Source organism: Anabrus simplex, chromosome 3 (assembly GCF_040414725.1).
Source record: "Anabrus simplex isolate iqAnaSimp1 chromosome 3, ASM4041472v1, whole genome shotgun sequence".
NCBI classification, from domain to species: domain Eukaryota; kingdom Metazoa; phylum Arthropoda; class Insecta; order Orthoptera; family Tettigoniidae; genus Anabrus; species Anabrus simplex.
The window spans coordinates 152,198,754-152,341,424 of record NC_090267.1 but is presented as its reverse complement, the minus strand read 5'-3'; the positions used below and the strand labels follow the sequence as shown (position 1 = coordinate 152,341,424).

At 40.2% G+C, this 142,671-nt stretch overlaps 1 protein-coding gene across 1 annotated transcript; it reads right to left on the bottom strand.

Moving 5' to 3' along the window:
* Positions 1–43,496: 43,496 nt before the first annotated feature.
* On the bottom strand, positions 43,497–82,382 carry LOC136866105 (lysosome-associated membrane glycoprotein 3). Its single transcript, XM_067142783.2, has 5 exons — positions 82,217–82,382; positions 67,370–67,617; positions 61,639–61,891; positions 55,492–55,668; positions 43,497–46,213 (listed from the first exon to the last, which is right to left on the bottom strand). Exons 1-5 carry the CDS (start codon positions 82,380–82,382, stop codon positions 46,053–46,055), a joined length of 1,005 nt encoding a protein of 334 aa, XP_066998884.2. The 3' UTR covers positions 43,497–46,052.
* Positions 82,383–142,671: the final 60,289 nt, after the last annotated feature.

Here is a 142,671-nt window from a genome sequence, read left to right as displayed (position 1 = left end):
TAGTTACAGTAGTAGTGTCTGTAGGAGTACTAGTTACAGTAGTATTGTCTGTAGGAGTACTAGTTACAGTAGTAGTGTCTGTAGGAGTACTAGTTACAGTAGTAGTGTCTGTAGGAGTACTAGTTACAGTGGTAGTGCCTGTAGGAGTACTAGTTACAGTAGTAGTGTCTGTAGGAGTACTAGTTACAGTAGTAGTGTCTGTAGGAGTACTAGTTACAGTAGTAGTGTCTGTAGGAGTACTAGTTACAGTGGTAGTGCCTGTAGGAGTACTAGTTATAGTAGTAGTGTCTGTAGGAGTACTGGTCACAGTGGTTGTATCTGTAGGAGTACTAGTTACAGTGGTAGTGTCTGTAGGAGTACTAGTTACAGTGGTAGTGTCTGTAGGAGTACTAGTTACAGTAGTAGTGCCTGTAGGAGTATTAGTTACAGTAGTAGTGTCTGTAGGAGTACTAGTTACAGTAGTAGAGTCTGTAGGAGTACTAGTTACAGTGGTAGTGCCTGTAGGAGTACTACTTACGGTAGTAGTGTCTGTAGGAGTACTAGTTACAGTAGTAATGTCTGTAGGAGTACTAGTTACAGTAGTAGTATCTGTAGGAGTACTAGTTACAGTAGTAGTGTCTGTAGGAGTACTAGTTATATTAGTAGTGTCTGTAGGAGTACTAGTTACAGTAGTAGTGTCTGTAGGAGTACTAGTTACAGTAGTAGTGTCTGTAGGAGTACTAGTTACAGTAGTAGTGTCTGTAGGAGTACTAGTTACAGTAGTAGTGTCTGTAGGAGTACTGGTCACAGTGGTTGTATCTGTAGGAGTACTAGTTACAGTGGTAGTGTCTGTAGGAGTACTAGTTACAGTAGTAGTGTCTGTAGGGGTACTAGTTACAGTAGTAGTGTCTGTACTAGTACTAGTTACAGTAGTAGTGTCTGTAGGAGTACTAGTTACAGTAGTAGTGTCTGTAGGAGTACTGGTCACAGTGGTTGTATCTGTAGGAGTACTAGTTACAGTGGTAGTGTCTGTAGGAGTACTAGTTACAGTAGTAGTGTCTGTACTAGTACTAGTTACAGTGGTAGTGTCTGTAGGAGTACTAGTTACAGTGGTTGTATCTGTAGGAGTACTAGTTACAGTGGTTGTGTCTGTAGGAGTACTAGTTGCAGTAGTAGTGTCTGTAGGAGTACTAGTTACAGTGGTTGTATCTGTAGGAGTACTAGTTACAGTAGTAGTGTCTGTAGGAGTACTAGTTACAGTAGTAGTGTCTGTAGGAGTACTAGTTACAGTAGTAGTGCCTGTAGGAGTACTAGTTACAGTAGTAGTGTCTGTAGGAGTACAGGTTACAGTAGTAGTATCTGTAGGAGTACTAGTTACAGTGGTAGTATCTGTAGGAGTACTAGTTACAGTGGTAGTGTCTGTAGGAGTACTAGTTACAGTGGTAGTATCTGTAGGAGTACTAGTTACAGTAGTAGTGTCTGTAGGAGTACTAGTTACAGTGGTAGTGTCTGTAGGAGTACTAGTTACAGTAGTAGTATCTGTAGGAGTACTAGTTACAGTAGTAGTGTCTGTAGGAGTACTAGTTATAGTAGTAGTGTCTGTAGGAGTACTAGTTACAGTAGTAGTGTCTGTAGGAGTACTAGTTACAGTAGTAGTATCTGTAGGACTACTAGTTACAGTAGTAGTGTCTGTAGGAGTACTAGTTACAGTAGTAGTATCTGTAGGAGTACTAGTTACAGTAGTAGTGTCTGTAGGAGTACTCGTTATAGTAGTAGTGTCTGTAGGAGTACTAGTTACAGTAGTAGTGTCTGTAGGAGTACTAGTTACAGTGGTAGTGTCTGTAGGAGTACTAGTTACAGTAGTAGGATCTGTAGGAGTACTAGTTACAGTAGTAGTGTCTGTAGGAGTACTAGTTATAGTAGTAGTGTCTGTAGGAGTACTAGTTATAGTAGTAGTGTCTGTAGGAGTACTCGTTATAGTAGTAGTGTCTGTAGGAGTACTAGTTATAGTAGTAGTGTCTGTAGGAGTGCTAGTTATAGTAGTAGTGTCTGTAGGAGTACTAGTTATAGCAGTAGTGTCTGTAGGAGTACTAGTTATAGTAGTAGTGTCTGTAGGAGTACTAGTTATAGTAGTAGTGTCTGTAGGAGTACTAGTTATAGTAGTAGTGTCTGTAGGAGTACTAGTTACAGTAGTAGTGTCTGTAGGAGTACTAGTTACAGTAGTAGTGTCTGTAGGAGTACTAGTTACAGTAGTAGTGTCTGTAGGAGTACTCGTTATAGTAGTAGTGTCTGTAGGAGTACTAGTTACAGTAGTAGTGTCTGTAGGAGTACTAGTTACAGTTGTACTGTCAGTAGGAGTACTAGTTACAGTAGTAGTGTCTGTAGGAGTACTAGTTACAGTAGTAGTGTCTGTAGGAGTACTGGTTACAGTACTAGTTTCAGTAGGAGTACTAGTTATAGTAGTAGTGTCTGTATTAGTACTAGTTACAGTTGTACTGTCTGTGGGAGTACTAGTTACAGTAGTAGTGTCTGTAGGTGTACTCGTTACAGTAGTAGTGTCTGTAGGAGTACTAGTTACAGTTGTACTGTCTGTAGGAGTGCTAGTTACAGCTGTACTGTCTGTGGGAGTACTAGTTACAGTAGTAGTGTCTGTGGGAGTACTAGTTACAGTAGTAGTGTCTGTAGGAGTACTAGTTACAGTAGTAGTGTCTGTAGGTGTACTCGTTACAGTAGTAGTGTCTGTAGGAGTACTAGTTACAGTTGTACTGTCTGTAGGAGTACTGGTTACAGTAGTAGTGTCTGTAGGAGTACTCGTTATAGTAGTAGTGTCTGTAGGAGTACTAGTTACAGTAGTAGTGTCTGTAGGAGTACTAGTTATAGTAGTAGTGTCTGTAGGAGTACTAGTTATAGTAGTAGTGTCTGTAGGAGTACTGGTTACAGTAGTAGTGTCTGTAGGAGTACTAGTTATAGTAGTAGTGTCTGTAGGAGTACTAGTTACAGTAGTAGTGTCTGTAGGAGTACTAGTTACAGTAGTAGTGTCTGTAGGAGTACTAGTTATAGTAGTAGTGTCTGTAGGAGTACTAGTTATAGTAGTAGTGTCTGTAGGAATACTGGTTACAGTAGTAGTGTCTGTAGGAGTACTAGTTATAGTAGTAGTGTCTGTAGGAGTACTAGTTACAGTAGTAGTGTCTGTAGGAGTACTAGTTACAGTAGTAGTGTCTGTAGGAGTACTAGTTACAGTAGTAGTGTCTGTAGGAGTACTCGTTATAGTAGTAGTGTCTGTAGGAGTAGTAGTTACAGTAGTAGTGTCTGTAGGAGTACTAGTTACAGTTCTACTGTCAGTAGGAGTACTAGTTACAGTAGTAGTGTCTGTAGGAGTACTAGTTACAGTAGTAGTGTCTGTAGGAGTACTGGTTACAGTACTAGTTTCAGTAGGAGTACTAGTTATAGTAGTAGTGTCTGTATTAGTACTAGTTACAGTTGTACTGTCTGTGGGAGTACTAGTTACAGTAGTAGTGTCTGTAGGTGTACTCGTTACAGTAGTAGTGTCTGTAGGAGTACTAGTTACAGTTGTACTGTCTGTAGGAGTGCTAGTTACAGCTGTACTGTCTGTGGGAGTACTAGTTACAGTAGTAGTGTCTGTGGGAGTACTAGTTACAGTAGTAGTGTCTGTAGGAGTACTAGTTACAGTAGTAGTGTCTGTAGGTGTACTCGTTACAGTAGTAGTGTCTGTAGGAGTACTAGTTACAGTTGTACTGTCTGTAGGAGTGCTAGTTACAGAAGTAGTATCTGTAGGAGTACTAGTTACAGTAGTAGTGTCTGTAGGAGTACTGGTTAAAGTACTAGTTTCAGTAGGAGTACTAGTTATAGTAGTAGTGTCTGTAGGAGTACTAGTTACAGTTGTACTGTCTGTGGGAGTACTAGTTACAGTAGTAGTGTCTGTAGGAGTACTAGTTACAGTTGTACTGTCAGTAGGAGTACTAGTTATAGTAGTAGTGTCTGTAGGAGTACTGGTTACAGTAGTAGTGTCTGTAGGAGTACTGGTTACAGTAGTAGTGTCTGTAGGAGTACTAGTTACAGTAGTAGTGTCTGTAGGAGTACTAGTTACAGTAGTAGTGTCTGTAGGAGTACTAGTTACAGTAGTAGTGTCTGTAGGAGTACTAGTTACAGTAGTAGTGTCTGTAGGAGTACTAGTTACAGTAGTAGTGTCTGTAGGAGTACTAGTTACAGTAGTAGTGTCTGTAGGAGTACTGGTTATAGTAGTAGTGTCTGTAGGAGTACTAGTTACAGTAGTAGTGTCTGTAGGAGTACTAGTTACAGTAGTAGTGTCTGTAGGAGTACTAGTTACAGTAGTAGTGTCTGTAGGAGTACTGGTTACAGTACTAGTTTCAGTAGGAGTACTAGTTACAGTAGTAGTGTCTGTAGGAGTACTAGTTACAGTAGTAGTGTCTGTAGGAGTACTAGTTACAGTAGTAGTGTCTGTAGGAGTACTAGTTACAGTAGTAGTGTCTGTAGGAGTACTAGTTACAGTAGTAGTGTCTGTAGGAGTACTAGTTACAGTAGTAGTGTCTGTAGGAGTACTAGTTACAGTAGTAGTGTCTGTAGGAGTACTAGTTACAGTAGTAGTGTCTGTAGGAGTACTAGTTACAGTAGTAGTGTCTGTAGGAGTACTAGTTACAGTAGTAGTGTCTGTAGGAGTACTAGTTACAGTAGTAGTGTCTGTAGGAGTACTAGTTACAGTAGTAGTGTCTGTAGGAGTACTAGTTTCAGTAGGAGTACTAGTTACAGTACTAGTTACAGTAGTAGTGTCTGTAGGAGTACTAGTTACAGTAGTAGTGTCTGTAGGAGTACTAGTTACAGTAGTAGTGTCTGTAGGAGTACTAGTTACAGTAGTAGTGTCTGTAGGAGTACTAGTTACAGTAGTAGTGTCTGTAGGAGTACTAGTTACAGTAGTAGTGTCTGTAGGAGTACTAGTTACAGTAGTAGTGTCTGTAGGAGTACTAGTTACAGTAGTAGTGTCTGTAGGAGTACTAGCTACAGTAGTAGTGTCTGTAGGAGTACTAGTTTCAGTAGGAGTACTAGTTACAGTACTAGTTTCAGTAGGAGTACTAGTTACAGTAGTAGTGTCTGTAGGAGTACTAGTTACAGTAGTAGTGTCTGTAGGAGTACTAGTTACAGTAGTAGTGCCTGTAGGAGTACTAGTTACAGTAGTAGTGTCTGTAGGAGTACTAGTTACAGTAGTAGAGTCTGTAGGAGTACTAGTTACAGTGGTAGTGCCTGTAGGAGTACTAGTTACAGTAGTAGTGTCTGTAGGAGTACTAGTTACAGTAGTAGTGTCTGTAGGAGTACTAGTTACAGTAGTAGTATCTGTAGGAGTACTAGTTACAGTAGTAGTGTCTGTAGGAGTACTAGTTACAGTAGTAGTGTCTGTAGGAGTACTAGTTACAGTAGTAGTGTCTGTAGGAGTACTAGTTACAGTACTAGTTACAGTAGTAGTGTCTGTAGGAGTACTACTTACAGTAGTAGTGTCTGTAGGAGTACTGGTTACAGTAGTAGTGTCTGTAGGAGTACTAGTTACAGTAGTAGTGTCTGTAGGAGTACTAGTTACAGTAGTAGTGTCTGTAGGAGTACTGGTTATAGTAGTAGTGTCTGTAGGAGTACTAGTTATAGTAGTAGTGTCTGTAGGAGTACTAGTTACAGTAGTAGTGTCTGTAGGAGTACTAGTTACAGTAGTAGTGTCTGTAGGAGTACTAGTTACAGTAGTAGTGTCTGTAGGAGTACTGGTTACAGTAGTAGTGTCTGTAGGAGTACTAGTTACAGTAGTAGTGTCCGTAGGAGTACTAGTTATAGTAGTAGTGTCTGCAGGAGTACTAGTTACAGTGGTAGAGTCTGTAGGAGTACTAGTTACAGTGGTAGTGTCTGTAGGAGTACTAGTTATAGTGGTAGTGTCTGTAGGAGTACTAGTTACAGTGGTAGTGTCTGTAGGAGTGCTAGTTACAGTGGTAGTGTCTGTAGGAGTACTAGTTATAGTAGTAGTGTCTGTAGGAGTACTAGTTACAGTGGTAGTGTCTGTAGGAGTACTAGTTATAGTGGTAGTGTCTGTAGGAGTACTAGTTACAGTGGTAGTGTCTGTAGGAGTACTAGTTATAGTGGTAGTGTCTGTAGGAGTACTAGTTTCAGTGGTAGTGTCTGTAGGAGTACTAGTTACAGTGGTAGTGTCTGTAGGAGTACTAGTTATAGTGGTAGTGTCTGTAGGAGTACTAGTTACAGTAGTAGTGTCTGCAGGAGTACTAGTTACAGTAGTATTGTCTGTAGGAGTACTAGTTATAGTAGTAGTGTCTGTAGGAGTACTAGTTACAGTGGTAGTGTCTGTAGGAGTACTAGTTACAGTGGTAGTGTCTGTAGGAGTACTAGTTATAGTGGTAGTGTCTGTAGGAGTACTAGTTACAGTAGTAGTGTCTGTAGGAGTACTAGTTACAGTAGTAGTGTCTGTAGGAGTACTAGCTACAGTAGTAGTGTCTGTAGGAGTACTAGTTACAGTGGTAGTGTCTGTAGGAGTACTAGTTACAGTAGTAGTGTCTGTAGGAGTACTAGTTACAGTGGTAGTGCCTGTAGGAGTACTAGTTACAGTGGTAGTGCCTGTAGGAGTACTAGTTACAGTAGTAGTGTCTGTAGGAGTACTAGTTACAGTAGTATTGTCTGTAGGAATACTAGTTACAGTAGTAGTGTCTGTAGGAGTACTACTTACAGTAGTAGTGTCTGTAGGAGTACTAGTTACAGTGGTAGTGCCTGTAGGAGTACTAGTTACAGTAGTAGTGTCTGTAGGAGTACTAGTTACAGTAGTAGTGTCTGTAGGAGTACTAGTTACAGTAGTAGTGTCTGTAGGAGTACTAGTTACAGTGGTAGTGCCTGTAGGAGTACTAGTTATAGTAGTAGTGTCTGTAGGAGTACTGGTCACAGTGGTTGTATCTGTAGGAGTACTAGTTACAGTGGTAGTGTCTGTAGGAGTACTAGTTACAGTGGTAGTGTCTGTAGGAGTACTAGTTACAGTAGTAGTGCCTGTAGGAGTACTAGTTACAGTAGTAGTGTCTGTAGGAGTACTAGTTACAGTAGTAGAGTCTGTAGGAGTACTAGTTACAGTGGTAGTGCCTGTAGGAGTACTAGTTACAGTAGTAGTGTCTGTAGGAGTACTAGTTACAGTAGTAGTGTCTGTAGGAGTACTAGTTACAGTAGTAGTGTCTGTAGGAGTACTAGTTACAGTAGTAGTGTCTGTAGGAGTACTAGTTACAGTAGTAGTGTCTGTAGGAGTACTAGTTACAGTAGTAGTGTCTGTAGGAGTACTAGTTACAGTAGTAGTGTCTGTAGGAGTACTAGTTACAGTAGTAGTGTCTGTAGGAGTACTAGTTACAGTAGTAGTGTCTGTAGGAGTACTAGTTACAGTAGTAGTGTCTGTAGGAGTACTGGTCACAGTGGTTGTATCTGTAGGAGTACTAGTTACAGTGGTAGTGTCTGTAGGAGTACTAGTTACAGTAGTAGTGTCTGTAGGGGTACTAGTTACAGTAGTAGTGTCTGTACTAGTACTAGTTACAGTAGTAGTGTCTGTAGGAGTACAAGTTACAGTAGTAGTGTCTGTAGGAGTACTGGTCACAGTGGTTGTATCTGTAGGAGTACTAGTTACAGTGGTAGTGTCTGTAGGAGTACTAGTTACAGTAGTAGTGTCTGTACTAGTACTAGTTACAGTGGTAGTGTCTGTAGGAGTACTAGTTAGAGTAGTAGTGTCTGTAGGAGTACTAGTTATAGTAGTAGTGTCTGTAAGATTACTAGTTATAGTAGTAGTGTCTGTAGGAGTACTAGTTACAGTAGTAGGGTCTGTAGGAGTACTAGTTACAGTAGTACTGTCTGTAGGAGTACTAGTTACAGTAGTAATGTCTGTAGGAGTACTAGTTACGGTAGTAGTGTCTGTAGGAGTACTGGTCACAGTGGTTGTATCTGTAGGAGTACTAGTTACAGTGGTAGTGTCCGTAGGAGTACTAGTTACAGTAGTAGTGTCTGTAGGAGTACTAGTTACAGTAGTAGTGTCTGTAGGGGTACTAGTTACAGTAGTAGTGTCTGTAGGAGTACTAGTTACAGTAGTAGTGTCTGTAGGAGTACTAGTTACAGTAGTAGTGTCTGTAGGAGTACTAGTTACAGTAGTAGTGTCTGTAGGGGTACTAGTTACAGTGGTTGTATCTGTAGGTGTACTGGTTACAGTAGTAGTGTCTGTAGGAGTACTGGTTACAGTAGTAGTGTCTGTAGGAGTACTAGTTACAGTAGTAGTGTCTGTAGGAGTACTAGTTACAGTAGTAGTGCCTGTAGGAGTACTAGTTACAGTAGTAGTGTCTGTAGGAGTACTAGTTACAGTAGTAGTGTCTGTAGGAGTACTAGTTACAGTAGTACTGCCTGTAGGGGTACTAGTTACAGTGGTACTGTCTGTAGGAGTACTAGTTACAGTAGTAGTGTCTGTAGGAGTACTAGTTACAGTAGTAGTGTCTGTAGGAGTACTAGTTACAGTAGTAGTGTCTGTAGGAGTACTAGTTACAGTAGTAGTGTCTGTAGGAGTACTAGTTACAGTAGTACTGCCTGTAGGGGTACTAGTTACAGTGGTACTGTCTGTAGGAGTACTAGTTACAGTAGTAGTGTCTGTAGGAGTACTAGTTACAGTAGTAGTGTCTGTGGGAGTACTAGTTACAGTAGTAGTGTCTGTAGGAGTACTGGATACAGTGGTAGTGTCTGTAGGAGTACTAGTTACAGTAGTAGTGTCTGTGGGAGTACTAGTTACAGTAGTAGTGTCTGTGGGAGTACTAGTTACAGTAGTAGTGTCTGTAGGAGTACTAGTTACAGTAGTAGTGTCTGTAGGAGTACTAGTTACAGTAGTAGTGTCTGTGGGAGTACTAGTTACAGTTGTACTGTCTGTAGGAGTACTAGTTACAGTTGTACTGTCTGTAGGAGTACTGGTTACAGTAGTAGTGTCTGTGGGAGTACTAGTTACAGTAGTAGTGTCTTTGGGAGTACTGGATACAGTGGTAGTGTCTGTAGGAGTACTTGTTACAGTAGTAGTGTCTGTAGGAGTACTGGATACAGTGGTAGTGTCTGTAGGAGTACTAGTTACAGTAGTAGTGTCTGTAGGAGTACTAGTTACAGTGGTAGTGTCTGTAGGAGTACTAGTTAGAGTAGTAGTGTCTGTGGGAGTACTAGTTACAGTAGTAGTGTCTGTAGGAGTACTGGATACAGTGGTAGTGTCTGTGGGAGTACTAGTTACAGTAGTAGTGTCTGTAGGAGTACTGGATACAGTGGTAGTGTCTGTAGGAGTACTAGTTACAGTAGTAGTGTCTGTAGGAGTACTAGTTACAGTGGTAGTGTCTGTAGGAGTACTAGTTACAGTAGTAGTGTCTGTAGGAGTACTGGATACAGTGGTAGTGTCTGTAGGCGTACTAGTTACAGTGGTAGTGTCTGTAGGAGTACTAGTTAGAGTAGTAGTGTCTGTGGGAGTACTAGTTACAGTAGTAGTGTCTGTAGGAGTACTGGATACAGTGGTAGTGTCTGTGGGAGTACTAGTTACAGTAGTAGTGTCTGTAGGAGTACTGGATACAGTGGTAGTGTCTGTAGGAGTACTAGTTACAGTAGTAGTGTCTGTAGGAGTACTAGTTACAGTGGTAGTGTCTGTAGGAGTACTAGTTACAGTAGTAGTGTCTGTAGGAGTACTGGATACAGTGGTAGTGTCTGTAGGCGTACTAGTTACAGTAGTAGTGTCTGTAGGAGTACTAGTTACAGTAGTAGTGTCTGTAGGTGTACTGGATACAGTGGTAGTGTCTGTAGGAGTACTAGTTACAGTAGTAGTGTCTGTAGGAGTACTGGATACAGTGGTAGTGTCTGTAGGAGTACTAGTTACAGTGGTTGTATCTGTAGGAGTACTAGTTACAGTAGTAGTGTCTGTAGGAGTACTAGTTACAGTGGTTGTATCTGTAGGAGTACTAGTTACAGTAGTAGTGTCTGTAGGAGTACTGGATACAGTGGTAGTGTCTGTAGGAGTACTAGTTACAGTGGTTGTATCTGTAGGGGTACTAGTTACAGTAGTAGTGTCTGTAGGAGTACTAGTTACAGTGGTTGTATCTGTAGGAGTACTAGTTACAGTAGTAGTGTCTGTAGGAGTACTAGTTACAGTGGTTGTATCTGTAGGAGTACTAGTTACAGTAGTAGTGTCTGTAGGAGTACTAGTTACAGTAGTAGTGTCTGTAGGAGTACTAGTTACAGTAGTAGTGTCTGTAGGAGTACTAGTTACAGTGGTTGTATCTGTAGGAGTACTAGTTACAGTAGTAGTGTCTGTAGGAGTACTAGTTACATTGGTTGTATCTGTAGGAGTACTAGTTACAGTAGTAGTGTCTGTAGGAGTACTAGTTACAGTGGTAGTGTCTGTAGGAGTACTAGTAGCAGTAGTAGTGTCTGTAGGAGTACTAGTTACAGTAGTAGTGTCTGTAGGAGTACTAGTTACAGTAGTAGTGTCTGTAGGAGTACTGGATACAGTGGTAGTGTCTGTAGGAGTACTAGTTACAGTAGTAGTGTCTGTAGGAGTACTGGATACAGTGGTAGTGTCTGTAGGAGTACTAGTTACAGTGGTTGTATCTGTAGGAGTACTAGTTACAGTAGTAGTGTCTGTAGGAGTACTAGTTACAGTATTAGTGTCTGTAGGAGTACTAGTTACAGTGGTTGTATCTGTAGGAGTACTAGTTACAGTGGTTGTATCTGTAGGAGTACTAGTTACAGTAGTAGTGTCTGTAGGAGTACTAGTTACAGTAGTTGTATCTGTAGGAGTACTAGTTACAGTGGTTGTATCTGTAGGAGTACTAGTTACAGTATTAGTGTCTGTAGGAGTACTAGTTACAGTAGTAGTGTCTGTAGGAGTACTAGTTACAGTAGTAGTGTCTGTAGGAGTACTAGTTACAGTGGTAGTGTCTGTCGGAGTACTAGTTACAGTATTAGTGTCTGTAGGAGTACTAGTTACAGTGGTTGTATCTGTAGGAGTACTAGTTACAGTAGTAGTGTCTGTAGGAGTACTAGTTACAGTGGTTGTATCTGTAGGAGTACTAGTTACAGTAGTAGTGTCTGTAGGAGTACTAGTTACAGTAGTAGTGTCTGTAGGAGTACTAGTTACAGTAGTAGTGTCTGTAGGAGTACTAGTTACAGTAGTAGTGTCTGTAGGAGTACTAGTTACAGTAGTAGTGTCTGTAGGAGTACTAGTTACAGTGGTAGTGTCTGTAGGAGTACTAGTAACAGTAGTAGTGTCTGTAGGAGTACTGGTAACTGTGTTTGTGTCTGAGTGAGTGGTGCTCACAATTGTGGTTGCTGTTGTAGTATTGCTGTCAACATTAAAGTCTATGTTTAATTTTCTCTTGTCAATAATTGGCAAATGTTTTTGTTTTTGCGCAGACTGTTCCTGGTCTGTTTGCATTTCTGTTTCTTGTAAATGAAGTATGTTTCTCTTTTGTCTGCTTCTGTGGTAGTTTTGCGGGAAGATTTTTTTTTCATTTGCAGCGTCTCTTTTTTCTTCCATGTACCCTGAAATGGAAACATTTACATTAGCCATTTTCTCATTTATGTCCATTATACATTTTTAAGTATTATGTCTGTAGAGGTTATGTAATTCAAATGCGAGTGTAATGGTAGGATAAACGATTGTTGGAGGGTTCCAATACGACGATTCTTACAGTCGCTCTTTTATTAGCTTAAGTTTTGCTAGCTTTATTTGGAAGAGCCTGCTATGTTGTTTACATATTTTGGAGGCTGACATTTAATTCGCCGAGTGCTCTTGGTTTATCGCTGGAAAGTTTACCATTCTAAAGTGGAGAATCTGAATTACATACGTAAGGGTTAAATGACGAACCTTTTGCTTCGAGCTGACGATAAATTATATAATTTCTTCGATCAGGCCATACCGCTAGCGAGTGTGCGTGCTGATTGTTTATTTCATGTATTACGCAGGTTTTTGTAGGGAGCTACATCCATTGATAGCATATCCACCTCACATATACCTACCTACAATGTGTTTTTGTCGAATTTCATTTATGCCACTGTATACGTAAGTTCATTTTTGGGGTCATGAGTTTTATATCCAATTATTTTTTGTTCGCTTTTGGCAAATGAAGGATGGCACCGTCACTTCCAGAAGTACGTTGTGAAACATCTCGCGTCAGTATGGTCTTTATTGGAATTAACTAATATTGAAATAACGAGGAAATTATGCTAAGCCAATTGCTTAGCAGGCACAAGAACGTGCAACATACTATTAATTATTGTACCCAAATATAAGGAGAATGGAATAGATTATTAATAGTTACTACCACTACTAGCAGTAGGGCATAATCAGAACGTACATAGAGGCTGTAATTTTGCCCTCAAGCTGGTAAAGGAGCAGATTAATGGGCGTAGATCTTTGGTTAGAAAAATTCTTATTGCTCATTTATATAGCGGACATGAAATGTGTGATTTTGAAATAAAATAATGTCGGCATATAGTGAATAATTGCTTATTATTTAATGGAATTGTGTGTAATTAACACTGAATAATGGACATTAAAGTAAGAAATGTGTAACGTTTTCTTTTGTCCAAGCCCATGCGCGGCTTTTGTTGGGCTATAAATAACGCTGTTATAATACCTACAGTAGGTAGAACAGGTATTCGTACATGTATTGTTTCAAACTGTACACAAACGGGAATTATCGGTAGGGGATTTATAATAACACTACAGATGCACTACGGTTTGACGTAATTTATTGTGCCGTAAATTGGGTGTACACACTATATTCCCTGGTTTATAACAAAGTATTGTTTGACGGCACACAAGAATCGTTTTCCTACAGTTAGATGGCAGTAATGTATGGTACGTTAACATTGCCGACTGACGGCTGAGAATGAATACACTTACATCCTGTTAAATGTCGTCTTGTGAGTGCAACACGAAATTAATATTACTCTTCACATATTCGCCCCTCTATCTTCAGAAGAGATCATCATGGCGAAGGAATCAACGGAAAATTTCTAATGATCACTGTGTTAAACTTTGGAACTTCATATGTGACTGTAAAGGTAAAACTCATTAATTTATGTTAATATCTCAAGTACTGTAAAACTGTAAACCGTATTTAAATATCAATGTACAAAAAACAAAAAAATATATATGCCCTCCCCCACAACAAAAAACCCTTCCTTTACCCACCTTCCTTTCCCATTATATTTAATCCTTGCACACATCCCCAATAATTAAATACCATCCGCACACGCCTCCTAACTCCATACATCAAACTACCCTCCTCCCCATACCATCACTCCTTCTCCAACCCGCCGAAACTCCTGGCCAGAGTGAAGGCGTTACCTTCAGGGTGGCCCGCGAAATAGATAGACGGCTGAGAAACAAACCATTCATGGTGTATCCAGTATGAGTAATAGTGCCTGGAACTATTAGTGTACAGGAATGGGACGTCGATCGGGGGAGATGAAGACTGTTGTAAAGGAAAAAATAGTTTCCTTACTGCAAGATGGACATCGTTACCGAATCATTGCTAAAAGATTGAACATATCGCATGCTGCTGTCCAGTATATTGTAAACAAATACAAAGGAACACGATCTGTGGCGAATATGGGAAGTTCTGTACATCTAAAGGACTGAGAATCACGATATGTAGTACATCAAGTGCGCAAGAACTCGGCGTGTGCGCCCGAATGCTTACTGATAACATCGTAACAGCAACATGCAATGAAGTTAAAACCTCAAGCCATAAGGATATACATTTACAAACGTGACCTAAGAGGCAGAGTGACAAGAAAAGAACCATTCATTATTCAGCGCAATATGGTGCAATGACTGGAGTTTGCTTGCACATATCTCAAGAAATCAATGGAATAGCAAGTTCAACCTTTCCGGATCTGATGGGTGAAGGTATGTGTGGCGTAAACCAAATCAAGTCTTTGAGCCTAAGAACATTGTACGAACTGTCAAGCATGGCGGAATTCATGTCGTGGTGTGAGGATGCATGAGCTACGCTGGGTAGGAGAATTAGTTCTTTTTGAGGATAATAAGACTGCCACAGCGCATGTGAACGTACTCCGTGATAATTTTCTGGGCCGTGTTACGAAATTAAACCTTGAAGACTCGTTTGTTTTTCAATAAGACAACAATCTTAAGCATACTGCTCGAACAACAAAAGAACTGCAGCTGAATAATGTTCGCGAGCAACTTCTAACGCTTCCACAGTCCCAAGATATCAATCCCATAGCAAAAGGTTTGGGCATTATTGGAACGAAGAGTAAAGAAACGGACGTGCTCGTCAAAGGAAGACTTAGTCGAACACCTGAAGAAAGAATGGCTGAAAATTGAAGCCAAATCCACTTCAAACCTTGTAATCTCCATGTCACAAATGCTTCAAGCAGTTACTGATGCCCAGGGAATGCATACGAAGTACTGATTGTCCAACTAAGAATAGCATTTCAACATGTATGAATATTAATTTTGCGGACAGAAAATTATATTAGTTATTGTCGTTGCTGTTTTGTAGGCTGCATAATATATATCCGTAGGCGGAATATAATTTATTTACTAGGGCATGATATATTTGTGTTTTTATTAAAAAATATGTGACAAGCCTCACATGATTATTTATTTCACCCACTGTACGTATATCGCTCTCTGTATCACCGCGGATCAAAGAGTTCGACAGCGTTCATGTCGGGGCAACACGAAGGACACTTCAGTCGTGCGATATCGTGATCTCGATGGAAGTCATTAACGAGACCCTCACGATGGATTTGCCCACTTTCGCGCATTAAGACAAATTTTTCCCCAAAACCTGGTGTCACCTAAGGGTCGGATGATATTATCCCTGTTTCGTACAGCCGTGATATCATTCCGCACGACTAGGAGTGGCATAGCGTGGTCCCACATAGCCACCCCAAAACCTCAGGGAACAACGTCTTGCTGCAGGGGCTGGACAGTGTGTCTGACAAGGAACTCTCACGAGTGCCAGTTCGCGAGGGACAATTTAATGTGCTTTAGTAACAATTGAGGCAAGAAACAATATTAGATGCTAATGACGCACCATGTGCATATGAGGCGACAGCAGACGAATGTCCGGGCCGTGCAGGGATCAACCTTCTATGCAATGTATGTGTTATATATTACAAAATGGATTTCATCGACGTTCACGAAATGTTCAAACAACCTTCGACTTGCACCATGAGCACCGTATGAAAATGACTTGTCACAGTGATCACACAAGTTAGCGCTAGGAAGATTAAAGAAGGACGCCTCGTGGGAATTATAAATCGTTCAGAACTATCAGCTAGGTATCCTCTCTTACAGAATGCATATATAATCATATTGATATAACGTGGTGACGAGAACTGAAGGAAAGTGATGGCATGCAACCGAATGTGTGCCAGTCTGTCATACCGTTTATTGTGAAACTGGATATCCCTTATGGCGTAGCTGCAGATGGTGTATGCATGTATAAACCAGACATCCAGAGGTTGTATTTGTCCCGTGATTCCAGGTGGAATGAAAATCAATGTCACACACATTCCAGGAAGGATTGTTTTCTCTAATACAGTGTGATTTTTATAGGCAGACTAGGAGTCAAACAACAGCAAGATATTTTCACTAGCTGTGGGATGGACCATTCTGTTCATGACTTAATAGGCGATATTTAACGCAGTTTTAATATTGCGCAACATGACGCCAAGTACAAGGGCGCAATGCAGTATAGAACGCGGGAGCTCGCAGGTGGTTCCCTAGGAAGGGTGTGACCATGCATGAGTGAAACTGAAGATATGTTGGAGAAGGAAAGAGAGGTAAGAATTTTGTTTTGGGAAGTACCATGCCACTTTAACAACGTTTGAATCGGGAAGAATCAGTTTCACCACGTCACGGGAATCGAGTGATATCTCCTCTGCCTAAGGGTTTTCCAGGATAATAAAATGATGAAAATTATCCCCAGAATTTTAAAAACATAATGATATGTCTAACGCTATTAATAAGTGACGAAATTGATAACTCCGCATTAATCCAACCACTGTGGGAAGCTGTTTAGTGGCTGCATACGAAACTCAAGAGTGTTTGGAGGGAGTTCACCCGGCGTGGCTTCGCTTTTTGCTCCCTATAAGAGGTGAGAGATTGGCAGGGAGGCATCTCATTCGACGGTAAGATTGCTGCTGATGCGTGTTGCGGGTCTGTCTGTGTTGTTGCGCCATGAATCATTGTCTAAAACAAAGACTAAAATTACTTTTTGAGTGTTTGCGATAATTTCATTCGAACTGTAGATATGTGGTTAATAGTTTTTCTAGTGAGATTAGATGTGATTCGTCATAATGTGGTCATGACCGTATAATTAATTGATTAGAAACTTTGCCGGTGGCATAGATTTCTTCATGGAAGTGGTACGAGTCAGCTCGTAGTATGATTTAGGTCGTCAGTAGACTGTAATCTGGGAACTGAAATTATTTCTGTCTCCGTGAAGAACGCACGTGTATTGTTGAGTTAGAATAAACAGTTTAACTCAACAAACGGGCTATGAACTCGTGTATAAATAAGCCTTAACACACCCCAGTGCATGTTTCATTTTTAATACTACACTAAATGATGTCTTAAATTCAGTACGTTTCAGAATTGCCTAGTGAACGCAGGAAACGACTGTGCTGTGTGGATGAGTAACCATACATTTCATTCTAGTAATTCGGGAACCGAATTTCAAGACCGCGTGAACATCACATCGAGCGGACCCTCAAGTAGATGCCAGGGATGGACCGAACTGGAGACATAAGTACGGGAGGACCTACAGTTATGAACGCCGTCATCATGCTTGGCTGAATGGCATAGCCAAGTCCTGAACGAGAGAGGAAAAGGTCACCAGAAACGAGATAAGTGAACGAAACGTGTAAGCATGTGGTAGGATTAGAGACAGTTACGCAGAAGGTTAGCAATTAATTATATAAATTGTAGTCAGTTAAGCCCTTTGGCAATTAGGGCAAGACTTAGTCATGACGTAGGAGTCTATCAGGCCATTTTGGTAACATCATTTGAAGTCACTTATGTTTTTAATGTACATAACAAATCATTGGGGAATTTGCACCGTGTGTTGTATTATTTTGTGGGTGGTCCAGGAGCTAGGAGTAATTGAAGGTTGTTTATCGTAGTGTTAGGTCAGTATTTCTCTATGTTTCATGACTTATAATTTGCTGTAAATAAGGGTCATCTAAGGAAAACTTGTCGCACTTGGTTATCAGATAGGATAGTAAGATTAACGTAACGTTGCAGTTGCGTGTTGCATGTGCACGATTTATCTGCATGTTCCACTATGATTAGAGTCTGTTGAGGGTATAAAAACTACGACTGTAGGCAAAGTCGTCAAAATTTATGACCGAGTCTCGCACTGCCTAAGCTATAACTCGAACCAAGGGCTAGAGAGCGTGAAGTCGCACCATGTGTGAAAGCGCTGTGTTGTTATGAAAAAAAGTGAGTACGGGATAGTACTAAATGAGTTAGACCCGCAAGCGGTCTGGTAATCGAGCCTGATCTTTACAAAGGGAATTGGTTCCCTTCTTGTTGTGGGAATTGTGCACAGGCTCATATGTTTGTCGAGAGAAGATGAAAATGAAAGCCCTTATGTGATGTCGAGTCTAGAAATGCAGTTGGAACAAGGTTAATGTTGGCGTTGTTTACGATTTCTTGTGCGGCGGGGGACTCTCACAGTCCTGACAGCCAGTTCATTGACACAGATACTGCACCCCAGGAAGTGTCGGCCATTTTTAAAAGCCGCAGGCTGTAATGCATTCTTTCGTTTTCAGGCCGAGACTTATTAGTGACAACAATTTTTCTTTATTTCGACTTGCTTGTTCATATTGGTGTGTATTTGAATATGTGATATCGTTGTGTACTAGTAGATTTGATGTTGATTATTAGATTTTCTGGTAACTATGATGTTTACCTAGAGGATATGTGTTCACACTCCTATAATTTTAAGTGAAATCGGGCTACAAGTAGCTTCAGTGTTTTGTTTTACTTCAGTTGGCTTTTATAGCGTTCAGTGTTTTCTGTTTATATGTAAATATCTCCCAAATGTATGGGAACTTTAATGGTAAATTTATTTCTGCGAAACGTCCCTAATCCTAGCACCATGTTTTTATTTTTGTAGGTCTAATGGTGATGTTCACCGAAGGACTTTCTAACTGGTTCATTTGTCCCTCTGTCCCTCTGTCAGCACGTCGACATCATTTTATTTTTATCCTTGTAAATTATAAATGTAAGCCGTTTATTGCGTTTTAATTACGCACCACGAGTGTGACCTATTGTAAAAAAGTATTGTTACAACAAAGATTTATGAATTGACTATGCTTTGTCAATTAAATCGTACAAAATAATTACAGAGTTCCTCATTTCCAAAATTAAGATTATTAGAATAGTATACCTGTCCTATTATACTCTCATCACAAGAACCCGAAACACCTATTCTCCGGTTGCAGATAGTCCGGTGTAATTTATTTTATGGACAGGTAAGAAGGTAAGTTTTATGACCCACTATTGTTTCATGTGCTTGATCCTTGCATTTTGTCCCGAAGGTTATAGGAAGAAACAGTGTTCATGCCATGGCTGTAGTTCTGGTAAGCTCATTTTCTCGCTCTTCCTTGCTGTGACGTAAACATTCACTACTGTCGTTGCTAGGTCCATGACACGCGATAGAATCGTTGGAGGCAGACAACCTCCAACTTTTCCCAATACAATAAGGAACTTCCCTGCCAATTTTCAATCTAAGCTAACAATAGGTATAATTATATAAGAATACGTTAAGGCATTGATATTCGTTGCTCGTGGTATAACTCTCTTGGTACTTCTAACTAGCAGGGAGTCTTTCGTGAACATTTTATCGTCAAATCCCGACTAGTCGGTATGGAAAACAAATTCCGCACTAATCGATGGGATAAGGTTCAATTCATCTACAAATGATCGATCCGATTCTGTAGTTTTATGTGCATCGTCAAGCTGCCACTTTGTTTGGAATCTCGTTATTTTACGTCGTCCAATGCGATAACTCCGTTCAAAGTTGTGCAAACATCCACTACCCCCGTTGAAGTCACTCTAACCTATGTCCTGCGCAAATTTATGCCCATAAATTACAGTATTAGGTGACTATTATGCACAAGTGTCGAACACCCTTGAATCACGCAAACACTAATCTTTTCAACAGGTTCGCCTTGTCCTCAAAGTACCATAGTTTTTTTAAGCACCACATGGTCACATTGCTGGAGACTTATTCGAAATCTGTTAGTAATTATTCTTACTACGTCATTTACGTAAATATGTCGTGTACACGCTTGTTGGAAAGAGATTGTTCTTTGCCACATTTCGCAGAATCCGGGAGTTTTGGCTCCGATATGTACGATGGACTACATGCCAGGTCATCTGTTTCTATACAACTTTCACGTGTATCCTCATAGTGGAATCTGCATGTGCAGTGTCCAAATAGTTTACAGCAGGGCCTCTCAAACGGCCAAAATCTCACGCGTGCAAACAGCGGCGCAAGGTTCCTGTGCACAGTGCATCGGTCCCGCTCGGCTCGGCTCGGACCAACGCTCCGTCTCTGGTCTACTCGGCTACGCTCCGCTCAACTCGGCTCAACTCGGCTCGTATTTGGAGCGCTACGGAGCAAGTGAGGAAGAGGGAGACAGGGGGAGCGAGCGAGACGGGCGTGGGGAAAGAGAGAGACAGCGCAATTGCACCATATCGAGGAGTGCGGGTCTGCACTCGGGTCAACCAAGCGAAGTCGTCGTTTGCACCGTGCACAGTACATGAACCAGGCGGATGCACCCCGAGAGGTCCCGGTCTAGAGTGTACGATCAGTGCTGGCTGTTGCAGAAAATCAGTTGTGTGCTGTAACCCATCCCCCTCCAAAAAATAAAAATATTTAGAAGCATACCGATATGCGGTTTCCCACACTGAACAAACACGCAAACAACCCCAACACATATACACATTCCTCATATAAAACTAAAAAACTATATAATTAAACACACAATAACACCTGCAATGATAAAATATTAACGAACTCAAAACACTTGGTGTGAGCGCGCAAAAACACAACTTGCCAATTTTATCAAAATCATTGAAATAAAACCAGCAACGTCGTAACGCAAAATTATATGTCATGTTTTCATAGTGACATTTATAAACTAGGCATTTTTAATTAAAGAAAATCACAATACCATATCCTTATTTTGACAACATAAAAAGAACGATTTTTATAGTTCATCGATTTACAAATGTGGTCATGGAATAGGCAAGTTGGGAGTGTTCTATCATCTTTGGTACTAAAAGACCTGGCGGGAAAACATGATGTCTTCCTGTACAGTATTTTGTTTTCCCAGTTGCTTTGAGCGATCCCCTCTAGAGATGGAGGGATTATGAACGAGTGATTCGTAATGAACGAATCATTGCAGTGAACGATTGGATCATGATTCAGTGTACGAAATGAACCGATTCGTTTGTGAATCAAAAGCTGAATCGAGTGATGGCAGCGGCAACTCGTTCCTTGTTTCTTCGTTCCTCGTACGTTCTGATTCATATCGCCAGATCGGACGTCCACTATTTTTGAATCAATGATAACTTGTGAAGTACGACTCCATTTTTTTATTTAACCTGAACTAAAAGTCGGGTTCACAAGTCAAATACTCCTAACCTAACCTTACAGGAAAATATATTGTTTTTAAAATAAGAAATTATCACATCGTTTCAAGTCACACACTTCTCGGAACTCTAATATATACTCAACGTCCAGCTCTCTGTGAAATATTAGGTTAAATTTACTTCAAGGTTCCCGTTCCCGTTCTCGTTCTCGTGAAGTACTATGAACTAACGTGTGGAACATGGAAGTCTCCCCATTCTCGTTCTCAGCCCTGACAGAGTTTTGTGTCCTATTATTTCACTGCCTACTACAGAGAGTGAGTGACATGCCTAAATTTGCTATCTAGTGAGTAGCTTGTGAACTTACAAAGTATTGAAAATCGTAACGAATGTTTTTAAGAATAATCGAAGTTCAAAAAACCGTAACGTAGCAGTTACTTTGTCACGGTTGATTATTTCACAGTCAGGGGATCAGGTTTACATTTGGTGTCAGATATTTTAAAAACATTTCTTCACTAAAAACGAATTAAAAGTAAGGAACAGATGGTGAGCTGCTGTCATATTCATTTTCGAACTGCCACAAAAATGTTCAAATCTACTATACATTTCAAATTCGATTGTCGAATAGTTTCGAATGGTAATTTTGAGCAATATGAGTTACTTTCTTAAAACCACAGTTAAGCATCAGCAGTTCCTAACATACTTAAGTTTGGGAAGGATTAGTCGGACGGTGGTGTAGCATTTATCGACTGTAACCTCTAAAAAGGATGTTACTCTTGTTAAAACGCCAGCGATTACCTTCAACATTTAACTTCTTGTAACTTGTAAATTTGTAAAGCAATAGCAGTTATAAGGAACATAACGGAATGATTCATTTGAGTCCATGTTTTCACTTTCGCCTCTCAGTCACCTGGTAATCGAATGAGCGAATCAAATGAACGAATCATTTTGGCGAATCCTTTCAAATGAATCGGTTCTTCCAAATTAATCAGATTACCCATTTCTAATCCTCTCTTAAATACTACCGCTGAGTCAAGAGGGTGCCACCTACCACGTCCTCATTTCGGTCGTAATGCATGTGTGACTAGTGTTGCCTCTCTCTGGTCGAACGAAGAATTGCTGTGAAGTGATGTCTAGGCGGTCTTGGCTGTTGTTTTCGCAGCCTATCGGAAACGTTGAGCACGCATGCGCAAAAGGCAGATTTCCTGCTTTCTGGCAAAAAGCTTAGAAATACTCGCTGAGCTGTGATCTGCACAGCACCCGGCGTGGAGCGCACAAGTAGTTACCTGGTTGTGAGGGGAGTTGAATAATTTCCTATTCTTTGGCTGACGTCTTTTTCAGTGCACTTTATTTGATTGTAGATAATATTTTTAAAGTAATTCATTTTTCAAATAGACAATATGCTGCAGCACTCCAGCACATAAGGTACGACCGCCCCTGTATACGATACGACATATTCTAATGACTCACTTTTCAAAAATGCTAATATGTCATCTGCCACTTCCTTTTCACTCCGCAAAAATGTCTTGCGTTCCTTTCTGACGGAATGTTAACGTCCGCAACTGTTGCTGTAGATATAAGGCAATATATGCTTTGTTTAAGGTTGCCATTGGACTGGTTTTTTTCAGTACTACAAGCAGTATGGCACTGTTATGATGTACGTGTCGAATGAGCCGTTCAAGTTCGTCTTGTAGCCTCGCGCTATGTCCACGTCTGGATACTACAGTTCCACCCCTCTTGCCATTAGCAGCCAATACTGCGCATGCGGGGTGTACGATAGATGGGGCTTCGAAAGAATCCGATACCATTGGCCGTTCGCGACCTCGCATTCGTGAGGATTCTTTGTGAGACTTGAAGCCTGTCCGAATTGCCGACGATCATCAGAAGCAAGGCCTATGCGACCCTCATCGGTAAAAATAAATTAATGCAAATTCTGAAGAGACCGTTCAACGAAATATTAGGTCCATCTGTACCACACTACATGAGAGCCGGGCCTCATCATGGACATCGAGAGTGAAGTGCCGCGTCCAACCTTTTTCTCACAGTTTTAGAAAGGGCGTGGTATGTGTCTGTCCGATGATCAATATTCAACATGATGTCCAGCCCACGATTTTTGCGAGCTGAAACTCGAAGGTAATGGTCATTCAGTTACTCGTAGCCCTGTGCGAAGCAAGTCATCATCCGTTCCTGTCTCCCCAATTAAGAACTGCACTGAGTGGCCAAAAGACATGGGAAGACACTGAATGTGATTTTAACGAATTGCTCCTCCACGAGCTCTCAAAACGGCAGCAATGCGGCGAGACATCCACTTTAGAGGTTGTTGGAATCGTTCTGGAGGGATCTGGACCCACGCGTCTTGCACTCCTACCTACAATTGGTCTCGTGTAGTTAGTGCGGAGTTCATGGAGCGTACACCAGCATCCCATAAATGCTTGATTGGATTACGATCGGGGATCTGGATGGCCAATCCATTGTTGAAACTTCACTGGAGTGCTCCTCGAACCACCTGCGCTCACCACGGAAAAGTGACATGGCACATTGTTCTGTTGAAACATGGCATCTCCATCAGGGTACTCTAGGGCCAGAAAGAATGTTCACATAACGTGCACCTATCAGCGCTCCCTGCAGTCGGACAAAGGGGCCTAATTGCGTACACGATAACGCCGCCCAGACCTGAACAGAGCCACGTCCCGCCTGGACACAACGTTGTTGACACGCAGGATCCATAGCTTAATGGTTCATACGCCATGCTCTCAAGCGCCCTTCAGCTCGATACAACTGGAACTGGGATTTATCGGACCACACCACACACTTCAACACTTCCATGCCCACTGTCGATGTTCGCGGGACCATGCAAGACATTGAGCTCTGTGTCGATGTGTCAGCAAAGAAAACGAGTTTATCATTGGCTGGTGAAGCCTATGTGGCGCAGTTGACTCCTTACTGTCCTGGTAGAAATGGGTTCCTCACTCCCAACATTCAACTGGGAGGAGATCTAATCCATTGTAGCCCGCCGAGCACTCAGTATGGTTCTACGGAGGCGAAGTGATGTCCGTTCGTTTAAACACCTGTTGTCTTCCCGTGCGGCGGTTTCCGCGGGTGGTAATATTCTTCTTCTTCTTCTTTTCCTACCGTTTTTCCCACACCTGTGGGGTCTCGGGTGCGAACTGCGTCACACGTGTGGTTTTGGCCCTGTTTTAGGCCGGATGCCCTTCCTGACACAGCCCTATCTGGAGGAATGTAATCACCATTACGTGTTTCTGTGGTGGTTGGTAGTGTAGTATGTTGTCTGAATGTTATGAGGAGAGTGTTGGGACGCACACATGCACCCAGTCCCCGAGCCAGAAGCATTCATTGGAATCGATTAAAATCCCCAACCCGGCCGGGAATCGAACCCGGGGCCCTCTGAACCGAAGGCCAGAACGCTGACAATTCAGTCAACGAGTCGGACTCCGCGGATGCTAACATTCTCTCTGCGATATTGAAGATTTACCCTCGACACTATTGACCAGAGAAATCGGGATTCGCGTGTAATCTGCGTAATGCTATAGCGCGTGCGCCGTGCGCCCATAATCATCCCACGTTCAAAGTCGGTTAACTCGCAACGTGCTACCATCTTCACGACACTGGTGTCTGTGAAAGACTGCTCAGCTTCGCCGTAGATAGCCGCAACACACAGAGCTCATGCACGGCACATTTTCTAATGGCACACGCTGTCCCCTCTGCCTGGCAGAGGCGGTAAAGGCGTGCTCGGTTCACCAGGAAGAACGTGGGTTCGAATCACTGTCAGGAAGTGGTAAAATTAAAAAAAACAACGAGATTTCCACTTCCGGAGGTGCACATGGCCCTGAGGTTCACTCAGCCTACACCAAAAATGAGTACCAGGTTAATTCCTGGGGGCAAAGGCGGCCGGGCGTAGAGCTAACCACTCTACCCCAATAAGTGCCGAGGTTACGGATAGTAGAAGCCTTTGCCTTCCACCACTCCAAGGGCCTTCATGGCCTGTACGGAGATGACTTTGCTTTGCTTTTACACCCCGTACCTTGACTTTTGGCCACTGAACGTACATCAGATGGCCCATGCCCTTGGTGACCTTCCATCTTGACATAATGTGATTTGCGTACACGTTCATGTGTCGACATTGCACGACGTGTCATCCTAGACATTCAGTACACTGCTTCGAACACTCCGCCAATGTTTCCACAATAATGCTACAACTTTCTCTGAAGGCGTTCTGCCTATGGGTTAGGGTAGGGTAATTCCGGGAGAGTTGCCGCACTTTTTATGTCTTTTGTTATATCTCGGTATATTTACTTTAAAAATTGTTGCAAATTCATCGAGCATAATTTGAAAACATGTGCATTTGATCAGGGATGAACAAAATATTGGCAATTGAAAGTAAATGGGAGAAAGGAGTGAACAAAGGAATTGTTGCATCTGCGGCGTCTCTCTCTGGATCCCGGGATAGATGCCGACTTTGCTCGGGAGAGATGCCGCGAGTAAAATAATTAATGACAAAATCAAATTTAAGCCAATTTCGTCAACTTTAATATAACCGAACACTAGAACGTACTACAAGACAATTATATCCACATAATATACTCATTCAATGGAAAAAATCTATCTGATAATTTACAACATCATATTTCAATTTCGATTTACTATCAATGTGCATGTGCAATGGATTCTTCACTGTGTTATATAAAACCCCACGGCACTTAACACCCTTGAAATGGCTCTGGCCTGCACAGCGACCTCTGCTCAGCCCGAAGGCCAACTATCAGGGAGAGACGCCGCACCCTCCTGTTTTCATACCTCAAGGCTATCATGGCCCAAAATTAGCTTACTCTCAACTACAGTTATGTTTCTGACGTCTACTGTACTAAAAACGTCTGATTTAAGCATTTGAAGCCAACTTTATATACAATAAATTAACACACGCAAAAACTTTGTCAGGAGGAAACATGTACTCGCCTCATGATATCGGCTATAATTGGCGTAATATACGAGCAAATTTCGTCACAAACGCAGACAGTAGTTCTTCCTTAGAAACTGAAAAACCACACATATTGCCATCTAGCTGTAACGATGGGAACCTTTAGCTACAGTGTATGCGGCATCTCTACCGGGGCGGCATCTGTCCCGGATTTACCTTACATGAGTTGTGTTTTCACATGGAGAACTGTGCTGCAGCTGTGCCGTGTCGTCCGCAATCGCCAACAATATAAACCAATGGTGTTCAAATTTCTTTGTTGGCGCCCCCCAAAATACAATTGTTTAACCGTCCAACCCCCTGATGTACGCGTATATTGCGATTATACCAGAAATAACAAATGCTTGTTGCTGCTAGCCAAATAACATTAACTATAATCATCATCATCATCATCACATCATCATCATCATCATCATCCACAGCTTATCCCGCTCGCTCAGGGTCTCTGCACGCACTGCGGCATGAAAGAGTAGTGCCCGAGAATTCCTACCTCACTTCTCATTTCCCTAGTATGCCTCTTCAGTGACGCCTAGGCTGTCTATGATAGCTTTTGGTGGAGCTGTGGAGGATCAAACCAGCCTTCGGGCTGAATACCCAGCATACATTCAGCGATGATGCTGATGATGTCGGTGATACCAATATTAAAAATATGTTTTTAATATACAACTTCATCCAGACAGATGCTATAATAATCTGTTAGCTTGCTGTACCCGAAGCAACATCCGTATTTATCATACCCACAATGTTTGAAAATTCTGTAGAAAATGTTTAAAAACTGTGAAAAGGAATGCCTAGGCTGTATGCATTTCTAACTGTCACCTTCCTTACTCTTTTCGAGCTGCTATCCCATTAATGCGGCACGGCACTAGTAAGAATTTCGTTCTGTAACTTCATAAAACTCCAAGAAAGGAGTACAACACTTTAAGAAAATCATCGAGTTCTGTCTTCTTCTTATGACTTCTCATTACTGTTGATTTATAATTCGATTTCCATTCTTATCCAAGACATAGCTGATCTCCGGCAGCAATTCGCTGCACACGAGCCGCAATACTATTAACGTGTTCAGGTTCTTGCGCCTTCTAGTAGTGAAATTACCAGCCTCAGTGTGGCAGTTGGTCCGTTAGGTGGATTTCCACACCTTTACAAGTCGTTGGCGACTAGTATGCCGTTGAGGCTCCACTTCAAATCCTCTTTGTACGACACCGAAGTGCCGGGAAGATTTGTACTTCCACTGCTATAAATGTCTGCCTTTGACTTTTATAATATTGTTGCTAAGATAATTGTTTAGTGTTCACAAAAATATGGCGTACCTGTCACCCTGAGGTATTATTCGCCCTGTCATTCATTAACATTTAAACCCCAGCATCACTAAAGTTGAGGAATAAACCAAATCTGGTGGCAAGCGTGTGTTCTGATGTTTCTTGAAATATGCAGCATGGGTTGGAAGCGGCCTGCTCACTTTAAACACTATTATCTTTTATAATCAGGCTGGGAATGCAGAATAGAATTGAATGCAATTGTACTGGTGCTAAAAATGTTGGCTCGATTACAGAAATGATGACTAATTTTAAGCTTTAGACAACGTCTACCTAAACAACGTCTAAGTCGATCACGATCTTCCATTGCATAAACAATATTCAGCTGGTGTTTAGCTAGACATCGTTTGAAGTTTCAATATTGCTTAGGAAATGAAAATAAAAATATCTTCCATGCAACTCTTTGCTTGTCGCAACCAATGAAATTCGTCAGTGAGTGCGCTGAGTTGAGTCAGCTGTTGTCTTCCTACACATTGCACAAATATGGCTAAGCATGAGCATGACTTGCTCACAGATAAAAATATGACTTTCGGTGGAAATGAAATATAATGCTATCAACGCTAAAGTGACACGCCACCGTACGAGGAAGTGTAGCTTTTAATTAATGTGTTGTTACGGTGAGTGTGGTCTAAATAGCTTTTGCGAAGAGAAGGTGACACTATATTAACTGTGTAACCGAATGCTTTGCACGGGCCATATGTATGTAGATTGCATTCTTTTTTGTCCTCAGCTCCTCGTTCCATTTCATGATATGAAAAATAATGAAACTCTGTGCCAAGTTTTGAAGGGATTCTTACCTCGGTCTTCTTCGGCCTTTCTTCCCCGTCATCTTTCCTTCCAGCAGACTAATAAGAAAGGTATTATGTCGCAAGATGTGGCCAGTGAATTTAACTCTCCTTCTCCTTATCGTTAGCATCAGTTCTCTCTTCCCTTGAATTTCTTGCAGAACGCTTTGTTTGTATAGTAGTATAAAATGTTTGATAAAACACCTTCGGTTAGTTAGTGAGTTTATTAGTAAGTGATTGCAAGAAGGCTTGTCAACTTCTCAAACCATTTTCCTACAATGATGGGTACAAAACTCTTTAATGTATTGTATCTCCAATGTAGAACTGTCACTACTTCAATCATGATATTGTAAATTGATTTTCATTCATACGTAGGGCGTCCATGGAAAATTATTATTGTCATCCGAAGGACGATGCTTTTATAATATACCCAACCGTGTCCGTAAGAAAACCCATGTTGGATCCTCTTAAGATGTATCACGATTTTTGGAAATAAATAAATAAATAAATAAATAAATAAATAAATAAATAAATAAATAAATAAATAAATAAATAAATAAATAAATAAATAAATAAATAAATAAATAAATAAATAAATAAATAAATAAATACATAAATAAATAAATAAATAAATAAATAAACTTATCACCATTATTAACCGCACTCTATTTACAGAAAATCTAGATAGGAAGTTGTACTCCCTTACCTTCACAGCAAATTATTGATTTTTTACAACTTCCCCTCCGCCGCCACCACCACCACCACCACCACCACCACCACCACCACCACCACCACCAAGACCACCATCAACATAATCACTACCTAATTATTTCGTAAGGATAAGACAATTCAATTTGTGATCAAGAACGTGATTAAGTGTAAGAGAGAGTCAAGTGTCTTAACTTCGCCTCTTGTAAAAAAAAAAAAAAAGAATAATATTATAATTTAAAAGGAAAAGTTACCATTTCATTCGCACATTTTCGGTGTAGTTAATGACCGATTAACTAAAATTGTCTGAAATTTCAGGGGACTAAAGTTGAGATACTCTCAAGAATATGAGAAAGACCTGAAACAGGACAGTATCCCAGAAAACAAAACTTTAGGGTTGAAACTAGACGGATCAAAGTCTGTTCGGGTTTTAGTGTAATCAGAACCCAGAAGATGGACAGGGTCTCTTCTAGAAAAAAAAAAAGAATGAATGCACTGATCGAAAGACTTAAAAGAGATTGTCAGGGAGTCAAAACCGGTGGATGACGATAACTATAAGAGCACGCTACGGTCGCTGTTATGACGGTTTTTGTCCACTGCCGATCCTGTTGTGTGTAGGCATATATGACCAGTAGTGTGTTAAGACGAACATATACACGCAGATGCCTCGCCAGGGAAATTAACCATACACAGTTATAACTTTCGGTCAGTCCATTATCAGATCCACGGATCTCAGAACCGATGAACAGTTCACTGACTATTCATCCACGGGGCCGGAGGATTAGAACTCAAAATACTTTCAGAATATTTCAGAGTATTCATAATAATCGTCTTATAATTAAATAACTTGAGTCTTATCAATGAAATTACCTTTAAAAAAAATGTAATTCTTCTTAGATTTAAAACGATTTTTGTAAAGAGTGAGTACAATATAGATATATCATATACATGACCAATCCGGGTAAATAAAATATCCGAATAAACGGGGTAATATAGTATTTCATTTGAAAAAGCACCAGGGAATGTGATGATGAATTTGCAAGTTGAGTTATTAAATTCAGCAACCGACAACAGGCACACTATTAGAAACACAAATAGTGAATACATCCTTCCGCTCAGGATTAGCTTCAGTAAGGGTATCAATCCGTAAAACAGGGCCAAATTCACACCAAGTACTGACCCCAATATATTGGAAAGAAGAAGGAGTTTTCGGCTGACAGACATGCCTATTCTTCACCGTAGTGTAGTCTCATCACATCGATATTGACAGGAACAAGTTTTTTCAAATTTTATTGTAAACTGTGGTCCATAAATGATAAACAGTGGACGTGATAGCGTACACCATGGATCAATTGTACTTACTAAATAATAATAATAATAATAATAATAATAATAATAATAATAATAATAATAATAATAATAACCAGTTTACGCCATGTAATTACTGTCGTTCAAGTGACCAAGAAAGCTTAAAGCCGGACCATAATGTTGTGAGAAGAACAGAAGGTAATGGTATGCTATTAAACGGGGAGAAACGTCAGTTTGTGAGTATCACCAAGTTTTAATTACTGTGTTGATTGGCTGAAAGTACTTCATGGGAATCCCTGTAAGAACTTATGTGTTAATATTGAACCCTTGGGCCAAAGGTCATGGGTTCAATATAAGGAAATATCTTAATTGGGGTAATGACATAAACGGCGTTTTAAGTAAAGGTTACAGATCTCTTCATATGGTTATGAAGGTATTTAGGGATTGTAGAAATGATGTAAAGGAGTAACTGGAAAGACCATAATTAGAGAATGTTCTAGTTCCTTACCAGGATTACGTCATTCGAGGACTGGAAAAATCCAAAGAAAAGCAGCTCGATTTGACCTGGGCGATTTCCGACAAAATAGAGCGTTACGAAAATGTTGCAAACTTTGGGCTGGGAAGACTTGGGAGAAAGGAGACGAGCTGTTCGACTATGTGGTATGTTCCGAGCTGTCAGTCGAGAGATGGCCTGGAATGGCATTAGTAGACGATTAAAGTCGAGTGGTGTTTATAAATGAAGGAACGATCACCTTATGAATACAGGGGTGTAATTCAAGAGGACAAAGTAGGGCAAATATTCGTTTATAGGAAGAAGAGTTCTTTGAAATTATTTAAGAAAAGACTAGGTAAATAACTGAAGACAAATTATACGGGAAGGGACTAGACAAGGTTTAAACAGTCAACAATTAATCATCAAATTTGGAAATATCACTCAAGTAGAATCCGTAATCTTTGAGTCATAAGGAGCCAGAGTCCTAAACTGATTACATGATGCACCATTTAATTCCAGCGCGCCAGATCATGAAGAGCCCTAGTTACATTTTCATTTCTGGCCAGAGGCGGCAATAGAAATTACGTCACCCACACGTGTAGAAGGTGCAGGGATACAAACTAATTTGGCGCGGAACTATTTTAATTGAAATTACGTTTTAAGGAGAATTGGCGACTATACCGCCATGGTAAACGCCAGAAGGTCGTAAATGAAACAACTTGGTTGCTAGTGATAAGTAGCACAAGAAGGAAAATTGCCTAAGAGACGCGACTATTTGCTCAAACTCTGTTACATCGACCAAAATATAGTGCCTAGCTTATGAGTTAATTCAAGGACTCAAATTTGTTAATAGAAACCCTTAACGATTATCATCAGCTCCGCTACTAAACTAAAAAATTTGCGTTAGCACAAGGAAAATTGCCTAAGAGACGCGACTGTTTGCTCAAACTCTGTTACATCGACCAAAATATAGTGCCTAGCTTATGAGTTAATTCAAGGACTCAAATTTGTTAATAGAAACCCTTACTGCTTATCATCAGCTCCGCTACTAAACTAAAAAAATTGCGTTAGCACAAGGAAAATTGCCTAAGAGACGCGACTGTTTGCTCAAACTCTGTTACATCGAACAAAATATAGTGCCTAGCTTATGAGTTAATTCAAGGACTCAAATTTGTTAATAGAAACTCTTAATTCTTATCATCAGCTCCGCTACTAAACTAAAAAATTTGCGTTAGCACAAGGAAAATTGCCTAAGCGACGCGACTGTTTGCTCAAACTCTGTTACATCGACCAAAATATAGTGCCTAGCTTATGAGTTAATTCAAGGACTCAAATTTGTTAATAGAAACTCTTAATGCTTATCATCAGCTCCGCTACTAAACTAAAAAAATGGCTTTATTTCAGAATCAGCCCTAATTACATTTTCTGTGAGGAAGAACTGTGTCAGTAAACTTTGGGCGGTAAATGCAAACAGCATGGGAGTGAGAGAAAACATTATAAAACCACGCTGCGCCATTTGCGAGTGCCCATTTTGTTCAGTAAATTTAAGGCGACTTTACGCATTTCAGAACAACATTGCAAACCAGCGTTGGGAAGGCTAAGTCCCAAAAGTGAAGATAGGTTTGGCCGAAGGTGGCTGTAACATCAACTCGAAGTGGGGATAGGTTGAAGGGTAATCGACGGTATTCCAAAATGTGGAATCGTCATTAAAATTCAGGTTCAGGCAACATACGGTCATTATAATGTGGAAATCCTGCAGCTGAATTAGTAAATATCATTGTTGTATTATAAATTATTTCGTGTGCGGATCGGTGGTTCGACAAACCTGTTCGGTCCATGCAAGGAAGAACGTGTGAAGGGCATTTATATTTTTATATGTCATTATTTTCAGAAAAGCCTCCATGGCTCAGACGGCAGCGCGTCGGCCTCTCACCTCTGGACACCGTGGTTCAAATCCCGGTCACTCCATGTGAGATTTGTGCTGGAAAAAGCGGAGGCGGGACAGGTTTTTCTCCGGGTACTCCGGTTTTCCCTGTCATCTTTCATTCCAGCAACACTCTCCATTATCATTTCATAGCATCTATCAGTTATTAATAAATCACTTTGGGAGTGGCGACCGCATCGTACTAATAGCCTATATCTGCTTCATTCATTACAACCCTGACCCGGTCATTGACTGGAAAACAGGTTGTAGGTTTTCATTTTCGTTATTTTCAGATGAATGATATAAAATAATCAACATAAAAGCATTACACCCAGGATAGGAATCCTGATGAAATGAAAAGTATGTTCTGTAAGGCTAATACCTGTTGTAGTGGCTAGATAAAAGATAGAGAGAGGCTGGTGGGCCTATAATGATGCAAGGCCTCGTACGACTTCCAGGTACGTAAGCTGCCCTTTGAAAAGTGCATTTCTTCATTTTATTATGTCAAAATTTTATTTTGTGTATCTGTGACGCACTTTGGTTACCTTTGAATTTCGTGTAAATGTCAGTAGTAACGACGAATAGTCATTGAATAACCGCTAGAGCCACGAAACTGATGTGTGAGGTGTTGTACAATAGTAGATTTGATGGTTTTTAAAACGAATGTAATGTGTAAAGCGTGGTGTCATTTACGTACGTTTATTACTATATTTGTTTGCCTAAGTTAAGATATTAATTTATCAAATTCTGTTCATTGTAATAGATTGTAGGGAATTCCCGTAAGTGTAATCCATGGTTTACCACTTAAAGCGAACGCCAGCTGTTGCGGAGCGTGTGTCTTAATGTGGTTGGAGCTGTAGACTTTGTCGAGGAATGTACGGGGCGAAACTGGCGTGTGACTTGTGGAAGGGAAGTGTTATTCCAAATATATATTAAAATATGCGTAGAACTGGTGAGGAGAAAATAACGGTAAAATTTGGTAAGTCAAGTTGTGAGTTGCGGTTTTGAAATATTTTGTTGTCAGTCTCAGATATGTGAGGAGAGATGGTTAGTTTGTCACAGATTGTTTTATGTAACAGCATAGTGGATCGTATTATTTTCGTGTAGAGAATTTGAGGTACTGTAGTAAGTGGTTCATGTCTTGCAGAGTTAGGAGGAAATGTGACTCAGATTGTTGAAATCCCGAAGTGTTGAAGTGATATTTGTTGCCGGGATTTTTCATTGTAGGGAACCCGAGGATTTATCTGTGTAATTTAATGGTATGGGAATAGGGTCCTTCAATAGTTAGGATCCCACATGAAACCGTAGGACGTGGTGGCTAGGAACATTTCAAGTGACGTTTTAAATAAAATCTTGCCAGTCTGAGTGGTTCAGACGGTTGAGGCGCTGGCCTTTTGACCCTAATTTGGCAGGTTCGATCCTCGCTCAGTCCGGTGGTATTTGAAGGTGCTCAAATACGACAGCCTCATGTCGGTAGATTTACTGGCACGTCAGGGATCTCCTGCGGGACTAAATTCTGGAACCTCGGCGTCTCCGAAAACCAAACCGTAAAAGTAGTTATTGAGAAGTAATGCAAATAACATTAATTAAAATAAAATCTTTTCGCATATTCTGTATTGGTTAAGTATTGTCTTTCATGCGAGTTGTCAACGGTACGAGATTTAATTTCGATACAGTTAGAAGAGATAACGTGTTTGCTTTCTTAGAGGTAACGGGAAGGGTCTTCCTTCCATGTAGACCACCTGTTTCGGCACGCGAGCCAGGAATTGTAACTGAGATTTTGTCATTTATAATAAGTGTTTGGAAATAGATTTCATTACTTAATAAGATAATCGTTTGGTAGAGAACTTTAGGTTCATTATAGGTGTGACAGATACGATACGGTTTTGTGTTATGTTGTAAATAACCATTTTCAGGGCTGTCAACATTTGAGAATCTATAGTAATGTTGCTTCGTGTTGTTGAGAATTGTCCAAGTTCTTGCGATTATTTTATTTGAGTGTCACGATAGATTGTCAATCCATAGACTTCGTGATAGATGAGGTGTTTTTGTTGGTTTCCAAGGTACAAGTGTAGGTTCGTATGGTATGGGTTCATGCCTGTGGAGCACATAGTGGTGCAGTAGTCCATTCTCCCTAGAGTTTGGGTTAGGTGCATTACGACACTTGAGTCTCATCAGCATGAAATCATATCGGAAGGAGGTACCGGAATTAGTCCAAGGGATAACCGTAGACGTTATCAGAGTTAAATATGGGTTGTTTTATTTTGCGTTTCGTGTGATGTATGTAACTTATAGGATTTAAGGTTAGGATTATCCAAGCTAGTGTCTCAGTAAGTATTAGTGATATGACGTAAACTTGTTGAGTGACGTAATGAAATGAACAAGTGGTACCGGTAGTTATGACCATGTATTTCGTATTACGGTTGAGAATCAAGAATGATGTGAGAATAAACATAGATTAATATTTTCTTTTAAAGGAATGTTTCTGGTAAACATGTCCAAGTGATAACGAAAATTACTTGAAACAGTGAGGGAGTTTAATGAAACCACTTCGTCCAGGATAGATACATTTGTTGTTAATCAAGATTATGAGATTACTTCATTTATTAATTTATTACATTCAGTGAAACCGTATTATGAGAATTAGCTGAAAAGCAAGCGATTAACTTAAAAATGTATTCTGAAAATCGTACTTTAATTTGCTGGGAAAGTTCAATTTATTAACGTAACGATTAAGGGGACAAGTCGGGTAGCAAGGGATTTTACTGCCACAAGTGTTGTGAGCGTTTGCTGTTGTTGTTGTTGTTTTTATTTTTATTTATTGAGCACCAGATGTGCTGGGGATTTACTAACGGGGAAACCTCGGTCATCGACTACTTTAACTTAATTGTGTTCAGCCTTCAGTCGAGACGTTTGGATGGTCATGCGGTCGTCAGCCTCAGTGACTTAGATTAGGGCTATTTGCCATTATAGCATCAGTTTCGTTGCGGTCATCATCCACAATTACTTTAACGTAAATCACAGAGTTAGATGTCGGTCCATGACACAGTAGCAGGTCACATCGATTCAATTAAGGGTCCATGCCGTACAATCACTGTGTGGCATATACCGATTGAACAGGCTTAATTATACCAAGAGTCCAGAGCTCGCGTTACGGGGGTTGGATTGTCACGAATCATTACGGGGGTACGTGCAGTGTCACGTGGAAACAGATCATAGGGATATCCAGATTTTCTTTACTTTATTCTTGAACTAAGACGATGGTTTCTGGTAAGGATGCCCCTCAGGCAATTGAGTTAAAGTCTCCAAAGCCAGCGTCTCTCACCACCGTTGTTATTATTCGTTTGTTTCTGAGGGACAAGCATGAATTCGTTTATCAGATGTTGTGAAATGTCGCAAGTTTTAGATTTCGTATCAAATGGTCAATAAACCTACACTTTTAAATCGATTTCACTCATTGTAGACATTATTTTTAAATTACTGAAACCCGCCTCTTACCTAAACAAGTGACGAAGAACCCGAAAGCGACCCAAGAGAAAGATCTCATGCGATTGCTGATTGGTAAGGAAGGTAGGTATCCTTCGAAGGGTCATAAAGTGTTCAGTATCTAGGTGGAATTATTGAACCAGCAGGGTTAACTCAGAAAACTAACAAAGGAGGAATTGCAAAACTACAAGGAGGAGGCAAAATTATTTGGAACAGATACAATAAAAACTGTATCAAAAATGGCAAGATTGCGACATTATAAGACAGTAGTAAAATCAGAAGCACTTGATGCATCGGAAACTATTAAAAATGGAGGCAGATCTCAAATAAAGGTGATCGAAAAACATGAAGGAAAAATTCCCAGGAAAATCTTTGATCTAAAGTGCGAAAAAGGAATAGAGATAAAAAAATCACATGAAATCTACACACTTCACTTCTGCTCTAAACGATTTTTAATTCAACAGTTATGCTGCTTGTATTTCATAATGAATATCTACGAATCAGGCATTTTCGCCAAGAATGGAAAGTAAGTTAAGTAACTAACATAATAAGTTTGCTCAATTTTTATCACTTAGTATTTTCCGAGGATTATGGTACTTTCTTTATATAAAAAACACTGAAGCCTTTACCACTAGAATACAATTCAGTAGTATGGGATGCATGAAACGACTTAACGATTTTTAATAAAACCACGAGCTGTTAGGACGGTCAAATCACCTTTGGTATATCACGCAGAGTTCGGTCAAGCAGCATCAAAATGTACAGTATTTGGGGAGGTACCAATATTGTAGATTCTGGAAGACATTTCAGTAAATATAATTAATTGTATGTGATAGGAAAATACGAATGACAGAACAAAATATTGGGGTATGTTCTATAATTTCATTCAACATTGTCACTGAACATGACTTCAATTAATAAAGTTAATTCTGAATATTTACCGTATTTTAAATTATTCTACTCCACTGTCGGCAGCCCTGAAAATGGTTTTCCGTGGTTTCCCATTTTCACACCAGGCAAATGCTGGGGCTGTACCTTAATTAAGGCCACAGCCGCTTCCTTCCCACTCCTAGCCCTTTCCTGTCCCATCGTCGCCGTAGGACCTATCTGTGTCGGTGCGACGTAAAACAACTAGCAAAAAAAAATATTCTACTTCTGCTACAATACAAATCTTTTCTTTTTTACCTATATCAGTCTAAAATTAATGCATAATTTTATTTCAGAATGAAATTTCATTTTATTATTAGCTCGTTACCAGTGAGATTTTAATTTCGCCTTGATAGTATAAAAACGGAATCCTCTTTTTATCAGAAAGAGAAAATTCTATGTTTCTCTTCAAAGTAAACTCTAAAAATGCTGAAGATGCAAATCTAAATCCAAAATTCCTGATTTACAAATGCTAAAATTGAATGCCCTTGATATGTAATTCACCAAGAAATATGTACATAACTATTGGATACTTACCATAGTATAGAAATGACAGAGCAACAAGAATACTGAGAACTATCCACTTCATGCTACCTTCAGAATTACTCCACAAGAACACAACTAAGTCAGATGTTGATTTGAGATGTTATAAGATGAAGTTAAACGCATATGACTTATCTCATCTGATAGTGGTATCTTCATTCCCGCTGACCCGTGAGAGTCTCATTATCTCATCCAAGAGATATCACGGAACCTGTGAATGTAACTGTCCTTTATTTTCCGAAAGATATGTACTTATGACTTTCATCTTGATATCTTACCTTGGACGGCAAATATTATAAAAAAGGAAGTTCTGCTGAGTGATCCTCAATTCGGCCCCTTGTCTCATGAACAAAAACTAAGTTCCATGAACACAAACGAATTCAGTTGAATAATTTTGGAGGAAATTTCTAACCTGGTACAGCACTTGCAGGAGTGGGTGGCATCTGCCGTGTATGGGAAATTGCATATTATTTTGGGGGAGAATAGTGTTATCCCGGGTACGTAATGTTAAGTGTAGGCGATACTCCAACTCGTCCCGGGTATGTAATGTTAAGTGTAACCGATAGTCCAACTCGTCCCGGGTATGTAATGTTATGTATAGCCGATAGTCCAACTCGTCCAGAGTATGTAATGTTATGCATAGCCGATAGTCCAACTCGTCCAGGGTATGTAATGTTATGCATAGCCGATAGTCCAACTCGTCCAGGGTATGTAATGTTATGCATAGCCGATAGTCCAACTCGTCCAGGGTATGTAATGTTATGCATAGCCGATAGTCCAACTCGTCCAGGGTATGTAATGTTATGTATAGCCGATAGTCCAACTCGTCCAGGGTATGTAATGTTATGCATAGCCGATAGTCCAACTCGTCCAGGGTATGTAATGTTATGCATAGCCGATAGTCCAACTCGTCCAGGGTATGTAATGTTAGGTGTAACCGATAGTCCAACTTGTCCTGGGTACGTAATGTTAAGTGTAACCAATAGTTCATCTCGTCCTGGGTATGCAATGTTAGGTGTAACCGATAGTTCAACTCCTCCCGAGTATGTAATATTTTAGGTGTAAGCGATAGTCTATTATCCTCCGGGTATGTAATGCTAGGTATAACCGTTAATCTATTTGTAACATTAAGAGTTACGCCAAAAATATTCCCTCCATTCTGTGCTGACTTGAGATTGTTCTAAATACTTAGCACTGTCTATTCACACACCGTCACCTTAAGTCCCTTAAAACCAATATGCGATGCTTAAATTTTAGGAGTGTCTGTTCAAAAGGAACTATTTCCACCATAAGAAAGTTGTGGCTAAACGCAAGAAACGTATAACAAAGAGGCGCGTGTAAAATGCACCGGAATACATCACTGAACTCGCCAGTGATTAAATACATATCGACGGCCTACTTCTAATATCACGTATCAGACAATGCTGTTCCTGTCCATCACTTCCCTTAAGACTGGTCACGCCTCCCAACCACATATGGATATGCAGTCCATCACAATTTTCGTTGTGTTCATTTCCTTATGACAATATGTAAAAGAAAATGAACCTTACCGTACCGTATTGTAGAAGTATTGTTTGTATGGCGTATTTACGCATTCCTACAGAATAATATATTTAAGGTTCCTGTACACGTAAGCATAAGAAAATGAACGCAGCGAGCATTGTTCTGATGGACTATATATCCATATGTGCGGAAAAGGCGTGAGCAGTCTTAAGGAAAATAATGGTCAGGAACAGCTTTGTCAGATACTTGTTATTAGAACTAGGCCATTGGTATGTATTATGACATAATGATATGATGATAAGAACAGATGGAAGGTAAATTGAAACTCTTTTGGGCAACCTACTGTTAAGTTCAATTTTATTTTGTCAGGTGAACACTAAATGTGTCGCTAGAGAATTATTAGTTTTAACAATAATGTTAATAACAAAATAAAACTCGATGGTGGATGTATAGGAGGGATATTAGGTTATACATTCCATTTCAAAACTGCATAGTTTGGTAGAAAATATATTTTAAAGTAATTAAACTGTATACAAAATTAATTTTCTGAGTTTTCTCTGTATTAATTGCTATTGCTTAAATATAAACTTCTCAATGTATTTGAATGGTCTTACGCTTAAAGAGAACCAACTGGTATTAACATGTTTGCGAGAAAACTGAGCAAGTTTTTACACATTCCTACAACTTAGAATATGAACTAATTTCATGGGTGTAGTTGTTGAACTGTGTACTCGCCTTTTACACACAGCAGAACTTGCAGGTGTAGTTAACCACTAATAAAATGACATTTGATTTTAATTACATCTTCATTAATATAGTAACGATCGTTATTTAGAATTCGTATCTTATCATACAATATGTAACATAAATTGTAGAGCACTTCTAAGTAAGTAATGTGCATAAACATATCCATGTTTACAGTATACTTGTACCAGTGCATAAAGTGATTCAAATGATTACTGATCAAATAGAACATAATGCATTTATTCTTGGCGTTACAGAATTGTGTTTGGTAATTTCACTGAAACTTAAGTTAATGTAAATTAGCGTGGTTATCATCATCCGTCTGGAATTCACTACCTTTGGGTAGAGTACAGATACCACATGGCTCTCTCTGGCATAAGGAATAACTTTAACCTTTCGTTCGCTTACAAACTATCCAACTATCGAACTATCGTTCGGTGTCTTTAACTCTTTAAAAGAAATGATACTTGCTGCAGTTAAGCATAAGATCATCCATTTAATGTTATTATGCAGAGCAACAGCTGACGAGAACCAGCTGTCTAGTCATTGTATGATAATATTTGTGAGGGAATGGGCAGTTTTCAAAGCATGAATGGGAAACACAAAATAAACTCGAAGTTTAGGTACTTTCCGGTAGTTGCATGATCCAGTTCTTATTGTCAGTCTTCTGAAGCACTTCACTGGTTTTAATTCACTTGTCTTGACGAACGAACTGTTGAACTACTGCAACTTATACAGTGCGAGAATATTTACAGAAACTTTGGTTGTTCGCTGAAGTACATTTGATGTTTTAGCCGATTCTCTCTGTCTCTCTGTTTAGTAGGCTATCAGCCCGGAAGTTGGTTGGATCCTCAAATGGTACCACCAAAGGTTATGTGGTCACAAGGAAACCACAAAAACCATTTGCGACGTCAAAATGAGGCATATTAATCACGATGAGGAGTGGGGTTGTTTGCCATTGCTTTCCTCACTGGGCCTGGAATTGCTACTGCAGCACGACCAGCCCTATGTGTAGCACTTTCATAATACTCACACGGTAGTTGTGCTAGTTCAGCCGGTTTTCAAGTTCATTCCCATCGTGATATGACGCAGTAAATGTCTTAGGATGCTGCTTGGAAGCGAACTGGAGAAAATGACTGTGTTTCTTCGTGGTCTTGTCAACATGATGATCCCTTTCAGGACAGTTGGCTGACTTATGTTGAGAACTAGATTCTTTACAATGCTCCATTCCTCTTCCATCATTGGATTACACCTCGCGAACCTATTTCAAATCCACTTATATCACTACTGACTCAAAACAGTGATACCAGTAAGACTGTACGGGTGTGCGATATTTTGCTTAATAGGCGAAGTGGTTACTTTTAAATTTTCTTAGAAGCTCTCTTGACCTTTCTTTTACCGGTGGAGAAATACAAATTGGCTTGTCAATAACATGTGTTATTAGTTAAGAATGATGTTCTTCATATTTACGTTGTTCCATGCCAATTATATCCAATATTAATTAATAAGTGGCAATATATTTTATTTGTGTCACCTGGGAGACCAAGTCTCGAGTTTTATCATTGTAAGAGAGAAGGAAATTAGGTAGGATACAGCCTACATACAGATTTGGAGAGGTTCATGTCACTTGTAAAATTTGATGTTAATTTTACCTGACATTATTATTTGCATTTCGGCAACAATTGTGATCTACCGGATCATAATGAAAGTAACAATACGATATCGTTGGCTGTCGTTTCTTTATTGAAGCAAATGTTTGCTCATTTCTCTCATGAAACAATCTGGTATATTTCACTGAGGGAAAATTTCAGGCTCTTAAGGAGGAAGTTCGCAATTCTTTAGAAATGTTTACCGGTAATAGCAAAATTACATGCACAAATAGCTCCACTAATCCGAAATACAGGATAAAAAATTGATATTTGATATAATACGTTGCATGCTACATAAAAATATATTTTGTGTAAAACTACACGTTTACAGTTTACTGAACTTCGCAAATATCAATATTTAATGTATGTTCCAATATTCTTTATTTTAGTGATACATTTCATTCTCTCTCTCGCTCTCTCTCTCTCTCTCTCTCTCTCTCTCAGATATTGGTTTCCCAGGCTACGTCAAGCACTCGTATAATTCACGAGAACACATGAATAGTTCCTATGTCTTTTAAATATTTCAACATGCAATCGAAACTACAGAGAGTAATATAATAGTAAATTTAGTCGTTACAAATCCTTCCTGACTCCTATTATTTACATTTATGTAGGATTATTTTGTGTTAATTGGCAAGCGTGAGTTACAATGTCGTTTAGGCCCAGTAACAACTCCTGGTGCCAATGTCAGTTTGGTGTATAACAGCAATAGGAGTGTCTGAAACCAAAGTGAACCAAATACAAAATTGGAATTTATCTATTCTCTTTAGAAATACAGAATTGCAGAAGGAATAGAGCACATACGTCTCTGCAAATTTAAAGATAACAAGATTAATGTACAGATTATGCATGAATGAAGAAAACTTTTCAATTATCATTTCCTTCATTCTTCAAAATTAATTTGAAATATGATACTAAGAAATATTAAATGCATAGTTGATTCATTCCGGCATCAGACCCTCCTTGTTCAGACAGTTTAAGAATACAAAGAGTTAACACTCATTACCAATGGTGTTATAAGTTTTGATATTACACGGATGCATATCTATTGAATACTGACGTTCCTCCTGTATATATTACCAAGATAACATATTATCTATAATTAACATATAAGACAAAATACTATTAAATATAATAGACATTGCCCTCTACCGTAGTTCTCTCCATAGGTTTCCTCTGAATTACAAAATTACATGCACAAATAGCTCCACTGATCCGAAATACAGGATAAAAATTGATATTTGATATAACACGTTGCATGCTACATAAAAATATATTTTGTGTAGCTCATTAACAAATAAAAATGAAACGCATTTGATGTAGAATATTTCACACTATATCAAAATATATTATGTGTAGCATTTTACCGATTAAATCCAATTATGACCAAAAATATGGCTTCCGATTGAGATAGCTAAACAAAATTTAGGAAACTCAGTCGTTAAAATTTATCAGTGTTTCGCCCCATTGCGGCATGGGCTCATGTCTTTGGAAGGTATGGTATATAGCTGATGAGCCCATGCCACACTGGTAATTTTAGACGATTGAGTTTCATGAATTTTATTTAAATCCAATTTTATTTCGTGAATCTCGTTACAGATTAAGATTAATACGTTTGATGTAGAACGTTCCAGATTCAATCCAAATATCCTTGGTGAGCATATTACGGATTAGTGTCAAACACAGTTGGTGAAGCAAGTTACAGCTTTACATCCTTAATGTAAATCATAAACCAAACATATTTGGTGTACCAGGTGCTAAATTAAATTTAAATATATTTGATGTAGCATGTGCTAAATTAAATTAACACATATTTGATGTAGCACGTGCTAAATTAAATTTAAATATATTTGATGTAGCACGTGCTAAATTAAATTAAAACATATTTGATGTAGCACGTGCTAAATTAAATTAAAACATATTTGATGTAGCACGTGCTAAATTAAATTTAAATATATTTGATGTAGCACGTGCTAAATTAAATTAAAACATATTTGATGTAGCACGTGCTAAATTAAATTAAAACATATTTGATGTAGCACGTGCTAAATTAAATTTAAATATATTTGATGTAGCATGTGCTAAATTAAATTTAAATATATTTGGTGTAGTATGTGCTAAATTAAATTTAAATATATTTGATGTAGCACGTGCTAAATTAAATTTAAATATATTTGATGTAGCATGTGCTAAATTAAATTTAAATATATTTGATGTAGCACGTGCTAAATTAAATTTAAATATATTTGATGTAGCATGTGCTAAATTAAATTTAAATATATTTGATGTAGCACGTGCTAAATTAAATTAAAACATATTTGATGTAGCACGTGCTAAATTAAATTTAAATATATTTGATGTAGCACGTGCTAAATTAAATTTAAATATATTTGATGTAGCACGTGCTAAATTAAATTTAAATATATTTGATGTAGCATGTGCTAAATTAAATTTAAATATATATGATTTAGCACGTGCTACAATACAATTTAACATATTTGATGTAACATATGCTAAACTACATTCAAACATATTTGGTGTAGCACATTACAAACTAAAAAGATACCATATTTAGTGTAACATGTTAGAAACTAAAACCAAATATATTTGGTGTAGTATGTTACGAAGTAAATCCAAGTATATTTGGTGTGACACTTTGCAAACTAAAACCAAATATATTTGGTATATAACATTAAACATATGTGTAGAACGTAACAGACGGAAATCAATGTACACTTGGTGTTAAATGTTATATACAAATATCAAACACATTTGAAGGATTACGTCATTGAATAAAACTAAATGCCTTTGTTGTTGCAAGTTACAAACCACCCATGTTAGAGATTAAGGCCAGTTACATCCACTGTACATTGTTTCCCTGCTATTTACAAAAAACTACCATCAAACGTAAATAAAAAACATATAGATTTGTTTCAACATTGACTATTAAAATGAATTGTTTTTCGTGGCTTTATTATTTACTTTTTAGCAACAATATTGCGATCTACCGGATGACATTGAAAATAACAACAGGATATTGTTGACTGTCATTTGTTTATTCAAGCAGATTTTGCCCATTTTTCTTATGAAACAACCTGGTATATTTCACTGAGGGACAATTTCATGCTCTTAAGAAGGAAGTTCGCAGTTAGTGTTACTTAAAACGATTCTGTAACAAATTTTAATATATTTTTTTTGAAAATAACATGTTTACTAATAAATTTTGCAAATATAAAAATTTAATGTTCTAATATTCTTTATTTTAGTGAGGCATTTCGTTCTGTTAGAAGAAATTGATATTAATTTTCAAATTTCCAGTTCGATGCATTTGTTTTCACCACCAGTCATTGTACGTCTTTGATCTGTGACATTTGATTGATGACCTACCCGCTACTTCAGTTTTTATTGAATGTGCTGCATTACTAATGAACACGACAGTTTCATTAGTTATCTGGTGTATCTAACAAACAATAACAAATCATAAATATTCTAAAGCTTTCACATTTGTACTCATTGAAGTAAATTAACCGAGGTTATCCCAGTTCGAACTCGTTCAAACCGAAAACAATTACACCATTTTATGTAGTGTACGTCGACCATATTACAGCAGAACACGTAAACTACAAATGTATTTTAGCACTTACTGTCTTAAAAAGTTCATAATACTAACATGCGTAAGTTATTCCACCTTCACCGACCATCGAGATCATGCACTTCTCTACAAATCTGTCTCAATCTGCTACGATCCGCTATCTTTATCCAGTCTGGATCAACTCTAAGTTCATCTAGATCTTTTGCAGTTCCGTCAAAATTATTTTCCTCCTAGGGCACTTCCACGTTCGAAATCCCCTTACTGTGAATTTTCTGGCTTTCTTACGACATGACCGGTCCAGTGAATCTGTCTGATGAAGATTAGATGCCCGATTTTCCCTCCTTTCACGTCTCTGTTTCTTCCATTGGTCCCACATAATTTGTCTGCGTTATCTCCCATTTCCAATTTCTTCGACTGGTGCCTTTCTCTTCCTCAATATTCATTTAGGGATATCCAAAGTTCTTCAGTCTATCTTCTTGACTGCCCACGGTTTGCAACCGCAGAGAAGAATGGATCGTATGGTGGCATTATATAAGTTAATTTTGGTTTACATGGATAAATATTTTGGCTCATCCATCAATTCGCGAGCTAGGCTAGCGCTGAAAAATTAACAACATTTACAACCTCCTCCTAGCTTTGGGAAATACTAACTTCCTTCTGTCAAAAATGGGAATTCTTGCTTCCTGAAAATATTATTGTTCGCCTTTAGGAAGTCCGATCCAGGGAAGGTTTCAGTATACTGCCATATAGTGTTTTTGCATTCCTTCCGTTTATAGATGTATCTTCACGCGCTTCCTATTCCAAATTATCCTCCTACACAAGTAAAAGCAAAAGGTAAGTAATGCAAATACGATTGGATAATCATTATTTTGGAGATGTTATCGTAAGTTTACCCTTGCTTACTCTGGGAAATACTAAAATTTGGGTTGCGTTTTGTCTTAAAAATTTCCGCGCTTTAGAACACTAGTTGATCATTCTAGTTGATCATCACCTTCTCGTGCCTGGTATTAACCTTTTGGTAATCCTTCTTATTCCCTCTTGTTCTGTTTTGTTCCACATTGGAAAGGACTACAGGACCGAGTTAACCTCATGTAACCGTGAACACCTTCACAATTCAGTCAGTACGTGTTGGTCAGCCTAATAAATAAATAAATAAATAAATAAATAAATAAATAAATAAATAAATAAATAAATAAATAAATAAATAAATAAATAAATAAATAAATAAATAAATAAATAAATAAATAAATAAATAAATAAATAAATAAATAAATAAATAAATACATAAATAAAAGGACGGCTTGTTCTAATACTGACAGTATTCAGTCCACAATAAACGGCACAACAACGAACGTTGTTTTCCGCTTATCTCGTTAATGGGTTTGAAGGGACGGAGCATTATGCTCAGACACCGGCATTGTTTACTACGTACAGAGGACGCCGTGATACTCGCACTTTATAGACAATGAAGGCGATGAGGCCGGAGATGAAGGCGACAGCTACAATCACTCCAATAGCAATCTCGAGAGAGTAGTCAGGTTCCGATGGTCCCGGACACACTACAGCTGTAGAAACAAAAAAGCACATAAGTGAACAATTCAGCATTAACTTGCATTTGGCCACAAAGTTTCCGGACCACAAATAATTGAAAAACGCAACAAGAGGAATAAACAGTAGATCTAGAGAAGGCATAATAATGGGATAGTGATGATGGCGGTAGGGTCAAAACGATGGTGATACCAGCCCATACTGACGTGGGATAGGAGTGACAGTATGGATAAGGTCAGAAATGAGAAATGAGAGACACAATACAAGAAGAGAAATTAAGATAACCGGAAAACGACCAAGAGGAATACCAAAGAGAGGTGGATAAAAGGAGTGGAAGAGTATGAGAGGACTGTGCAAGAGTGAAGAGGGAGAATTGGTGGGAAGACAAGAGGAAATGCAGAGGCTTATATTCCAAGCAGATCTGTCCAACAGCTGGAAGCTGCATATGATGATGATGATGATTGGAAGAGAACTGTATGTGATCTGCGGTAGACTCTTATAGCGAATCAAAGGAACGTCTTGTCGGGATTCTGTGCGAGTTGTTTGCAGATTGAGTTCCTGGTTCAAAATGGACACTGGGGTTACATAAGGCATCCATACTTCACATCGCTCAGTTTGTTGATGTTGTAAAATGACAGAAATGGTTTCTGCTGGGTGAAGCTTATGCTGACATCCAGTCTTATATAGAAGACATTGCTTTAATCCTATTTGAAAGAAAAGGAGTAAGGAGCATAAAGACAGAACGTAGGTATATTTTAGATTTTAGACCAATGAAATACACGAATTTAAAATTTCATTTTGACCCTGTCGTACTTGATCTGCAAGATTGTTCTTAACGCACTCCGGTGCTCTAGTTCTAATGTGTCAGTTTTTCCATACTGCAGTTACTGTGTAGATCTGGCAGAGCGTTTTTCAATTGATTCGGTTCCTTTGGTTGGCCATTGAGTAATAGGCATAATGTAGGGGGAAGGCCAAATTCTGCCCCGCACCGAATTTCGTCACCCTAGGGATTTCCAGTTTTTTCGGTTGGTACCTAATGCTTAGCCGCACGCACACGCGTGGCCTCATCCCGTTGTCCTGTTGCGAGAGTTGGCTGCGTGCACCATATTTAGTTTCCGTGTACAAGAGGGATTCATTTTTCATGCCGAGTTGAATTAGTGCAGCATTTAAATTAAGAGCCTGTTATTCGCGGAGTGAGCACTGATATGTGTATCAAATACTGGACTAAATTTTCAGTCATTTCGTATAGTTTCTGACGTGTAATCGCTACAGTGATGTGGTTGGCGTAAGTTACTGCAGCGGCCATTATAATAAATCAGGGAATGTTCGTAATTTCGTCCCCTTTTATTTTATTTCTTTTTATGAATTTTATTATTATTATTTTCAGATGGGAAAAAGCAAGCAGTGTGATAAGGAGACAATGATAAAGGCTATTAAGACTGCGAAAGACAAGACAATGGGTTAAAAACGTACAACTAAAGCGGTTTACATCCCACGGAGAACACTGGAAGACTATGTTAAAAATAATACCAAGAAAACATTTTTGGTAAATGGCCTTCAAGTAATTCATTATAGGGAATGTGTTTGGTAAGGTTAGGAAGGAAAATATGATTAAGTTAATTAACTGATTACGTTCGTTGGGAGACGAAGTTACGAGCACATTTTTGATAGTTTAGTTTTTGTAGTGTTTATGTCAAATATAGACTATTTTACGTCATAACAGTTTCACTGTAACTTGCCCGTAAGAGGAGAATGTATTCAGTAATATATATAACAATTTCTAGCCTTGTCCATAATATTCCTGAATTTCTACATGTCCATATCTGCTGCCGGCCCCGTGGTGTAGGGGTAGCGTGCCTGGACCTGAGGGCTGGTTCGAGGTCTATACAGCCTACGTGATTAGAATTGAGGAGCTATCTGACGGTGAGATAGCGGCCCCGCTCTAGAAAGCCAAGAATAACGGCCGAGAGGATTCATCGTGCTGACCACACGGCACGTCGTAATCTGTAGGCCTTCGGGCTGAGCAACGGTCGCTTGGTAGGCCAAGGCCCTTCAAGGGCTGTAGTCCCATGGGGTTTGGTTTTTTTTTTTTTCCATATCTGCTAATGGGACGAAATTTATATTTAATGATGCAAAACTGGAACCAAATCTCGATGTGTAAGGTGTGATGTCTACCTGTGCTTCTCAAAGGAAAACGATGGCGTTTCACTCCTTTATTCTTGCTAGTTGTAGCACTAGTACATCGAAGGTTTCTGTCGACGGAAGGATGGGAAAGGGCTTGGATTGCAAAGGTAGCGGCCGTGGATTAATTAAGGTACAGACCCAGCATTTGCCTAGTGTGAAAACGAAAAACAACACAAAACCACCTTCAGGGTGAGATTCGAACCCACCATCTCCAGAATGCAAGCTCACAGCTTTCGTTCTTCCGTCGAAATCCTTCGATGTGCTAATGCAACGTTAAATAACAAGAAAAAAATTATTCAGTGTTCCCTCACCAAAGAATTATTTAAGAGCCATTTAAAATATATATAGGTCTATCATTGTTTCCTATCGAATAAAGGGGAATATGCTCAATAAACGGCTAATAATTTAAAGCAGGAGTGGAGAGGGTCACTTAGTGAGTAACACCCTCTCTCTGGGCAGGAGATGTTTGGTGATTCGAGGTAAGGTGATGGACGCAGAAGAATAAAAGGAAGAAAAACAAATCAACACAAACCGCTAACCAGCACGATTGTGCTAGTGCCTACCCAGAACACGTACGACAGAAATATTTTAAAAATGTTTTCTCTCTGTTGTAAACCTTGCGTTGTACTCGTGCTTAAAATATACTTTAAATGAAAACTCACCGAGGAATTATTAGGTGGAGAAGGGAAAAGTGTGGCCTGTTATTTATTATGAAACCTCACTACTTCTAGAAAACAGTTTTGGAGGTTTTTGAAATTGTAGTTGAAATCATTTCAATATGACATAACACAGCGTACGAAGAAACGAAGGGCGGATTCCAATAGTCAGATACGGGAGTGATTCAACACAGGATGTAAAAGTTTACAAAGACAAATGATATAGATGGAAAGTGTGTATTCCCTACTATATTAAAATTATCTACTCAATAACCTTGGACTCATGGGACTCATTGTCGCAGTCAGAGGCACATTTTCTGTTGGCTTTTGCATCAGACTGTGAACCAGCAATGATGTTCACCTTTGTCACTGCTCTCATAGAACTGAAGCGGTGCATCAGGTTATTGAGACACCATCTACATTCATCCACAGACTTAATGTGCTTCAAATTACCAAGTTCCGTTTTGATATATATGTATACATATTTAATTTTGTTTGTTGATAATTGCTGTAGGATATCAGTTTATACATTTGTTGTAGTATTCTGAATCATTGTGGTATCCTTTAGTTTGAGCCAAATGAATAAGCACCGAAATCGGGTTTCGCCCTCTCCCTATATCATCATCATCATCTTCACCTTCACCATCACCATCATCCTCCTCCTCCTCCTCCTCCTCCTCCTCATCATCATCATCATCATCATCATCACCATCACACATGCACACACGCAGGCAACCCATGGCTGTCAGTTAAAAAGACCTGCACCAGGCCTTTTCGGAGGCCACCCGATATCACACCAATAAAGAAACTTCACTACTTAAAGCAAGTGATAAAAAAGGCTTGTAGATAAAGTTTCGTTTCTTACGTTGTTTATATTGTTACGTATTCGCGGATTGCCAGTCCGATATTTCCTTGAAGGAGCGAGTGAGACAGACAGGTTACGGCATCATCTGCTTGTATTCTGCTCTTCGTCTGGTGTTTCCATGGAGCTCCTGGAAAGCGAAAGGAGAATATTCCTTCTCTGGCCGCAACCCGAAGGTTCCAGTACTTCAGTACCATGGACATGAAAGCAGGTCACCGTGAACGAAGAGTTCTTGTTGTGTTCGAGTGTCGAGGGAGTATTGTCGTGCCGGACTCTTGGAGTAATATACTGGAGAGTAAGGCTGAAGTATTTTCTTTCTTGTTAGTGTTGGTCGTGCTGTGTTATTGTCGAGTGATACGTGTTGAGTAGTTCAATTTGTGGAGCAATCACGTTGATTGCGAGTTACTTGTGCCAGTTCTCGGCCTTGTCTGGAGTCGAGCCGAGTTTATATCAGTCGTATGATTGTGTGAGTTATAAGCCTTTTCTGGAGTCAAACCATGTCGTAGTGCTGCGTGGTAGTTGCCAGACTTGTGTTCGAGCCCAACTACAGGGAACTGCTGAGCGTGCGTAGCGAAGTCAAAGGAGAAGCCTGTCAGTCAAGATTACGGAAGGGACTCCCTAGCTAGAGACCTGCTGCGAGGACTAATTACTATTGTAAATATCCACTAAGTAGCGAACTGTTGTAACTTACTTTCAAGTATGGTTGCGCGTGAGTGTTAGTGTACTAATTGGGTAATTCTAAATTAAACAGTGTTCGTTCGTAACAGTATTGCAGAAACAAGTATGATTACCTGAACCGCTGCACTTGGGTAGTATTTCAGTGCTTCTCTGTATGAGATCTCAAAATGACTTTCCATAATCGCAAATTCTAGCAATTCACATAACCAGTAACAAATGTGCATCTCTCTGACAAATTACTGAATGGATAATATTCAAAGTTGAATTATTCTTTTAAACAATGGTGGTAATAAAACCATTCTCAAGGTCTGCGTTAGTGGGTATTTCAAAAATATATTTCAACTAATAGGAAATGCTAATGGTATTCTAATCGTAGTAATCACTGAATCCTGGTTCAGTGAAGTTATCAAAAATAACTTCACAAGTTTGGAAGTTCTTACCGACGAACTTTCAGAGATAGAGAAACATAAATTTGGCAGTTTTTGATAATAATAATAATAATCCTATGGCATTAGCAACCGCGAGCCTGCATTCACCTTGACGCCATTTAGGATGGGTGAACGTCATCGCCGGTTGGTAGAGTAAATTCGATCTCTGTTGGTCGTTATATGGATGTTTTAATTATTTTTTTTTTCTGATAATAAAGGACCCGCAAACTTGAGATCGGGAGTCTGACGGAAGTACCTCTGATTCAGAGTGATTTAACACTGACGTGGTAGGACATTGCAACTCTCCTTATTTAGTGAATTATATGAGAATGATTAGCGTAGTGACCTTCGATCGAGAGCATCCCGGGTTCGATTCATAGCCGGGATGGATTTTAGTCGCATATGGTTAATTTATCTGACTTGGGGACTGGGTGTTTGTGATCGTATTAATAAACACATCACGCTGCCAACAACTACAGAGACATGCGACAGTGAAGGTAGGTTGGCGTAAGGAAAAGCATCCGACTGCAAAACTGAGCCGAGTCAACTTTAAGTGCCGATCTCAAATAATTGGATTAAGTAGAGGAAAAGTTTAGGAAATATGAATTATGAACCATCAAGGACACTGACTGGGAGATATTTTAATGAGCAGGTAAAGACTAATTATACGTAAGGAATAAACTCATTGGATGAAACGGTATGCATAAACTAGCTTCGGAGTTAAGGTCATGTTGGACGAATGGAGAGGAGGATAGGTTACCTACGAGAATAATGAGCTCGGCCATGGAAGTTAAGAGAAGAAGAGGTGGACCAATGTGGCGTTGGTAATACTCTGTGTTCAATGATTTAATGGTAAGGGGTGTGGAACTAAACTTTCACAGAGCTAGTTGCAAAGAGAGGATTGTGGAGTTGCGTAGCAATTGGCACATTCTTGTAGACTGAACGCTGATAGAGTAAAAATCTATAATGAAGGCTTTTTAGACGTTACCAATTTTGAAATTACTAGTGTTTTGCCCCGCTACGGCAGTGGTTCGTCCGATGTACGTACGGTAATGATATTGTGCTAGTTTCAGCTATAAATGTGTTTCTCATCGGTCAAAAAGTGGGGTACCCTATATCATTCGTTAGTGCCGTTAATGAAATAGTGAGGGAGAACAGGTATCTGTCGCTGAATCATTTGGAGATGAAATGATGAGAGAGAACAGGTGTGTGACGCTGAATCAGTTGGAGATCAAATGATGAGAGAGAACAGGTGTGTGACGCTGAATCAGTTGGAGATCAAATGATGAAAGAGAACAGGTGTGTGACGCTGAATCAGTTGGAGATCAAATGATGAGAGAGAACAGGTGTGTGACGCTGAATCAGTTGGAGATCAAATGATGAGAGAGAACAGGTGTGTGACGCTGAATCAGTTGGAGATCAAATGATGAGAGGCAATAGGCGTGTGACGTTGAATCAGTTGGGGGTGAAATTGTGTTACCATAAGAACTTTCTGTGTCGGTACCACGTAAAACAAATACCATAAATAAATAAATAAATAAATAAATAAATAAATAAATAAATAAATAAATAAATAAATAAATAAATAAATAAATAAATAAATAAATAAATAAATAAATAAATAAAAATAGTAAAAGGAAGTGTTTGTCTGTCACACTTTGCACGATGCCCAGCAAAGTCTGCAGCGCACAGAGATCTGGAAATTTTGAACATAGGTAGGTGGAAGTGGGTCCGAATGCACCTTGAAGCCGGAATTTTCATTTTCACTTTCGTTGGTGAGTTGTGAACGAAAAACCACCGGAAAACGTGCATTGGGATATGAAAATCCAACGTGCTGTCACCAAGATTAAATGCATAGAGTCACTGTCGCTATGCAACGTACATAAGGTAGGCAGAGAACACAATTCAAGAGCCATTTTACGTGCATGGCGTATGAAGCCGTTTTTGGTCTTATATGGTGTGAGGGCATATGACGCTGTTGATGGTGATTCGTCCATCGGATGGAGTAGTAAAGTCTTGAGCTATTCGAGAGGAGTGTGCTATGTCCCGGCGCCGGGTTTCAACCTCTTTATTCTTACTATAATATATCATGTCATTCATTTCAGCTCATTAACTCATCTGATAAGGTTGACGTTATGAAACATATACGGTCCTAAAAACTCTCTACGAAGATTCATCTCACTTCATACCCAAACCGCGTAGAGGAAGGTGACAAGGGTTGCACATGTATATATTTAGAGGAAATATATAGGGCACAAGATAGACGATAAGAATAAACAAGACATAATACATGTATCAGTCAAGATGCCATTTTAAGTCCGTGGAATAGGAAGCCATCTTACTTCGGTCCATGATGTCTGTCTGTCTACCTCTATGTCTGTCTGTCTGTCTGTCTGTCTGTCTGTCTGTCTGTCTGTCTGTCTGTCTGTCTGTCTGTCTGTTTGTGTGCATGTGTGCGATGCCCAGCCAGATCTACGGCAAACAAAGATCTGAAATGTTTGTCATCGGTGGGAGCAGGTTTTCACCTAAGACGCATGGGTGTGTCTAAGAGCAATTCTTGCACCAAGACATGAAGCAGCCAACGTTATCAATAAGCAACACTCACAAGAATTATCCGATTACCATGTTTTCTTTCATCTAATTCAATCCCTTGTTTTATTATTTAATTTAGAGAAAACATAGGCTATTGTAAAGAAGATTAGATTATAATAAACACGCACAGATCTGAAATTTTTAACATTCGTGGCCACAGAATTTCACCAATTACGCATAGCTATGCTCCAAGAAGTGAAGCTGTCAACGTCATCAACGAGCAACTTTTACGAGAATTATGTGATGTTCTACAAAGTTACAAGTCTATCGACTACACGGCAGAGCTTTTGAAAGACATAGAGTCACCTGGAGTTACCTCAAGCGGACGATTGTGGCGCCGATTATCCTTATTAAGAATAAGAATCCTGCCCTCTGCAATGAACACGACTCTGAAACTGACTGATGACTAATATTTTTGAAGCCATTCTCATGATTGGGCATGTCGCGAGCGAAGTAATATTCATTCCTCGGATTCGAATGATTTCTACGGATATACAGTTTAAGTTTAGATGTCTGCAGTTCCCCGTTTGTTTCAGTTTCGCTATGAGCATCAAGACGGCACAAGAACGATCTCTTAAAGTTGTAGGACTCCATCTTCGAAAAGGCTGTTTCACCCATTGTCAAATGTACGTAGTTTGTTCAAGAGTTGGAAAAGGCAAACGCACTTAGCGTGATCAGCTGCCACCCCCGGAGGCCCGGGTTCGATTCCCGGCTCTGCCACGAAATTTGAAAAGTAGTACGAGAGCTGGAACGGGGTCCACTCAGCCTCGGGAGGTCAACTGAGTAGAGGTGGGTTCGATTCCCACCTCAGCCATCCTGGAAGTGGTTTTCCGTGGTTTCCCACTTCTCCTCCAGGCGAATGCCGGGATGGTACCTAACTTAAGACCACGGCCGCTTCCTTCCCTCTTCCTTGCCTGTCCCTTCCAATCTTCCAAACTCTCCACAAGGCCCCTGTTCAGCATAGCAGGTGAGGCCGCCTGGGCGAGGTACTGGTCATACTCCCCAGTTGTATCCCCCGACCAAGAGTCTGAAGCTCCAGGACACTGCCCTTGAGGCGGTAGAGGTGGGATCCCTCGCTCAGTCCGAGGGAAAAACCGAACCTGGAGGGTAAACAGATGATGATGATGATGAATTTCCATCTGACATTACCTACTGTAATACAGTAAGACACCGTTTCTGAGGTCACATGCATCCTACATTTACAACATTTTGTAACGCTGAAACAACAAATACCTGGTAAGACTAATAAGAAATAGACAGCTGAAACAAACAGGTTTCACATCCAGTAGATGAAGTGGTGCGAATAAATTCACGCTCACGACGTGGAAAGGGCGCCTTTCAAAGCTGACCAATGAAAACGATTGTTCGTCCATTTCTAGGATCGTAGTATGTAAGTGCAAATGGTTTCTAGAGGACCCACTGCAATCGCTGCTGACGATTAAGATGTCAGATACCATACCACCTGGACTACATTTACGAAAGAAAAAACATACGCCTCTACCCACGATCGACCACTCGACCTCCTGCATTGTAACCCGAAACTCTATCCACTGCACCAACTGTACAGTACGACTAACTTGTGCTGACAGAGGTAGTTACCATACATGTGGTTACAGTGTTGCCAAATTGCTACTCTTCAACGTCGTTTTTCTGCCGGATATACTCGCAAGACGAAATTTTGTAAGAGACGTTATTTTATTGCTGACATGTGAGGAGTCGCGCTGCGACGCCCGAGTGCGCGAATTACGCTTCACCCTGTATATTGAATATGTCGAAATGCACGTAGGGTAATCAAGTTTAATTGTGTTGTTGGCTGGAAGTACCATTTTGCTCTATACACTTAACCACGAATAGTAATCCTATGGTTTCTACGCATGTCAAAAATGTACACTTACCTTCGTCAAAATCATCGCCAGAAGTCTTGTATGCTTGTAAATGGACGTCTGACATCCTCATGGTAAGTTCCTCGTTGAAATTGAGGTCTTTATTCCATATACATAGATGGGAATGGGTTACGGGGGCCTCGAACACATTTAAGTTTTGTTTGGACGCATTCATATGCTTGCCTTCCTCTGAAAAAAAAGATTATTTATCTCATTAACACAATAGTAATTGAAATATTATTCTATAAGACGATTAGAATTCAGAACTTAAAACATGAATAAATCAAGCTCTAGGAACCGACAACCCATGACCAAAGTATTAAATTTGGCAATAAAAAAAATAATAGAATGGAGAATAAACTGCGGTGAACAGCTCACTGAACAGACTACAGTAATTTTGTAGATGGTAGAGGTCTGCATAAACTAGTTAGGACTCGCTTCAACTCCGAACATACTGCGATGGCCAAGCATTTCATAGTGGCTCTGTCTTGTCCCTTGCGCGTAACTGACAGAATACTGCCAATTGCAGTGCTTCCATATCGCTGTACAGCCATGGATAAATACGGACAGAAATAATGTTTATATTAAGTTACTTAAAAATGAGTTAAACTACTGCATTACAAGAGACCAGATTCTACAGTTGTATATGATTATTTCATTCTGATGTAAATTTGGACGCCTCTGTGGTGTAGTGGTTAGCGTGATTAGCTGCCACCCCCGGAGGCCCGGGTTCGATTCCCGGCTCTGCCACGAAATTTGAAAAGTGGTATGAGGGCTGGAACGGGGTCCACTCAGCCTCGGGAGGTCAACTGAGTAGAGGTGGGTTCGATTCCCACCTCAGCCATCCTGGAAGTGGTTTTCCGTGGTTTCCCACTTCTCCTCCAGGCGAATGCCGGGATGGTACCTAACATAAGGCCACGGCCGCTTCCTTCTCTCTTCCTTGCCTATCCCTTCCAATCTTCCCATCCCTCCACAAGGCCCCTGTTCAGCATAGCAGGTGAGGCCGCCTGGGCGAGGTACTGGTCATTCTCCCCAGTTGTATCCCCGACCAAGAGTCTGAAGCTCCAGGACACTGCCCTTGAGGCGGTAGAGGTGGGATCCCTCGCTGTGTCCGAGGGAAAAGCCGACCCTGGAGGGTAAACAGATGATGATGATGATGATGATGATGATGTAAATTTGGAACGTTTTCGTTACGTGTTACTGGTTCTTAAGCTTCAATATAAATTGTGTCCTGTAACATGTACTGTGGTACACCTATCTTACATATGATTGCGCAAGAGTTTGTTACTTAAATATTTCCCTAATATATGCTGTATATTTATTTTATTTCATTTAATTTCGGGCAAATTTAATATTAAAACTAGGTTTAGATTTTATATATAATAGTATTAATATTTGTTTAAATATTGTACAAGTAATACTTATGTTCTCGGCACATACCTATACATGTGCAATCAACGTAATTCTATACTCAGCTGTCAAAGCAGGAAGTGATAAAGGAACTTGCCGAGGACAGTAATTCCAGTAAAAACATTTAATGTTATGAGGAAGGGATATTTATTGGACGGTTTATGTAATGCTAGTTTGCTATCTTGTCAGTTGAAGTATTCCACGAAGTAACGTGGATGGAAGTGGATTTGACCTGCAAGTGCATATAAAGGCGTGTATTCAAGGAAATGAGGCAGATTACTGTCCGTGTGAACAAGGAAATGTGTCTCAGTTTATTATGATTATCATACTGATTCTTTTCTAGTCGCGAGTGCAATCGTATACGAGTCTTGAGTGTCATGTGTGGAACCTGGTCGTGACCAAAGGGTTATCGCTTTAAAGTGTCAACTTGTAATGGCTACAAGGAATTTGAACATCCAAGTCAGCACCTGGACTGGAAAATACGATTGGAATTGGTAATGGAGGCTGCATCTCGGGAGAGATCAACGATAGGAAGCGCAGAAGACTCAATTATTTGGTTTTATTATACAGATATTGCTGAGTAGTTATGACTGTAGGTACAGATAGAAGGTGTCATACAATTATTTATTTTAACATTTGAATATTCTAAATCTCATATCTGTCTTTCATTGTTCTATTTAGTTCTTAAATTTCGGTTAACTAATCTGTCGACTTAATTATTTTATAGTAGCACGAGTGCATGTCCTTTCCAATTCCTGTCGTTTTCCTGGGGTTTCACGTTAGGCTTTTGTAACCGACTACCAGATTTTCAGCTGATGTAGACGACCTGGTATACTATTTTCATGTTTTATCATATATACCTACCTCTGCAACCTTAAATATTTTCGTAATGAAACAATGTGAAAAGTCTAGTTACGCAGGAATGTACCCACATCATAGGCTCATTCAATGGGAAGGTATGCAAAATCCAGAATATTAAACCAATATCACTTGAACACAAAGTTACGAATTCAAATGGAACATGAATGTTGTTGAAGCGATATGTACAATTACAGTGATAACCGACTAGCTTTGAGTTTCCTAAACCTCATACCTTCTGAAATATGCGGAATATTAAAGAATGGCACCGGAGGCACTGTTTCTAACGTTATGCAACGTGTGTAGTTCTGTGTTCAGAGCAAGGGTTGATTTCAATATTTCTGTAACCTACAGTAAACAAACAATATCAGACATGATATAGGATTTTTGGGCTTATGCCGTGTCAAGTAAATAGGGTAAGATTCTTTACGCTTCGTAGAGAACCTTGCTCTGCGTCTTCAGAGGGACGACCAAGCAAAGCTTACAGAAAGAAGTGAAGGGAACTGCCTACCTGCCTTACATTCACAACATCACAGATCGAATTGCCAAAGTCCTCGGCAAACACAACATAAAAACCGTGTTTAGCACCGTCACTAAAATTGCTAAAACCAAGGACAAAATAACAGTCCCCGCTTTTACCTCCTGGGGTATACAAAATTCCCTGTACTTGCTGCAAGGTCAATCAATCAATCAATCAATCAATCAATCAATCAATCAATCAATCAATCAATCAATCAATCAATCAATCAATCAATCAATCAATCAATCAATCAATCAATCAATCAATCAATCAATCAATCAATCAATCAATCAATCAATCAATCAATCAATCAATCAATCAATCAATCAATCAATCAATCAATCAATCAATCAATCAATCAATCAATCAATCAATCAATCAATCAATCAATCAATCGTGATCTGCATTTAGGGCAGTCGCCCAAGTGGCAGATTCCCTATCTGTTGTTTTCCTAGCCTTTTCTTAAATGATTTCAATGACATTGGAAATTTATTGAACATCTCCCTTGGTAAGTTATTCCAATCCCTAAATCCCCTTCCTATAAATGAATATTTGCCCTAATTTGTCCTCTTATATTCCAACTTTATCTTCATACTGTGATCTTTCCTACTTTTAAAGACGCCACTCACAATTATTCGTCTACTAATGTCATTCCTCGCCATTTCTCCGCTGACAGCTCGGAACATACCACTCAGTCGAGCAGCTCGTCTCCTTTCTCCCAGTTCTTCCCAGCCCAAACATTTCAACATTTTTGTAACGATACTCTTTTGTCGGAAATCACCCAGAACAAATCGAGCTCCTTTTCTTAGGATTTTTTCCACTTCTTGAATCAAGTAATCCTGGTGAGGGTCCTATACACTGGAACCATACTCCAGTTGGGGTCTTACCAGAGACTTATATGCCCTCTCCTTTACAACCTTACTACAACCCCTAGATACCATCATAACCATACGCACAGATCTGTATCCTTTATTTACAATCCCATTTATGTGATTAACACCTAGATACTTACAATGATCCCCAAAAAGAAAATTTCAACCCTTCAACGCAAAACATGTCGGTCCATTGGTACTCGTATGAAGGAAAAAATCAGCAATAACGGAGCACGCCCTGTCGTCGGGTCATGATATCGTGATCTAAGATGCTCGAGCTCTTGCCCACACTATACACTACAGGTCCAGGATCATTCGGGAAGCTGTGGAAATACGTAGAATTCCTAACAATTTCAACACGGACACTGGCTATCAATTAAGTATTACGTGGTTGCCAGCCATTAAAGATTTACGTGGGTAGTTCCCTTTACTGTCCCTTCCCAATTTTTATTTCGTTTCGTGGTTTTTCCAAATTCGTACGTTCCTCATCACCAGAAGATTAGATCTAGGCTTGTGTCAGTGTCATACATTCAGATGTGTGTACACCTGTTATGTCACCCTCTCCCGTCATTTCCCGCTGTACCGCGTACGGTGAGCCATCTGGTGACGAATGAACGTATCACTTACACTTCGATTACTAACGTATCAATTCAAACTTTTGTTCTTGTAGAAGTCTTCCTCGTGAGCAGTGGAGATTTCCTACGGAAGATGCAGAGCAAAGTTTTCTGCGAAACGTAAAGTATGTTACCTTACCCCAAAAGCCTATACCATGTCTATAAGTACGGGCCATGAAAACACCAATGGTAACAAACAATATCCGTACAGCACTTGCTACTGCTCAGTGTACCAGTGTCAAGTGATCTGGTCTGCTGTACTGCTGTCAGTGTCAAACAGGGAAATAGTACGCACTGGTACTCATTTCACATACGTTTCGGATATTGCTTTCCGTATTGATACATTGAACCTCTGTGTTTGTGTTCTTCTTGCATTTTATTTCGTCTAGTAGACATACCGATCGTCAGTAATGAAGAAAAACTATACATAATTTTAACTTACATTGAACTTCACAGAAATGCACCAACAGGCACGACATTGTACACTGACCGCTAGCCAGATCGACGATGTGCTTCATTCATATCGTACCATTGCCAACATCTCCACAAGATTCGTAGAAGCAGTCTACGTATATCAGAAGGTATGAGGTGATCACTCATTGTACCTATAGTTTTCAGTTCGCTAGATAAAACATATAAGTTCATTTATAAATGTGTATCTTGAAAGTGATATTTGTTTAATTTTCTGGATTGTGCATACCTTCATATTGTGTGAGCTCGTGACAGGGGTACTTGCCTTCGCAACTAGACTTTTTATGATTTGTTTTGTTTCTAATCGAAAATATTTGAGGTTGCAGAGTTAAGTGGGATACCCTTTACCCTTTAGAATTACTATTATCAAGAACATTTTGAGGATTTCTTTGGTGAGCTCATGGCGCCCTTTCACCAGCATTTTCCCAAAATAATAATAATAATAATAATAATAATAATAATAATAATAATAATAATAATAATAATAATAATAATAATAATAATAATAATATTATCTACATAAATATTATTATTATTATTATTATTATTATTATTATTATTATTATTATTATTAATCCTATCAGTCGTAGAAATTTGTCTTAAATTTCAATTAACGTGAGGTGAGTATCATGTAGGAAGTTTGATGATGACGCTTGGTATTTAAATGGACTTAACATCTGAGGTCGTCAACCGACAGGAAGTTTCAGTCCATTGGAATTTCTCATTTCCAACTCTCTACTCCAAGATTAGTGTAATAACCTCGGGGAAGGTTACATTACATTATTTTTGTTTTAAATTACTTAATTAAGGCACTTCTTAATTATCAATCCGAAGATTATCTTCTACTCCCTGTTTCCTGTCAGTCTCTTCATTATCTCATATGAGCCTCCTGCATCTTCTCGGCACTGTCTAGGGTATTGTAGTCTAGGTCTTCCGCTTCCCCTCTTGCCTTCTATTACTCCTGAAATTTAATCTACATAAATAAAGTTGTAGGGGGTCTGATGCCTGCAATTTCGTTTGTTTAGCCAATTTATCACTTATTTATCCGTTTTAGGTCAACTCAAAACCGTATCCGAGCTTTTTAGCTTTCGTGTCTGTTTGTCTGTGTGTCCGTCTGTTCCACCATCACGGCGAAACGGCTGGATATATCTCGACCAAACTTCATATTTAGATTATGATAATCAAGGGAAATGTATGAATATATATATGATTTAAAAATCAGTAAATAGATTGGCGGTTTATAGGAAAATCAGAAGAGAATTCTTCAAATTTCTCTTATACTATTGATTTTCTGTAAAATCCGTGGACTACTTATAAATTCAGGATGATTTTCGAATTTATCTGTGCCCAGTTGATAATAGTTCAAGGTGTCTTTGACAAAATGACTTTCTATGGATTATCACTATCCACTTACCGCTGTCTGCAAGGTCCGGTATCTGAGATTTGGTCTTTACTATAGACATTTCAATCTCGTCCATAGCATATGCTCCGCCCGTCTTCTTCATGTACATGGTAATGGTATTTTTATTTGCTCTGATTGCCCTCTTGGATCGGACCGAAGATTTCTCCCATTCCCATTCCATCTGGAGAGACTGGCGTTCTCCGCTGCATTTGCCACTTATCTGATCTGGAGCTAATTTTGGTAGATATAGGATGGCTGTCTTTGCCTACAAAAGAGAGGGAGAAAATGTAGATCCGTTCAGGAATTGTTTAGAGACTCCAGATTGTAATGGACTAGAGATGAACAAAATTGAGTAAAAATAAAAATTATTTCAATTCTCATCCTTGCTAGGTGCCCCGTAATATTATTTAGATTTGCCATTTTTATTGACATTTTATCAAATATCTGGAGGTCAGAGAGAGAGAGAGAGAGAGAGAGAGAGAGAGACAGAGAGAGAGAATTGGATTGAATTGAATTGAATTGAATTTATTGATGATAAACATGCCACTGAGGCTGAAAAGTCCCTTTATGTAGCGTCTTCTTATAATATAATACAGGTTTATGAACACACTAACTACATTTTTATAATATTAAAATATTGAACTAAACATGAAACTTAAAAAAAAAAATACAGATACCAAATCCTGTAAAATTAAAACATACATTATATAATTAAGAAAGTAAATCATTAAGTCCATTTGTTATTTTAGACTACATGGATCTAAAGAATATAAAGCTAAAGCAGAGAAACAATTTCTTCGAAATCCTATTATCTCTCTTATGTACCAACTCCATAGGTTTAAATGGATTGTAAAGGTCTTCAGTTTGAGAATTTTGTGCGTAGCAACAGTTACTGAGATTTCCCGACGTTCTTGGCGTTTCAACCATTGTAGCTGTGTGTAATAGTGTGTTATGTGTTCATCACGCCTGGCATTTGTCACGTAACGAACACAGAAGAGAGAGGAATTCATAGTTCCTTTTCCGTCAGCTGTGAGTATTTTATTTTAACAAGTGAATTACACGAAATGTACAAAGAGATGGAATTTCTCGTCGAGAGTAGTAAATGCTGACAAGGGAAATCATGAATCGCTATGATCTGAAACTGTAGTAGCCTACGTCACCTTCTTCACCACCATTGATGGCACCATCGTATCCAACAACTAGTCTCGTACACTTACTTGTGCTCCATTGCTTACAGTTACGAGCAATTGAAGGCTTTCGTCCAGTCAGAAGACACGTCACTAACATTTAATTCCAATCTTGTTACCCTAAACTCCCACTCCAAATTTCACCATTTCTCATCCAGTTTCATCAATTCCTTTTGATTTTTGACATTGTACGTAGTTTATTTGCCATCCTGTCTACTTTCATCTCCGCACAATTCCTTATCTGCAGATCAGTTCTTGTTAGGATCTATTTTCAAGTCACATTTATTATACGTTTACAAGCTGTCTGACTTCATCATTCAATCAAGACGTGGCTGTTACATTTTTAAACACGGCAGTTCCTAGGCATTCTTCTGCCGTTTCTGTACAAGCGTTCCTGTATCCCACCCACTCTGTCCGTATTCTATTCTTTCGAATATTTCACTACTATTATTCATGTTTGTCATACTTCTACATTATTTCGTCATCCCGGTGATTTTCTACCCAACGACGGAGTTCACTTCCTCTGTCCTTTGCCTATGGATACTTTATTCACTGCAGAAGGGATAGGACCGTGTATTTTCGAAATATGTGTACATTCCTTGAATTCTTAATTCGAAGTCAAGAGCTGTAGAGTGAGACTTATGATTGAGGAATGAATTCGCAAACGATCCCGTTCTGCTCGCCTGGTATTCACGACCGTTAAGGCGTCGAGTTTCTATGATCTCACACCGCGGTTAGCTGGTTTGTGTCCCGTTGATGGAAAGAAATACATTAGAATGTTAGCCGACACGGTAGGAGGAGTTGTTGTTGTTGTTGTTGTTGTTGTTTGAGTCATCAGTACAAAACCTCGTTTGATGCAGCTTTCCATGCCACCTTATCCTGTGCTGAACTTTTCATTTCTACATAACTGCTGCATCGTACATCTATTTGTCATATTCATACCTTGGGTTACCCCTTACCGTTCTTACACGCTACACTTCCCTCAAAATCCAACTCAACAAGTCTTGGGTAATTTAAGTTGTGTCCCATCATTCTACCTCTTCTTCTCATTAAATTTAACCAAAGCGATCTCCTCTCACTATTTCGATTCAGTATTTCTTCATTCGTGATTCAATCTATTCATCTTACCTTCAGAATTCTTCTGTAACACCACATCGCAAAAGCTTCTATTTTCTTTCTTTCTGAGCTATTTATCGTCCATGTTTCACTTCCATACAATGCCACGCTCCAGACCAAAGTCTTCAAAAACATCTTTCCAATTACTATATCAATGTTCGAAGTGAGCAAATTTCTTTTCTTGAGAAAGGCCTTCCTTGCTTGTGCTGTAAGGAGTACAGTAGGAAGTGTTAAAGGCAGGAAAAGCATAAGTAGGACTGGAATCCAACAACAGATGAGGCAGCCGGTACGAGAGATCCACCCATCATCAGCTTCACGATAACAGAGTCTACATATGGTGAGCTTATGACATAAGTTACTGCAAGTCTTCGCGCAACAGTTCATTTTCTTAGAGTTAATTTCATTTTTTTTTTTTGCTTCCGTAAGTTCAGATTTTGTTAATACGCCGTTACGTCACGTTTTTCATCCTAATAAATACCTGTTTTAATTTGTATGTTCTGAAATTATTATTAATGATCCTTAAATTCTAAGTTAGTGTAGTTAATGATTTGTGTCCGTCGCCTCACCCCTGAGAGTTTTTTGAGTCTCATTACGTAAGATTATTAATTATCAACTTTCGTTTTCAAGCCATAAGCTTGAAGGCTGGCGCCCATGGGATATTGTTTATGGAGAAACAATGAGGTATCATTTATTTATTTTAATATTAAAGTGACCCGCCACGTTATAATTTTGTCTAACATCAGTGGGCATTTTACATCTGCTCTAATCTGCTTGTCATATTCATACCTTGGTTTACCCCTTACCGTTCTTACTGACTACACTTCCATCAAAAACCAACTGAAGAAGTCGTGGGTATCTTAAGATGTATCCTATCATTCTGTCTATTCTTCTCGTCAAATTTAGCCAAATAGATCTTCTCTCACTAATTCGATTCAGTATCTCTTCATTCGTGATTCGATCTATCCATCTCACCTTTAGCATTTTTCTGTAACACCACATTTCAAAAGCTTCTATTCTTTTTCTTTCTGAGCTATTTATCGTCCATGTTTCACTTCCATACAATGCCACGCTCCAGACCAAAGTCTTCAAAAACATCTTTCTAATTCCTATACCAATGTTCGAAGTGAGCAAAGCTTTTGCTAAAAAATGGCATTTCTTGCTTGTGCTAGTCTCCATTTTATGTCCTCCTTACATCTGCCACCGGTAGTTATTTTACTGCTTCCTTTAAGACTTCATTTCGTAATCTAATATTTCCTGCATCACCTGACTTCCTTCGACTGCACTCCATTACTTTTGTTTTGGAATTATTTCCTTCATCTCGTGTGTACAATTCCTAACCACTAGATCGCGTCCCAAAAGCTTGAATTCATTTCCAAAACTCTCCACAGTGTACATGTGGAGTGGGGCCATATGCCGCCAGTGATTGTGATTTGAACGTCGGATGGGAAAGGTAAGCATTTAGTAGACAAAAGACCTCTCCTCACTTCAATAACATCACAATTATCTCACAACCATGGTCTTCGAATATAAAGACATGCACCAAGAGAGACGAACATATCCTTGGATACTTCCGGCACAGTAAAGGCCATACACTAAATAAAAATACCATTTCAACACATACGTCCGGTGAATGCTTTCTGTTTCTCTTAGGTCTGTACCTCTCCCACTAGTACCAGTTACATTCTAAAAACCTGAAGATTTAGTAACATTTCTTGCAATGTAATCGCCCCTTATAACTACCCCGCCCTTGCCGTTGACCTTGATTACTTTACCCAGAGTTTCAATGAATTTATCTGCTTCATACTGACCTGTTCCCTCACATGACGAAAACACTTCTCCTATTTCCAGGAATCGCTGGGTCTCTGTGCATCATTCGTGTATGTCTGTGCTTAGCATAAACTGTGATGCGAGCTGTTGTTTTTCTAAACATTATTCCCACCCCGAACATTGCCTATCCCCATACAAAACGTGTTAAAACTGTTGAAACATATTTGAAATCTCCGATCCCCTCCTCGTTATTCCACTCTGTACGAACATCATTAAGCCTTCTTACACTTGCTCTTTGCTGAATCAACCGGTTAAATTTTTCCTTTCATAGCCAGCATTAAAACGAGAACAAATTATCGAACTGTCTTTTAACACTTAACTACTGACATGTGGTTCCTGTAACTGTTCGGCCCCAAATATTTCGCCCTTCACGTACAGTGCTCTTAAAAACCTCTTTCTCGGTCTAGCTTTCTAATTTCCAGTTTTCCTCGTATTCTCTTTGCATTCAAGCTGCCAGTGTTTCCTGGAAGTGACTCTTGTTACAGCTTGGTCCCTGGAACCTCACATGCGTAGTTACGTAACTGAGTGCGATCCTTTATATTCCTCATTTGTGAAATGTTAACTTCCATAGTGTAATAGTTAGCACTATTATCTGCTGTCCTCCGAGGCCTGGGTTCAACTCTCAGTACTGCCATATATTTAAAAATGGCAGGACGGTTATCATATGATCAAAATGGTACCTGCACTGGATGATAATCCCGTTCCGTCAAAAATGAGACTGATGGACCACCTTTTCTAAGCAAATGAAATGTCATTTTACAAAAAAACAAGAGACTCGTAGGAGGAGTTTGATTTGTGAGGTGAAAGGAAGTATTGCACATATTTTCCGATGGCGTGTGAAAATTATTTAATGCACCTTGTAATATGCTCCGTTGTGTGAAAATAAATTTTAGGACGCAGTTATGTGAATGTGTGACACAGACTGCGAATACTCAGATAGTTCGGAAGTATCAGGTTTTGAACCATGGAAACTGCAACCGCACAAGTAATGTTACTTTTGGTGCTTTAATATTGTTATCAACTGTTTGTTTCATATTGTTCAGTTCAGTAATGTGTGATTTATTAGCATATAATACATCGTAAATACATCAAAATGAATATTTCGGCATTTTCTATACCCATATATACAGTAGTGCTCCATGGAATCGCACGTCAGTAACTACGCACAGAAATGTTAACTTTCGAATGTAAAAGTTAAATGCAGGGTTATTTGCCATTCCACGTAATCTGGAACAATATAAAAGATAGTAAACAATAAGTCTATTACCTGCAAAAATGGGCGAGACAACTGCATACCAAAAAATAAACTTAAAACTTTTTGTACCTAAAGTGAAATATACGCTAAGAGTTCAGAAGAAATTGTCTTAAAACTTCAAGAGGGTCAGCACAAATTATACAAAAAATAAACAAATGCGAGCATCTATAATCCACTAATCTATCGCGTTAGACGACAAATTACGAAGGGACTATTGAAAGACAAAAATATCCAATCACAGTAACAGGCAAGAATAAAACCAACTATAGCCACTAAAAATAAAACACCAATAATTTAACTATACTACAACTAAGGACATAAATACGTAAAAATAAAAAATAAAATACGAAGAACTTACCACATTGGAACGGCTCAAGTAACGGACCGAAAATTGCATTCGGAATTCAGCTACAATGCAAGTGATGTTACCATCCGTGACACTAAACTCATTCTTGGGAGGAACACTTGGATTGTCTGTCGTAGTTGAAACACCAGCCGTACTCGAAGAAGTAAATGATGTAGGAGTACTAGTTACAGTGGTTGTATCTGTAGGAGTACTAGTTACAGTGGTTGTATCTGAAGGAGTACTAGTTTCAGTGGTAGTGTCTGTAGGAGTACTAGTTACAGTAGTAGTGTCTGTAGGAGTACTAGTTACAGTAGTAGTGTCTGTAGGAGTACTAGTTACAGTAGTAGTATCTGTAGGGGTACTAGTTACAGTAGTAGTGTCTGTAGGAGTACTAGTTACAGTAGTAGTATCTGTAGGAGTACTAGTTACAGTAGTAGTGTCTGTAGGAGTACTAGTTACAGTAGTAGTGTCTGTAGGAGTACTAGTTACAGTAGTAGTGTCTGTAGGAGTACTAGTTACAGTAGTAGTATCTGTAGGGGTACTAGTTACAGTAGTAGTGTCTGTAGGAGTACTAGTTACAGTAGTAGTATCTGTAGGAGTACTAGTTACAGTAGTAGTGTCTGTAGGAGTACTAGTTACAGTAGTAGTGTCTGTAGGAGTACTAGTTACAGTAGTAGTATCTGTAGGGGTACTAGTTACAGTAGTAGTGTCTGTAGGAGTACTAGTCACAGTAGTAGTGTCTGTAGGAGTACTAGTTACAGTAGTAGTGTCTGTAGGAGTACTAGTCCCAGTAGTAGTGTCTGTAGGAGTACTAGTTACAGTAGTAGTATCTGTAGGAGTACTAGTTACAGTAGTAGTGTCTGTAGGAGTACTAGTCCCAGTAGTAGTGTCTGTAGGAGTACTAGTTACAGTAGTAGTGTCTGTAGGAGTACTAGTTACAGTAGTAGTATCTGTAGGAGTACTAGTTGCAGTGGTTGTATCTGAAGGAGTACTAGTTTCAGTGGTAGTGTCTGTAGGAGTACTAGTTACAGTGGTTGTATCTGTAGGAGTACTAGTTACAGTAGTAGTGTCTGTAGGGGTACTGGTTACAGTAGTAGTGTCTGTAGGGGTACTAGTTACAGTAGTAGTGTCTGTAGGAGTACTAGTTATAGTAGTAGTGTCTGTAGGGGTACTAGTTACAGTAGTAGTGTCTGTAGGGGTACTAGTTACAGTAGTAGTGTCTGTAGGAGTACTAGTTACAGTAGTAGTGTCTGTAGGAGTACTAGTTACAGTAGTAGTGTCTGTAGGAGTACTAGTTACAGTAGTAGTGTCTGTAGGGGTACTAGTTACAGTAGTAGGGTCTGTAGGAGTACTAGTTACAGTAGTAGTGTCTGTAGGAGTACTAGTTACAGTAGTAGTGTCTGTAGGGGTACTAGTTACAGTAGTAGTGTCTGTAGGAGTACTAGTTACAGTAGTAGTGTCACTAGGAGTACTAGTTACAGTAGTAGTGTCTGTAGGAGTACTAGTTACAGTGGTTGTATCTGTAGGAGTACTAGTTACAGTGGTTGTATCTGAAGGAGTACTAGTTACAGTAGTAGTATCTGTAGGAGTACTAGTTACAGTGGTTGTATCTGTAGGAGTACTAGTTACAGTGGTTGTATCTGAAGGAGTACTAGTTACAGTAGTAGTATCTGTAGGAGTACTAGTTACAGTGGTTGTATCTGTAGGAGTACTAGTTACGGTAGTAGTTTCTGTAGGAGTACTAGTTACAGTAGTAGTGTCTGTAGGAGTATTAGTTACAGTAGTAGTGTCTGTAGGGGTACTAGTTACAGTAGTAGTGTCTGTAGGAGTACTAGTTACAGTAGTAGTGTCTGTAGGAGTACTAGTTACAGTAGTAGTGTCTGTAGGAGTACTAGTTACAGTAGTAGTGTCTGTAGGGGTACTGGTCACAGTGGTTGTATCTGTAGGAGTACTAGTTACAGTGGTTGTATCTGAAGGAGTACTAGTTACAGTAGTAGTGTCTGTAGAGGTACTAGTTACAGTAGTAGTGTCTGTAGGAGTACTGGTCACAGTGGTTGTATCTGTAGGAGTACTAGTTACAGTAGTAGTGTCTGTAGGGGTACTAGTCACAGTAGTAGTGTCTGTAGGAGTACTAGTTACAGTAGTAGTGTCTGTAGGAGTACTAGTTACAGTAGTAGTGTCTGTAGGAGTACTGGTCACAGTGGTTGTATCTGTAGGAGTACTAGTTACAGTAGTAGTGTCTGTAGGAGTACTAGTTACAGTAGTAGTGTCTGTAGGAGTACTAGTTACAGTAGTAGTGTCTGTAGGAGTACTAGTTACAGTAGTAGTGTCTGTAGGAGTACTGGTCACAGTGGTTGTATCTGTAGGAGTACTAGTTACAGTAGTAGTGTCTGTAGGACTACTACTTACAGTAGTAGTGTCTGTAGGAGTACTAGTTACAGTGGTAGTGTCTGTAGGAGTACTAGTTACAGTAGTAGTGTCTGTAGGAGTACTAGTTACAGTAGTAGTGTCTGTAGGAGTACTAGTTACAGTAGTAGTGTCTGTAGGAGTACTAGTTACAGTAGTAGTGTCTGTAGGGGTACTGGTCACAGTGGTTGTATCTGTAGGAGTACTAGTTACAGTGGTTGTATCTGAAGGAGTACTAGTTACAGTAGTAGTGTCTGTAGAGGTACTAGTTACAGTAGTAGTGTCTGTAGGAGTACTGGTCACAGTGGTTGTATCTGTAGGAGTACTAGTTACAGTAGTAGTGTCTGTAGGGGTACTAGTCACAGTAGTAGTGTCTGTAGGAGTACTAGTTACAGTAGTAGTGTCTGTAGGAGTACTAGTTACAGTAGTAGTGTCTGTAGGAGTACTAGTTACAGTAGTAGTGTCTGTAGGAGTACTAGTTACAGTAGTAGTGTCTGTAGGAGTACTAGTTACAGTAGTAGTGTCTGTAGGAGTACTAGTTACAGTAGTAGTGTCTGTAGGGGTACTGGTCACAGTGGTTGTATCTGTAGGAGTACTAGTTACAGTGGTTGTATCTGAAGGAGTACTAGTTACAGTAGTAGTGTCTGTAGAGGTACTAGTTACAGTAGTAGTGTCTGTAGGAGTACTGGTCACAGTGGTTGTATCTGTAGGAGTACTAGTTACAGTAGTAGTGTCTGTAGGGGTACTAGTCACAGTAGTAGTGTCTGTAGGAGTACTAGTTACAGTAGTAGTGTCTGTAGGAGTACTAGTTACAGTAGTAGTGTCTGTAGGAGTACTGGTCACAGTGGTTGTATCTGTAGGAGTACTAGTTACAGTAGTAGTGTCTGTAGGAGTACTAGTTACAGTAGTAGTGTCCGTAGGAGTACTAGTTACGGTAGTAGTTTCTGTAGGAGTACTAGTTACAGTAGTAGTGTCTGTAGGAGTATTAGTTACAGTAGTAGTGTCTGTAGGGGTACTAGTTACAGTAGTAGTGTCTGTAGGGGTACTGGTCACAGTGGTTGTATCTGTAGGGGTACTGGTCACAGTGGTTGTATCTGTAGGAGTACTAGTTACAGTAGTTGTATCTGTAGGAGTACTGGTCACAGTGGTTGTATCTGTAGGAGTACTAGTTACAGTAGTAGTGTCTGTAGGAGTACTAGTTACAGTAGTAGTGTCTGTAGGAGTACTAGTTACAGTAGTAGTGTCTGTAGGGGTACTAGTTACAGTAGTAGTGTCTGTAGGAGTACTAGTTACAGTAGTAGTGTCTGTAGGAGTACTAGTTACAGTAGTAGTGTCTGTAGGGGTACTAGTTACAGTAGTAGTGTCTGTAGGAGTACTAGTTACAGTAGTAGTGTCTGTAGGAGTACTAGTTACAGTAGTAGTGTCTGTAGGAGTACTAGTTACAGTAGTAGTGTCTGTAGGAGTACTAGTTACAGTAGTAGTGTCTGTAGGAGTACTAGTTACAGTAGTAGTGTCTGTAGGAGTACTAGTTATAGTAGTAGTGTCTGTAGGAGTACTAGTTACAGTAGTAGTGTCTGTAGGAGTACTGGTCACAGTGGTTGTATCTGTAGGAGTACTAGTTACAGTAGTAGTGTCTGTAGGAGTACTAGTTACAGTAGTAGTGTCTGTAGGAGTACTGGTCACAGTGGTTGTATCTGTAGGAGTACTAGTTACAGTAGTAGTGTCTGTAGGAGTACTAGTTACAGAAGTAGTGTCTGTAGGAGTACTAGTTACAGTAGTAGTGTCTGTAGGAGTACTGGTCACAGTGGTTGTTTCTGTAGGAGTACTAGTTACAGTAGTAGTGTCTGTAGGAGTACTAGTTACAGTAGTAGTGTCTGTAGGAGTACTAGTTACAGTAGTAGTGTCTGTAGGAGTACTAGTGACAGTAGTTGTATGTGTAGGAGTACTAGTTACAGTAGTAGTGTCTGTAGGAGTACTAGTTACAGTAGTAGTGTCTGTAGGAGTACTAGTTACAGTGGTTGTATCTGTGGGAGTACTAGTTAGAGTAGTAGTGTCTGTAGGACTACTAGTTATAGTAGTAGTGTCTGTAGGAGTACTGGTCACAGTGGTTGTATCTGTAGGAGTACTAGTTACAGTAGTAGTGTCTGTAGGAGTACTAGTTACAGTAGTAGTGTCTGTAGGAGTACTGGTCACAGTGGTTGTATCTGTAGGACTACTAGTTACAGTAGTAGTGTCTGTAGGACTACTAGTTACAGTAGTAGTGTGTGTAGGAGTACTAGTTACAGTAGTAGTGTCTGTAGGAGTACTAGTTACAGTAGTAGTGTCTGTAGGAGTACTGGTCACAGTGGTTGTATCTGTAGGAGTACTAGTTACAGTAGTAGTGTCTGTAGGAGTACTGGTCACAGTGGTTGTATCTGTAGGAGTACTAGTTACAGTAGTAGTGTCTGTAGGACTACTAGTTACAGTAGTAGTGTCTGTAGGAGTACTAGTTACAGTAGTAGTGTCTGTAGGAGTACTAGTTACAGTAGTAGTGTCTGTAGGAGTACTGGTCACAGTGGTTGTATCTGTAGGAGTACTAGTTACAGTAGTAGTGTCTGTAGGAGTACTAGTTACAGTAGTAGTGTCTGTAGGAGTACTAGTTATAGTAGTAGTGTCTGTAGGAGTACTAGTTACAGTAGTAGTGTCTGTAGGAGTACTGGTCACAGTGGTTGTATCTGTCGGAGTACTAGTTACAGTAGTAGTGTCTGTAGGAGTACTAGTTACAGTAGTAGTGTCTGTAGGAGTACTGGTCACAGTGGTTGTATCTGTAGGAGTACTAGTTACAGTAGTAGTGTCTGTAGGAGTACCAGTTACAGTAGTAGTGTCTGTAGGAGTACTGGTCACAGTGGTTGTATCTGTAGGAGTACTAGTTACAGTAGTAGTGTCTGTAGGACTACTAGTTACAGTAGTAGTGTCTGTAGGAGTACTAGTTACAGTGGTAGTGTCTGTAGGAGTACTGGTCACAGTGGTTGTATCTGTAGGAGTACTAGTTAGAGTAGTAGTGTCTGTAGGAGTACTAGTTACAGTAGTAGTGTCTGTAGGAGTACTAGTTACAGTAGTAGTGTCTGTAGGAGTACTGGTCACAGTGGTTGTATCTGTAGGAGTACTAGTTACAGTAGTAGTGTCTGTAGGACTACTAGTTACAGTAGTAGTGTCTGTAGGAGTACTAGTTATAGTAGTAGTGTCTGTAGGAGTACTAGTTACAGTAGTAGTGTCTGTAGGAGTACTAGTTACAGTAGTAGTGTCTGTAGGAGTACTGGTCACAGTGGTTGTATCTGTAGGAGTACTAGTTACAGTAGTAGTGTCTGTAGGAGTACTAGTTACAGTAGTAGTGTCTGTAGGAGTACTGGTCACAGTGGTTGTATCTGTAGGAGTACTAGTTACAGTAGTAGTGTCTGTAGGAGTACTGGTCACAGTGGTTGTATCTGTAGGAGTACTAGTTATAGTAGTAGTGTCTGTAGGAGTACTGGTCACAGTGGTTGTATCTGTAGGAGTACTAGTTACAGTAGTAGTGTCTGTAGGAGTACTAGTTACAGTAGTAGTGTCTGTAGGAGTACTGGTCACAGTGGTTGTATCTGTAGGAGTACTAGTTACAGTAGTAGTGTCTGTAGGACTACTAGTTACAGTAGTAGTGTCTGTAGGAGTACTAGTTACAGTAGTAGTGTCTGTAGGAGTACTAGTTACAGTAGTAGTGTCTGTAGGAGTACTGGTCACAGTGGTTGTATCTGTAGGAGTACTAGTTACAGTAGTAGTGTCTGTAGGAGTACTAGTTATAGTAGTAGTGTCTGTAGGAGTACTAGTTACAGTAGTAGTGTCTGTAGGAGTACTGGTGACAGTGGTTGTATCTGTAGGAGTACTAGTTAGAGTAGTAGTGTCTGTAGGACTACTAGTTACAGTAGTAGTGTCTGTAGGAGTACTAGTTACAGTGGTAGTGTCAGTAGGAGTACTGGTCACAGTGGTTGTATCTGTAGGAGTACTAGTTAGAGTAGTAGTGTCTGTAGGACTACTAGTTACAGTAGTAGTGTCTGTAGGAGTACTAGTTACAGTGGTAGTGTCTGTAGGAGTACTGGACACAGTGGTTGTATCTGTAGGAGTACTAGTTAGAGTAGTAGTGTCTGTAGGAGTACTAGTTACAGTAGTAGTATCTGTAGGACTACTAGTTACAGTGGTTGTATCTGTAGGAGTACTAGTTACAGTAGTAGTGTCTGTAGGACTACTAGTTACAGTGGTTGTATCTGTAGGACTACTAGTTACAGTAGTAGTGTCTGTAGGAGTACTAGTTACAGTGGTTGTATCTGTAGGAGTACTAGTTACAGTAGTAGTGTCTGTAGGACTACTAGTTACAGTGGTTGTATCTGTAGGAGTACTAGTTACAGTAGTAGTGTCTGTAGGAGTACTAGTTACAGTGGTTGTATCTGTAGGAGTACTAGTTACAGTAGTAGTGTCTGTAGGAGTACTAGTTACAGTAGTAGTGTCTGTAGGAGTACTGGTCACAGTGGTTGTATCTGTAGGAGTACTAGTTACAGTAGTAGTGTCTGTAGGAGTACTAGTTACAGTAGTAGTGTCTGTAGGAGTACTAGTTACAGTAGTAGTGTCTGTAGGAGTACTGGTCACAGTGGTTGTATCTGTAGGAGTACTAGTTACAGTAGTAGTGTCTGTAGGACTACTAGTTACAGTAGTAGTGTCTGTAGGAGTACTAGTTACAGTGGTAGTGTCTGTAGGAGTACTATTTACAGTAGTAGTGTCTGTAGAAGTACTAGTTGCAGTAGTAGTGTCTGTAGGAGTACTAGTTACAGTGGTAGTGTCTGTAGGAGTACTGGTTACAGTTGTAGTGTCTGTAGGAGTACTAGTTACAGTAGTAGTGTCTGTAGGAGTACTAGTTACAGTAGTAGTGTCTGTAGGAGTACTAGTTACAGTAGTAGTGTCTGTAGGAGTACTGGTCACAGTGGTTGTATCTGTAGGAGTACTAGTTACAGTAGTAGTGTCTGTAGGAGTACTAGTTGCAGTAGTAGTGTCTGTAGGAGTACTAGTTACAGTGGTAGTGTCTGTAGGAGTACTGGTTACAGTTGTAGTGTCTGTAGGAGTACTAGTTACAGTAGTAGTGTCTGTAGGAGTACTAGTTACAGTAGTAGTGTCTGTAGGAGTACTAGTTACAGTAGTAGTGTCTGTAGGAGTACTGGTCACAGTGGTTGTATCTGTAGGAGTACTAGTTACAGTAGTAGTGTCTGTAGGAGTACTAGTTACAGTAGTAGTGTCTGTAGGAGTACTGGTCACAGTGGTTGTATCTGTAGGAGTACTAGTTACAGTAGTAGTGTCTGTAGGAGTACTAGTTACAGTGGTAGTGTCTGTAGGAGTACTAGTTACAGTGGTAGTGTCTGTAGGAGTACTATCTATAGTAGTAGTGTCTGTAGGAGTACTAGTTACAGTAGTAGTGTCTGTAGGAGTACTAGTTACAGTAGTAGTGTCTGTAGGAGTACTGGTCACAGTGGTTGTATCTGTAGGACTACTAGTTATAGTAGTAGTGTCTGTAGGAGTACTAGTTACAGTGGTAGTGTCTGTAGGAGTGCTAGTTACAGTAGTAGTGTCTGTAGGAGTACTAGTTACAGTGGTAGTGTCTGTAGGAGTACTGGTTACAGTTGTAGTGTCTGTAGGAGTACTAGTTACAGTAGTAGTGTCTGTAGGAGTACTAGTTACAGTAGTAGTGTCTGTAGGAGTACTAGTTACAGTAGTTGTATCTGTAGGAGTACTAGTTACAGTAGTAGTGTCTGTAGGAGTACTAGTTACAGTAGTAGTGTCTGTAGGAGTACTAGTTACAGTAGTAGTGTCTGTAGGAGTACTAGTTACAGTGGTAGTGTCTGTAGGAGTACTAGTTACAGTAGTAGTGTCTGTAGGAGTACTAGTTACAGTAGTAGTGTCTGTAGGAGTACTAGTTACAGTAGTTGTATCTGTAGGAGTACTAGTTACAGTGGTAGTGTCTGTAGGAGTACTAGTTACAGTAGTAGTGTCTGTAGGAGTACTAGTTACAGTGGTAGTGTCTCTAGGAGTACTGGTTACAGTTGTAGTGTCTGTAGGAGTACTAGTTACAGTAGTAGTGTCTGTAGGAGTACTAGTTACAGTGGTAGTGTCTGTAGGAGTACTAGTGACAGTAGTTGTGTCTGTAGGAGTACTAGTTACAGTAGTAGTGTCTGTAGGAGTACTAGTTACAGTGGTTGTATCTGTAGGAGTACTAGTTACAGTGGTTGTATCTGTAGGAGTACTAGTTACAGTAGTAGTATCTGTAGGAGTACTAGTCCCAGTAGTAGTGTCTGTAGGAGTACTAGTTACAGTGGTTGTATCTGTAGGAGTACTAGTTACAGTGGTTGTATCTGTAGGAGTACTAGTTGCAGTAGTAGTGTCTGTAGGAGTACTAGTTACAGTAGTAGTGTCTGTAGGAGTACTAGTTACAGTAGTAGTGTCTGTAGGAGTACTAGTTACAGTAGTAGTGTCTGTAGGAGTACTAGTTACAGTAGTAGTGTCTGTAGGAGTACTAGTTACAGTAGTAGTGTCTGTAGGAGTACTAGTTACAGTGGTAGTGTCTGTAGGAGTACTAGTTACAGTGGTAGTGTCTGTAGGAGTACTAGTGACAGTAGTAGTGTCTGTAGGAGTACTAGTTACAGTAGTAGTGTCTGTAGGAGTACTAGTTACAGTGGTTGTATCTGTAGGAGTACTAGTTACAGTGGTTGTATCTGTAGGAGTACTAGTTACAGTGGTTGTATCTGTAGGAGTACTAGTTACAGTAGTAGTGTCTGTAGGAGTACTAGTTACAGTGGTTGTATCTGTAGGAGTACTAGTTACAGTAGTAGTGTCTGTAGGGGTACTAGTTACAGTGGTTGTATCTGTAGGAGTACTAGTTACAGTGGTTGTATCTGTAGGAGTACTAGTTACAGTAGTAGTGTCTGTAGGGGTACTAGTTACAGTGGTTGTATCTGTAGGAGTACTAGTTACAGTAGTAGTGTCTGTAGGAGTACTAGTTACAGTGGTTGTATCTGTAGGAGTACTAGTTACAGTAGTAGTGTCTGTAGGGGTACTAGTTACAGTGGTTGTATCTGTAGGAGTACTAGTTACAGTAGTAGTGTCTGTAGGAGTACTAGTTACAGTGGTTGTATCTGTAGGAGTACTAGTTACAGTAGTAGTGTCTGTAGGAGTACTAGTTACAGTAGTAGTGTCTGTAGGAGTACTAGTTACAGTGGTTGTATCTGTAGGAGTACTAGTTACAGTAGTAGTATCTGTAGGAGTACTAGTCCCAGTAGTAGTGTCTGTAGGAGTACTAGTTACAGTGGTTGTATCTGTAGGAGTACTAGTTACAGTAGTAGTGTCTGTAGGAGTACTAGTTACAGTAGTAGTGTCTGTAGGAGTACTAGTTACAGTGGTTGTATCTGTAGGAGTACTAGTTACAATAGTAGTGTCTGTAGGAGTACTAGTTACAGTGGTTGTGTCTGTAGGAGTCCTAGTTACAGTAGTAGTGTCTGTAGGAGTACTAGTTACAGTGGTTGTATCTGTAGGAGTACTAGTTACAGTGGTTGTGTCTGTAGGAGTACTAGTTACAGTAGTAGTATCTGTAGGAGTACTAGTCCCAGTAGTAGTGTCTGTAGGAGTACTAGTTACAGTAGTAGTGTCTGTAGGAGTACTAGTTACAGTAGTAGTGTCTGTAGGAGTACTAGTTACAGTGGTTGTATCTGTAGGAGTACTAGTTACAGTGGTTGTATCTGTAGGAGTACTAGTTACAGTGGTTGTATCTGTAGGAGTACTAGTTACAGTAGTAGTATCTGTAGGAGTACTAGTCCCAGTAGTAGTGTCTGTAGGAGTACTAGTTACAGTAGTAGTGTCTGTAGGAGTACTAGTTACAGTAGTAGTGTCTGTAGGAGTACTAGTTACAGTGGTTGTATCTGTAGGAGTACTAGTTACAGTAGTAGTATCTGTAGGAGTACTAGTCCCAGTAGTAGTGTCTGTAGGAGTACTAGTTACAGTGGTTGTATCTGTAGGAGTACTAGTTACAGTAGTAGTGTCTGTAGGAGTACTAGTTACAGTAGTAGTGTCTGTAGGAGTACTAGTTACAGTGGTTGTGTCTGTAGGAGTACTAGTTACAGGGGTAGTGTCTGTAGGAGTACTAGTTACAGTTGTTGTATCTGTAGGAGTACTAGTTACAGTGGTTGTGTCTGTAGGAGTACTAGTTACAGTAGTAGTGTCTGTAGGAGTACTAGTTACAGTAGTAGTGTCTGTAGGAGTACTAGTTACAGTGGTTGTATCTGTAGGAGTACTAGTTACAGTAGTAGTGTCTGTAGGAGTACTAGTTACAGTAGTAGTGTCTGTAGGAGTACTAGTTACAGTAGTAGTGTCTGTAGGAGTACTAGTTACAGTAGTAGTGTCTGTAGGAGTACTAGTTACAGTGGTTGTATCTGTAGGAGTACTAGTTACAGTAGTAGTGTCTGTAGGAGTACTAGTTACAGTGGTTGTATCTGTAGGAGTACTAGTTACAGTAGTAGTGTCTGTAGGAGTACTAGTTAAAGTGGTAGTGTCTGTAGGAGTACTAGTTACAGTGGTTGTGTCTGTGGGAGTAGTGGTGTCAATAGTAGAGTCTATTTTTATTTTTCTGTTATCATTAACTTTCAAATTTTGTTGTCTTTGTGCAGAATGTTCCTGGTCTCTTAAAATGTCTCTTTCTTGTAAGTTTATGACGTTTCTCTTATGTCTGCTTCTATGGTAGTTTTGTGGGAAGGTAGTTTTTTCACTTGCAGAGTCTGTTTCTTCTTGGTTGTACCCTGAAATGGAAAGTCTTATGTTAGCCATCTGTTTGGTTTTAATTGCGGTATATATTTTTGTTTTTCGTTTAAAGTTGGTAGATGTTATATAATTTAAATGGGTGTGTTATGCTTGGCAATAGTGGTCTGGATTCTGGTAGTCGATGGAGTAGAGAATGCCAGTACGACGATTCTTATTCTTGCTATCGAATTAACTTATTAACTTAAGAATGGGGAGCTTTAAATTGTTGAGCCTGATGTTTTTTTTTTACATAATGTGTTGTCTCATATTCAATTCTCCGTGTAACGCTGGATGGTATAACATTCTAAAGTGGACCAACTGAGATGCATACGTAACGGTTAACTGAAGAAAACTTTTGCTTCGAACTAATGTTTTATTATACTATTTCTTCGACCAGATCATGCCGCTATTGAGTGAGCGTGCTGATTTTTTATTTCCTCTATAGCGCGGGTCTTTCTAGGTAGCTAGATCCATTGAAAGCGTATTTATTGCACATATAGCCATAATATATTTTGTCCATGTGCTTGTATGTGGTAACAGGTAGGGGCCCTCTTGGAGGCAGCCCTACCCAGGGAGTGGCGCCCCTGCCTATGTGAGTCTCAGAGCACACTGACGCAGTGTGCAGTATCTGGAAAGGGTCCCTTGCCAGGGTTACGGTGAAGACCTCAACGGCAGCTATGGTTTAGAAGATAGCCTTCGGTACGTCATAGATGGCGCAAGAAGCAACCTAATTTTCCAGGGCTAAATGGACATCTCCTGTTGGAGGGCTGCAGTTGCAACAGTACCATGTAGTAGCACATGAAGAAGGACTTCATTAGTGGTACTACACTGGATGTGAGAAGCGCAGCAGTAACAGCCTCACACTGCGGCACAGAAAGTCCTACTGAGCTATCTTTCCAAATCGTTCAATATGATTATGGTTACAGATACTGAAGGAACGGCCCTCAGTCCGGGGCACCCCTTAAGTGAGGAGAGGGTGATAAGAATCCCCCCGAGGTCAAGTATTGATAAGTTTCAAATTTATAACAAAAGAATGAGAATCGCCACATGGAATGTGCGAAGTCTACATATAGCTGGGAAACTTACAAACGTTGAAACAGAAATGCAACGCTTGGAAATCAAGATTTTGGGCCTTAGTGAAGTTCGATGGTCTGGGTCAGGAACACATCAAACTAATCATGGGGTTCTGTATTACTCTGGTGGTAACGATCCTCAACATCAATATGGAGTGGTTGTGCTCCTCTCGTCTGATCTGGTGAAGTCTGTCATCGATTTCATTCTCTTTTTAGAGCGTGTCATGTTTCTTAAACCACAAACGTCCTATGCTCCAACTGGCGATAAGGATGACGAATTAGTCGAAGAATTCTATTCCATTCTAGAGGAGGGAATGTCCCTTACAAAGAAAGGGGAACTCTTGTGCTTTGTGATTTCAATGCTAAGATAGGTCTCGGTGCAGAGGATGAAATTGTTGGACAATATGGCCTTGATGAGAGAAATGCCAGAGGTGATCGTCTAGTTCAATTTTGTTCAGTACAACAGCTCTCTGTTATTAATACCTTTTTCAAGCTTGTGTACATGGACGTCTCCTGCAGATTGTGAAGGTCATATTGTAAGGAATCAGATAGACTTCATTCTCATCAAAAGTCATTTGAAAAGATACGTGAAAGCTGTCAAAACCTACCCTGGGGCGGATGTTAACAGCGACCATAATCCTGTCGTCATGGACTTAACAATTCATCGTTTTGTCAAGAACATACGCTCTGACAGACCTAAGCGCATCGATACAAAGAGCCTTGACAACCCCGTATTTCGAGCTCAAACAACCTTGAAGCTCGAAGAATGTATGAATACAATAAACAACTTGGAAACAGAGGATATTGAATCACAATGGACTGCACTAAAGAACATACTCACTGATACTCAAGAGAATGATATAGGATATTCGAACAGTTCAAGAAGACAACCATGGGTGACAGAAGATATTCTACAGCTTATGGACTAAAGACGGAAAGTGAAACGTGTAAGTAAAGTCCAATACCAAGAACTAAACAGGACAGTGAGGAGGAAGTGTAGGGAAGCAAAAGAACTATGGCTCGTGGAGATATGCAGAGAAATAGAACTTCTCCAAGAGAAACAGGTCTTGTTTAATCTCCACAAGAAGATCAAGGAACTTGTAGGGAAATATCACAGGCCATGTAAAGCAATACTGAGGGATGCCAATGACACCATTTTGGTAGGAGTCGAAGACAAGTTGAAGTGTTGGAAAGTATACGTTGAGAAACTATTTAACGATGTAAGGCCAGACAAACCACCTTTTATTGGCGAAGGTAGCGAAACAAGTCCAAATATAACCCAAGAGGAAGTACTGTATGCAATCAAACTCCAGAAGAATGGAAAAGCTGTAGGTCTGGACAAGATTCATGTAGAAATTCTCAAACTCATTGCTGAAGGCCATGGCAGAGGACTAGAGCTTCTAACTACATTATTCAACGCAATATATAAATCTGGTAGAATTCCATCTGACTGGCTAAGATCAAATTTTGTCACCATACCTAAAAGGGCTAGTGCATCACATTGTGATGATTATCGTATGATCAGCCTAATGTCCCATGTGCTAAAGGTATTTCTGCGTATTATCCACACTCGAACCTACCTCAAATGCGAACACCAAGTTGGACATACTCAGTTTGGCTTTAGGAATGGACTGGGTACTCGTGAGGCTCTTTTATCCTCGAATGTTTTGACCCAGAGATGTCTAGATATGAATGTAGATGTGCACGCTTGTTCCATCGACTGCTAAAAAGCATTTGATTGCGCATCTCATGCAAAACTTGTTGAAATTTTAAAATCTACTGGTGTAGATGTTGGTGATCTTCGTATCATTTCCCATCTGTCCTGGAATCAAACGGCAGAGGTCAAAATAGAAGGAACTACTATTGAGTACATAGCTATACGTAGAGGTGTCCCCCAGGGACGTGTCCTGTCCCCACTCCTTTTCAACATCTACTCTGAAGCTATGTTCAGAGAGGCTATGGAAGATGTTAACCTACGTATTAAGATCAATGGTTTGTCATTAATAACATCCGATTTGATGATGACACGATTTGTTAGCCAGCAACCCTAGTGATCTTCAAATCATTATAAACAACATCGTGAGTACCAGTGAAACCTACGGTTTATCCTTGAATATTGACAAGACCAAGCTGATTGTTTTCTCAAAATTACCAAAACAGGCCTCCCTTTACATCAACAACAACATCGTCCAACAAGTATCTTCTATCAAATATCTTGGAAATCTAGTTAACCAGCTTTGTGATCCAAAATGCGAAATCTTATCCAGGATTGGACAAGCAAAAAATATGTTCAATACCATGAGGACCTTATTCACCAGCCGAGAAGTCAACCTCCAGCTCAGAGTTCGAATGCTACGGTGTTATATCTTTCCTGTCCTTCTGTATGGTTTCGAAGGGTGGTCGCTTAGCCCTTTATTGGAGAAGCGTATTGAATCATTTGAAATGTACTTATACAGGAGAATACTCCGAATATCTTGGGTATAAAAGAAGACAAATGAAGAAATCCTCAACATCTTGAACAAGAGGAAAGAGCTCTCATAACCATCAAGGAGCGTAAGCTCAGCTACCTCGGGCATATCATAAGAGGTGAGCGATACGAACTTCTCCGACTGATCATTCAAGGGAAGACTGATGGGGAAAGACGGAGAAATTCCTGGCTGAAAGACTTGCGGCGGTGGCATGGACATACGTCGATAGAAATCTTCCATGCTGCCGTTTCGAGGGTAATCATAAGCAATTGGATCGCCAACCTTCGAAGGGAGACGGCGTCATAAGAAGAAGATGTGCTTGTATGCCATTACATACGTATGTTCATTTCTTTGGGTCAGGAGTCTTATATCCAACAATTCTTATGTTTAGCTTTTGGCAAATGAAGGATGGCACTGTCGCTTCCAGCAACACATTGTGAAACATCACGCGTCAGTGTGGACTTCTTTAAAATTGACCAAGGAAAACCGAAATAATAAGGAAATTATAATCACCCAATTGGTTAGCAGGCATGAGAACGTACGACGTACCATTAAGTTATCGTACCTAAATATGAGAAGAATGGAACGGGTTTTTCATAATCATTAGGGCTGTAATAATTGTCTCAGTCTGGGTGAAGAAGCAGAAGAAATCGCGTAGCTATTTGTTTAGAATAATTCGTATTACTCATTTATATGGTGGACATGAAATATGTGATTTTGAAATAATATGAAGTGGACATATAGTGAATTCTTGGTTATTATTTAATGGAATTGAGTGTAATAAACACTGGGAAATGGAAATTACAATAAAAAGATTTAAGGCTGTTTTGAGAAAGCAACGCTATATTGTTGTAAAAGCTCTCACTTTTTTTGTTGGGCCTTAAATAACGCTGGTATTATACCTACATTTTTTGCATGTTGTTTAATGTCTCACCGACACAGATAGATTTTGTGTCGACGATGGGATAGGAAAGGGCTTGCGAACTAACGTAGCCGTGCACGTAGACTGATTCCGAAGTGTTATCAATAAAGCCCGCATCATTATGCAGTAACAGGTTAGACTGCAAACTAATTTGGTTAGTAGGAAGTGACGGCCACCTGCTCTTCCACAATGTAGCATGAGTAACATAAATTATAGGGGTTCTGAAGGGGCGTACTCCTATGCAAACCTCACAGCACAGTCGTTGTGTAGGTAGACTATACTTGCTACTTGCTTCAGGAAGTTTGCATTCTAACCTATTAATGCATAAGAATCCGGGCTCTAGTTATTAACGATTGTCAGCAGGTGCGAAAGCAGAATGTATGTCGGATGCTATTATACATATCAAAAATGTTTTGAGAAAGCAACGCTATATTGTTGTAGAAGCTCTCACTTTTTTTTGTTGGGCCATAAATAACGCTGGTATTATACCTACATTTTTTGCAAGTTGTTTAATGTCTCACCGACACAGATAGATTTTGTGTCGATGATGGGATAGGAAAGGGCTAGGAGTTGGAAGAAAGCAGCCGTGGACTTAATTAAAGTAAGCCTCAGCATTTGCCTGGTGTGAAAGTGCGAAACTACGGAAAGCCATCTTCAGGGCTTCCGACAGTGGGGTTCGAACACACTATCTCCCGAATACTGGATACTGGCCGCACTTAAGCTACTGCAGCTATCGAGATCCGTATGGGTTTTCATACATGCACGGTTTCAAACGGTACACTAACAAGAATTGTCTGTCTGTTAGGTCATCAGCCCAGAGGCTGGTTGGATCCTCAAATAGCACCACCAAAAGTTATGCGGTTATAGGGAAACCCAAAAAACCAATGGCAGCACCAAAATGAGGCGTACTAGGCAAGATGAGGCGTGAGGTAGGTTGCCATTGCTTTCCTCACTGGGTCAGAAAGTACTATTGCAGCACGACTGACCCTATGAGCAGCACCTTTCATAACACTCATACGCACTGGTCGTGCTCTGAATGTCATTACTCAGCACTACCCATACCCCAGCAGCTTCCATATTGTCACAGCCATGGATTTTGACTGGGACTTCGGTGGAAGCTACACTTTACTCTGGCCTGTGCCAAGAGATGGATGCAAAAGTACTGTATCCATCAAGAAATTACAGCAGGCGGAACAAGAATTATCGGTAAGAAATTTATACTAACACTGCATATGCACTACGGTTTGGCCTAATTAATTGTGACGTTTATTGGCTGTACGCACAATATACCGTGGTTTATAACAAAGTCTGGTTTATCGGCACACACAAAAAAAGTGTTCATACAGTTAGATCGTAGTCATGTATAGTACGTAAACGACGCCGACTGACGGGAGAAAAGAAATCATTCATCGTGTATCTAGTTTAACAGTGCTGGAAACAATAGCGTACAAGAATGGGGCGTCAATCGGGTAAGTTGAAGAATGTTGTAAAGGGAAAAAAGTGCTTTCCTTATAGCAAGAGGTACTTCGTTATCGAAACATTGCTAAAAGATTGAACTTATCGCATGCTGCTGTTCAGTATGTTGTGAACAAATACACAGCAACACGATCTACGGCGAATATGGCAAGACCTGCACGCCCTAGAGTACATCAACCGTGCAACAACTCGGAAGTGAGCGTCCGAACTGTTTCTGAAGACATCGCGACAGAAACAAGCAATGGAGTAACACCTCAAACCATATTCATTTACAAAGATGCTGAGAAGGCAGAGTGAAATGAAAAGAACCGTTCATTAGCCAGCGTAATAGGATGAAAATACTGAAGTTTGCTTGCACATATCTCAAGAAATCAACGGAATACTGGAGGTGGGTTGAGGCTGGATGAGAGCAAGTTCAACCTTTTTGGATCTGATGGGTGAAGGAATGTGTGGCGTAAACCAAATCAAAAATTTGACCCTAAGATCATTGTACCAACTGTCAAGCATGGCGGAGCTCATGTCATGGAGTGAGAATGAATGAGCTAAGCTGGGGCAGGTGAACTGATTTTTTAAGGATAATAGGACTGCCACAGCGCATGCGAACATACCCCGTAATGATTTTCTGGGCCGTGTTACGAACTTAAATCTTGAAGACTCGTTTGTTTTTCAATAAGACAACGATCGCAAGCATACTGATGTATAATGTTCGCGAGGAACTTCCAACGCTTCCACAGTCCCCAGATGTCAATCCCATAACAAAACATTTGGGCATTATTGGTACGGAGAGTAAGGAAATGGACATGCTCGCCAAAGAATCACTTTAGATCTTCTGAAGAAGGAATGGCCGAAAATTGATGCCGAAACCACGTCAAGTAAGGTCCATGTCACGAATACTTCAAGCAGATCTAGATGCCCAGGGAATGCATACGAAGTACTGATTTTCAAACTAAGGACAGTATTTCAACATGTATGAATATCAATTTTGCGGACAGAAAATTGTATGCATTTTTGTTGTTGTTGTTGTATAGACTGCATAATTTCTATCCGCAGATGGTTCCTCACACTTAATTACGAAATATATTTTATGTACTAGAGCATGAAGTATTTTTGTTTTTATTACAAATATGTGACCAGCCTCACATGCAGTGTATGAATAATTTTATCCACTGTGTGCATATCGCTCCCTGCATCGTCTCGGATCAAAGAGTTCAACAGCGTTCATGTCGGGGCAACATGGAGTCCATTCCAGCCGAGAATGATCGAGAACCCGACTATGGTTGCGCGCACTTTCGTTCATTAAGATAAGTTCTCGCCCAAAATGCTGGTGATATGGTGTCACCTATGGGTCGGACGATATCATCACTGTGCTATCGCTCTGCATGACTAGGAATGGCATTACGTGGCCCCACATAGCCACCCCAAGACATCAGGGAATAACTCCTTCCCGCAGGGGCTGTACAGTGTGTCTGACAAGGAACTCTCACGAGTGCCAGTTCGCGAGTGAAATGTCTGGTAAGGGGCATTTGAAAGTGCTGTAGTGACAATTGAGACAGGAAACAATTTTAAATGATAATGTCGCACCATGTGCATATGAGGGCGACAGCAATTGAATGCCCGGGCTGTGCAGAGATCAGCCTTCATTGCAATGTGTGTTACATTTCACAAAATGTTCAAATGACACGCCACAGTGATCACAAATGTTAGCGCCAGGAAGATTAAAGAAGGACGCTTTGTGGGAATTATAAATCGTTCAGAACTATCAGCTAGGTATGCACTCTTAGAGAATACATAATCATATTGATATAACGTGGTGACGAGAACTGAAGGAAAGTGATGGCATGCAATCGAATGCGAACTAGTCTGTCACACAGTTTATTGTGAAACTGGCTATCCCTTATGACGTAGGTGCAGACGGTGTATACACGCAAAAACCAGGCATCCATAAGTTGGATTTGTACCGTGATTCCAGATGGTATGAAAAGCATTGTCACACACATTGCAGGAGGGATCGTTTTCTCTAACAATGTATGTTTTTTACAGGCAGACTAGGAGTCAAGCAACAGCAAGTTATTTTCACTAGATATGAAAAAAACAGTGTTCATGGCATAGCTGTAGTTCTGGTAAGCTCATTTTCCCACTCTTGCTTGCTGTGACGTAAACATTCTCTACTGCCGTTGATAGGTCCATCACAAGCGATAGAATCGTTGGAGGCAAACAACCTCCAACTTTTCGCAGCCCAATAAATAACTTCCCGATCAATTTTCAATCCAGACCAACTGTAGGCATAATTGTATACGAATACGTTAAGGCACTGATACTCGTTGCTGGCGGTATAACTGTACTGTCATGATGTACATGTCGAATGAGCCGTTCAATTTCGTCTTGTAGCCTCGCGCAATGTCCACGTTTGGATACCTACAGTTTCAGATAAATTTCTTAGTGCAGTACAGAGGAACAATTAATTTTTATTAAATTACGAAATCCTATGCCTTTGCTGGCAGGACTTAGTGTTTACACTTCACTAAGTCTTCTGGTATGGGCTAGAGCAATTTTGCTACTTTCATTAATCTGTCTCTGTCTTATCCTTGGCTTTGACAATATGAAAGTGACTGAGGTATGAGTGATGCTAGTAATCCCATTCCTTACGCAGCCAGTCCCTGCTATGAATGGTGTGAAACTGTTGCTCATAGGGTCGGTTGGTGCATGCATTTCAGTGGGCTTGGCAGACTGATATGTAATAGCAACTTCTGGCTCGATGAGGAAAGCAACGGGAAACTACCTCACTCCTCATTTCCCTAGTACGACTCTTCAGTGATGCCTAGGCCATCTATGACAGCTCATGGTGGTACTGTTGAGGATCCAACCAGCCTTCGGGCTGATGACTAATATAGGTCTACCCTATGTGATTTTCATCCTTAGTAGTGTCATTGCATGCAGCCAGAGAGTAGATGGGAGAATACTATTCGCTGCTAAATACTCTTTGATTCTCAGACGTTCATCAGCTTCTAAATAATCATATTCAACAGATAGCAGAACGTTCCTAACACCATACATGCTGCTAGGAGAAAACACTCGACGTACGCAGAGACGGGAAGATATCAACTCGACCAGTCTTCTGTATGACCATTAATAAAGTGCAGGAAGAAACTCTTGAAAAAGTGGGTTTCTGCTGAACCAGTATTCAGTCACGATCAATGATATGTTGCTCTATATCGGGCAAGAGCGTTTGAAAATGTTAAGATCCTGATACGGCCGAATGGCCGATAACGGAGAATATTGCATGGGAGTGTTGTAAACTACATTACAAATAAGTTAATATGTAACTGTGAAATGAAATGGCGCATGGCTTTGAGTGTTGGGAGTGTCCGAGGACATGTTCGGCTAGCCAGGTGCAGGTCTTTTTATTCGACACCCGTAGGCGACCTGCGCGTCGTGATGAGAATGAAATGATGATAAAGACGATACGTACACCCAGCCCCCGCGCCACCGGAATTAACCAATTACGGTTAAAATCCCTGACTCTGCCGGGAATCGAACCCTGGATCCCTGTGACCAAAGGCCAGCACGCTAACCATTTAGCCATGGAGCCGAACTATGACCAGTATTAGATGTTCATAAAACTATTGAAAATGGGAGGCAAAACAATATGACTACAAGAGGCACATCCAGACGAGTTATCTGAGCTATTTATAAGGAACAGCGCGGGTGCACTAGTTAATATTTAAACTTTAATACATACGAATTAAGTAATATTCTTTATCTTAATGTTAGTGATAGTCTCTCCTCTACACTAAGGCTTCGGCCACAGTGCAGGCGGCGAGCGGAGCGTTGCGTTGTGTGGCGGCAAAGATGAGACTCAAACCTGCGTTAGCAAATGCATGTGGCCATAGTGCCAGCGGCGCGTCATTTTGGAGGGGAAGTTGGCTCAAGGACAACGCTGCCTGCCGGCAGCCGCTCACTCCTGTTTGAGATTTCAGCTGCGCCGCTCGCAATGACTGTTCGTGAGTTAACAAGAGAGGAGATGTTAAGTGCTGAAGTTCAAACCTGAACTTTCCTATGGAACGACAGAGAGAAGAACGTCGAAAACCTAATAGTGACAAGGGAAGCCTGGAAAGAAATTGGAACGATCTTAAATATACCAGATAAATAGAGTTACAAATCAATCACGGTTATGGACATAAACATTATTGTCTTTAATGCATCATATTATTATTATTATTATTATTATTATTATTATTATTATTATTATTATTATTATTATTATTATTATTATTATTATTATTCTACGCCCTATTATTATTGTTTAATTAATATTATTGTCCTTTATCATATATTGGCGATATGAAAAGTTGTGTTCGTCATTACATCTGACTTTAATGGGTCTCTGGAAGTTGGTGACTTCCTTCTGAAGTCGCGCCTTAAGTTTCAGAAAAAAGTCAAAAGTTTGAATGGACATAAAAGTATATTTGAAAAATCTTACCAGGAAATCAATTCAGTTCTCCATACAAATTGTGAAACTCCCCATGCATTTCACGTTATTTATTTACTGGATGATTACGAAATTCTCTCGTAGCCCTGCGTCGAATTCTTCAGTTTAGATAAAAAATATTCTACAAGCAGAGACAAACGAGAAACCTTTGAAACTGCCATCATCTAATCACTACGTACAGGGGAGACGCCGCGCCGCTTACTGACTCTTGCTAGATGTCCACACAGCCGCTCTCTCCTCCCCACTCTTCAACTTTTCGATAGCGGCAACGCTCCGCTCGCCGCCTGCACTGTGGCCGAAGCCTTATAGATTTTTTCCATTTTGTATTCTTTTTTCATGGTGTGGGGTTTCAATTGTTGAAGAAATTTGTCAAACTTGGAGTAACTCTTTCGAAAATATTTTACAAATTTTTCTTTGTTATTTCTTAGCCGACAGAAAATTGTGTGAAACTCACCTTCTTCTTCTTCTTCTCTCGTTATAGACAATTTATGAATCCAGTATTGTTTCTTAGTTTTCTTCTTCGTTTGTTGTAAATCACCAACTTGTAAGCGCGGTCCTACATGTGATCATGCCTTAATGGTCATTTTTCCTGTCTGTCTAGTACAAGCCAATATAACAACACAGTTAAATGACACATAGGGATGAATGCTGATGATGTTGCTGATAACAAATATTAGGTTGTGGTTTTCCAGAAAAACCAACGGTGATCTGAAAACCGCAACTTTCATATCTTTATGGCCTTCGTAAGTTTGTCCAGACACTTTCCACGTTCTTTATGATAGTTGTCACGTTACCCAACCTAATATTTGTTTGTGTGTATTTGGCGCAGTTCATCTGATGTTTACGGCGTGTTAAGTTTTTAAGGAACCGTGTAATTTGATTTATTTTCCTCCCTTTTTAACTGTGTATCGTGTAACCGCTAAAATCCGGCAACTCCAATGTTAAAAATATGTTTTATATACAATTTCATCCAGACACCCGCTACAATAATCTGTTATCGTGCTGTACCTGAAGCAATATCGGTAGTTTTCCTACCCACAATATTTGAAAATTCTGTCGAAAGGAAAAAGTTTACAAAGTGGGAAAATGAATGCCTAGGCTGTATTCTTTTCTCACCGTCATCTTCTTTACTCTCTTAGAAGTCCTATCCCATTAATGCGGCAAGGTACTAGTAAGAATTTCATTCTGTAACTTCATAACACTCTAAGAAAGAAGTACAACACCTTTTGGAAATCATCGACTTCTTTCTTCTTGTCATGACTTCTCATTGCAGTGGATTTATAATTTGATTTCCATTCTTATCCAAGACAACAGCTGATCTCCGGCAGCAGTTCGCTGCACACGAGCCGCAATACTATTAAAGTGGTCAGGTTCGTGCGCCTTTTAGTAGTGAATTTACCAGCCTAAGTGTGGCAGTTGGTCCGTTAGGTGGATTTCCACACCTTTACAAGACGCTAGTGGCTAGTATGCAGTTGAGGCTCCACTTCAAGTCCCCTTTGTACGACAGCGAAGTGACGGGGAGTGTACTTCCACTTGTATAAATGGCTGTCTTTTGCTTTTATAATATTGTTGCTAAGATAATTGTTTATGTTCACAAAAACATGGCGTACCTGTCACCCTGAGGTATTATTCGCTCTGTCATTCGTTACCAATTAAACACCGACAGTCACTAAACTTGAGGAATAAACCAAATCTGGTGGCGAGCGTGTGTCCTGATGTTTCTTGCGTTGGAAGCGGCTTGCTCACTGTAAACACTATTACCTTCTATAATCAGGCTGGGAATTCAAAATACAATTGAATGCAATTGTACTGGTGCTAAAAAATGTTGGGCCGATTGCAGAAACGATGACTAGTTTTAAGCCTTAGACAACGTCTACCTAAACAGCATCTAAGTGGATCACGATCGTCCATTGAATAAACTATCTTCAGCCGGTGTTTACCTACACGTCGTTTGAAGTTTAAGTATTGGTTAGAAAATGGAAATAGAAATATTTTCCATGCAATATTTTGCTTGTCGCAACCAAAGAAATTCGTTTACGAGTGCGCTGATTTAGTCAGCTTTTCTCTTCCTAAGTATTGCTAAAATATGGCTAACCATGAGCATGACTTGTTCGCAGATAAGAATATCGCTTTCGATGGAAATAAAATCTCATAAAATTGTCAACACTAAAGCCATGCGCCAACGTAGACGAAGTATGGTTTTCATTATAGTGTCGCTACGGCGAGTGTGATCTAAATAGCTTCTGCGAAGGGAAGGTGAAACTATAGTACTGGGTAACCGAATTAGTTGTACGGCCCATATAGATAGCATTATGGAGATCATATGTTAAAAACACGCTATCGGAAGTCTTGAAGATTGTTTTCCGTAGTTTCCCAAACTTAAAATCAGGCAATTATTGGGGATGTTATTACAGCTCTTCCTTCCCAGTCCTTGGTTTTCCCTATTTCATATTTGCCAAAAACTTATGTGAATCAGCCCGAAAATTATCTGCAAAAAGAGCACACACACACACACACACACACACACACACACACACACACACACACACACACAACCTGCTTTTTAATGTCGCTAAATGTGTGCTTACTTGGCAGTAAATGCAATAACTGAATCCCTCGGTAGATGCATGTGACAGCCCTCTAATAATCGGGATACGTTATTCTGACATGGATGTAGTTGAAGTGACCTGTAATTCCAGGTAATACGAACGACAGGAAGCACGACAAACAAATGGCTAATAAGTTAATCTGGGAAGGGTAACAGAATCAGAAAGTGATGGAATCAGCTAGAGGGAAGAATATTCTGGACGTGGTGATGGTAAAACCAGATGAGCTCTATAGGGAAACCGAAGTAATAGATGGTATTAGTGATCAGAAACTGTTTTTGTCGTAGTTACAAATTATATGTGATAGAAAGGAAGGTCATAAAAGTAGGAATATTAGGCAGTACCATACGGCTGATAAAACAGGTATGAGGAAGTTGGTAAAAAATAATTATGAACGGTGGAATACGTTAAATAAATATGTAAACAGGCTAAGGAATTGGTTTAAAGCAATTGTTAAGGAATGTGGAAACAGGTACGTACCTTTAGGGGTGGTAAGGAATGGTAAAGACTCCCTAGATTATAACAGAGAAGTAAAGAGACTAAGAAGAAGGTGCAGGTTGGAAAGAAATAGACTTAGAAATGGCTGTGGAAGTAAGGAGAAAGTGAAGGAACTTGCTAGGAAATTGAATCTATCAAACACGCCAGTTAATAATAACATGATGGTAAGCTTAAATTGGCGGTCATAATATTTTAGTGAAAGATGGAAGAGTACGTATAGGTACTTTAAGGCAGAAACAGGTTCCAGGAAGGACATTCCAGGAATCATTAATGACCAAGGGAAGTGTGAGTGCGAGGACATACAAAAGGCAGCAGTATTAAGTCAGCAGTATGTAAATATTATGTGTTACCTACAACTTGTGAAAACTTAGATTTTATAATTCCACCTTTACAATACTGTAATTGTCTTTATTACAAAGACTACATTAAATTACACTCGTGAAACATGTTTCGTCCTCTTATAGGACATCTTCAGTCACAAATACAAATACATAACATTAAAAATAAGGCGAGGACACATTAAAATAAGTAAATGCAAAGTCTTTGTATACTGTGACGTGGCGTGATAGCGTCTTGTCGATCTTCAATGTTAAAATGGTGCAGTGTGAACATGATATGAAGCATGAAGTCCAATTAAAATCATATGTTAAAACTGTTGTTCAAAACAACTAATTGTCAATTGTGAAACTCCGTAAGTGGCTATGCAAATGAGCAGTACGGAGTTTTATGATTGACAATTCGTTGTTTTGAACAACAGTTTTAACATATGATTTTAATTGGACTTCATGCTTCATATCATGTTCACACTGCACCATTTTAACATTGAAGATTGACAAGACACTATCACGCCGCGTCACAGTATACAAAGACTTTGCATTTACTTATTTTAATGTGTCCTCGCCTTATTTTTAATGTTATGTATTTGTATTTGTGACTGAAGATGTCCTATAAGAGGACGAAACATGTTTCACGAGTGTAATTTAATGTAGTCTTTGTAATAAAGACAATTACAGTATTGTAAAGGTGGAATTATAAAATCTAAATTTTCACAAGTTGATACTTTGACAATACGGGTTCTAATATGAAATTTATAACGTGCAATGTATCTAGAAACATAATGTCCAGACGGAGGATGTGACTAATACTAACGAAGCATTGAAATTTACCAATGATAATAATGCTATTTACAATAGAATACAAAAGATGAAAACTAGAAAAGCAGCGGGAATTGATAAGATTACTTTGGATAAACTAAAGACAGTGGGTTGGGATATAATACCATATCTGAAGTACTAATTTGACTATTGTTTGCGTGAAGGAGCTATACCAAATGAATGGTCCGGCTCCGTGGCTAAATGGTTAGCGTGCTGGCCTTTGGTCACAAGGGTCCCGGGTTCTATTCCCGGCAGGGTCGGGAATTTTAAGCATCATTGGTTAATTTCGCTTGTACGGGGTATGGGTGTATGTGTCATCTTAACCATAATTTCATCCTCATGACGATGCGCAGGTCGCTTACGGGGGTCAAATCAAAAGATATGCACTTGGCGAGCCGAACATGTCTTCGGAAACTCCCGGTACTAAAAGCCATACACCATTTCATTTTCATCAAATGAGTGGAAAGCTTCTATAGTAACCCCTGTGTGTAAAGGAAAGGGTGATAGATATAAAGTTGAAAATTACAGGTCTATCTAAGGCATTTGATAGGGTAGATCATGGGAGACTACTGGCAACAAATGAGGGCTATTGGACTAGAAAAGAGTGATTGAATGGGTGGCTCAGAGAATTGGAGTATGTGAAGCTTTATCTGATCCTGTAATCGTGAATAGGGGAATTTTTCAAGGTAGTATTATCGCGATACAGTACATTTGAGCTCCTGAATCAAGGATAACCGCACTGTCTGCCAGGATGATCACGGCCAAACTGCACTTCGCCCTAACCGAATCCCTCGCTGCCACTTTATACCGTTCATTAAATGATGCGTGTAGACTATGAACAATATAGGTGAAAGATTACAGCCTTGTCTAACTCCTGTAAATAGCTCGAACCAAGAACTCATTCTGTCATCAATAAACGCCAATGATTGTTTGTAATAATCTACCCGTAATCACTCAGTGCAGTTTTTAATTTACTCTCTACCATTGATCGCACCATCCCTTACAAAATTCCATTAAAAAAAAAAAAATAAATAATAATAATAATAATAATAATAATAATAATAATAATAATTGTATGGCCTCAGCTACCGTGTGCAGACATTTCAATTTGACGCCATCTGGCTGTCTGCTCGTCAATTTCGACGTTCCGTTTTACTCTAGGCCCCCACTAGATGGCAGACCGAGTAAACCGAAACTCTCTTGGGCGTCTATGCCTGAGATTTAATGAATTTTGTCGGGTAAACACCAAATGTGTCACCAGAGATCTTTTACATGCCGACATCGTACGACATGGAGTGTCGAATGGACTTTTTTCCGCCCTTCAAAAATCCGACTACCTCTGCCGGGTTTGAACCCGCTATCTTGGGATCCGGAGGCCGACACTCTACCGCTGATCCACAGATCAACGAAATACCTCAACACAAATAAATACTGGCAAATGTATAGAAGTCCAATGCTTTAGGTAAATGCGCCACTCGCTGTTCCGAGAAACATTCAAATTAGCGTGACAAAATTGTATGAAGGGAATCATAATTATGTGTTATAATATTTTAATTCGCATTTTTATTATAAAGTCCATAAAAATCCAACTTATTAGACATGTATGTGGTGAATTAATTATGAGGAACTTTCTGCTACACATTGGATCCTAAGCTCAGGAAGAGGAGTTTGTATCTACGAAACACTCCCATCCTTCACTTCTACTAGAAACGATTTTGAATTCAGCAGTTATGCTGCTTGTTTTTCTTAATGGATATCTATGAATACCATTTTTATTCGTCAACAATGGAAAGTAAGTTAAGTAATCAACACGCGATAAGCTTGCTCAATTTTGATCACTCAGTATTTTCTGAGGAATATGATATTCCCTTATCTAGTAAAAAAAAAAAGGACCACTGTAAAGAAGCTATTCCCACTAGAACACAATGCACTAGTACGGGAAGCCTGGCAAGCCTTAAAGCATTTTAATCAAACCACGGGATGTTATGACGGCCAAAGCAGCTTTGGAATGTCACGCAGAGTTTGGCCAAGCATCATCACAATGTGCAGTATTTGAAGTGCTACCAATATTGTAGATTCTGGAAGGCATTTCAGTAAATACAATTTAATTTTATGTGATAGGAAAACACGAATGACAAAATAAAATATTGAGGTATGTTCCACGATTTCTTTCAACAGTGTCACTGAACATGAATTTAATTAATAAGTTAATTCTGAATATTTAATTTGAAGTTATTTCGATTTTACATCAATATAAATCTGTTTTTGTTCTTTTACTTATATCAGCTTAAAATTAATGCTTAATTTTATTTCACAATGCATTTTCTGTATATTATTAACCAGTGCCAATGAGATTTTAATTTCACATTAATTGTATTAAATGGAACCCTCTGTTTATCACAAGGAGCAAATTCTACGTTTTTCCTTCACACCAAACGCTAAAAGTGCTAAATGTGCGAATCAAAATGCAAAATAATTTATTTCCAAACGCCAAAAATAACTGCCCTTGGTATATAATTCACCAAGAAATATGTACATAACTATTGGATACTTACCATAGTATAGAAATGACAGAGCAACAAGAATACTGAGAGCTATCCACTTCATGCTACCTTCCGAATTACTCCACGAGAACACAACTAAGTCAGATGTTGATCTGAGATGAAATAAGATGAAGTTAAACCGCGTACGGATAATCTCATCTGATAGTGGTATCTTAATTTCCACTAATGTGTGAGATTATCATAATCCGCTCCAAGAGATAAGTAGCATCAAATCTGTCAAAAGACCTGTCATTTATTTTCCAAAGTTCTGTGCTCATGACTTTCATCTTGTTATCGTACCTTGGACCACAAAAATTTGAAAGAAGGAAGTTCTCGTGCATGGTCTTCAATTCAGCCCCTTGTCCTATGATCATAAACTAAGTTCCATGTACACAAACAAACTCAGTTCGGTAATCTCGTGAGGCTATTTCTAGCCTGGTGCAGCACTTGGCATTTGTCGTGTTATTGTGGTGGAGAATAGTGTTGTGTGCGGTATGTGTGTAGCACAGAAGTTGTGGACAGCGCGTAAGTCAAGATCATGAACCATTTTAAATTAAAATCCCCGACCCGGCCGGGAATTAAATCCATCGCCCTGTGAACCGAATGCCAGTACACTGACCATTCAGCCCAGGAGCCGGGCATTCTGTTTAATGAACACAAACGAGCTCGGTTCTATGAACGCAAACTAACTGTGTCCCATGTCCGAAGAACACGAACTAGCTCAATCCCAGGTCCCAAGAACATGAACTACTTAGTTCCATGAACATAAATTCATTCTATCTTATGTCCCTTTTTTTTTCTAGTGGCTTTACGTCGCACCGACACAGATAGGTCTTATGGCGACGATGGGATAGGAAATGCCTATGAGTTGGAAGGAAATGGCCGTGGCCTCAATTAAGGTACAGCTCTAGCATTTGCCTGGTGTGAAAATGGGAAAACACGGAACACCATCTTCAGGGCTGCCGACAGTGGCATTCGAACCCACTATCTCCCGGATGCACTTATGTTCCTATAACACAAACTAAGTCTCATGCCCAAAGAACACAAACTAACTCAAGCCAGGTCCCATGAACACGAACTACTTAGTTCCATGAACATAAATAAATTAATTCCTGTGTCCCTATAACACAGACTAACTCAATACCACGTTACAAGGACACAGTATTCTCAATCCCACGACTCAAGATAAAACAAATTCTCAGTTCTAGAATACACATGAAGTGAGCACTGACCAAGCATCATCACAAGCAATATCCTAAACAAATATTCCCTTCCAATCTCACAGACTTAGAACTATCTTGCAGGTACGGTATGGTCATTATACATACACACAATAGGCAAATAAATAAATAAATAAATAAATAAATAAATAAATAAATAAATAAATAAATAAATAAATAAATAAATAATGTACACATTCACAGTGAGAACACTGACGCTAAGGACAAGACGCGTGGTATTCTTTCCATCGGTGATTGCAGCAGTTGTCGGCAGAATTCACCGGCGTTAATGATACCGTCTAACCGTACTTTATTATGATATATTTTTAGAAGTTTCTTTTTCACCAACGTCCTGACATTTCATATTCAAGATACCAAAAGAAATGTTTCAACGATGACCGATGACTTCTAATTTATTTTTTCGGAGAGGACTTCACGCTGCGCGCTGTCTATATGTTTTTTTTTAATACTGAACACATCCCGTAGTCTGAAATTTAGTATATATAGGTTATTTACCCAATTATAGATGATTCATTAAAACATTACATACATACGTGTATACATCCATCTTCATTATAGAATGTTACGCCTTTCAGCGTTCAACCTGTAAGCATCTGAATTTACTAATCGCCACCATAATCCTCTATTTATAATAAGTTATGTGGCCTCGTTTATTTCTATAACTATCATCCTTAAATCGTTAGAAACTGGAACTAACCATCGCGACTTGGTCACCCTCTACTCCTTTTACCCTCCATAACGGAGTCCATCATTCTCCTAGGTAACCTATCCTCCTCTATTCGTCTCACATGACCGTCACCAACGAAGCTGGTTTACGCGTAAATCTTTATCCATCGAGTTCATTCCTAACTTATCCTTTAACTCCACATTCCGAGTACCCTCCTGCCATTGTTCCCACCTGTTCTTAAAAGCAATCATTCTCGCTACTTTCATGTCTGTTACTTCTAACTTATGAATAAGATATCCTGAGTCCGCCCTGTTTTCACTCCCATAAAGAAAAGTTGATCTGAAAACAGACCGGTGTAAAAATAGTGTCGTCCAGGAGCTGACTTCCTTCTTACAGAATACTGTTGATCGTAACTGCGAGCTCACTGCATTAGCTTTACTGCACCTTGATTCAGTTTTAGTTACTATACAACCTTCCTGGGAGAACACACATCGTGAATAACTGCAATTATCTACCTGTTCCATCTTTGTATCACCAACCTGAGATTCATTTCTCTTGGACTTCTTACCTACTGATATCAATTTAGTGTTGGAAAGGGTAATTTTATTAACATACTCATTCCGCCCTAAAGTCATGTCTCTAAGTACGAAGAGCCGGCAAAACTGCCTGGGACGGAAGAATCTACCAAACATGCTAGAGTACTAAAACAGGCAAAATTATTACTAGAATTATGTGGGGAAGGTATGGAAGCTAATAGGAATGTGAAGCGTTTGCTGGACTTCTGTGCTAGTATAGGATTAGCAGTTACGAATACATTCTTCAAACATAATGCTATTCACTGCTACATATGGGAGAGTACAGGCATCAGATTCTTATATCTTGACTGACTTTAAATTTAGGAATGTGGGGGTACTCCGGGGAGATTTCAATGATACGGACCACTATAGGCATAGGGTAGAGGAAGTGAAATCTCTCCGCAGACGATTAAGTGCAGAAAATCTCCGGGACGAGGAAATTAGACAGAAATACATAGATATGATTAGTGGAAAGTTCCAAACAATGCATAGTAAGCAGGTTCGGGGTGTAAAATAGTTGGCATACAGGGATGCTGTAGTAGTAACAGCAAGGCAATTCCAAGAAACAACTGTGTGTAAAGATCGTCGAGGAATGATAAAGTGAGAGCAGCTTGTAAACGTAAAAAGAAGTCGTATCACAAATGGCTCCCAACAATTGTATGAGGAATTGTATGCAGATAAAAGAAACAGAACGAAACAAATAGTTGTTGAATCCAAGAAGAAGTCTTGCGAAGATTTTGATAGCAACATGGAAAGGCTAGGTAAAGTAGCAGGGAAACCTTGACAGTAATGAATAATTCGATAGAGAGAGGGGAAGAGGGAAATGAATAGTGTTGTGGGTAAATCAGGTGAACTCGTGATAGATCCCAGGGAATCACAGGCCAGGTGGAAGGAATATTTTGAAAATCTTCTCCAAATAAAAGGAAATCTTCCTGGTGACGACGCGTAAAGCAAAGTTAATGGGAAGGATGACAATGGTATTGGTGAAATTATATTTGAAGAAGTAGAAAGGATGGGTTCAATACGAACTGGGCATTGTCCGTCCCACAGGCATCGAATAATGACATAGTTTATTTACACAGGACTACTTTAAAAGAATGGGCATAAGGCACATACCTGATGGAGGCTAATTCCAGCTTCCATTTTTATTCACCGGCTAACTCTGGATATTTAGAAAGCCATCATCATTTCAGTCATCCTTTTACTGTAAGCATCCACTATTACATTGGCATTGTCTTATTATTAATTATACAATTATCTTGAATTAAAATTAAGAATCTGTAAGGGAACATAATAAAAATATACCCATAAAAGTCACGTCCGCCTCTGTGACGTAGTGGTTAGTGTGATTAGCTGCCACCCCCGGAGGCCCGGGTTTGATTCCTCGCTCTGCCACGAAATTTGAAAACTGGTACGGGGGCTGGAACGGAGTCCACTCAGCCTCGGGAGGTCTACTGAGTAGAGGTGGGTTCGATTCCCACCTCAGCCATCCTGGAAGTGGTTTTCCGTGGTTTCCCACTTCTCCTCCAGGCAAATGCCAGGATGGTACATAACTTAAGGCCACGGCCGCTTCCTTCCAATCTTCCCATTCCCCACCAAGGACCCTGTTCAGCATAACAGGTGAGGCCGCCTCGGCGAGGTACTGGTCATCCTCCCCAGTTGTATCCCAGACCCAGAGTCTGAAGCTCCAGGACACTGCCCTTGAGGCAGTAGAGGTGGGATCCCTCGCTGAGTAGGAGGGTAAAGCCAACCCTGGGGCGTAAGCAGATTAAGAAGAAAAAGTCGCACGAAAATTCCCACACGGAAGTCGAATGACTTATTTACGCCCGCACACGCCAAACTATTGTTAGCCGTGACCTCTCTTGCCTTCTCAACTCAGTCTAATGTGGTTTTTAAAGATAGACAGATAACGACCTCGACGTTCAGTATTTAGCGCTGACCACTTCACTAATTCCTCTACCTCCTTCCTTCTGTGTAATATGTTTGATTGCTGATAATTACTGTCAAAGCAGTATACAGCGTGAAATAGTCGCCCCTTCCAATGTAGTTTTATTTAATCCACAATATTCATTCCGTCATGAAAACATCTTCCCTGCCGGTATGCTCAGACAACACAACCGCCTCACCATGATAGGACGCCGTAATATTATACTCGTATTAAACACTGGAAGACATGCGTGTGCCTTCTATATCATATGAACCTGACATGCCGGCGAAACACTAAACTGATATTGTGATCACAGTAAGCCTAATATTTGCCATAAGATGCCCAGTGTGCCGTACGGAACCGTAGTGTAGTTGGTGAAGGCATGCCGGAACGGGCTTGCATGTCAGGTGGAAGGTTCGTATCCGGGGCGAAGATGACAAATTTGTTTAATATGTATCGCACACAATGTAAGTTCAATTCCCGCTTTCATGCAAATTGTGTGTGAATGAATTTGTTTGTGGCCTTAAGAACGGCCGATTAGTTAGCAGGTCGGACGCATACAGACCGTAAAAAATAGGAACACAACTACCCTGGCAATGTTCTATCGTAGCAAATGCTCGATGTGATGACCGTTTTGGTTTATGCACATTCGGGCCCGGTGTCCAATAGATCGTCTTACGTGCTGAAGCATTCCAGGTGTAATTGCTTTGCAGGCGTCCGTGGTGAGTCGTCGGAGTTGGTCGGGGTTTTCCGGCGCTTGAGTGTAAACGACGTTCTTTAAATGTCTCCACAAGAAGAACCCTAACGGCGTTAAATCCGGTGATCTAGCAGGCCAAGAAAGAGGACATCCCCGTCCTATCCATTTCCCTGGCAGTTTCTCGTTCAGGTGGTTACGAACGGGCAAAGTCGAATGTGGTGGAGCTCCATTCTGTTGCAACCCCATCGTCAAACGATCGTGCAAGTGCACATCCTCCAACAGCAGTGGGAGTTCCTGACGCAGAAGGTGCAGGTAGCGTGGGCCCGTCCAATGGCCCTCAAAGAATTAAGGTCCAATCAGGCGACCCCCCAAGATTCCACAGCAAACATTTACTCCCCATCGTACTTGATGAGCCGCCTGTCGTTCCCAGTGAGGAATGTCCGGACTCCAGTAGTGCATGTTGTGGCGATAGACTTTCCCATTATTGTGGAAGCGCGATTCTCCCGAGAACAATGTATGCGATACGAATGCTGCATCATTGTCCAGCCTGCCTAACAGCCATCGACAGAACGCTATTCGAGCTTCGAAATCCCGCCCATGGAGTTCTTGGTGTAGCTCAAGATGGTATGGGTGAAATTTATGTCCATGCAGTATTCGCCAGACAGACGGATGGCTGGTGTTCACCTGTCTTGTTATCGTCCTTGTTCTGATGTATGAATTATTACGAGCTGCATCCAGAACGGCCTCTTCTGTTTCACCCGATGTAACGGGCCTATCGCGGACTGGTGGCTGGTTGGAAATGACGCCTGTTGTTCTTAAGCGTCTTTCAACACGGCGGAACGTCGCAGCAGTCGGGTGTCGCCTGTCGGGATATCGTTCCTGGCACAGACGTAGTGCCTCGCACGCGTTTTGTCTTGCTTCCCCATAAATGAGGAGCATGTCAACGTATTCCTCTGTGGAGAACGTGCCGAATGACAGCAGAGATTACAATACATTCAGGCCCTAACCAGCGGAGTATGCGCGGGACACAAGATGAATAACAGAGTAATTCTACTGCTTGTGTTGGGGAGTAACTTTCTTATATGTTTATTTGTACAGTTATTGTTCTTATAGTATTTGTTGTGGTATCTGTATTATTGAAGGGATTTTTGTTTGCTCCGCTCGGCTGCTCTGTTGTACGCCCTTAACAGTGGGGTGGGGACTGTTGGACTTGTCTTGGCAACAATGACAGATTGTAGTTTTGAACTTGAGCGACTATGTTTCGGTTATCGGGCAGTTAGCAATGATCACCGCGCGCTATTATGTGCCTGAACTTCTTAAGTATTTGATGTAAATATGGTTAATAAATTAGTATAAATTGTCTTCCGTATATGATTTACTAAATGAGCTACCAGAGAGATGTTGTTTTACCAGCAAACAAACAGTTTAAATGTGGCAAACATGCCTGTGTGTTTACGTATTCAAACACCTTACCGATGCAAAAAAATAATTCAACTATGCAGGATTCGAACCGCCGGTGGATGATCTTGTCGATTGCTAGACGAACGCTTAACCACATCCTCTACGCTACACTCCTCGGAACGTCTTGGTAGTATGACGAGAGCCGAGTACATACGCCTTCAGGTTCGGTGTTTAACACATTAATTACTGCTCTGTTACCTAGTTTTATGCATTGATTTCCCTCTTAGTTACACGCGGTCAGAATGCACGACACATTAACGTAGTTACATGGTAAGAGGACGTTGCTACATGATTTCAAGGTGTCATGTTTTGCGAATGGATGATATAACATTTCACCAGGGTCAGAATCGTTTGCAAAATGTGCTCACTGAAAATTAGTACCATACAGTACGCCTGCTGGGGAATAACACCCCTATAACCATGTGCACGTTAGTTGGGCTGCAGCAAACGGTTTTGTAAGGGGCTGATAAATCACCCTATTACTTTGTACATAATATTTAAGACAACCGTTATTGAATTGAACCAGCACTCGTTTCTGAGAACGTTTCGTTCCACAGTCTAAGTTTAAATCCTATCACCCAAGGTGATTGAAATATTTGGGCGCTTCCGGTGCTATCATAAACGTACTTGAACTCTCCTCTAAATCTGACCAGTGAGTGATGCTGGTTAGGGAAACCGCTCCTGAGACTTGAGTACTTGCGTTCCCACCCATTCTGTGGCGTAATAATTTGAAAAATTTCCACTTTGTTATCTATGGAATCCAGGGGTTGGAATAACACTTATAATAACTAGAAATATTCGCTCTTCTCAGATTAGACCTCCGGTTCTTCAGAATACGATTAAAACCAGAAACTAGATAATGGTGTTTGTATTACTCCGCCTGATGACGCCGCACGTGTGTGAAAATGTCCAGTAGGGGGATCGTGAGAAAATTTTCTCCGCGAGGCGAAGCCAATGGTGACAAATCCAGCGTTCTCGCCGCTTCTGGACAATAATTAAAATATAATTTACTGGTCCCTGTGGCCTCTACATTATGGGTTCAGTACCCTTCAGTTCTATTTCCAACCCTCCCATTGAAACAGTCTATTAACACTACCCTATTCTTTCTGTTGATCCAGACCACGATGTCGCTCAAAGCTTCATAAAACTTGTCAACTTCATCCTCATCTTCACCCTCATATGGTGAATAAACTCAGACAATTCTCATCCTAATACCTCCAATTGCCAAATCTACTCACATAATTCGCTCATTTATGTTCCTGACAGAAACTACGTGGCGTTTTGTAATATTCCTGGTGAACATTCGTATCCCGCACTCTGACCTTTCCTTTTCAACACCTGTTAAGTGCACTTTATAATTTTGTATCTCTTCCTCGTTATCTCACCTTGCTCGAATATAATTTACTCCTAGCACGTCCAGATGCATACGCTTTGCTGACTCAGTCAGTTCTATATTCTTTCTTCCGTAAGCCCCATTAATATTGACAGCTCCCCGTCGTATTGCATTTCGTTCGCCAAGTTGTTTCTAAATGTGAGTGGGACTCGGTTACTCCCGTAGGTCCGAGGCTTGCTTAAAACGTTCTAAGCGTGGTTGGTGAAAATTCTGTGAAGCAAGATGTTACCCTTACTTATACACAATCCGTGTGAGTATCTCCCTTCTAACGGGTTAGGAAACACCGGTGGATTGTGTAGTCCTAGCCGCCTGAACACAAGAAGAGCTACGTCCGGGATGCTCACTGCTAGTAATGGGCAGCCTGAGACGAGGTCTTGAAATTTCCCGGGACTAGCGTAGGCACTGTTTCTCGCGAGAAATTTCGAGAGAGATGTCAACAACGTTGTCCCCGCATTGTGCGGTGAGCAGCGTGTCGTATGCCTACAAGTAGACGGAGCTGAACCCTGTTCGTGCTGATTATGCGAAGAGCCAACCACGGGCCTTCTCCATTCCGGAAATACGTGTCAACAAGCGACTAGGGCGTTCATTTCTTTCATTTTTACCGAGGTCTATTTTGATGTCGTTGAACATGCGTTACTTTACCAGGCTTTTGACAAAATTTATTGGCTCACATGTTTCCATATGAGAACGTCATTTCACGCAATAACTGCTTGAGGTACACGATCAAGTTTACACTAGTAGTTACTGGAAAGTCACTCAGATTACAGCACACGAGAATTGGTCTCGATATTCTCGCGAGAGTCGCGAGATCTGTGACGCCAGTCTCGAGAGTATCGAACAAGAGCTTTGCCCAACACTACGCAGTACCCATTCCAGAATAACTGATTTACTGATTCTCAGGGACTACTTACTAGGCCACTCAGCCGTTGTTAGAACGTGACTACAGCAACACACAACACGAACCACAATATATAAAACGAATATCCTAAAATAATTACCAAGTTTAAACTAACTCTAGAGCCGTTTGTATATACACATTTACAGCACCTAATAAATAAGAACGAATCTACTAAAGTAATTGTCAAAGTTATTTAGAGACATTTATATACACATATTTGTACAGAGAAGAACATAGATTATTGTACTATCTGGGAACTTTCATACCTCGGAATCTTTCTTGAAAGTAATTTGCCGTGAGGAGCTGACATATAAATAAATAAATACATTTTAAAAGTCGGAGTGTCACAGGCATGGCGCAAAGTTTATGGCATGTAATACGTTTTTCTGACAATCTGGCTACATAGATGAATGGTCAGTGTACTGGCCTTCAGTTACCCTTTTGTTGTACCTTCTGACATCGTGTTCTTTATCGATGCCATAGATTAATCTGACTGCTTTAGTATTCTCGAACATGACATGTAATTCACCACTATTTGACAGATGGCAGCGCTTGTTATGAAAGATTGAGGTAGTTTATCATTCTTACTATTCTTTGCTTCTTTTACTCTCTGAGGGAGAGACAAGAATGACTTGGATTGAAAACATGGAGGTGTTGGGCAATAAAATGATTTAAATATATTTCTACTGGTAATGTAAAAAGATTCCTTATTTGCCCTATATGATTCTCCGTTCTGAATCAATGTGTATGATTAAATACAATCTACGGATTCTATTTCTCCAGACTTCAGATATTTATCTCTTTTGCCTTTTTTTTTTTGGCTTGCCATAGTTATGCTATGCTGATCTTACACGCTGAGGGATTTTTGTTCTGTAGATTGATTTTATTTCATTTGCTGCAGACCTTTTATGTATTTTGTCCCCTTCTCGTCAGCTTGTTGTGTTTTTATCCTTACGCAGGGGTGGGAGATAACACTGGTCCATGCGATCCGTGTAGATGATGTATTTGTGTGTGTTTTTTAGAGACCTTATCATTCTTTTCGGTTTCTACGTCTGGCTGGAGCTTATATTCTGTCTATATGGTTTAAAGATAGTGCTGTGCTTTTCATGTTCCCCTTTTCGAGCGATATGGATGTGTTACATAGCGTGTGTGCTGAGATTTTGGTATGTTGACGACCGGGTGAGCCTTGCCTATATTTCGGCAACCCAGGGTTCTAATCTATGCATTTGGACTAAGCTCACGAGCTTATGATTACTTTTGTCATGCTGTTACGAGTCTCGTCGTAACGTTTCTTGACACTATGCAATTTATTCTACCTTCCTTATTTTGGCACCTGCGTGTGTGCGTTGATGTCGTATGATTGCTGGATCCATGTTATTTCTCGTGTCTTACAGGTGATGCGTTATTTCCATTACTTGTTAATTTATCTTACATTTGTTCTTGGCTGTATCTGCCTGTTTATTTGCCCATTTTCGGGATTTTTCTGAATATTACTGTAATCACTTTTCGCTACGCTTCTGTGACGCATATACTTCAATTCATAAGATTCGATTTTATGATTCAAATGAATCGACTGTATTCACAATCCCACAAAATATTATGAATGTGAGTATCCTTTCTCCCTTTGTATTCCCCTAATTGTTTTTTTTTTTGTTTTCTCATTTTCTTCTATTTACCAAGTTATGTCAATAAACCTTATTTTATTCTCCCAATCGTTCTGTGTTGGGTATGTGTCTTTTTTAATGCTATTCCTTAGTTTAAGAGGCCAGAATTCAGTTCCTGGCAGTCTCTAGCTAGTTTCGACCGCCGGTCCACGAGGATTTGTTAGTTAGGTTGGTGGATTGACCGGTGCACTTAACTACTAGATGATAAATTCCTTTTGGTACACGGTACACGTAATATTCTATGCCAACACCACTTCCAGAAACCATCGTTGTGTTGTTACCACCGACCTTGAATTTTCATGATGCCAAAATCATAAGTTACCGGTATAGAAAGTCGGTAAAAAAAACAAGAGCCTCAACAAGACGAATCTAATAGAAAGTCAAGAATTATTTGCATTCTTCTTCTGAAGTTACCATCTCCTCCTGGAAGTTTGGTGAACATCGTGTAGTAAATATTGCTATTTCTTGTTTCGTGCATATCGAACCACTGTCGGAGGTTTCATGTCCAGGATAATCTTCTCCGCCTCGTCCACGTTTCCTTTCCTCTTGTCTTTTATGATCAGCTATACGCAACTATGTTCCTAATTTCGGAAGATGTGAGCGAAAATGGCTGCTTTGGTGCGCTTCCCTAGGGTTCGTGCCACGTCAGAGTCTCTCCTCGTTGGTGACGTGGTGTATCCAAGGGATCTTGAACATTTAGCGAATTAGGAAAGAACAATAAGATAATCTTATTGATAAAGCAGTTGATGTCTGGTTTAAGATAACGTCTAGCAGATTACACATTCAGCATGTTTGCAAGTGATAGGCAAATATTAAATAACTTTATTTTCCCCAAATCCTAGCCAATACAGTTCTGTATGGAGGTTTGATCATATTTAAGATTTAGTTAAAGTAGGCTTTCAAATGTTACCTAAAATTATTCTTGATCTTGTACCATCGCAGAAAAGAATAACTCACTCATCTTGCCATAAAATGCAAGTTTCTGTTAATTTAGCTTGGACTTTTAATATCTCTTTTCCCTCCTTTCCCTGGCTCGGTGAACGTTCATCCAGGAGGAGGAGCGTACTGTGAGCTTGGAGTGAGGCCATAGTTCTATTACGTTGTCTAAATGTTACATCCTTCACAGAGCTTCATATGTGATAAATAGGGCTCGGAATTTGAATACCTACAAATTGTCTAAAAACACCTGAAAAGACCCAAAAATATCCAAGAAAGGACTTAAAGACTGGCATAAAGGACGCCAAATACGATCCAAATTCATTCATAATTTTAGTTTTAATTGAATATTTAATTAAGGAAATGTTTAAAAATGCAACATACAGTGCAAAAGAGAAACCAGTAAGATACTTCTCCTTTCAAACAGAATATATTTTTAGATTAACATTTATTTAGAAAAGGAATTCCGTGTTTGTTAATAAAATACTTGAAGAATTTAGAATGAAATATTTTTCCACCGAGAATTAATTCAGTGAACCCTCAATGGACATCCTGGAGAATTTAATTGAAATTAGTATAACAGGAATGATTATTTGGCTTAACCACACTAGGGTTACAGGAATTGGAATTCGGAAACCTCACCTCAGTTTGCTTTCCAATGTATCGCAGTAGTCATCTCCAGGTTGTTAGGTGCAAAGAATGGTCGGTTTTCAGACAGCACGTTCCCAAACATCGAGAAACTTCCCTCCACATCGACGAATGTTCCAGGTTCGTACTTGAATCAAGTGATATCTTCCTCTTCAAAAACACTCACACAAAAATTTTCTCCTCAACATTTCACTTATTTTCAACATAATTTGATACAACTGCATTTTTCAAGCGCTAGTTCCATTTTTCAGTTTATTTTCTTTCTTTTCAGATATGATTCAAATGTATTTACTAGAGAAAAGATGTTTAAGAGGCGATGGATGAACTAATGAGAATGGGCAGTAAAAATGTAGTCAAAATAAGATAAAGTTGCAGAAAGCCCCATTTAAGACCTACAACGTGGCTAAAGGACCAATAAGCAAAAAAAAAAAAAAAAAAAAAAAAATGCAAAAAGGGACAAGTAAAATTCACCATTTTTTGACCTACAGTGACCCAAAATTAACTTACATTATGTCTTAGACACACGAGAAAAATAATTTTTTTCTTGAACTTCCGAGCCCTAGTGATAAACAAATATTTCAGCAGTCATCACAGTCACTTGATAATCAAAAGCATACGACTATATTTATTTTTTACACTATTTCACATGAGCGAAATATTTATTTGGGCATTTATCGCTATCAGGTGGTCATTCATCAAGCAATGGAAATAAGATCTAATCGACAACATAAAATACATTAGGCCAACACGTTTTAACCTTTCCTTAGGAATATTCTTCTCCGTTATCTGGCTATATTAATTCATTAATGAAAAAGACCCGAGCCTATTTCGTTTCTTGCTATTATACAACAAGAAATACTGTGAAGTATACAAACCAAACCAAACCCACATGATGCAATAGCCCCAAAGGCCTTTGGCCTACCAAACGACCGCTGCTCAGCCCAAAGGCCTGCAGATTACGAGATATCGTGTGGTCACCATGACATATCCTCACGGCCGTTATTCTTGGCTTTCTAGACCAGGGCCGCAATCTCATCGTCAAATAGCTCCTAAAATTTTATCGCGGATGATCTCGAACCAGGTAACCACCCCGGGCCTCCGGATAAGAGGCACGCACGCTATCCCTACACCGCGGGACCGGGGTATGCAAAGTATACGCATTAGAACAATATAAACACTAGTTCTACAAACCTATCACCTCGTTCATTTATCTGTACAACAACGTGTGCCTGATTTTCAGAAGAATATCCTGTCTGCGTGAGTTGTATCAGTCAAATTGATATAATGCGGAAAAATCGAAATTTTCATTGTCCTCGAGTTTACGTCCTTTATCGTATAGTATGAGTCAGGTACATGTAAATTTTATACATTTTGTGGCTTACTTATTCAATTACTGTACCAAAAAGTTAATATAATAGCCTGTGTTGAGTAGGAATATCTCTGTTAAGAAATTGAATACTTTCTTAATAGAAATTTACGCTTATCCAATTATAAAATCCTGTAAAAATCCCTGGTTACATTTTTCGATGGTCTAGCAATCATCTTGAGATCAAAGCCCGATTCATTGTAGTATTAGCTATGAAATGACTTGCTGAATCATGATTTATAGTTATGTGTAGTGTCGGTGTACCACATTGTAGTCTGAATTATATAACTTAGTTTATAACTCTGAACGAGTCCGTGTTTGGCCATTAGAAACTGATTATAGGAAGTTTCACTTCAGCATATCAACATCTTAAATCTCCTTGACTTCATTCCGTTGGACTAGAAGGACAAATCAGAATTCTCAAGAACGAAATAAAAGGAATATAAGAAGCCTAGGTTTTAGTTCTTATGTAAACAACAATCTGCAGATATTTTGGGTAGAAATTGATAGTTGAATTTCAAGTATTACTGCCGCTAATCCAACCTAATAGAAAGCACCGTCAGTGAATTCAGAGTACGAACATCATAAATCTCTCACGTCCTCTGTCATTCTTCATTAGCTACAAACGTATTTTGGACAGTTAAGGTAATAGATGTTACCATCATCAGTTAGAAACCAGGAGTCATCTTTGTTGATACGGCTATAAATACTGCATTTATCAAATTTCTTGTACACATAGTGTGGATATATGACCATAATATGAGCTAAAAAAGACAGATTTTGCCAACATATTTTAGATATTTTTTCTTTGAAAGTGTTAAGCTTTTGCAAATGCCGCTGCTCATTTAAAATTAATTCCACTCAATACATAGGTTTTTTAAAGTTAATCTGCGCAATAAATGGTGTATTTTATCCAACAATTCAATGTACAGATGAAAGAAATGTCAACATGAATAGGATTGGAAAATTACATACATTTTAATGTTTTCATATAAAAGCGATTTCACTCCGCATAGTTATAACATGGAAAGCTTCGCAAACAATCAAATCAAGTATGTTAAAATCTTCAGTGATTTTCGTTTATATTTTTTCCATTACTCAATATTCGTTGGTATTTTGTATACTCTGACTTTTAGGCAACCTCTATCAAAGCGAGGGAGTGTAATAATTACAGTATATTGAGTCTCACCTTGATCGGACGGTACTACGAGGGTTGTAAATAAAGTAGTGGCAACGTAGTCCAGACACTCGCAGTAGATCGCGCATGCACAAATAGGCTATGGGAGTGGTCAGGTGGCGCTGTTGTCGATGCGTAATTTGCATTTGACGGACATCTAATTGGAAGTGTTGTTGTTGTGTGGCGTTGAATGAAGAGTGTCGATTTTACCGCTCTAAGACACGTTTCCATAATGTGATCAGTTTTTGTGGATTGAAATCGAGGTTGCCTATGCCAAAAATACATCAGAGTGTTATCGTGGATTGCGTGAAGCCTGTGGCGAGGATACATTATCGTATAGGATGGTTGCACGATGGGTCAAGGCGTTTCGTGCGGGTCGGAATGAGGCTGCGGATTTGCACCGCACAGGTCGGTCGTCCATTCCTTAAGATCTGATTGACATATTAAGTGGTCTCCTTTCACTAGACCATCGACGGACTGTCCGGGAATTATCCGTAGAGGTTGGTCTCAGTCATCAAACGGTGTGGCACAAACTGACGAAATATCTTGACATGAGGAAAATTGTGTCCCATTGGCTTCCACATCAACTCATCGAGGTGCAGAAATCGCACCGTTATGCACTGGCTGGCAGCCACCTGGACAGACACCGCAACGAAGGAGATGCGTTTCTGCAGCGTGTTGTCGCCATTGATGAGGCGTAGGCATGAGCTTACGAGTGTAACATGAGCCAGACATGAGTCCTTGTGACTTCGAGCAGTTTCCGAAATGGAAATATCTCCTTCGAGCCCGCCGATTTCCTGACGTTATCATCAACAGCGGACGCCTTGACAATGGCCTCCAACTGCTCCCCGACATATGGCAAAAGGTAATAGACTTAGCGGGTGATAACCTTGAAGGAATGTAATGCAATACTACTTGTTAGTTTGTTCAATATTGCCAATACTTCATTTGCATCCCTCGTATATCTCCCCTCAGAATGTCATCACCAACCTTCATTCACCAACATTACGTACAGCCTCTATCTCACTTTCCGAAAGCTGAAGCATATCACAGAGTTTAATGTGCGTTTCGTCTAAACGTTTGACTGTAGCTGATATTTTGCTAAATTTAGACTTTATATATGTGAGATCCCCGGACACATTAAAACAGCACCTTTTCAGTTCTGAATGAGGAAGCTCAGCCAACACTAAAAGTATTAACAACCTCAGCTACATTAAGGTTACTGCAGTAGTACTTCGTACCTTTAACCCAAATTGTCCATTGTGTGAGGATTCAAGGCATCGTTAGGGCAATTAAAATTTTGCACTCGTATATGAGCTCTGATGAAGATGTTCTTAACTGTCGCAATGAATTTGTCTACATCAGGTTAGCTTGCTCGAATTTCTTAGGCAATCCTATGTAATGCATGTCGAAGGCATGTTACATGTACCATTTTAGGGTAGAGAAGCTGCAGACTTTTGCCTTGTAAGGTGCTACATGGGCCACTAGAAGAAGAACGCTTTCTCTCTTCACTCTCTCAGTCCATAGTCCATAGTGTTGACAATTAAAAGTGCAATTCGGTTTTTCATCCTCACCAACTATTCATAAGAAAGGATAACTTTTTCTGCTGTCGGGCTTCCCTTAAAACCCAAACATGTATTTTCTACGTAACATCCTTCACAGTCTCTGGTTCTGTCCATAGAAACCAAGACCTTGTTATCAGGAACCTAGGTTCATACCCTATTAAAACGCCTTCGTGACAGGTAGACCGCTTAGTTGGGACCTGTCGGTTCTATCTGAATTCGCTGGTTGGGGTACTTCTCTCGAAAATTGATGTTGTGCTGATCGTTAACTTTCTCCAAGGCAGGCCTATCTTCTTTTGCTACCGCTTTTTCCCACACCTGTGGTGTCGCGGGTACGAACTGCGTCGCACATGTGGATGTGGCCTTGTTTTAAGGCCGGATGCCCTTCCTGACGCCAACCCTATGTGGAGGGATGTAATCACTATTGCGTGTTTCTGTGGTAGTGTGGTGTGTTGTCGTAATATGATGAGGAGAGTGTTGGGACGGACACATACACCCAGTCCCCGAGCCAGAAGAAAGAATCAGAAGCGATTAAAACCCCCGACCCAGCCGGGAATCGAACCCGGGACCAAATGGACTTCTCCTAGGCAGGCCTATATAAGCGGATATGATCATCATCATCATTTCGCACAAGCCATTGTTGAAATGAGAGGTTTTTCCATGTAGTGGTCGATGACGAGTTTTCTTAAACAAGACCTGTTGGCGGCATAACATATCTGGTTTTATGTTTTTCCGTACTGCAGTGTTGCTGTGTAGTAACGCGCTTTTTTTTTTTACTTCATACATTTTACAGAAGAGTACGGTACCGTCTATACTAAAACGTTTATAGCCGAACTCGCTCACGATGTCTCGTAACTTAGCAATTGAACACAGTTCAGTAGTACCATATAGTACCATATCTGAAGTATTTATTTTATTATTGTTTGGTCGGAGGAGACATACCAGATGAATGGAGAGTTGCTATAGTAAGTCCTGTGTATAAAGGAAAGGGTGATAGACATAAAGCTGAAAATTACCGGCCAGTAAGTTTGACGTGCATTGTATGTAAGCTTTGGGAAGGCATTCTTTCTGATTACATTAGACATGTTTGTGAAATTAATAACTGGTTCGATAGAAGGCAGTTCGGTTTTAGGAAAGGTTATTCCACTGAAGCTCAACTTGTAGGATTCCAGCAAGATATAGCAGATATCTTGGATTCTGGAGGTCAAATGGACTGTATCGCGATTGACCTGTCTAAAGCATTTGATAGGGTGGATCATGGGAGACTACTGGCAAAAATGAGTGCAATTGGACTAGACAAAAGAGTGACTGAATGGGTTGCTATATTTCTAGAAAATAGATCTCAGAGAATTAGAGTATGGGAAACTTTATCTGACCCCGTGATAATTAAGAGGGGAATTCCTCAAGGCAGTATTATCGGACCTTTATGTTTTCTTATATATATAAATGATATGAGTAAAGGAGTGGAATCGGAGGTAAGGCTTTTTGCGGATGATGTTATTCTCTATAGAGTGATAGATAAGTTACAAGATTGTGAGCAACTGCAGCGTGACCTCGAAAATGTTGTGAGATGGACAGCAGGCAATGGTATGTTGATAAACGGGGTTAAAAGACAGGTTGTGAGTTTCACAAATAGGTAAAGTCCTCTCAGTTTTAATTACTGCGTTGATGGGGTGAAAGTTCCTTTTGGGGATCATTATAAGTATCTAGGTGTTAATATAAGGAAAGATCTTCATTGGGGTAATCACATAAGTGGAATTGTAAATAAAGGGTACAGATCTCTGCACATGGTTATGAGGGCATTTAGGGGTTGTAGTAAGGATGTTAAGGAGAGGGCATATAAGTCTCTGGTAAGACCCCAATTAGAGTATGGTTCCAGTGTATGGGACCCTCACCAGGATTACCTGATTCAAGAACTGGAAAAAATCCAAAGAATAGCAGCTCGATTTGTTCTGGGTGATTTCCGACAAAAGAGTAGCGTTACAAAAATGTTGCAAAGTTTGGGCTGGGAAGAATTGAGAGAAAGAAGAAGAGCTGCTCGACTAAGTGGTATGTTCCGAGCTGTCAGCGGAGAGATGGCGTGGAATGACATTAGTAGACGAATTTGAGTGGCGTTTATAAAAGCAGGAAAGATCACAATATGAAGATCAAGTTGGAATTCAAGAGGACAAACTGGGGTAAATATTCATTTATAGGAAGGGGAGTTAGGGATTGGAATAACTTACCAAGGGAGATGTTCAATAAATTTCCAATTTATTTGAAATCATTTAGGAAAAGGCTAGGAAAACAAGAGATAGGGAATCTGCCACCTGGGCGACTGCCCTAAATGCAGATCAGTATTTATTGATTGATTGATTGATTGATTGATTGATTGATTGATTGATTGATTGATTGATTGATTGATTGATTGATTGATTGATTGATTGATTGAGTTTTAGGCACAATCTGAGAGTAAACCTAAATGCGAACACTAGTAACCTACTACAGGCGCTACACAGTACATTTTCAAATTACTGTTATATTTTTGCTTCACTAATACTCCTTTACCTCTCTTCCTTTACTCTGTGTTAGGAGTTATTGACTAATTAGCAGGAGTGGAAATACACGTCCTAAACTAAATTTTCCTTCTCGCCCGTTTCTAGTTGCTTATCGCATCTCTGGGTGACCAAATTACCCTCTTTGTTCAAAGAACGAGATGTGTTTTGACAGTATTTTTAAGATTACAAAGGGAGTTTTAACATTCTTGAAACTTCAGAAATCTTGTTTGTCAACTTCTTTCATTTAAAGGAAAGTTCTGAGATGCTTCAAGTAACAATTCAGGTACGTGCGACAACAACATAAAAATGGTTCCGAAATGAATGAGGTATAACTAAAACATGACCTAAGTATTAAAAAATTACGGAAATATGACTGAAGCCTTGTTATAATAATAATAATAATAATAATAATAATAATAATAATAATAATAATAATAATAATAATAATAATAATAATAATAATAATAATAATAATAATAATGATAATAATAATAATAATAATAATAATAATAATAATAATAATAATAATAATAATATTAATAATAATAATAGCATGTGGCCTCCGAAGGGGCCTGGTGCAGGTCATTCGAGCTGATGTCGTATAGAGCCATCACAATTAACCAATGAAGGTTAAAATCCACGAACCAGCTGGGAATAAAACCTGAGACCCTCGAGACCAAAGGCCAGCATGCTAAGCATTTAACTATGGAGCGGGAAAGTCTTTGTAACAATATGGTATTATCTGACCAATAAATACATTCCTATATCAATCAGAGTTGACTAAAACGTGCTTGTTTTTAAGTTTTCATGAACTTTGGGAACCTAATCAGGAGTAATGGGGTGTGATATGAATGTTTCTTTGGTATTCATCACCAGTAGAGAGAGATGAGATCTGAAAGTTACTTAAATATTCAACATCAGTAAAGGGACGTGATAAAATGTTGTTTCGGCATTCATCACCAATAAAGTGACTTGGGATGAATGTTCCACCTGTATTTATATCAACAAGGGGGTGGATATGGATATTGATTAGGTATTAATCGTCAGTAAAGGGATGTAATATAAATGTCGCGTAATATTATATTCTCGTCCTTAAGGCGATATAGTTCTGCTACAAGAACAACATAGTTGAATCCGTCGTAGAATATTTTCCCATCATACAAGCACATCCGATTTCTCCTGCTTACGACAACATACAAGAATGTGGACAGTCACTTGTATGATTAATATCTATAACAGATCGACGACAAAGGTCATTACCAATTAATCATCACAAGAAGAGTTGTTATCGAAGAAACAGTCAGTGTCTCAGTGAACTGCACATAAAGCGTATTGCAAGCACGTGAAATATTTCGTTTTTATCTTATCTTTTGATTTAAATCCCGAGTTAACAAATTTATCACACCCACATAGTCATTAATCTGACAAGCGCAGCACCCGACATGGTAAGTGAAATTGCTGTATCAGGGTGGTTGTTTTCTGAAGGATGTTAATGTTGTTGTTGTTGTTCTTCTTCTAATTTAATTACTGTTAATAATAATAATAATAATAATAATAATAATAATAATAAAGAACGTTAATTAAAAATGTCTTTCACTTTTTTGATTCACTTTTTTTATTTAAACCCCAAAACCACAATTCCCTGGTTTAGAAATACCAAAGAAGATCTGAAAATGCTACATATCTCAGCTGAAGACGCCCTTAACAGAGATCGCTTCCGCAAGAAAATTGACGATCGGGCTAAACCAAGACGAGCAACCGAAGAGAAGACATGGTGCCCCTTGGACAGAGGAGCGTAAGCAGGCCCACTCACAAAGTATGAGGGAAATTTGGGCTCTAAAGAAGGACAAGTTCAGTGTCAAATGCAACAAGACTTAACGTGGTCCTTGATGGCCCCAGCAAATTATAAATAATAATAATAATAATAATAATAATAATAATAATAATAATAATAATAATAATAATAGTAATAATAATAATAATAATAATAATAATAATAATAATAATAATAATAATAATAATAATAATAATAATAATAATAATAATAATATAGCTCTCTCTGTACATCAGTGGCAAGCATTGGCCTCCGTTTCCTATGTTCGTGGTTCTGCCATCTGGTAGAGTAATACGAAATGCCGAAATCGGCGGGCTGATATTGTAATTACCCCAAAAATCAAAATCCCTGCATACGGTAATTGGAGCCACTTTTTCAGGTATTTCCTCTTTTCAGTAATTGCCTGTTCTCAGATGGCACATACTCCTATCCTGTCAGTCTTTTGCGGATAAACCTCTCCGTTTCATGGCTTTAGCTATTGTTCCCCTCCAGGTTGCCCAAGATCTCCCTCGATATCTTCTCCCTGTTGGAGACCAGTTGAGCAAACACTGTGGCCATCGCTGTTCCTCTATTCGTCGGACATGTCCATACCATCTCAGTGCTGGGGCATCAATCCTATCCGTAACCAGTTCTTCCGCATCCATCCCTGTTCTTACACATTTATTTCTCAGCCGATCCAATCAGATAATTCTGCCGTAACACATCCATTTCGAAGCAAACTGGTTCTGCATTTTCTGGTATTATTATTATTATTATTATTGTTATTATTATTATTATATTGTTGTTATTACAGTCTTTGTGACTCACCGGTTAACTGCCGATCAATGAAAAGCGTGAGACATTTGGTCGGGGATACAACTGAAAAGAAGGACTATTACCTCACGCAGGTGATCTCACCTGCTATGCTGAACAGTGGCCTAGTGGGGGTTGGAATGATTGGAAGGAATGGGAAAGGAACGCGGAAGGAAGCGGTCGTGGTCTTAAGTTAAATACCATCCCGGCATTTGCCTGGAGGAGAAATGAGAAACCACGGAAAACCACTTCGAGGATGGCTGAGAAAGGAATCGAATCCCCCTCTACTCAGTTGACATCCCTAGGCTGAGTGTACCCAGCCCTAGCCCTCGTACCACTTTATAAATTTCATGGCAGAGCCGGGAAACGTACTCGGGCATCCAGCGGTGGCAGGTAATCACGCTAACCACTACACAACAGAGGGTGACGATTAAGTTTTAATTTAAATTTATTTTAATTATGAAAATGTACCCTGATCATTTTATGTGTCTGCCAGGGATGGATTTTCAGTATACTTCAAGAAACTGGAAATTGCAATGAGCAGAACAGGTAGCGCCTAGATGGCACCACTTCAAAAGGTCTGCAACTCGATAGCCGACGCCAAACAACAATAGCCCGGTCAATGACTGGAAAACAGGTCGTAGGTTTTCATTTTCACTAACTAACAGTATAGAGGAGGCTACCCACCACCTGCAGAGCCTTCATATTGTAGCGGCTAGGGTTGGATTGAAGATCAACTGCAGGAAGACTGCTTTCGTGACCAATATCAAGAAAGACCCTTCCACAATACCACTAGAAGGCACCACCATCAGAAAGGCGAATGGATCTCTGCAAACCAGTGTAAGAACCTAGCCATAGATACCAGGTGTATCAAGTTTAAAAGGGCATATCACTCCTGCAGAAGCATCTCCGCATTTCTCAACGCCTCTTGAGTGTCTCGTGACGATCAGAAAGGCCCTCTCAGGAAACCAGAACTCAAAGAAAGGAGGATTCTGAGGAGAATACTGTGACCCGAAAAAGAAGAGGAAGAGGCACAACGATGAGCTATATAAACATGAGAACGACATCATTACTTGTACAAGAAAAAGGCACCTGGTCGTCTATGGGCACCTAACCGGCATGAACCAAGGCCAACTAGATATACAGGCCATAAGGCTCCCCCTCCACTTCGGGCGCTACGTCACACTAGTCGCCAGCCGCTTCACTTCTCACCAGTAAGCTGATCTGAACCTCGCATCAGTGAGGCTATCGATGGTGTTGAATGATTTAAACGTGTGTGAACATTGTGAATTATGGCCACGTCGTGTTGTATACCTGGTCGTAGAATCAACTACAGTTCAAAACAGCCTAATATTTCAGTGTTTAAATTTCCTATTGGCGTGTTTCGGAAACAAAAGTGGATCATAGCTATCCATCGAACCGAATTCATTCCTTCAGCAAGCTCAGTTGTGTGCGGTGGTGGTGGTGGTGATAATTGTTTTAAGAGGAAGTACAACTAGGCAACCATCCTCTATATAACACTAATCAGAGGGGAAAAATGGAAGGGATCCGACACTTCGAATAATGAAGATATCGGCCAAAGGAAGACAAGGGCCACGAAGGGCGTGAAAATGAAAGACTCCCTAGCCCTCGCAAACCTAATAGCGTCGGGGTCGGAAAAGAACAAGAGTTGACCAAGGGAGGTCGGATAGGATAGATGAAAGTGAGGAGCCGGGCACAAGTAAGTGGAAGCAATGCCACGACTCAGCTGTGGGCCCCGTGGTCGCCAACCCACGCTCCAAAGTTCAGAGCCCCTGAGGCCTCTTCTAGTCGCCTCTTACGACAGGCAGGGGATACCGTGGGTGTTATTCTACCGCCCCTCCCCCACAGGGGGAGCAGTTGTGTGCATAAAACACTTCGACGAAGTTTCGTAATTAGGGACGATTCCGTTAAAAGACCTGATGAGTATCTTTTAACTGTAAAACCTAACCATTTAAAACTCTCAAACGATGCTATTCCTAAGTTTTAAAATGTGCCTGCCTATCTGTATAAAAAATCTTCCAACAACGAGCAAAAATCCTATTCAAAGACAAGAAGAAATTGAAAAACGGGAAGAGGAAGGAAATAAAGAAAACTGAGGAAGAATATGACAGGATCAACGACTTCGATGACGTTCAGGGTAATTTCAGTATTAAACGCAAATTAGATTTGGACAAAGTTTCCGTCAACTTTAACAGCCAAAGTCTGTATTTTCAAAATGTATGTGACTGAGGAAAATATTCCGAAAATTGGTACTTCCTTAATATTAAACGAGGCTCTTGATTTTAAATCCATTAAACATGATATTTTCATGAGTTATAACCCTGATATACGTGCATTAGGTGATGGGGGCAAGATATTAAAATGGTCAAATTAGAAAAGTATTTATAACTTCCTGTTTAGACCTGCTCGTAACTCAAAAGTGACTGTCCACGACAAAATAGAATCTGTACACAAAATAATCGATGAAATTGAAAGTGAAGTTAATGAGTGTATCATTACTGATAAATTATAATTTTTTAAAGGAACAGTTAAATATAGCCTTTGCAATGAAAGTATCTTACTCCTGTATTCTAATAACATGGTTCACTTCAATATTTTTCGCATTTCCTGGGGCGTAAAAGAAGATAAGACAGTCAACGTTTCTTACAATGCCCCTCTTGGTTATTCACAGTCTTTTACTGCAAAACTAGGCACGGGAAATTCGGGTATTGATGATTCACATTGGAATTACTTGAAAAAAGAAACTAAAATTGTTAAAGGAGCATGAAATATTTTGTAACTTGTTGAATGGAGTCTACATAAAACGTGAGCTGAACTATAAAGGACGAAAGGTTTTATTTTTGTTTTTGCTAGTGGCTTTACGTCGTACCGACACAGATAGGTCTTATGGCGACGATGGGATAGGAGAGGCATAACAGCTGGAAGGAAGCGGCCGTGGCCTTAATTAAGGTACAGCCCCAGCATTTGCCTGGTGTGAAAATGGGAAACTACGGAAAACCTTCTTCAGGGCTGCCGACAGTGGGATTCGAACCCACTATCTCCCGATGCACGTTCACAGCCGCACGCCCCTAACCGCATGGCCAGATCGCCCGCTAGGAGGAAAGGTAGAGGGAGTTGCTTTTAGTAGTAAAAGCGGAGAAAATAACACTACATTAGCTACAACTGCACAAACTTTTATGTTGTCATCCAGTCTTTAAAAAAATTAAGACGTTGTTGATTTGTTTCCATGTAAGAACCTAATGTGACATTTTTTAGAAGAACTAACTTCGCAAGTCTTTAAAGTATTAACAGATAGTCCTATAGCTTATAAGGTAGCATGCATAATTTCTAATAATAACAGGAAAATGTTTGAAAAGCTGTGCAAAAGCAATTTACAAACCACTTTTCAAAATCCATTTGACGAAATACACACACACACACACACACACACACACACACACACACACACACACACACACACACACACACACACAGAATTGTTTGATACTGGTCATTTATTTAAAATCTTAATAAATAACTGGCTTAATCAAGCTGACAACTTATCCTGACTTTGACAACTCTGAGTCAGACAAAAAAAAATGTCTGAGTCTATCTAGTGCGGCCTTGGCTTGCTCCTGCCCTGTACTAAAAGGTGTTGTACCAGACTCTTTTAGAGCTACTAAATGTAAACCTGTATACTAATGTTCTAATACTAATTCTCAGAGAAAAATTCTGACTTCGCTTGTCAACAATGTTCTGGAAAACGAAAATGTTTAAACATGCAGTGATTAAATAAATAGTTTTAAACATTTCGTTGACAGATGTATATACATCTTTTGTAATATATTATTGAATAACAATAGAAAAGTTACCGTTGATAAACTCATCGCTGAGAAGAAGAAATCCCCAGGAAAATAAAAATGTACAAACTGAAACCTTAGGAATTCTTAAGTAAGTTTTAAGTTGCAGCTTAATTTCTAAGAAAGGTTTCAGACTATTGTTGTGAATTGCCATCATGCATTTTCCTAGTAACATTAAAACTTTTTGTATACGTATTATGCGTTCTAATCTTTTAAAGATACCGTGTTGAGTTACAAGTGACAGATGTCATCATAATTTTACGTAAAGAAATGTACATGTACTGCCCTGCCAGTTTTCTCCCCGCATAAAACTCGTGTAGTATACAAGCCTAAGTAAAGCCACAATTGAAGGAGTGTTCAATTTTATCGTTAAGGTTGAATAAATGAACAATATCATGGTGAAAGTGAGAGCGGGCCCTACACTGCCATGCTGAACGCCAGCCACTAGCGTGACGTCACGGTCCGAGCCTTGTGGCCTGTCTATCTAGTGCGGCCCTGCAGACTTATCAACAGGAACTTCGCTGTGGCAGATAGAGGGAAGACATCCAGGAAGAAGTGAATCTCTTACGTCAAGTCGGATCTGGAACAACTGGGGATCCCGCATGAGTCCATACATGACCGCCCACAGTTTCGGCAAGCCATCCAGCGGGGAAATTTTTCAACGTCTCTCACGAGTAGGAAGAACACGGAAACTAACAGACCTATGTTGACGGAGGAAATAAAGCTGGCTCACAGCAAGAAAATGAAGGAGGAAACAGAAGGCCGAAATGACGAGAAGATAAGATCCCCGTGGTCTTCAGTAGTCAGGCTCCATGGCTAAACGGCTAGCGTGCTGGCCTTTGGCTCACGGAGCTCCGGGTTCGATTCCCAGCCGGGTGAGGGATTTTAACCTTAATTGGTTATTTAAACTGCCCCGGGGACTGGGTGTGTGTGTCGTCCTTAAACAGAAAATACAAGAAAAACAAGGAGATAATTAGAAAAATAAGAAAATATATTAGTAAAAATGTCTAATATATATATATATATATAAATATATAAAAGAATTTTTAAAGTAGGCCCAGACGACAAATAATAATAATAATAATAATAATAATAATACAAGGTTACGTCTCACAAAATATTTTTTCTTTTTGTTTGGTGACACCGAATATTTTTGTCCCGTGGCAGTTCTTTCACGTACCGTTAAGTCTACTGACACGAGGTCTAAGTGAAGATTGCACCCGCCAAACTAGGCTAAGAACCACTGTCAGAACCTCCTAGCTTGGCATTATTGAAATGATTTAAAAGTGCAAGTTTCTCATTGACTGTGAACCTAAGAGAGTGGAAATAGTAGTTATGTGTAAAGATGGAATAATGAATATTTAATACCTTGCATTAAGTGGAGGTATTTTAAAATATGTCTAAATTAAAAATATAATATAAAAAAGGAGTTAATGTTAATTTGGACAAGCTAGCAACTTAGAAGATTATTTAAAACTTTCAGGATCATAGGAAAGTGATACCAGTACCCTTAAAAAAAATTAAAACCATAATAGCTGCGTCGGTGGGTCACTGGTTGAGTGCCCGACTCACAGTCCTGAGTTCGCGGCTTGATCCCAACTGAGGTAGTCGATTTTTGTTGACTCTCTACGTCGTTGGCATGTTGGGACACTGTCCTTGAGGCGTTAGAGGTGGGATCCCTTGCTCAGTCCGGGAAAAAAAACTCACTCTGGAGGGTAAACGGATTAAATAATAATAATAATAATAATAATAATAATAATAATAATAATAATAATAATAATAATAATAATAATAATAATAATAATAATAATAATAATAATAATAATAATAATAATACTTAACATCGAACACTGATAACGCATAGAAGTATTCCTGGCTTCGAAAAAATGGTAGGCCATGTGATTTTTTGAATAACAATTTTCGGACGTGTTCAAGTATCCACCAATACGTGATCTAATCGGCAAACCATGCTCAGTATCACCAATTTAAATTCCGTGTAAGTGCAGTAGACTTGCAGCTATATTTTATCGTCATTGCTCCGGGGTTATCTGTGGAACGCAGAGGTGATAGAAGGTGCTGGTGGTAATGGGTCTATATACGATATCAAAGTTTAATTTAAAACTTAAAATAAGGTTATGTTTCTTTTCGTATCTCAAACATACCCAAATTCTTCACTAGGTGAACAAAAGCAGGTCAGGTACAAAGCAATTTTGATACAAGGATAGAAAACCCCAAAAAGAGAATTTTGAGCATCAAGCTCCAAATTTACAATTCTCAAATGTTGCTATTAATTAGATAAGGAGAGACATCTCCCAATAAACAGTGTTCATGAGCACTTGGCTCCAACAGTAACAATTTACGGCCTTCCAAAATCACCACTTAAAATTTACACAAATCTGAGAAAAGAACTTACATGCTCTACAAATTCAACAAAGGAGACTGCGCTCCCAATTCCTTGCAGTTTACTCAAGGAAACTTTACATAAAACTGTACAATCTCTGGTCTCTCTAGGCATAACCTACAATTTACAATTCCGTGTGGTTTACACAGGGGTATCTAGTACCCATGCTACTGGGCCTTCGTGGAAAGAAATAACAGGTTAATATTACTGCCCCAAACTCAAAATGTGTGAACGCGTACACTTGCGCTCCTTGAAAACCAAGTTTTTAGAACCCTACTTGGGCTTGTGGCCCGATGATGCAGAGGCTAATCCCACACTACTGTGGTGACTAGAAGAACAGGTAATTTACAGGAGAAAAACGGTTGCAAAATCGTAGTTACCTCAAGATAAATTGAAGGGGAACTCGAGAGGGTAACGCACTCTCTAACCTCGACTTGCAGTTTATGTCTTTTATGAAATCTTACATTAGCCGAAAGAAAGTTTACAGTTTAGAAAACAGGTGGTTACATAGTTAAAGATCAGAACCTTCCCCTCGGGTAAGTTTGCGGAGATAGCTTCAGAGACAGATAACTGGTGGCTGTTACCTGGGATGATGTTCTGCCTGCCGAAGAATGAGGAACCCCGCCTCCTGTCTTAACACACACACTCAGAAATTCGACGAGCAATAAGACAAGGTAGCTTGAAAAAGCCGGAGTTTTTATAACCGAGAGGAGGGTTCGAGAAGGCTCTGGGCTAAATCCGGACACACCCTCTCATTTTTATTGGATAAACCAAACACCTACAAGAAGCCTGTGATTGGTTGAAAAATAATTTCAGAAAATTTGTAATTGGCCAGATTCAAAAGCTGGTGGGATGAGAAAGAAGTGCTGCAGACTTTGAAGTACCCAAAATAATTGTAAGTTAATTTAGTTGAGAAAACCTATAAACACAAAACTTCCTTAACTCATTAATTATTCCACCTTGCACCAGAGTGCATGACCTCAGTTTTTTGTAGAGACATCTATGGAGAAAAGTTCAAACTTCTTGATATACACCAAAACAAAACAAGGAAATCCAGTCAATTTAGGAAACTTTTAAATAACATTTACTCAGTTATTCAGTAGTGACATCTTCTGATTAATGCCCCAACTTTGTGCATTAGGTGTTTCAATATTTGTGTGATAGATAGCGTCCCTTAAGGCGCTTCTTTGAAATGTGCGGGGTTGAGGTGTACCTCCCGGTACGGTCATTATTATGAAGAAATTTTCAAGAATTGCTATCTATGTATACCTCATGTCACTATTCTGAGAAAACGTATCTGCCGGGCAGAGTAGCTCGGACAGGTTTACTCCTGGCTCAGTCCGGCGGTATTTGAAGGTGCTCAAATACGTCAGCCTCATGTTGATGGATTTACTGGCACATTAGTGATCTCTAGCCTCCGTGGCTCAGACGGCAGCGCGTCGGCCTTTCGCCGCTGGATACCGTGGTTAAAATCCCGGTCACTCCATGTGAGATTTTTGCTGGACAAAGCGGAGGCGGGACAGGTTTTTGTCCGGGTACTCCGGTTTTCCCTGTCATCTTTCATTCCAGAAACACTCTCCATTATCATTTCATAGCATTTATCAGCCATTAATAAATCACCTTGAGAGTGGCGACCCCATTATAATAATAGTCTATATATCTGGTTCATTCATTACATCCCTGACCCGGTCAAAGACTGGAAAACAGATTGTAGGTTTTCATTTTCATTAGTGATCTCTATACGGGACAAAATCCTGGCACCTAGGCGTCTCCGAAAAGCGTAAATGTAGTTAGTGAGACGTAAAATGAATAACATTGTAATATTATTTTTACAAGCTTATCAGAAAATTAATCTTTACGTCATCACATTATTATGACGTACCAGGATTAATGAACTTGTTCAAACGTGAGAGCGAAGTCAAATTGTTATTTAATCCCGTTATCAAAGTGTAAGCTCTTTACAGACATTCTGTCACGTTCTGTAATCTGATCTACGAGTCGAGGAGTAATGGGCTAATGGCGACCAGTAGAGTTTCTTTCAACATAAACCTCATAGAATCTCCTAAACACCTTACTCTGTTAGACGTGCCACTGTGGAGCAGCGAGAGTCTGCCTCAAAATCCCAAGACTGCGGGTTCAAACCCGAAAGAGGTAGTCGCTTTTTGATGGGTGAACAAGTGTCTACAAGTATCTACAATGCAAAATTAAAACTGGGCCATATGCCACTTAACAAGTTCCAGTGTCTCTGCAGCCAGGCAAAGTAAAATGGAGTGTAGAAATTGACCAGCAGGCTGCCTAAAATAGCGTCAATTCGAAATGTCTGCATCGTGGTATGAGAACGTACGATTATCATTATTAATAACATTATTGTTACAGTAGAAACTCATTAATCCGGACCCCAATAGTCTGGAATTCCCTTAATCCGGACAGCCGTTTAATAATAATAATTGTACCAGGAGGTACACCTCTACGCCGCCGCGCCAATTGGAACTCGTCTACTGGAGAAACACTGAACTTAAACGGGATCTACTTAAATCTTTCCTCTGAAGATGTCACTGTATGAATTTCGACTTGTTTGTGTTTACTATTTATCTAGAAGTTTGGACATTCTCTCACAGATGTCACTGCCGAAAAACTATGACCATGCACCCTGCTGCGAAGTGAAGGAACTTTATTGAAGAAATTTTGTACTCATAAGTTTTTTCTTTACTAAATTTCGTTCATTCTTTTGTGGGTTGGCAATATTTAGCTTTTTCTTCCACCAGTTTTGAAGTTAGCCAATTATTAACTTCTGTAATTAATTTTCGGCCAATCCCGTATTTCTTCTTCGATTTTGTGTGTAACTGTTTAATGTAGCCAATAAAAACCCGGGTGTGTGTCTTAATTATTCATGAAACGTCTCGAACTTTCCCCGAGGGTTTATAAACTGTTGATTTTCTCGTTTTTCGGCCACTTAATCCACGTCTAAGTGTGTGGTTGTAAAGCAGGGGGCGGGAGGCGCCTCTTTCATCAGGCAGCAGGTCTTCAGTAAGGTAATGGCCATTTAACATCCTTTTTTTCTTGCTAGCTCAGCAGTTTAACCCGCGGGAAGGGTCCGAAACTTTTGCCATGTAACCTACCTTTCTGTAATGTAAATTTCTGCCGGCTTATGTACATATCTTTAATTGTAAATCGGGGAGAGATAGTGCTTTTCCCTCTCGAGCTCCCCTTCATTTTGGTTTGAGGTGACTACGTTTTGGTAACTGATTTTCTTCTCTTCCTTAATGTCTTAAATAATTCTGATACGAGCCACCTCCATAGTTTAGGAATAGCCCCTGTTTCATCGGCCTAGTGCCTCTTAGGTTTTAAGAAGCTACATAGAGGAGTGCAAGTATCCGCCTCCTTCCTTTTGTTTGGGCCATTTATTTAACGATTAGTCCTTTTACTCGAAGGCCCTGTAGGTTGGGTACGAGATACCCCTGTTTCTATTTGTAAACTAGGCCATGGAAGGCCAGAAGTATAAGCATTTTTGGTGTTGCCTTGAATAGGCGTGGAAAACTGAGAGCGTGTCAGCTCTTTTCATGTGTTGTGAAAAGTGCCTCAGAGAGGCTTGATATTCTAATTGTGAGCAAGTGCTCCATGTATTAGGGGTTTTCTGCCCTTTTGAACAAATTGTTGCTTGGTTAAAGTTGAACTAGGAGCTCAGAATTGTAAAATTAGGGCTTGCTACCCCAAGAATGCTTAAAGGTTGAAAGCTCGGATCCTTATAAGTCTTGATTCTAAATCGCCATACCAGTGTTATTGTTGTTAAAGTTTTGTTATTCTTGTTTGTTAAAACTCAGAAAATATAACCTTGTTAAAGTTTTATATTAACTTTGATTATTTTGGTAGTTAGACCCATTCACCCCGGCACATTCTTTCACCTCTGCTGTTCCACAGATACCCCGGAATAATAATAATAATAATAATAATAATAATAATAATAATAATAATAATAATAATACATGAATTCAATTACAGTACAAAGCTAAGCTATGAAGGCAAAGTTTTAAACTACGTAGGAGGAGATCGCTGCAGGAAGCTCTGAAACGGATGAATATGACCAGGATGAAGCGGGTGATATGTAATTAACCCTAAACGAAATCTTACTGAAATTAAAGAACATCTAAGTATTATAACGGAATACGTTGAAGACAACAACGATGAAAACATGTCTGCGTATTTCGAATATCTGAGGCATCTGCGTGAGTTAATCATTAAAGAATTTAATTACAAAGGAAGACAAAAAATGATGAGCAATTTCTTCAAACCAATAAGCTTGTAGAGTGTGGTCAATGAGATTGTGCCTTAATTGACATGTTCGAATTCTGTACTGCACTAGTTATTTCCGTATTGTGTACGGCCTAATACTGTATTGCATTATATCTTGCATACTAAATAATCTTTGTACTCCTTACATTTAAAATACTGTCCTTTACTCGTTCTTTTTACTGAACAGGTTGTTTAAATATGTACCTTCACAAGTTATTATTGTTTAATCCGGACTTTCATTTATTCGGACAATTAGAGCCCCAGTTACTCAGGATTAATGAGGTTCTACTGTGTTATTATTATTATTATTATTATTATTATTATTATTATTATTATTATCTGGTCATCATGTCGTGTTCCAAGATGTTCGAGCCCTTACCCATACTAAACACGATTAGGATTATAAGGGAGGCTGTAAAAATACGTATAAATCCTAACAATTTCAACAGGGACACTGGCTATCAATGAAGTAATACGTGCTTGCCAGCCATTAAGTATTTACGTAGGTAGTTCTCTTCGCTGTCTTATCACTATTGTTATTTCGTTTCTGTGTTTTCCAAATTCGTTCTCTCCTCATCACTAGATGGTTATGTCATACATTCACAACCTGTGTGTCCCTGTTTGTCTGTCATTCTTACTCTCGTGTCTTCAACCTCGTTGTAGTACGTCCTTCTCTCCGCTCTGCCCCTGGCTCACACTGATTTTTCTCTTTTCTTTTTAGCTACACACTTTCTTCTATCGTCAGCTCTGTTCTGAACTTCTATTGTTTCTTCATTACAATTTGTTTCACCGCACGGCCAACTCGCCAGGTTGCCTGCAATTATTGGAGTGATCATTTTGGTGATTTGATTATATGATTACTCAAATATAAATGAACTTAAAGACCTTCCAACGTCTCATAATTCACCGGCGGGTAATTCCAGAGATATTAAAAAAAATTAAGAAAATCGGCCCATTATAACGGACGGACGGATTGGCCAAAACTGTTTAGTAAACTCTTTTAGTACATAGAAGATTATTTTTAACTAAAAATACGGAATGCTCGTACAATAATTATGATGTGAGTCTTGTAGTATTAAGAGGTTAGGTTTAAAGATTACCATGCCTAAAATTTTTAAGTGCTACCAACGTTATAATTGTTAACTTCAATAAAAATGCTGAAAATGGTTTTCTAAACGGCATTTTCGGGATCGAGGTCATCGGATTAGTTCTTCTCCAGATATTACTCTGCGATTTCCTGATTACTTTTATAATACACCGTGGCATATATTAAAATTGATGTATTAACGAAATGTAATGCAGTGTATTAGAAAGCCAAAATATTTCCTCCATGAACCTGCTACGCAGGCGTAGCAGGGGGAGAGGTGATACTCCCACGTGGCGCGTCCCAGGTGGCGGATAGGGGGGTCCTAAGCGGCTTGCCGGCGGACTTGAGGGAAATAAAATATCTCTCGCGGACCAAACACACTACCCCCTGCGGGTGGGGGACGCACATGTAGAATACATCCGCGGTATCCCCTGCCTGTCGTAAGAGGCGACTACAAGGGGCGACCAAGGATTGATTGAATTAGAACCATGAAACTACTCTTGATTCGTACCATCATGCGGGGAACACCATGGGTTGCATGTACTTGCGAGTAGTATCACTAAATTGGTACGAAATAGGTTTGTGATTAGTTGCAGTAAAAAGTCTGGCCTGGTGGATTCCAGTACCCGTGCGTTGTACCCATGTGAGCAACACCGCGGGTCTGGGCGTAGCCAGTGAGTTGTACCGCTATATGAGCGGCACCGTGGGTCAGCCTTGCCTGTGATTGGTACCCACTATGTGAGGAACCCCACGGGAATACCGGCGCCCGTGACTAGTACACCTAGGTGAGGAGCCTTACCGGTTTGCGTTGGCTATGAGTGGCACCATTGTGTGAGAAACACCATAGGTCTGCGTTCCCTGTACGAATTGCAATACTTGTGAGTAGTACCATTTTGTGTGGACCACCGTGAGTCTTCGCTACTTTTGATCAGTACCCCAAAATGACAAATACCATGGTTCTACTTTACTCGCGACATGTACCATTCTGTGGGGCCTTAGACTTGGATTTAGCACCCATTCAGACATCAAGCATCATTGTGCGTTATAAATGGTCCCTTGGTCAGTAATACTCTAATTAACTACCTTCTTTTTTAGTCTGATCCACTGTTTACGTTTTTTGTTTGTTTGTTTGTTTGTTTTTGTTTTTTGTGGGGTTCATGTCCGTCCATTCATTCTTCATGACATTTTTGAAATTTTCCTTTGGTCAGTGGATGAATTTGAATTTTTTGTTATTTCATTTCGTACCATTAGGGGCCGATGACCTCGATGTTAGGCCCCTTTAAACAACAATCATCATCATCATCATCATCGTCATCATCATCATCATCATCATCATCATCAAAATATTTCCTACCGAGCTCGATAGCTGCAGTCGCTTAAGTGCGGCCAGTATCCAGTATTCGGGAGATCGTGGGTTCGAAGCCCACTGTCGGCAGCCCTGAAGATGGTTTTCCGTGGTTTCCCATTTTCACACCAGGCAAATGCTGGGGCTGTACCTTAATTAAGGCCATGGCCGCTTCCTTCCAACACCTAGCCCTTTCCTGTCCCATCGTCGCCATAAGACGTATCTGCGTCGGTGCAACGTAAAGCAATTTTTAAAAAATGGATAATAATTATATCATTGTTACCATGTCAATGGATTCTATACGCAGGCGCCTCAGAATGCCTGCGTAGTTGCTGAGACGAAGTCTGAAGTTGCTCCAAGTTCTCGGACTCCCCAGTACTAGTTGCAAATAGAGGATTGTGGCAACGTTTATACATTCACAGAGGCTTGCAGACTGAACGCTGAAAGGCATAACGGTCAATAATGATGATCTATGTATGATGTAATAATAAATTATATACTATTATAATAATTAAATTATATGTAAATTAATATTAAGAATAATGTCCGACTCTTTGGCTGAATGGTCAGCGTAGAGGCCTTCGGTTCAGAGGGTGCCGAGTTCGATTCTCGGCCGTATTGGGGATTTTAATCGTGTGTGATTAATTCTTCAGTATCGGGGACTCTCCTGTTCATGTTCAGACAACAGACCGCACTACCAACCACCACAGAAACACGCAATATTTATTACATCCTTCCATTTAGGAATGGCGTTAGGAAGAGCATCCGGCCGTAAAATGTGCGACAAAGTTCGCACCCGCAACCCCACAAGTTGTGGGAAAAGCTGTAGAATAATCATAATATTCGGCAGTCGTATTGGCAATCAATTTTAATTTCAGAACCGGCTTACAGACTCTTAAGGTCCATCATCAGTGATTAAAAATTATTTAAACCACATTAATCCACATAAGTGTTCGTCGAGATAAAATACAGCCAAGATGAAGTAAATAAAATAAGAGAAACGAATGACAGAGCCTGTAAGAACCTAACAGTTTTGTGTGTTATGATGTAACGTACCATTAGAAGAGCTGGCTGGACATGTCGTTTTATCTGTTGGGCAGATAATAAACAGAGGAAGCTGAACCCTGTTTAGTACCACCAAAGAATACTTTGTTGTGCCTCCAAAATCCTCTATTACCGAGCTCGATAGCTGCAGTCGCTTAGGTGCGGTCAGTATCCAGTATTCGGGAGATAGTAGGTTCGAACCCCACTGTCGGCAGCCCTGAAATTGGTTTTCCGTGGTTTCCCATTTTCACACCAGGCAAATGCTGGGGCTGTACCTTAATTAAGGCCACGGCCGCTTTCTTCCCACTCCTGTCCCATCGTCGCCGTAAGATCTATCTGTGTCGGTGCGACGTAAAACAACTAGCAAAAAAAAAAAAAAAAAAAGAATCCGAATTTATTTGCAACTAGCTCTGTAGTTCCGTTTAGTTCCAAACCTGATGCCTCTACTTCTCTACCCTCCTTAGTTGACTCCATTCTTCTCCTAGGAAACGTGTCGTCCTATATTTGCCTCACATGACTCACAGCCGAAACCATTTACGTACAACTTCATTCATCGAGTTTGTTCTTAATTTTGCCCTTCTCTCTCTTCAAGTACCTCCCAGCCATGCTCCCATCTGCTTGTAGCAGCATCACTCTTGTCACTTTCATGTCTGTTACATCTAACTTATGAATAAGATATCCAGAGTCCAACAAAGTCGTCGTTCTGAAAATAGATTATAGTTTTGTCCGAGGGCTTAGTTCTTTCATACAGAATACAGAAAGTCGTTCGGGAACTCTGGGGACGGTATTTGAAGGGTAGTTACCTAACCTAATACCATGGCACTACAGCCCTGAAGGGCCTTGGTCTACCAAGCGACCGCTGCTCAGCCCGAAGGTCTTACGAGGTGTCATGTAGTCAGCACGAGGAATCATCTCGGCCGTTATTCTTAGCTTTCTAGATCGGGGTCGCTATCTCACAGTCAGGTAGCTCCTCAATTCTAATCATACAGGCTGCGTGGACCTTGAGCCAGTCCTCTGATCCAGGTAAAAATCCCTGACTTGGCCGGGAATCGAACACGGGGCTTCCTGGTAAGAGGCAGGCACACTTCCCCTACACCACGGGGCCGGCTTGAAGGGTAATTAGCTATAGCCCGAAGACGTAATTTTCATTGCAGCAGACATTTTCTCAGAGCATGTCTACTCCTCCTGACAGACTTTCCAGAGGCCATTGATAGTCTATTTGCTAAGGCCCTTTTTAGGAGTGCCAACGGCCGTAGTCGTGTTGAAACACCGGATCCCGTGAGATCTCCAAAATTAAGCAGCATTGGGCGTGGTCAAGATGAGGATGGGTTGCCACGCGCTGTTGGTGGGGGGTAAGGGAATGGAGAAGCGGAAAGGAACTGGCCACCCTACCGTACGAAAAGTCCAGCTCAGGCACACCTCTGCGGAGGTTCGGACCTGCCTTCGGGCAGAATACACACTTACCTTACCCTTTTAGGAGTCTAAATGCACAGAAGTTCATGGGTGACCCATCGGGGGCCTTCACCGGAATGCCAGTAAAAGGAATTGCACGGATTCCATTTTCCACCTCCATTCTCTCTAAGAACAAACGAGTCGAACGAGAGATGTAGCTGGACGCTTATCTAGATATACCCATACCTGAATTTTCGCCTTCCCCCCATCCCCCACCCCTCATAAAGTGCTGGGATATCTGTGTTGTAAATTGGTGTTAAAACCCGTTGTTGATACTATTTAGAGTTCACCTTCACATTATTAACTTGTCATTGTAGCAGTATCCAACGATGATCATTAAACCCCCTTGGAAAAATTTCCTGGCATTCTCTATACAATGTTTGATAATATTTTTGCCTCTAAGGCGGTAGTAAATCGAGCGAGGTTGGTACAATCCCTAAGGTACAGGCGTGCACGTTAATGGTGTCCCGACATAAACAATCAACACTGCTCCACTCCAGTACTAAAAAGGAAGGTAGGAAGTGAACAAAAAGCGCAGAAGTCACAGTGTGTGTATTCCGTGGCGGCCTACATTTCGTTATACTGTAACACTGTAAGATGGCTCCTATCTTATCACAAGTGAATCGAGGCCGTGTTATTGGTATGTGGGAGGCTCACAAGGTCCCCCCAAGCAGTAGCTGAAGCAATGCCATGCAGTCTTGAGACAGTTTGGAGATAGGTAGAAATATGGGAAGAACGAGGTGAAGACGGATTGGTAGATCATAGGACGCATAGCAAGGCTCCTGGAACTACCCCGGAACAGGATGCTGGAATCGTTCGAACTACAGACAATTCTCTGTTTGCGACTATCAGTAATACGATTGCCGCATTGGAATTGCCAATAAGCTGGACGACCGTAAGTCGCCGACTCCACGCTGCAGGTATTCACAATCGCCGAGCTTCGAAAATGGGGTGACTTCTTCCTGTCCAAAGAGAACTTCGCCTAGGCTTTACACGACAAGAAAGTGTTGCTCCACGACAAGAACGGGAAAATACAATTTGGTTGGATGAAAACGTATTTGCTCCGATCCAGGTAAAGAGCTGAAGTGCTGGCGCCCAGTTGAGAAGCGTTTTGAAGAGCTCTTTGTCCAGGTAAATACTCAGTTGTGTCGCGTCACATGTGGCGTATTGAAGTGGATAAGTGGTGCCGGTCCAGGAGAGTTGATAGAGGTCACTCCACATATGACTGCTTGTGAATATGTGGACATTTTAGACGGCGCTATTCTTCCTAATGTTCGAGCTATTTACCCCGTAGAAGAAGTTCCCGTCCGCCTCTGTGGTGCAGTGGTTAGTGTGGTTAGCTACCACCCCCGGAGGCCCGGGTTCGATTCCCCGCTCTGCCACGAAATTTGAAAAGTGGTATGAGGGCTGGAACGGGGTCCACTCAGTCTTGGAGGTCAACTGAATAGAGGTGGGTTCGATTCCCACCTCGGCCGTCCTGGAAGTGGTTTTCCGTGGTTTCCCACTTCTCCTCCAGGCAAATGCCGGGATGACACCTAACTTACGGCCATAGTCGCTTCCTTCCCTCCTCCTTGTCTATCCCTTCCAAACTACCCTCCCCCCGCAAGGCCCCTGTTCAGCATAGCAGGTGAGACCGACTGGGCGATGTACTGGTCATCCTCCCCAGTTGTGTCCCCTTACCCAAAGTCTCACGCTCCAGGACACTGCCCTTGAGGCGGTAGAGGTGGGATCCCTCTCAGAGTCTGAGAGAAAATCCGACCCTGGAGTTTAAACATTAAGAAAGAAAAAAAAGTTCCCGTTATCAGGTTTGTGCAAGAGAACTGCTGTGTTCACACTGCACATGTAACTGAAGCTTTCTTCAAACAGCAACCTGACGTTCGCGTGCTTGACTGGCCTCCCAAGTCGGCTGACTTTAACATAATATAACATGTTTTGGTAAGAATGGTAAACACGTGGGTCCCAAGTCAAGAGAGGGCAGGAGCGGCTCTGTTTGATACACTGCCATCGAGTTTGGGCAAATTTACGGAATGAACTAAACTTTTTCCGACATCTAATAGATTGCATTCCTAAGCGGCTAGATTAAGTGATAAACAGGAACGGGGAATGGTCTGATTGTTAATGTTTTGGAAAGGAGGATGAACCTGTCACCTACACTTGTTGTAAGGTCAATATTTGACACAACTCTTTAGTTATTTAACACCCATTTCACAATTAGTTTTGTGTTAATTTCCATTTTTATTTTCTTGAAATTATGCGACTATGGACAGTGCATTATGTTTACTACTTTACCGTACGTTTATTTTAGTTATATATTTTCTAGCAAGATGCGATAGGTTCATATTTTTGATAAGATATTTCTGTACAAATGTGTTAATTTTATAATAATTATTTATGTTAATAATAATAGTAGTAGTAATAATAATAACTTCGTGTGTCTATTTCTAGCCGAGTGCATCCCTTGCAAGGCAGACCCTCCAATGAGGATGGGCGACATCTGCCATGTGTAGATAACTGCGTGTTATTGTGGTGGAGGATAGTGTTATGTGTGGTGTGAGAGTTGGAGGGATATTGGGGACAGCACAAACACCCAGCCCCGGGCCACTGGAATTAACCAATGAAAATTAAAATCCCTGACCCGGCCGAGAATCGAACCCGGCACCCTCTGAACCGAAGGGCGGTACGCTGACCACTCGGCCAACGAGTCGGACATTATATATGATGAGATCTTGAAATAATAGCATTTTTGTTGTATATTTTAAGACACGACTTTGTATTTTATGGAAATTGAATTTTAATGATATTAAATTACTTTCAAGTGTATTTTCTTACTGCTCAAGAAGTAAAATGTACCTTCAGTTTTTTAAATAAAGAAATGCTTACACAGTTTTAATAATTTATAAATCAACATCCTTTTTTAGCATATTAATTTTCTATTTATAGAATTTATGAAATACTTTTCGGTTAAAACCTCCTTTACCTCTTGGTACTGTAATTATCAGAGTAGGTCACCTAATACTGTACTTCATTACATCCGCCACTGTGCCCATTTCAGTCACAACAAAGTCTTGCTGTCTACATGGAGCAGTGCGTGCGATAAGCGAGAAGGTGGGTCACTGTGCCTTCAGCACTACCCCTTCACTCCCTCCCCTCCATTTCAGTACTGGAGTGAGGCAGTGTTGATTGTTTATATCGGGACACCATTAATGTGCACGCGTATACACATACAGTAATGTTCCGTCTAATGTCACCCCATTTTTCCATCTGTCCTCTGCCAGATAGCCCTCATACAGCTTTCTTGTGTTAGTGCGACATTTCGAAATGTGACGAGGCAACAGCTTATGAACCCGGCGCTTGTGCCGGTTTTCTAATTGCAGGTCCTTGTTGAGTATGATGTCAACTGTTGAAACAGACCTCCCAAACTTACGTGCGATAGTCGTTTTCGGGGTAGGATTACCACCTGAGACAAGGACCTTGACTTTCCTCACCACATTTGGTGTACGGCTGATGACTGGTCGGGAATTTGCCTGCTTTTCCCCTCTGGAATTAGGCCCAGGCGGCCTATGCCTTTTTTATTCAATACAGCACTGATCCCGTTCTTTGGTTTCAATAGATCACACTTCTTGCACATTTCGTGGATTACAGAAGAGGTTATTTAGCATCAGAAAGGGCTCTGTGTAGCTCTCCCAAAAGAGTCAATTCGCTTCGGCATCGTTGCAGCTGACGTCATGCAACTCTACACACACGTTCTCAGTTCTGACGTGAATTATCACTCCCGATCTTGACGTGCTCAAGTTGATAACAGCGCCGCCAGTGGCCTTCAAACTCGTCACCAAATATTCCGAACGACCTTCTGTACCGTTAATTGCAACTGCGAGCACACTACATTACCTTCCATGCACCGTGATTCAATTTCACGAACTACAGTATAAGTTACTACCAGCCTGGGAGAACATACGCAATAAAAACTTGAAATTATCCGTCTATTCCAGTTTGGTATTCACTGCTTGGCATTCGGTCCTCTTAAGTTTCTTCCCTACTGACATCACTTTAATCTTGAAAATGCTAATTTTCTTATCGTACTCGCTGCACCCCTTTTCAAGTTCCAAGATATGCTTTTCAACACAGGTTGTCATTAAGGCAAAGTCGTCGTCACAGGCCAAACTGCTTTCTGCATTTCACCTGACTGAATCCCTCCCTACCATTTTACAGTACCCCTTTTTGCAATTGTACAACGAACAATAAATGTGAAAAACTACAGACTTATCTAACCTCTGTTACTATGTGGAACCAAGAACTCATTTTACCATCAATTCTCACTGCGGATCATTATCTAATAATATACACTGACTGACAGTGACAATGCAACACCAAGGAGGAGTGGTTCGAAAGGGATGCAAGTTCGGGAAAAAACAGAGTCGGCACGGAAGAATAATTGATGTTTATTTCAAACCGATATGCAGGTTACACAATGCGCACGGCATCGACTCAGTAGGATGTAGGACCACCGCGAGCGGCGATGCACGCAGAAACACGTCGAGGTACAGAGTCAATAAGAGTGCGGATGGTGTCCTGAGGGATGGTTCTCCATTCTCTGTCAACCATTTGCCACAGTTGGTCGTCCGTACGAGGCTGGGGCAGAGTTTGCAAACGGCGTCCAATGAGATCCCACACGTGTTCGATTGGTGAGAGATCCGGAGAGTACGCTGGCCACGGAAGCATCTGTACACCTCGTAGAGCCTGTTGGGAGATGCGAGCAGTGTGTGGGCGGGCATTATCCTGCTGAAACAGAGCATTGGGCAGCCCCTGAAGGTACGGGAGTGCCACCGGCCGCAGCACATGCTGCACGTAGCGGTGGGCATTTAACGTGCCTTGAATACGCACTAGAGGTGACGTGGAATCATACGCAATAGCGCCCCAAACCATGATGCCGCGTTGTCTAGCGGTAGGGCGCTCCACAGTTACTGCCGGATTTGACCTTTCTCCACGCCGACGCCACACTCGTCTGCGGTGACTATCACTGACAGAACAGAAGCGTGACTCATCGGAGAACACGACGTTCCGCCATTCCCTCATCCAAGTCGCTCTAGCCCGGCACCATGCCAGGCGTGCACGTCTATGCTGTGGAGTCAATGGTAGTCTTCTGAGCGGACGCCGGGAGTGCAGGCCTCCTTCAACCAATCGACGGGAAATTGTTCTGGTCGATATTGGAACAGCCAGGGTGTCTTGCACATGCTGAAGAATGGCGGTTAACGTGGCGTGCGGGGCTGCCACCGCTTGGCGGCGGATGCGCCGATCCTCGCGTGCTGACGTCACTCGGGCTGCGCCTGGACCCCTCGCACGTGCCACATGTCCCTGCGCCAACCATCTTCGCCACAGGCGCTGCACCGTGGACACATCCCTATGGGTATCGGCTGCGATTTGACGAAGCGATCAACCTGCCCTTCTCAGCCTGATCACCATACCCCTCGTAAAGTCGTCTGTCTGCTGGAAATGCCTCCGTTGACGGCGGCTTGGCATTCTTAGCTATACACGTGTCCTGTGGCACACGACAACACGTTCTACAATGACTGTCGGCTGAGAAATCACGGTACGAAGTGGGCCATTCGCCAACGCCGTGCCCCATTTATCGTTCGCTACGTGCGCAGCACTGCGACGTATTTCACATCATGAGCATACCTCAGTGACGTCAGTCTACCCTGCAATTGGCATAAAGTTCTGACCACTCCTTCTTGGTGTTGCATTTGCTCTGTCAGTCAGTGTAATTCTAATCACATAATCCCTCAGCGCTCCTAACTGTTGTCTGGCTCATAACGTCACAGACATGTGCCCTCCAAATAAATATTAATGTTTGAATTTTTACTTCTCAATGTATTATACACAGTAGGGCACAGGTTTTTAAGCTCACAAGAAACATGACTATTATTTCCAAACAGAAAAATCTGGTTTCAGAATAGAGAGAGAATAATCTTATATATCAGCTCCCGGTCACGAGCAGAAAGTGACCGAGAAGGATAGCAGGTAGTTCTCTGAAAAAAAAAGAGGGAAAAAGAAAGACAGAAAGACAGAAAGAAAGAATTAAAGGAAGAATGAAAGCTACACAGTTCACTAGATGAAAAATATCATCACACAGTTCACTAACATGCATTTCCGAATGTGTTATAGTTGAAAATACTACTACAACCATTCCAATGACTACTGTGGAAAGGGCAAGTTAGCCGTGCGGTTAGGGTCGCGCAGCTGTGAACTTGCATTAAGGAGATAGGGGGGTTCGAATCCCACTGTCTGCAGCCCTGAAAACGGTTTCCCGTTGTTTCCTATTTTCACACCAGGCAAATGTTAGGGCTGTACCTTAATTAAGGCCACGGCCATGTCCTTCCCAATACTGGCTATTTCCAATTCTTCCGACGCCGAAACCTAACTGCGATGTTAAAAGAGTAACAAAAAGGTATGATTCTTTACATTAGATAGAATAAAGATATTCCTGAGAAGTACAATGAAAACTGAGAGGTACGAATGCGCAGGCTACGATCGAGAGATTTGCTACTGACAAAGAAAGGGGGATGGATCTGACATAAGAATTAATTATAATGTGACTTTAGGTGTTATCATTGATGCTTTCACGACCCATTATTATAGGCTTTTGGGCTTATGCCATGTCAAGAAAAGAAGGTAAAGTTCTTTTACGTTTCGCAGAGAACTTTGCTCTGCGTCTTCAGAAGAAAATCTCGACTGTTCACGAGGAAGACTTCTCCAAGGATGAAGCTTGAATTTAGACGTCATTAATAGAAGTGGTACGTTCATTCGTCACCAGATGGCCCACCACACGGGGTAGAGCTCTAGCATTCGAAGCGGAAGCTGACGGAACCATCAGACTTAGTCTCAGTGTACACACATATGGAAGTATGACATTGACACAAGCCTGGAATGAAACATCTGGCGATGAGGAACGTACGAATTTGGAAAACACAGAAACGAAATAACAATAGTGAAGGGACAGGGAAGAGAACTACGTACGTAAATCCTTAATGGCTGGCACCCAGGTATTAATTAATTGATAGCCAGTGTCCCTGTTGAAATTGTTAGGATTTATACGTATTTTCACAGCTTCCCGTTTAATTCTAGACCTGTAGTGTATAGTGTGAGTAAGAGCTCGAGCATCTTTTAACATGACATCATGACCCGACGATAGGGCGTGCTCAGCTATTTATGATTTGTCTGGTTCGTTGGGACGAATATTACGTTCATGTTCCTTGATACGAGTACCAATGGACCGGCAGGTTTGGCCAATATATACTTTGCCACAAGTCAGGGAATTTCGAATACTCCACGGAGCGACCTCCTGTTAACACCTGCTGTTAAGCAACATTCTCTCGCAGAAATTGTGGTGGTCTTTCGATCACATTACTGCTATACAGGCTGAACGTAAATTCAACCAGGTGTCATTCGGACAGAAATGTAAGTTCCTCCGATTGGCTCAGAAACAGGCAGTATCTCACACTTACCCGGGTGCTAGTAAAACTTTCGTCAATCTTTCCAAGAAATCTTTGGACTAGAGCCAAACGTAATTTCTACCTAGGGGTATTAATTTCGGCGTCGCTCCCTCTAAAATTCCCACTGAGGAGTTAATTACTTCCGTTGAGGCAGCCATCCACAAACTACCTACGGGTAAGGCTGAGGATTTAAGACAGAAATGTGCAAGAATCATAAAGTCTGCTGTTGCACCCACGCACAATTTAACAAGAGGCGAAAGGATAGCTGTGAAGGAACTTAGAGATAATTCTGAACTGACCCTTCTCTCAGCTGATAAGGGTAGTGCGATGGTGGTTATGGACACTGACGAGTATAAAAGTAAGATCTCGGGTATGTTGTTAGAGCCTGTTTACAGACTGATCTCACGTGACCTCACCACTCGCGTGTCCAACGTCACAGCGGAGCTCTTAAGGCAATCCTTAACTCCAAATGAGGAGGGTAAACATTTGTCCCCGGGGGACGAACTGACACCCATATTGTATGGACTTCCTAAGATTCATAAAGGTGATGTCCGCCTCAGAGCTATTGTTAGTGCGATAGGTTCACCTACTTATGTTCTGGCTAAATACCTAAGCAAATTGCTTCATCCACACATAGGACGTACTGAACCATACGTTATTGACTCTCTGTTTTCCGCCAACAAGTTGTCAACCATAATAACCCTTCAACCTAATGCACTTTCGGCGAGTTTCGATGTGGAGTCTTTGTTCACTAAAGTGGTGATTGGCTTGGTCGTGTCTCTCATTGAACATCTGTTTCCTAAGGACATTAATAAGCTATTTTACCACTGCATGACTTCCAGCTATTTCTTGTGGGGTGGGAATTTTAACGAATAGACGAACGGGTTGGCTATGGGAAGTCCACTTTCATCTGTCGAAGGTAGCTGCCTCTGTGGATCCGTGGTAGAGTGTCGGCCTCCGGATCCGAAGATAGCGGGTTCAAACCCGGCAGAGGTAGTCGGATTTTTGAAGGGCGGAAAAAAGTCCATTCGACACTCCATGTCGTACGATGTCGGCATGTAAAAGAACTCTGGTGATACATTTGGTATTTACCCGACAAAATTAATTAAATCTCAGCCATAGACGCCCAAGAGAGATCCGGTTTACTCTAGGTCCGCTAGATGGCAGACAGAGTAAACCGGAACGTCGAAATTGACGAGCAGACAGCCAGATAGCGTCAAATCGAAATGTCTGAAAACGGTAGCTGAGGCCATACGATTATTATTTTATTATCCGTCGAAGGTGGAGGTATCTTAATGATACATTTGTGGTCTGGAGAGAAGGTCCTGAGAAACTTCATATATTTATAAACCACCTAAATCAGCAACATTCTTCAATTAAATTCACTATGCAGATGGAGTCGGACGGATGCCATCCTTCCATGGATGTTCTAGTAATAAAAACACCGGACGGCCCCTTAGGACCTACCGTATATTCTAAGCCTGCCCACACAAGTCGCTACCTTCATGCAGATTCTCACCACCATCGAGCACAAAAACATGGCATTCTCACGACACTCACCAAGAGGCCGATACGAATTTGTGAGCCATGGGGAGGTGGACACACTCAAAGTCACGTACAAGGATAATGGTTACGCCGATTTGCAGATTCATAGAGACCTGTATCCCAGAGAAACGACCAAGCAAAGCTCACAGAAGGAAGAAGTGAAGGGAACTTCCCACCTGCCTTGCATTCACAACACCACAGATCGAATTGCCAAGGTCCTCCGCAAACACATATTAAAACCGTGTTTGACACCGTCACTGAAAACGCTCACAGTCTGGGTAAAACCAAGGACAAATTGTCCCCACCTTTTCATCCTGGGGTATATGAAATTCCTTTTACTTGGGGCAAGGTATACATTGGCCAAACATGCCGGTCCATTGGTACTCGTATCAAGGAACATAAACGAAAGATTCGTCTCAACCAGCCAGACAAATCAGCAATAGCTGAGCACGCCCTGTAGTCGTGTCATGTTGTCGTGTTCCAATATGCTCGACACTACAGACACTACTAAACACTACAGGTTCAGGATTATACGAGAAGCTGTGCAAATACCTAGAATTCGTAACAATTTCAAATGTGACACTGGCTATCAATTAAGTAATACGTGGTTGCCGGCCATTAAGGATTTACGTAGGTAGTTCCCTTCCCTGACCCTTCACTATTGTTATTTCGTTTCGGTGTTTTTCCAAATTTGTACGTTCCTCATTACCAGATGTTTCATTACAGCATCGTGTCAATTTCATAATTTCATATCTGTGTACACCTGTTATGTTATGTGACTCCCTCTCAGACTTATAGTGATGGTTCCCTCAGCTTCCGCTTTGAATGCTAGCGCTGTACTACGTACGGTGAGCCATCTGGCGACGAGTGAACGTACCACGTCCACTTCTATTATTAACGCCTACATGAAAACTTCATTCTTGGAGAGGTCTTCCTCATGAACATTCGAGAT

What these genes read in the sequence shown, in the direction of transcription:
- LOC136866105 (XM_067142783.2), bottom strand. Translation starts at nt 82,382, where the DNA reads ATGGAAGATTTCTATCGACGTATGTCCATGCCACCGCCGCAAGTCTTT. An exon ending in TGAGCTTACGCTCCTTGATG is followed by an intron (nt 67,618 to 82,216) that starts GTTATGAGAGCT and finishes GTACTCCTACAG; the next exon opens with ACACTACCACTGAAACTAGT. An exon ending in TGGCGATGATTTTGACGAAG is followed by an intron (nt 46,214 to 55,491) that starts GTAAGTGTACAT and finishes TTGTTTCTACAG; the next exon opens with CTGTAGTGTGTCCGGGACCA.